Source organism: Polyodon spathula, chromosome 20 (assembly GCF_017654505.1).
Source record: "Polyodon spathula isolate WHYD16114869_AA chromosome 20, ASM1765450v1, whole genome shotgun sequence".
Taxonomy (NCBI): Eukaryota; Metazoa; Chordata; class Actinopteri; order Acipenseriformes; family Polyodontidae; genus Polyodon; species Polyodon spathula.
This window is the reverse complement of record NC_054553.1, coordinates 10,724,007-10,853,830: the sequence shown is the minus strand read 5'-3', so window position 1 is coordinate 10,853,830 and position 129,824 is coordinate 10,724,007. Positions and strand designations below refer to the sequence as shown.

Here is a 129,824-nt window from a genome sequence, read left to right as displayed (position 1 = left end):
CCCAATAACGTGAAAGTAGCCTGTTTAGGTACTGAAGTAGTAGACCTGGATGCTTTCGGTTTAAATTTAAAAGACCGAGTCTGGGTCTTAAAGCGGTAAATGGAGTTTATTTTCCGTAGTGGTAAACATCAAACTTTATATAGGCCTCATAACTAGTCACTGGAGTAATTAGTACGTGGTGATGGGTAGTGATGGACGCATTTACAGAAATCGAAGCGTTACACACGTTCAGGATGTAGGTTTATATTTGTAATGCAACTGATTCTGTTTTCAAGTAAGTATAAGTAGTACACAACATCTTTTGATGTTTGCATACTTTTTTGATGGGGGGGGGAGTGCGGTCCAGTTCAGTCCAGTGCAGGTCATGCTAACACTATGCCCAGAACTAGATTTAACACCGGCTGGAATGGAAAATATTAAGTTGTCTGTTGTCAGGGTTTTGTATAGCTTTAGATAACGTCACATTGACAGCTCGCATGTCGTTGATCCAAATTGCTGTCAAAGTTATGTTGCTGACATACTGGTGTGTAAGGTCTGCTTTGCTTTTTGTTAAACTTTCCATCCTTGCCAGGCTCGAGGACCTAAGAAGCACCTGAAGCGTGTAGCAGCTCCGAAGCACTGGATGCTGGATAAATTGACGGGAGTGTTTGTAAGTTGACTATTTAAAAAAAAAAAAAAAATTTAGATGTCTGTTGCATGTTAAATATAGTACAGTGTACACTTTAAGCCTGTGGTTTCCTCTTCGCACAGGAGTACTTTTTAAAATTGAGTAATGTGCTGTTTCAATGAGAGTTTTTATATTTAACAAGGAAAGAAACAACCAGATTTGCCCGGTCCTAGCTTTGGTTCATTGGCCTGTTTTGGGTCTCCTGCACTTACTAGTCAGGAAATGTTTAGAGGTATTCTTAACAATTCCACCTTGTTTTCTTCCCAGGCTCCTCGCCCGTCAACTGGTCCCCATAAGCTGAGGGAATGCCTTCCCCTCATCATCTTCCTCAGAAACCGTCTGAAATACGCCCTGACCGGAGATGAGGTCAAGAAGATCTGCATGCAGAGATTCATCAAGATTGATGGCAAGGTCCGCACAGACATCACCTACCCTGCTGGCTTCATGGGTAAGCGCTTATAATGAAAATAACTTCCAGGGTGAAATATGCCAGTGGTTTCCTAAAATGAAAAAAAAAAAAAACTGATGCTGATTCTTAAGGTCTGGTTTATTGGGAGTCCTGTACAAGTAAAATGAACCCTTGGTGTTATATACATTTTGCATGTTGACCTGGACGTTGACAGCTGACCTAATGTGGCTGCCATATTGACGCACACTTTAGTTAATCTGAATGTTTGTTACACGGTTCTATTTTGGTATTTGTCTTTTTTTTATTTAAAAAAAACCCCCACAAACATCTGTATACAAGTAGAAGCATTGATTTACTGTTGCCATCGTAACCTTTTGCTTTCCTTAACTCCATGAATAGTCGCTTTGTAGATCAGTAAGCATTCCAGGGATGAAATTAGCAGATACTTCCTCCCACACTATGCCATACTAAAATGGTCTGTGTTAATTTAGTATTCTGTTCTGTAGCATTTGTAGAAAACTGTTACAATTGCCATATTCAGTTCCTTGGAAAATGGCGCATAGCTGTAGAGATGCTATATAATGACCTAGTTTTTTTTTCTCAATCCAGATGTCATCAGCATTGAGAAGACTGGAGAGCACTTCCGTCTGATCTATGATGTCAAGGGGCGCTTTACTGTCCATCGCATCACAGCTGAGGAGGCCAAGGTGAATAAATGGGTTTATTGAAACCTGCTTCTCAACATGGCATGTTGCCCATGTAGCATCCAACTTTTCAGACTGAAATTGACCAACTGGCAGTTTTACAGACACTAGTTTGTGGAGAGGGATTGCAACCTGTTTAGCTAGTTGCTTATCTGGAGTAACTGGGTTGAGTTGTACAAAATGACATTTTAAAAAGTCTAAATCCATTCTATTGAATGACAAATGGCTTAAAGTCGTGGAGGAAGTCGGATGCAAAAAGAGTTTTTTTTTAAAGGGGAACTGTACTCAAAATAAGGCTGTCTACACGGTCTATATACATTACAAATGCGTCTCACTGCGTCAATTTTAAGACAAGCGTTTGGCCAGTATTTCACTTTTTGTCAGCTTTCTGGGTCAGCTAGAAATGCAGGCCACTGCCATATTGGGAACTTTCTGGCACCACTGTTAAGTCATATCGTTGACAACCACCCACAGCAGTGAACGTCGGCAGGATGAGTTGTCAGAAGCAAAGCATTCGGGTGCAAAAAGAACAAAAGGAAAAACAGTAACAAAAATACTTGTGTGCCTAAGCCTTTAAACCAACAAAGGGCGGCCAAAACAAAACAATGGCTACATAACATAGGAACGAGACATATGGTCAGTAGACTACTATGTGTGACAGAGAGAGTCAACAACAAGACGTCACACAGCGCTACGGAAGAGAGCTCCAATACATTCAATGCTAATTTGTTTTAATGGTTTTTATACGATATACTACTCTAGGAGAGGATGAAAGTGCAACAGAAGTTTACATATTTTCTATTGAAATGGCTATATATTCATTTGCATTACAATTCCCTGTTAAATTCTGTTTACCAACCTCATACACATTTATTGAATTAAAAAGCAAATAATAACCATCTGCAATCAGGGGGGGTAACTGTTAACAGCTTTATTTAGACACCCAATAATACGACTGGTGAAATATTGGTTTATTGTAGTTCACAATTAATTTTTTTCAGCTAATGTAACATTTCTCACTTCAGTTTCATCCCTTAGAATTTAAGTTTTTGGGGCATTTTGTTAATGGCACATGTGCAACACAAAATCCTTGGTGCATTTGTTTTGCTTTTTGTTCTTCAAAATTTCTGTTCTATATTAAGCTGAATTCTCACATTTGGTCACCTTCACTTCTGTTGCTTAAAACCTGAGGTGACCGGATTTAATTTTCTGATGGTGTTAATATGGCACCTTCAGACTTCCCAGGCATTTGTATTAGATCAGATTGTTACTGTCCTTCTCATGCTTCAGTTTGTTTCTCTCTTGATATATGTTAATTAATGTTGGGATCATGACAAATTAGTTTTGAACAGAAATCGCGGTAAAAAATTGCATTAAAAATAAATAAATTGAGTTATCTGAAATTTATGATATTGTCATTATGAGAATTTGACCGCTGAATTCTTTTTTATACTATTCATTTAATTCCACAAGTAATTCTAAGTTAAGGGATAGGCAGCATGTTCTGTGTTACCAGTACTAATGGTGCTTAACTCCAAAAAACATTTGGGTCACGTTTGCAATCGTTAGTCGCAGTCTGCAGCCCTGGGGGTACCTTTTCCCACCACACTGTATATTCACTCCCTAAGCAAGATGTGTACGAGTGCATCTACAGCATTGTGGTAGGATAAATGTGTTTTATCCAGTGCTTGGTTAAACTTCGTTTTCCTATATTGCCAACTAGGGTTATGCCTTATTTTTAGTTTGTTGTATTTGTTTCCCTCTAGTACAAGCTGTGCAAAGTGAGGAAGATCTTTGTTGGCACAAAGGGAATCCCCCACCTGGTGACCCATGATGCCCGCACAATCCGCTACCCGGATCCACTCATCAAGACCAACGACACTGTCCAGATTGATCTGGAGACTGGCAAGATCACAGAATTCATCAAGTTTGATACCGGTAACTCAGCCTGTGCTGGCTTGCTCTTTTTAATGATGTTGCAGGGTTTCAAGTCTTCAGGCAGAATGACAGGGGTTAGACACAAGGCTTTTCTGTAGAAAGTGTCATTAACAGATTTACAGAGGCTGGTACATGACCTGTGTAGGGATCACTTTTGTAAAGATGGCAACAATAACACATTGCTAGACTGGATCCTTCACAGATTTTCAGTCAACCTTTGTGCAGTTTGCCAGGCCCCCAACTCTGTACAGACCAAACTGCAAAGAGAAAGCAGACTAGACTCACACGACAAAAGGGATTTCATGTTCATTGAATCAGACTGGCAACTTGTTTTAAAATGTGACATGTAAAGTGCTAATGGTTTTATAACATTAAAATATATCCTTGTAGTGGAGCTCAATGTTTGAGCAGTATGTATTGAAAGGCTTTGTCTAACATTTTGATTTCTGTATTGCAGGTAACGTGTGCATGGTGACTGGTGGTGCTAACTTGGGTCGTGTTGGTGTGATCATCAACAGGGAGAGACATCCTGGCTCTTTCGATGTGGTTCACGTCAAGGATTCCACTGGCAACACCTTTGCTACCAGGCTGTCCAACATCTTTGTGGTCGGCAAGGTGAGTGTCTAATAAGGTTTCTGACCAAGCTGATACTGACCAGTATGGATTATTGCTATTACATTAAATTGCTGGGGATGTGACGAGAGTGACAAACATCAGGCACTATAGAAATGGGATATACTTGCAGTAGGACTTGGATGTCTTGAATAAAAGCATTGTCAGAAGTTATGGTGACACTTTTTTTTTTTTAGGTTATTTTTTTTGGCAGAAATACTGACCATGTTTTTCTTCTCAGGGTAACAAGCCATGGGTTTCCCTGCCCCGTGGAAAGGGTATCCGCCTCACCATTGCAGAGGAGAGAGACAAGAGACTGGCAGCCAAGCAGAGCAGCAGCTAAAGTGCTTTTGACAGAATGTGCAGAGAAACCATTGCTCCGTGATTTTGAAAAAATATAAAATAAAAAAAATATTTACAAAATTATTGTTTTTAATGTCTTTAAAACAAGCCAAGTAATGGGAACTACTTATTTTTATATATTGCATACTGAGGACTGTTGAAGTTTAAATTACTTTCAATTGGTCATTGCAGTCTGTAAGGTTTATTTATCTTTAAAACCTTGTTTATACACCTTGGATACTGATGTAAATTCTGTATCCATTCGATTTATGTTGGAACTTTTTATTTCAACCTAGCACTGTACTACTTGTACTAAAACAGAATGGCCTGAATTCTGTTTTAAGTATTAAGCAACATGCTGTTTTGCAAACCCAACATCTGGCAAAAAACTTGAGCAGCCAAAAGTGTGATTTAATTCTTCACCTGTGATGTGAAGTTTACCGTAAGTCTTACCAGTAATTCAAGTAAATGCTTCATTGACTTCCACAAGATGGCACTGATCACATGGCTATACTATTTCTATTAAAAATGGAAGATCAACTAACATGAAACCTATGTATGGTCCCACCACAGCTGTAGCTATAACAATAGAGAATATTAGAAAGAAAACTTGTATTACAATAACCTACATCCTCAGTATGTACAACTGTGACCAAGTTATGCGTCACCTGGAATTTTAGAATTGAAACATAAATTTAAAAAAAAAAAAAACTTTATGAACATAATTTAGATCTTTTATTTAACCTCATGTAATCAAAGACTACAAGATACTGGAAGTGTCTACTGGAAGCCATACTAGAAAAAGACAAGAAAAAGGATGATAATACAAGGATTATACAGCCTGCAACACATACAGTTCGAATTGGACTGTGTGGCTGACTTTAAGAACTTACAAAATGAAATTGATAAAAGAAAGTACACATATCAAAATGAAAAAAGATACATTTACAAGTACTGAATAAAGCTATGACATGTTACTCTCAAAAAACAATTTCAGTAAAGTTAAATGTGATACAGAAGTGAACTTTGTTCTGTACTGATACCGTTCATGTGTACTGTTCAGATGTGCTTTCCATGCTTGAATTAACTTACTTCTGCCTTCCTCCTGGGAATTATTTTCTAAACAAGCTGTTTGGAACTCAAATAGCTTTTCCAGTGACTTTTTTTTTTAATAAAAAAATATTAAATTACTGAAATATTAAATTTTGACAGCCCATTGCAGACAGATAGACCAAGCAGTGACACTTGGGAATAGCTTCTACTTTTCAATGTTCTATATACAAGTTTGAATTAACACATGTACAATATTTAACCATCCTATACATTATAGTACAGTAAATTAATTGAAAAGGGGAAATAATTAATATAATTTCCTAACCCTATATATACATACATACACTGCTGTGCAAAAACATTATCAGCAAATACAGAGAAACGTCATCTGTAATTACAAACCCAGGACTGGAAGACCCAAAAAGCTGTCTAACAAGGACGAGCAATACTTGAAGATAATATCCTTAAGGAATAGAAAGAGGACAGGTGTTGAATTGACAACAGAACTGGCAGAAGGCACAGGTGTTGTTGTCCATCCATCAACCGTCCAAAGCAGCTTTGACCATTGTTCTATAGTCCTATTTCTGCGTTCTTGTGCATATTTTAGTCTTGTTCCCCTTTCTTAACAGAGGTATTGTTACTGCAACATATCATCCAACCCCTGATTTCCAGTGTGACCTTTGCACTGTTGTTTTGATGGACACTGACCTGTGTGCCTCTTTCGTTCTCTCTCTCTCTCTCTCTATATATATATATATAGGATCATTCCACAACACTTGCATGCAGAACAATATATTGCTCAATGGCTGCATAATAAAATTAATTAGATTGAAAATGATATAACAATGGTTGATATTTTGGAATGGGTATTTGTTGCTCTTCCTTTCAGGATTTATACATTAAAGCCATATGGAGACTGCTGGGCACCACCTGTTTTTCTCTAATCCAACCCAGCAAGTGTACTAACAAGCCATCCTTAAAATAACAGTATGTGCATTGGACTCTGCAAGGTATTTAAAAATAAAGAGAATGATTTTATTTGTAAAACATGTCCCTGGACCATATGTGCATAACTGAGAACAATAACTGGATCAGCAACTATAATTCACCTTAACATTTTTATTTTTTTCAGGGGGATGGAACTCTGTAGCAGTCTGACTGATAGGAGACCAGAAACTGGTAAGGGTTATGGAAAATAAGAGTTTTCTTTTAGCATTCCATGCATTTGGTGAAAATGTTTGTCTGCCAAAGAATACCTCAGCTATATCACATTCTCAAAGTGGTCTTTCTTACTGATGTGTTTGATACACCCACTAAAGGCAGTGTTGCAGGAAATAGATTATGGTTCCACTTTGGTGTACCTAATGTACTAGACATGTTTCTGAGAGCTCTATGAAGCCACAGAGTTCTTCAGTTTTACAAATATACAAGGATGTGATGACCACAAAGCTAAACAACAAACATAATACATTTGTTATGATAACTTGTAATTCACACCCATACCAATTTGTTATATTATTTCAAACAGATTTTTAAAAGTGTTCAAACAGGTATCTTGTAAATTGATAAAGGCTGTTTTTTTTCTTTTTGTCAAATCTAATTTATGCCGTGACACATCCCAAACTAAAAGAAAAAAAGTGAATGAATTCTGAACATTTATGTGATCTACAGTCTATAGTGTGGATTTGTTTTGCTGGTCAATGTATATTTCAGTCCAAAATGTGGTAGTTTTAAGTCATTTTCCTGGGTTTGTTAATTATTTAGACAGACATTTTAGCCCAATAACAGATCCAAGTTTCTCGACTCAGATAAGTGGGCGTTCCTAATAAAGTGGCCTTGCCCTGTACAGTCCTGTCCAAAAGGAAAAGAAAGTTGATCATGTGAGGCAGTGACTCCAGACACGGACACAAATAAAACATTCACTTTAGAGATGACCCAGATGGTTCTAATACAATGCTTCCATGTGATGGGACGTAATTAACAAAAAACAAAACAAAAAAAAAACACAAGAAACAACATTCACCACAAACACTGACCTGTGTGCCTCGCTCTCTTTGGGGTGCTTCCTCTCTGTTGTTGCTTTGTGGGACTCTTCCGTTGGAGCTCTGCACAGGGAGCTGAGCTGGGACTGATTAGCTTAGAAAAACACAGAGACAGGCCAAGCAGATGAGAGGTGGAGCAGGACTTCATCAGAGCGCAGAACTGGAATCATGAACAAACCTTACTAGAGCGAAAGCACAACAAAGCGCAACAGTGTCTGAAAGCATGGTGAAGCATTGGCAAGCACTCGAGGTATAGTAAAGTATATTAAAAATAAACCAGTGAGGTATACTAAGATATATTAAAAAAAAACAAAACATAGCAAACCATGGTAAACTATGCATTGCACTATGACCACACACATTTTACCATGGTAGACATGGCACATTTACCAGGAGGATTGTCACATTACTGTTCTGTCCAAGGTTGTTAAACAAATGACCCGTATAAAAACATCTAGCTGTAGTGCGATTCACAAAGAACACTATAGAGACAAAAGTTTCAAAAGAGAAGCAATAAGCCTGAGAACCTAAACCTAGGCAAAGGTCTCCTTGCCAATTAGACCAGATAGTGTATATAACATGAGATTGAACTTGTGAGTTAAAATATAAAAATATATTAAAAAAATAGTTTTTAAAATACAAGCAGTCCTCAGGGAAGCACATTGTTGGTTTTCCCACTGTAGTGGAGTTTTAAAATGTGTGTTGCTGTAATACCTAGCTCCATTCTATCTGTGTGCTTAAGCATTTTTTTTCTAGTATGTTATATTGTAACTGGTTTATTTGAAAGAGAACTTTGCATGTAGTGTCTAGGGTTATGTACTAAACATTGAGGACACAAGCTACTGTGGGACTAATCCTGAACGATTCCCCATGATGTTCTAATGTGGACAGGAGAAAATGACACCAACAAACTCATTTAACTTTTGACCCGGACCGAAAAACACGAGAGTCTATTAGCACCAATACATCAGAAATATATGCTAGTAATGGAAGTTATTTTTACCACTAGGGGATTTGATATATGAAATAGAAGAAACGTTTAGCCCCTTATATAGTCTTTTATTAGTAAATTCTCATGTGCTGTCCAATTATCCAGGCATTCTTTTAATGTTAAAGACATTTAAAAATGTGCTTGCAAAACAGTGAGATAGATATTATTAAAGAAAATGGATTCTAGATACCAACATAAAAGTCAAATACTTAAGTATCCTACTCTAATTTCAACAACAGTACCACATGCTTCAGTTTGCAACTAGAGCTCCACACTGTGGACAATTAATTGGAATGCAAAACATGAAAGTGATCGTAACTCCTTGTGCAGTTACCCTGCAACTGTTCGACTTTTCCACGAGTTACAGCTGAGCTTGAACTGCAGCGGATTTTCTTAAAAATGCCTTTCTGCAAAAGGTCTATTCTCCCAAAACAGGTCTGCAGGGCAGACACGAATCGGCAAGGTGCGGATTTCAAAGACTTGGCGGATGTTTGCAGTTTTACTCTGATCTCTGTTTTGAGACAGCTCTCAGATTTATCCAGGCACTCGCTGAATATCATTGAAGAACTGGAGAGGGAAATCACCTCGATATCTCTGAGATCGGGGACTTTAGAAAATAAAGTCATTAGTTTGCAAAAACACGTCTCGGCGCTGGTTGTCAAACCACCGATAAAGAGTAAGTAACAATCACTGTGCACATCAGATTCCTGTTTAATTTATGTTTTTTAAAAAAAGAAAAGTGTGTTATGTTTCTTTTTTACGCAATTGGCATGCAGCCTCGTTTAACTTTTGCAAATGTTTGATAATGATAGTTATGAATATTTTTTTATTAATGATACTGTTTTATTAACGATAACTGTGCCAAATCAATATACATTGGTTGTCGGCGCACCTCCTGTGTCACTAAGGTACGGAGAATTATCAGTAAATTTTTTGAATCTTGAAAAGTTCCTTCTGTAAAACATTCATTGGCAACAAGTCTAATTTAGTATAAGAAATGAGAAACTACCAAACTGGCTTAAGACACTCTTCTAGTTTATTATTATTATTATTATTATTATTATTATTGTATTTGTTTTACTGAATTATGTAAGGGTCTTTTGATGGAGAAGGGAGGTATAAGATGTATCGGGGAAACAGACAGTATAACATGAAATAAGCTGTGTAGAGCATATGTTGTATCTGTTTATACAGTAGGCATGCTGTTTGGTTTAACTATATTCATCACATCTTGTTTATTGGCTGACTGACTCATTCCGGTGGTGTTTTTTTCATAGGCTGTGTGAGTAATTACGTTATAAACTAGGCGCACGTGATGAAGCCAAATTTGATGTAATGACGCGATGCAGGTGTGCTGTTTTGTGGCACAAATTATTTTAACTAAGAAAACAAGGAAACGCCCACCTGAAAGGGTTGCGCGAGATAAGACTTTGGACCTTAAAGTTATTTTTAATATAATTTTGGTTTTCACAATTCAGAAAATGAACACGACTTTAACTGATGAGCAACAAACGGGGTTATCTAAAATTGTAAACATACGATTTTGTGGATGAACTATAGTTTGTCTTGTCCACAGTGGTAGTCAGGCACAGCACTTTCGTTTCAATGTGTGTACCATTTTCTGACATTACACTGATCACGTTTTGGTACACTTACCACATTCTGGTATTGTACTTAAAATAAATGTTGTCTGGTGCAGCCGTGTGCTTTAGTAATATAACACTAAAATTCTGTCAATAAAATGGCAATATAGTCAGTAGCCATTTAACACGTTAAAATGTGCGTGTGGGATTGTGAGTGTCAAAACAATACACCTAGTTGAGAATTTTCTATGTTTACGGTATGCCATCGTTGGTTTAGGTGGTCATACTGGCAGCATATCAGCATGAAACTAACATCCCCAAATAGAGAAACTATTTGAAAGAAGTCCAAGCCGTGCAAGTTAGTGTTCACCGAGTAATGCGTTTATCTTTGGTTAAACAGATTTGTCTGAAAAGGCATCTAAATATTTACATGGTGATTTCTCACTTTAGCGTACTGATGTTAATGCTGCCTGCTTCACGGTGAAGGCTAGGTTTTCTTTTCAGAAGGGAAAGCATTCATTTCAGATTATAGCAGGACTTTGTGTGTGTACTAATGGTATGAAACAGCAGTGTATGCTTTTAGCAAAAACAGAACAAAACAAACAAAACAGTTCATGGGAATATGCATTTCTTTAGTGTTTCTTCCAGGAAGGTCTAACATTAAAAAAAAAAAAAAAAAAAAAAAAAAAAAAAAAAGCTATTGGCTAAAAATATATATTCAAACTGGTTATTGAAAAGATTATTGTTTAGTTGAGTTAATGAAATCCAGTGGTACTTGGTTTACACACAGGATGCAGGACAGCCCAATGAACCAACACCAGTCCGGAACCCGCCCCCACTACTCAGCTTCCAATAGTGAGCTCAGAATGCTGAGCCAGAAAACAATTCAAAACAGTCCCCTTACAGAATTTCATCATGGGACCCATCATATAAGTGAAGCTCATAAGTCATACTGTGAAACTGCTCCTTCTCAGCACATTAAAACTAGACCTAGCGCCAGCAATATTGAAATCCATCTTAAGTGAATATGGGCATGCAGACTGTTTTAAATTTAGAAGTGACTTTCGCCCCTGATAAATATGATCAATATTCAGAATAGCTTTGGGTGGATTTGTCCGTGTGTTAGTACACAGGGTACAAACACTCTATGGCTGATTTCTCGATTTGTGTTCTTTTTGTATACAGCAGACAAGGACATAATGGTTAAACTGTAATTCGAGGCACCTGTTAATCCTAAAAATGTGCTGCTAATGTCTTGCTGACAGGTCAGATTCAAAGACATTCCCTTGATAGCTTTCACCGAGCACTTGCAGAGCAAAAAAACCCAAAACAAAACAAAGGGCATTATTTAAAAAAAAAAAAAGTTACCTGCAGCTCATTTTACAAGCATTAAGATAAGTAATTAAGTGTGTACAGCCAAAAATCTGAATATTGGGATTCGGATTCAGAGGTAGCTGAGGCACAACAATAGGCAATGCAGTCTATTTCTGTAAAGGAGAAATTTGAAATACAGCTGAGATTTGGTTGGAATGAACCCTGTGGAACTAGTGCTGGTTGCGTTTAATTTAGATAGAGCCTCTGCCATAAATGTATGTCTCATGTGGGTTTTACATCATGACTTAGTTTCCTGATTCAAAGGGTTCAGTTAAAAGTCACTCAACTCATTCCCCATGAGACACATACACAGCTGTACACTCAGTACAAGTATCTTCCCTTTCTTGGCTGAGGCTTTCATAGTGAAAAGGCTAGATGCATTCAAGACTTGTGTTGGAATTGAGATACACAAGACAAATTTGCAAGCAAGGAGAAACAGCCATATGCACAAAGTGTGTGCTGCTACCTGTTCAGCGATGAGCTGAAATATTCCAGACATTCCTCCTCAGTGTTGTTTTTTGAAATCTCAGTTTGTTTCACATGCCTTTACTTGCTGCCACGTGGGACCCTCTGGAAAATGACATCACAGTTTCTGTGGTTCTTAACAGTTTCAGTTTTTTGTGAAATGTGAAATAATAGCAGGAGATTTGTTTCTCATCAAACTTTAGACACTACAAAACCATAAAATTGACACAAGAAATGGTCACCTCCAAAAATGTATTTGGCATCCAGTGATCTGTGAAACCTGACCCCTCCTTTCTTAGAGTTTTGACTGAAGGACAAAGGGCCGGATTAGGGACATGGGGGCCATACTCTAATCCATACTTTATTGGCATATTGGTTAATATAGCCTGCGTGGGCACAGAGTGTAAGTGGAGCGAGTGAATTGTGTATGGAGCAGGGTAGTTGCTGCACCAGAGCTGATATTTCCAGCCTGCTCTTTCACAGCACTGAAGAACTGAGCACAGTTTTATTTTTCTTAAATACATGCTTGGTCATGGAGTTTGCACAATAAATTCAAACGAAGAAGGTGACAAATACAGATGCAGTCACTGTACAGTGTTTTCTATCATGCCTGTGCACGGTAACCTTTCATTTTCCAGTTTCAAACCAAAATTAGACACTTTTATGGTTTGCAGACTTGAGAATTTCAGTTAAAAAAAAAAAAAAATCTTTTATATTCAATGTGATTGGAGTTGCACTTTATAATTCATTATGGAGGAGAAAATAAAATGTGAAAATAAATGTAATATAAAAATGTGAGAAACATCATCTGTGTGCTCATCTGTCTATGGTTATTACGTAGCCTGGATTATTGTTATACAGTTCCACGTTATGCACCAGTACAGCGCTGTGAACGCGATTTATACTTACAGCATTCTTGAGGATAGTTCATACACTACAGGGTGGTCTGTCGATCCTGTTGAGACTCACTCACGTGTTTGTGTGTTGCTTTGAGCTCCCTGTGAGATATTCGGATACAAACAGGCCAGACATGAAGCTAATTTGATACAAATCCTATGCAGTTTGAAATATGTGAGAGACTGTACACAACATCTTAGGAGCCTGCTAAAAACCTATTTTACTGCAAGATGAGATTTCCTGACTTGCTTCCTTTTCAATGTATGCATATTTGCAGTAGCAATCAGTAATAATGAGAAAGCGTCTTTGAATTGAATTAGTTAATTTATCTGAACACTTTGTTGGTTTTTTACTCTGCTGATCATGGCTGGGCACGAGGCTTGTTAAACTGTGTATGCCTTTATTGCCTTGTACCATACGACAGAAATCAGATGCGAGTGATAATAATTAAATCTCACTGTTGTTGATGATCATTTTAATTAACATTCAAACATCAGTGGGACCATAGAACAGAAAATGATGCACTATGGATCAGAGACATAAAAAAAGCTTCAGTCCCAGGCAGTAAAGTACAAAAGCATTATCAAGTGTATAATGTAACATCCACTGAGGTTAATGGGTCAGTGGTTTTGTTAGTTTAACAGAAAGTCCAGCAGCTAATATTAGTAAAACAAAATCAATGTTTATTTTTATTTTTTTCCAAACCTGTTCGTAGATTCCTTCTATGGACTAGTAGTAAAAAAAAACAAAGTAGTTTAACAAAAAAAGGAATAACTTTAATGTCCTTTTTACTTCTTTTGGGGTTTTCTTTTGTAGAAACAAACACTATGGACTTAAACTGTTCTTGCCGGCTTCAGACATCCACATTTGAATTTCCTTCAGCCTCCCGCATTGTACACATTTACCTTTACCTGTCTGTTTTTCTAAAATTCCAACCCTGAAATGAAAAGGAACATTTCTAAAATGTAAACGGGCATACTGTGCACATTTGAGACGGGAAACGTTTTTAAATTGGATCCTAAAACTGAAATGAATGAATACGTAAATTGTGCCCGATTCCTACGTTCTATCCTGCAGACTGGTGCCTCTGATGTACTAGGACTAGGGACTGATCTCTCTCAGGAGGTAGAGGACGTGGGGCATTTGGTATTGTACATTGACAGGAAGCTGCTTGCGTGAGAGACTCAGAGACCAGGTCTGCTGTAATCGAGAAAGAAATACATAGCCTTATAAAAGAATTAACTAAAAGCAAGCTTCTGTGCCTCCTCTCTTCCTGTGTGTGGGCCCGTCCACTCGCACACAGTTTTTATAAAATGTCCCAAACAAATAGTGACATTGCGGGGGACACTATGCTGTACAGTATTTGAGTATAGGTTAAATTGACCCCGGGAGGACCTACCTAACAGAAGTGACAGAGGCTTTCCTAGCTCGGTGAGCTGTATGGGTTTCAGTTTAGGCATATTGAGATTCTGAAGGGCCAAAAACATGGGACAGGTGTACTGTAACTGTCTCAGAGGAAAGGGAACAATGCTATGTATGAGCTGTGATCTGGCATTAGTTCCTGTATTCCCTTAAGAGAAAATGACTAGGACTTTTTTGTAGGTGGATGTGAAATGAATACATTTTTCGCAGTCTATATTATGCATTTCTGTCTTTTGAAATCAGCAACTGTGCTGTAGAACAGCTTGTTCCACACTTAGTAGGGAATCAGAATACAGGAGGTTTGGCTTGGCAGGGTTGGGTGGATGTACTAATTAAGGATGGGCTTGTGTAATTGTTTAGAAAATGACTAATCCATATAATCTGTCTTGTTTTGCAAGAAATATAAATGGTCTGAGCAGACCCATTACCCATCCTAAGGCTGCCGCTGCAGCCAAACATGTTACTATAAATAAATATTAGAAAATAATTATTTATTTATGTGGCTCCGAGTTACTCAAGCTCCAGACAGATAGAAAAAAATAAGTCATTCTTAAAAGTGCAGGATAGTACTTGTACTGTAGCTATGGGTAACAGCGGTGGTTGAAACGCACATCTCTTGATCTATCTGCACTTCATTTCCAACTGTGTCCTCTGATCTTAGTTGCTACACTAAATAGATTCTGTTATTTTAGCCTGTCTTTGTAGCTGTATCCTTTTTGGGTTAGTCTGGTTGCTCTTTGCTGGATGTTCTCCAGGTCCACAATGTCCCTTTGTAATGTGGTGACCACAATTGGACACAGAACTGTAAGTGCAATCTCACCAGTGCATTATACAACCTCATCATAACCTCCTTGGATTTGTACTCTATACCTTATTATAAAATCATAAATACAAGTACTACTCCAGAACTGCTGTTGAACAATATTCAATGCACAGGGTGATATTTTCACAAAGTGCACTGAAATGTAGAGAAATTCATAACTATGATTTGTTAAGGATTCCTTGGGAGTTAAAGCCTGTGTATAAGAAAATGACCGCTCTACCTGATTGGCTGAAACAATCTCTGAGGTTTATAATAATTTTTTTCATCTTCTACTAGTTTGTGGCAAGGCTGGTTGTCTGTGGAGAAAGAAGGGATATGAAAACGAGATCCCTAATGGAGATTATTCACTTAGCATGAATTAACCAATCCCCAAAAGGAAAATAAATAAATGTGTTGCCATAAACTATAGCTGCTACACACTCGTTCACTGCATCTATATCGGTACAGAAAATGTTAATTCCTGAACCGGAAAAAAAATAATTTACAGATAGAAATTACAAAAGAGCAGTGAATATCCGAACGTAAGAGCTCCGCTGAGAGATTTCATTACCAATACCATACTATGCAGAAATCCAGTGTATGCATTTATATGGCAGATCATGAGAAAGAGTGCGTATTGTTGCTTTGTTACAGTTGTTTACATCGCCACCTCTGAAAGCCAATGCTGCAGGCCACCTTGCCCTGCTCGAGTCCTGGCATCCATTCAGGGGCTTCAGTTGTGTTGTCTTTGTTGTTTGATTTTTGTTGGAGGTAAAGCAATACCTCAGAGAGAGACACAAGCAGAGCCTGCAACAGACATTACAATTTCAGCCAAACATACGATGTGCATGCTGCAAACCACATTGTATAACACCCTTTCATATAACACTTCAGTCATTTCAGCCAGTCGGAGCACAAACAGACACTTACTGTGTTACACAGCAACAGTGCAAATATAGCTGGACTACATACTCCTTGCGAATTATGTAATTATGTCTATGCAGTTATACCAACAGCCCTACATGACCTGGCATGACAATTTAAATAAACATTATTGGTGTACACTGTGTGACAAAGTGGCTGAGTGGGAACAGGTGCAGGAGTGATGCAGTGCAGTAATTAATCAGACAGAGCCTTGTAATCCAGTTTGGAAAGTGTGCTTTATTTGTTTATCCAGCTCTGATGACCAATAAACAACAATCCCCGGCAATACACAACAATGTATTGGTAGACAATAATGGGCTTCTAGACCCTAAACAATAAATAATACGTATCTGCCCCACAATAATACCGACACGGTCATCAGTCCTGGGTGCGTGCAGTAGTGCTCGTGGTGGGTGATACAGTTTATTTTGTCACAGTAGTCCGGCTAGCGCTGGCCCTCGACAACAGCTCAGGAACCGTGTTAGCCATCTAGTGAATTAGACAATGACGAACAAATAAAAACACTCACGATACTGAAAGAGTGGTTACGGGGTCTCTCACAGTCCTTCTCGGTTCACAAACACAAACCAAAAAGAAGGAACAGATTATGATTCTCCGTCCCCTTTTATGCTGTCAAACATGATCCCTTGGTAAACCAGTGCAACCTTCTCTTTAATCTGCAGCTGCCACGTTGTTTCCCTTCCAGGTCAACGCGTTATTGCAACGGAGTCGCCCCTTCAATCTGGCCGACTTCCCTTCAACGCTGGGAAAGGACTGTCAGACCAGCCCATTCAAGGAACTCTGTTCTTGCTGCTTAGCGCCCTCACAGGTCGGGAGAGAGATTTACAAACAGGAATCATATTTCTGTCACACACTGTCCAGTTTAAACATAGCTGTAAAATCGCCCTTATAAAACCACATAAATGAAAACCTCGGATGCCAAAAGATGTCTGATTTGAAAAAAAAAAGTTTGTTTATGCATATGCAGTATTTTCACTTGTTGCATACTGGGAGTTGCAGTTTTAGAGCCTCTGTTAAAACTGCTATTGAACGGCAACCATTTCTGATGAGTTTCAGTAGTTAGAAAACATCTAAATGTAGAGTGCATTTCACAAACTAACTTCCACTTGTTTCATCTGTTTTCTGCAACACTAAAAAATGATTGGACTGACGTGTGACTTTAGTGCAGCAAGGGAAGACCTTCAGAAGACTGGGCCTATCTGCCAACATACATGTAATCCTTCATCCAGGAGCAGTGCTGGCAGCTGGTAAATGATCCAGTTGCTCTTCATTCCATCATTTCATGCCAAAGCTCTTGTATGTCAGACCAGTTTCTATTTCTAACACACATGTACAAAGCATCCGCCCACCCACTCTGACAGATTGATTGCATATCTGAGTTTGGCATCCATGCAGGAGTGGAGGCTTGCTGCTTTTAGTATCGTGGACTAGTATAAGAACAGTGGTGTCAATGTGCAACATAGTTTTAGGAAAGTGTTTTATTGGCTGCTGTCTTTGTTACCCTGTAATTAATCGAACACAATTTACTTTTAAATGCGACCCATAATATTATAATAACTGTCACAATCTCACATGGCCAGACCAAAGCCCTTGTCCTGAACCCAAATGAACCGTTGTGGGAGGAGCTATAACGGAGAATTCTGCTTAGATCGCCACACCCTCAAAAACAGGTGTAACTGTCCAGTGATCTCCCTGAGGAATGGAAGGCTATGTCACCTACAGTCAGAATGTTGTGTTGTGAAGTGTGCCAGAAGAATGCAGTCAGTAATTAAAGTAATAGATATTCCCTATTTACTGTTGGGTTAGCAGCAACATATCTGTGATTCACTCTAGGTAAAAATATACGACTGTTATTGTAAATGAGAGGGAAGAAAGGTTTAAAAAGTACAAATGACGTGCATTTGAGTAATTTATTATTGTAGTGAGGTACTGTGAAAGGGGTAGCATTGCTGAGGAAATGGAACAAAAACATGCCAAGGTGAAGGACAGAAAAGATGCTTCCTTTCTCCATCTCAGGAAAATGAACTTGCACGTTTCACTTCCTGGTTCACGTGGATGCTCTCCAAATATGAATGCCAAGGAACTGCGCTAGGACAGAATAATTTCCCAAAACATTATTCACGTCTGCCAGGGGCTTATCTCTCTGCAGGGAACACAACTGTTTTCATCAGCTGTGTTGTGCAGTTTACATAAAAAAGTGTATATATTGAATTGCCTGGTCTGGATACTCAGTGTGTCATTATATATATATACACACACACACACACACACACTCTACCAGTCAAAAGTTTTAGAACACCTCAATTTTTCCAGTTTTTATTGAAATTTACGCAGTTCAATGTCTCAATGTACTCTGAAACTAAAGCATAGAACAAATAAACAATTGGAGATAAAAAAAGAAATCTGGAATCGTTTTGTTTAACAAAATTTAATCAAAATTTTTTACTCAAAGTAGCCATCTTTTGCAGATATAACAGCCAAACACACTCGTGGCATTCTTTTTACAATGGAAATCAAATATTGTTTGAAAAGTTCTTCCCAACACTGTTGCAGAAGTTCCCACAAATGTGTTGCACTTGTAGGTTGCTTTGCTTTCACCCTTCTGTCCAGTTCATCCCAAACCAGCTCGATGGGGTTTAAGTATGGAGACGGTGCTGGCCATTCCATGATTTGAAGTCTAATGTCTTGTTCTTTTCTTCTAAGGTAGTTCTGACATAGCCTGGAGGTACGTTTTGGGTCATTACCCCTGACCAACTAGGTGTATACCAGAGGGTATTGCATGGCGCTGCAAAATGCTGTGGTAGCTGTTTTGGTTCAGGGTGCCACTCACTCTGTGCAAGTCGCCGACACTGGATCCAGCAAAAGAGCCCCGGACCATCACGCTTCCTCCTCCATGTTTGACAGTTGGTGTCACACACCGAGGAACCATCCTTTCGCCTACTCGACGGCATTCAAAAACCCTGCGTGATGAAATGAAGATTTCAAATTTTGATTCCTCTGTCCATAAGACCTTCTTCCAGTCTTCAGTAGTCCACTGGCGGAGCTTAATGGCCCAGGCAAGACTCTTTTTCTTATTTTGCCATCTTAGCAATGGCTTTCTTACTGCCACTCGACCTGTCAAACCTGCAGCTCGAAGTCTTGCTTACTTTGACCAGTGTTAAGCTGTGCTTGAAGCTGTTGTCCTGGGAGCAGCCTATCATGCAAGCTGTTGACTCTCAGAAACTTGTCTTCTGATTCTGTTGTGGCTTTGGGTCTGCCAGACCTCTTCCTGTCAGAGTTTCCTCCAGTTTCCAAGTGCCTTTTGATGGTATAGGAAACTGTACTCACTGACACCTTGGCTTTCTTTGCAATTTCTCTAAAGGAAAGACCTACACTTTTAAGGGTTATAATGGTCTGTCTGTCTTCCTTTGTTAATTGCCCTTTTCTTGCCATTATGATAGCAATATACTACTTCCTGCAGTACAATGTGGTCCAAATATTGCTTAAGAGGTTATAGTAACACAGTCTGTTCCAATGCTGCTTTTATACAGACAGAGGGTTTGTAAGTAATCAAGGAATTGTTAGTATCAACTTTCAAGGCTTAATTTACTTCCATTGCTGCAGAACAGCTGTAAGTTGTTAACCCATTACTTGTTCTCTGAAAAAGGCCTTTTTGTATAACTCTGAAATGTATATTATTTTTCAGTTTTTGGTAACCTAAACTTTTTTTTAACCTCTGGCAGTTTATCGCTTACCTTTGTACTATTTCAGGTTATTCACTGGACTTGAACTGCTTAAATTTTAATAAAAACTGGAAAAATGGGGGTGTTCTAAAACTTTTGACCGATGGTATGTGTGTGTGTGTGTGTGTGTGTGTGTGTGTGTGTGTGTGTGTATATATATATATATATACACACACACACACACACAAGAACAGGTTTAAACATCGGGCTTCCACATGCCAATGGCTGCATTTTGTTCAAAGGTGCACATTGTGCAGTATAGCTATTATTATGGTATACTCTGGGGTTTGTCCACTACCAGTTAGAGTAAACACATTTTTCATATAATATTTACTTTCACTAATCCACCAAACCATGCTGTTTTAATGAATGCATGCTCATACATTAGCAGCTGTAAATAAACAACTCTATTAGAGTGTAGAACATTTGCAGCTGGGATTATACCAGAGTATAAGAAAGAAAAACTATACAGTATGGTACAAAACCCCAAACAAATCACTAATCTGACCAAGATCTGATTCCCAACTGGTTCAGATTACAGTTTACTATATCTGAGAACCCAGGAATGGAGGCCACCTGTCACACATTACTGGGTACAAAATGCAAAACTTGTCCTGAGCCACTGTAACAGCTTGTTGAAGTACAGTGATGCAGATGGAAACGTGGCTTTTATTTCTGAGTGCAGTGCTCAAAGGACCTCGATCGTGAAAGTGTATTAATTCTGCTGAGGGTTGCTATGGATTTGATACTTAATGTGATTCCATGCTACTGCCCTCCAAAATGAAATGACACCCGCCTTGCTTGAAGATGTGTAGCAGTCTCGTTACTGTAGGAGTTTTCTTTGCAATTATTAGATTTTTCCACATCTTTCAGACAGGAAAGCTTTGGATATGATTGATATGTAACTTGCTGTCAGTGTAGCTGGTTGAAAACAAATGGAATGTTATCGCATTAGGGTTGCACAGTAAGGTTCATAAATTTTTCAATGAAGTGCCCCAGTTAGTCCAAAACAAATATGTTGCTCAGAAAATTGCAGTCATTGGGGCAATCCCAACAAAAAAAAACCTTTGAAACATATGATGGCTGCTTTGTGATATATGTGCCTCTATACTTCGAACTGGGCTAATATTAGGGATAATATATACCATGGACATCATGAAATGCAGGCTGCTATACAATATGTATAAAAACATCAAATGATCATTTAATGGAGGACTGTATTGTTAAAAGACATACATTAAATGTGTTAGGGAGAGTATGTATTTAGACTAAATGTAAAACACACTTATTTTTCATTCAAGGACCCCTTGGGGAACTACAGCAAGCTGTGTTGTGCTTTTAGTCTTGCAGTATGATACATGCAATTTATTATTATTATTATTAGTAGTATGACTTATTCATTTAGCAGGAGCTTTTATCCAAAGCGACTTACAAAGACTAGGGGGTGAACCATGCATCAACTGCTGCTGCAGCGTCACTTACAATAGGACCTCGGTTTACGTCTCACCCGAAGGACGGACACATACCTCTATACAATATATCATGTAAAGGAAGTATCATCATTCATCGATACACAGTGAATTGCTACACCCCGAGCTGATGCCACTAAATCTTATTTCACACAAGCAATCAGAATGATGTAATGTTCAAAAGAGACCAAGGCTAGAATGGTAATGGAGTTGAAAAGCCTCATACTGTATCCAATGCCATAATGCTGACCTACCACATACCTGTCTTTGTATTGGTGCTTAATTTAGATACCAAGTAATAAACACATACATGCAAATACTCTTTCCACAACCTTATCTCTTCATGTTGAATTTCCAGAGAAAGCTGCTATGCAGTGATGGATGTTAACCTTGGCAATACAATCTGGCAGTGGGACACTTGCATCTGTCCAGAGTTGTGGTTCCAAGCAGCAGAGCATCCTGCGCTTTACAGCTGTTCCCGTGGGCTGCTGGAGAGGTAGATGTCTGTACAACATTTCTGACCAGGCTGAAACAGCCAATACAAACAAATAGAATAGGAGTGGAGTGCAGGATGCTTCCTATAGCCTGGAGGACCCCCGTTCAAATCCAGACTATTCTATTGCTGACCGTAAACGGGAGCTCCCAGGGGGTGGTGCACAATTGGCCAAGTGCCACTGTGCATCAGAGACCCCTGCAGTCCGGCCGGGTGCCTGGGGGCTTACCTGTAAGCTGCTCAAATCTGCACTGTCCTCCGACGCTGTAGCTCTGAGGTGGCTGCATGGTGAGTCTGCAGTGTGGAAAAAAAGCAGTTGTCTGACAGCACACACTTTGGAGGACAGCATGTGTTCGTCTATACAGTGCAGGGGTGGTAACAGTGAGCTGAGCCTAAAAATTATGGAATATGCCAAATTGGGAGAACATAATAAAATAATTGACGAGTTAAAGAAAAAAAAAAGTAAGAATGAACTCTCTAATTTCTTGTGTAACGCCCCCTGCCAGCCTCCTCGGGGTGTGGAGTGCTTTGTGTGGGGTCTACAGAGCTCACCTCCCTCTCTCTCAGCTGGGGGGTCCTGGGTTCTTGGGTTTCTAGGGCCGAAGCAACTCTTCTGTGTCAGGTGTATCACTACAATTTACTGGGAATCTATATCTCAGAATAATAAAGAACAAACTTGAAATGGGGTTTGAAAAGGGAACTGATGCAAAAATAGTGAATGCAAACTTTCAATAATAATAATAATAATAATAATAATAATAATAATACAAATATTCAATATTAATGAAAAGGAAACTGACACGCTATAGCTGGGCTTCTCAAACCCGATCCTCGGGACCCCAATGTCTTTTGGTTTTCATTCCATCTGAGCTCTTAATTACTTAACTAAACCCTTAATTGAACTAAAGTTGCTTTTCAGCTCCTAAAAAATTACAGAATTCAAGCTATTTCTAGCATTTCATAGTTAACTTCATAGAAATCTGCAACTTTAAGAACACCCAGGTTGTGTGTGTTTGGGTATATTGTTGTGATCTGAGTCCAAGGCACTTCTGATCAGAATTATTTCCATTGGGCATTGTCCATCTTTGGTATTTGTTGACCAGCATATGATATCTCTTGGTTGCTTGGCAGTGAAGACATACAGAGACGTATTTTCCCATAGTTGGGATTTCACGACATTGGGATTAAACCATTGGAGTTTCTGTTTTGTTAGATAGAGAACTCAGGGGTCTAGTTGAAGGCATGGAGATGTATAAATAACTGATCAGATGACATGCTGGAGTTGCCGTGGAAACCTTACCATGTTTCCAGAGTTCAGAAGCACTGCGTCATGTGTTCAGAGCTCACTTGCGTGATCTCAGAGCTTGTTTTTACAGCCCATTTCAAATGCTTGTTTTTTCGGTTGGCTTCAAGGAATGGGCTTTTGAAAAGTTTGTTTTGGCTCCATACTTACATAGTTAAAATTTAAACTGAAGTGGATAACCCTTTCCGATTCAAGTCTTGTGGAACAATAAATGTGTAGTTAGAATTTCTAGTGCATGCTAATAGTGAAGAAAATACAGTGTGTGTATGTTTTTGATGCTGTAGATGTAGGGCCAAACGTTTCGCTTCCCGCCTAATCGGCGGTAAATAAACAAGTTCCAGCCTTGTTTCCATTTGTCACTGGGAAAAGTTGAGAGCGGTTTGAAATCAGCCCCTTAGTCTTCATTGGCAGCAGGGCAAGATGAAAACAGGTGGAACTGGGGCTCAATCAGCTGCAGTTCATGTTCCCAGCCTCTCCAAATGGCATGGATGAAAGAATGTGACCCAATGAGTATCCGTAAGGGGTGACACATCACACTGCAGGAAAAGATGTCTTAGTAGCCACATTGCAGAAATCCATTTATTGGGGTTAAATGAAGTTGTTCACATTAGTAGTAAATGAATAACATTTGGGGCACCACCGCACTTGTGAAAATAAAGGAGATAATGAACTCTTCAGGGATGCTAATATAGTTATGAAGGGGTTTAAGCAGGGTAACTCGGCATGCAGGTCCACTGGAGCTGTTTTTCCCATATTATATTTTGTATTATGAGATTGCAAAGTGTGTTTGACTACTATTATACACATCACAACCTTTACAACCAATCAGATCGCTCAGTTGCAGTAGCATATGATACACTACAGCTTTTGATTTCTGTAGTGTATGAAATGGAAAAAGTTTGTTGGGAGGGAAAAAAAAAAAAAACTAAAAACATCAGCCATGGAGAGCAAAGTAAAAAGATAAATGTCTAGATTTATTCGAGCATTTGAGAAAAAAATCCAAAGAAATTAAACAGAATGTTTTAATGATTTTTAATTTTTTTTTTTTTTTTTTAAATATAAATTACTGTTAGAGCGGTAAACATTTCAAATTCAAAAAGATTTATTTCAATTCAGAGTGTTTACCTTTCTGAACACTATGCTTAAAAACAAGTTATTGCTTAAGTACGAGCTGCTACAGCACTGGTTATTTCACAAATACTGTGTGTTTGAAATGACTGCATTATGTACTATACAATTCAATGCATTTTGTATCTTTTAGTAGTAAATTAAAGTAAATTAAACATGTGGTGCTTTTTCAATTTATGTTTTAAGGACTATGCCAATGTGATATTCCATCCTTTGTGATATTTGAACACTATTTTATTTAAAATCCCATCCAAATAAACTACAGTTACATAATTCAGTCATGGGGTGGCGCTGGTGTAAGGTAAAAACCTCAAATTAAAATGGGAAAGTGTGAAGTCTGCTTCTGTGGATATTTAGTGTTTCATAGTTCTACATTCTGAACGGTGGGTGTGTACAACCCAAACCATAATTTTTCCTTGTTTAAAATCCCTGCAGCATCTCCAGCCCAGTTAAATACACAAAGTAGCACAACTTCTGCTCATTAAAATCGTGGGTTGAAGACACTCCCCTGGAAGAACTGAATGGACTAAAAGCTGCTTCTAGCTGTTTATTCAGCAATACTACAGTATTTCAAAGTTTCAAGGTGATTGTAACAAGTCAACAATGCGTGTTCTAGTGTTGCTATGGAGATAGCAGATGTAGGTGTCTAAATGAGGGTTGACCACTCACCGAGATAAAAGAGCCTCTATCCTCTTTTGAAAACCTGGTTAGCAAACACCTCCCACTCTCAACTAAAAATATTGAATATTGAATTAATGCCAGTTTTGTTGGAATATCAGGCACAAAAAAATGAAATAACCAATGCTTCTCTCAATATGGCTTTGAAGAAGAATGGAGAGATATGGATAAAAAATTGAGGTCAGTTATTCACTTTTAATACAATTTCTATATGTTATATAAACGGTATGGTATCTCAGTACCTTTCTCATTTATCATTAAAGAAAATAAGAACACGTATGAATATGGTTATATGTCAATATGTTCTGCTATTTTATAGATTAAAACTATTTTGTGAACAATTGAAAGCATGCAGCCATGAATGTTTGCAAGGATTAGATTAAGAAGTGCTAAAAGAAAAGTAATACATTCAGTCACCAAAGTTCTGACACCAAATCTTTCTCAGTCTTCAATGTTGAAATGGGTTTTTGGTTCATATACTAGTATCTCTGGATAATGTGGACTCCACCCCCAATGATGGAGTGTGACGGATCTCATAATGATCACATTAATCATCTAATAATATAATTTGCTTCCTGGGCAAGGGCTTGGACACATTATAACAATATTACCCAAAATGAAGGAATAAGGCTAATTCAATTGAACATAATGAATACAGCTTATTAACCTGAGCTAAAAATGTCTAAATTCATACCTACCACATCCTCTGAATGTGAATAATGTAAGTTACAAACTGAGAACATTATACATGCATTTTGGGGTTGTGTTAAAATGAATGCAGTATGGCAACAAATTCATGAATACATTTCTAGTATTAACAATGTAAGGCACACAGTGATACCTAGCTCCTGTATTTTGGGTGTAACATCTTGTGTGATGCAATTTAATAGAAAGGATGTTAATACTGTCTTAAGCTATTGTTCTTTCATACTAAAAAAGTAAATCCATAGATACTGGAAAGGAGAGAAATGTCCAACTTCTACAGAATGGAAATATCTGATGCTCTATGTGTTACAGCTGGAGAAGCTGTACAAGACAGATAAAGTCAAATGAAATTACTTCCTTAATGTGGGGCCCATTTTATAAATTTAATTACAAAAACAGATTTGCAGCTTACAACATACAGTGGCATAAAAAAAAAAATATATATATCTGTTTTTTTTTTTGTTTTTTTACCATACTTTTCCCATTATGTAATAATTATCAGTGAAGGTACAGGTATGAGTTCTGGGTTTAGATTTATACATGTATGAATGCTAGAATTACATATTTGAAAATATGTTTGTATTAAAAGATTGTATATGTTGTTAAAAAAAAAAATAGCACTATTGAGTGTCAAACAATCATATTTATGGAAGAATAGCGTTTGCTTACCATTCACCCACATTTAATTCTCAGTATTTCTCAGTATCTCAGTAGGAGAGAATCCTTTCAGTTTCTCAGTTTCTTTTTCAGATGGTTTAATTTTTTTTTTTAATGCATAGCAATTTGGATTACGCACTGTGCATTACATCATTAGAAAGCTGTATAAACAGTTTCCCAGCTGGGGAGCTACAGTATGTGCACATTTTTAAGGGAGCAGTGGGTGTTTTGACTTCTTTAATCCTTGCGCAGTAAAAATTAAAGTGAGGATTCCTCATTCCATTATTTCTATAACAATCTGTGTATTATCATTCCATTATTTCTTGCTTAACCTCACACTGATGTGTCTTGCGTTCCTTGCGAGAACATTTACTATCCTGAGGGGGTCCTGCGTGAATGAGTGCTGGATATTTAATCAAAAAGTGGAGGCTGAAGGACTTCTTCTTGTCTGTATCATTTGCAGTCATGTGGCTTTGACCCCCTGTCTCATTACAAGCTTAAGTTGGTTTAATTTTAAGTAAAGCATTAATTAAGCAAGACATTGAGGGGATCAGGAAACGATAATGGTAACTAATGGAGAATTTGGGAACATAAAACATAAAACAATGGGAAAATCTGATTGTTTTGGATCAAATTGATATTGCTATCACTTCCAGTTTCTATAGAGCAACATAGGAAAAGTTACGATGGAGAGGAGGCCAATTGGCCCATCAATGTTCGCCTGGTTCCTTGTAGCTGATTGATCCCAGAACTGTATCTACATACACCTGGAAACCTGTTTATTAAATTGTAATGAAGTTTGAGAATATTAGATTGTGGAAATATACGGGGGTGGCCGTCATACATTTGTCTGTCTGAAAAGATGGTTTCTTAGCTTTGCTGTAACTGTGAAATACAATATGGGTATTGATTTTGGTGCCACTGTGCATATTTATATTGCTCTTAAGAAGATTTCAGACAAAGGAAAAGAGATAACCCAGCTTCCATGAGCAGGATATCTCAGCTTTTCCCTGCAGAGTTGAACAGCACAATACAGGTCTTTGTTGGAAAACTCATATTCAGGACAATTGTTGTATGGAGATTCTTATTTCAAGCGTCTGTTTCTAGCAGGGTTGTTGGCAGACCTTGACATTCAATATAGATGCTGTATCTGGACTGAAAGAAAGACCTCCTGTGCAGTGAAAGCCACAGCGTACCAGAGAGTTAGCAGTTAATAAGGTAGCAAATAAAGGACTGTTAGTAATGAGGTCATTAATGACAGTATCCCACTGGCAGCAGCAGCCAGAAACACCTCTGTACTGTATACACTATTTTCATTTCGCCCCATAGGGATCGCCTTGTTAAATTGTTCTTGCTCATTTAAATGCACGTGCACATTAAATACACCTTTACTAACATGTTGCAGATGTTTGTATTTCAGTATTGGCACAGTATGCCTACAAATGCCCAGTATGCCTATTATTATTATTATTATTATTAATAATAATAATAATAATAATAATAATAATAATAATATGATTAACAAATTGTACCATCCCAATTACAAGGTCCCATACAAATGTATTAAAATACTACACCTTTTAGAATTTGTATTGTCTCATTTTTTTAACTTTTACATTTAAATGTTGTTTGAACGTCTACCCAGTATATGCGTAGCACACCCACCACGACTGTACAGTCACAATTAGAGCTATCAGCACAGTGAGGAAGCTGATCATCATGACATCATTATCAACAGAATGTGCAGAGCAGTAAAGAATAATTACATGTTTCAGGACAATTTGATCATTTTGTTTCTCAGATATAAAAATGTAAGTTGACATACAGATGGGTGGATGTACAGAGAGACAGAAGCCCTCAGAGTCTAATCTTCTCAATATCATAAGCTAAATAACGTTAATACCATGTTCCATCACAATTTGATAAGTGCTAATCCATATATATGGGTAAATGTAAAGTGTGACACATGCATGTACAGCCACTTCCACTATAGCCCTGCAGCTGGGGATGTCACACCCTGTGGGGGAGAGTGCATTCCTATACTATCCGTGCTAATATCTTTGCTTTTTGCCATACTTGGATGTTTATTACAAAATCTTATAAACTGGTTGAGTGGCAATAGACAGGACAGAGGGCAGTTCTTAAATCAAGTGGTGAAAGTATGGAATGGGCTTACCTAGTTATGTTGTTGAGGCAGAATCACTTGGATCCTTAGGACCCGACGAGACAGTTCTGAGATCAGTCACTACAGTAGGAATTGGTTTAAGTTTAGATAGGCCCAATAACCTCTTCTCATTTATAAATGCTTTTATTTGTGGGAAATAATTTGTTTTGAGAATTTCATCCAGGTCCTAGTTACCACTTGTTCTAGAATGTTATTTGTTGTTGCTGTTTTTTCCTCTTTTTTTTTTTTTGGTTGAACAGCACTGTAAAACATAATTCAAATAGTCCCTAGACCCAAATGATATCTGGCCCCTGCGATTGGATATACTGTTCGACAAAGTCTTTGTACTGCATTAAGCGCTAAACTTAAATGGCTTTGTTAAGATTAAGAGACAATCTCTGGCTGGCCTTAACAGCTTTGAAATCATTCCCAGATTGTTGCTTAAATGAAAACAGCTGTATCCAATGTTTGAAAAGTAATTATGACTTTGTATAGAATGTTATAAGCTTTTAATGTTTGTTTATTGGCACCAACTCAATAACGCCCAACGCAGAAATAAGAAACAGTACACTGAAAACAATATTGCTCATAAATGAAAAACATTTAATTCTAACTTAACAGACCTTAAAGCTCCTCTGATGTTGCGTCAAAGTCTCTAAGAGGAACCTTTCATATTGGTCTTGACAGGTTTGTAGTTGGGCTTCTAGTATGAAACAAACTTGTATACAAAAGTCAACAGGTGTCAGCTTTTAAAAGGCTGTCAAGTGCCCAGTTTTTGTTGTGTTTCTGTGACTGAGCTGGCCCCCTGAACAGTGCTAATTGTATCTGTGGTGAGCGACCTGAAAATAGAGTATATTCTAGATAGTTTAATATTTCTGGCCTTGGGAACACAAAGGCATATTTATTTCTTTTAATAGGACCAGACTGAATTACAGAGTGAATTTAATAAATGTCACATTGTAACACATGAAAGGGAGAATAGCCTTTATACAGGCCTGGAGGTGCTCTGCGCCTGAAAAGCCAATTAGAGCTGGACCACCGCATGGAATGTGCTGCTCGAATATTATTTATTTTGAAATAGTTTCTCTTTATAACTGCTTGATTTAGAGGGGCCAGAATCTCAATACAGCCAAACTTCTTAGCAAACTGTAGCATGGCCGTGGTCCAAGCTCTACAAGCCAGTTGAAAACAGCATTACTGACAGAACAAAAAGGTTGCTTTGCTATTGTATGACAATCTTCATTTTTTTTCTTCACAAAATATTTCTTGGATCACACAAACAAGGGAGTGCCTCTGTACTGGAAATGTTAACACCATACAGTATATTTCATTGATTTCACATCTACTTTACAAACAGCAATTTTTTCTATCCACAAGTACATGCGCTTAGGCGTTTCTTGGCAAATAAGTAATCTGAAATCAGAAAAACCCAGCCAGCCATACATGTGCAATGTTATGGGAATACGGCTTTACGTGTAATGCATTACTGTAATCTGATTACATTTTTCAGTAACTTGTAACTGTAATAGTTCCTTTTTCGGACGGGTAATTAAATATAGTGATGCATTACATTTTCTGTAAAAAAAGTAACATGTTTATATATATATATATATATATATATATATATATATATATATATATATATATATATATATATATAAATAAATTACACATACATACAATTTTGTTTTTATATAAAAAATTTAGTGGTTGCGAATTATTTTTATTGTTTTCTCCCCAATTTAGTAATGTCCAATTATTTTTAGGCTCAGCCCACTGCTACCACCCTGCGATGACTCGGGAGGGGTGAAGACAAACACACGCTGTCCTCTGAAGCGTGTGCCGTCAGCTGCCCGCTTCTTTACACAGTGCAGACTCACCATGCAGCCACCCAGAGCTACAGCGTTGGAGGACAGCGCAGCCCTGGGCAGCTTACAGGCAAGCCCGTAGACGCCCGACCAGACCACAGGGGTCGCTGGTGCGCGGTGAGCCGAGGACACCCTGGCCGACCTAGCCCTCCCTCCCCTCAAGCTCTCGATTGGCAAAGGAACAGTCTGGACTCGAACCGGCGTTGTCCAGACTATAGGGCGCATCCTGCACTCCACGCAGAGGGCCTTTACTGGGTGCACAACTCGGGAGCCCTGTATTTAGTTTTTTTAAAGGACTTTGCCTAATACATTGAACATTGAAATCAGAAGGTGCTTCATGAGTGCAAGTCAAATATGTCACTTTTGATATCCTCTTTCTAGATAATAGTGTCATAGGAGGGACTGAGTGGGTTCGATAGCTCCATCTTCAAATGTTATTAGACTGAAAAAAATATATATATTTCTGGAAAAAAATGTCTAAACTGTGCCTGAGAAGTAACTATTTCTAACTGTAACGAACTAGTAAAAAAAAAAAAAAAAAAAAAAATCAGTGTAAAGTTTCTGTAACTAGTTCAAGTGACTAGTACCTGTAACGGATTACAGTAGATTCCTGTTAATCTGTGTTTCAATAATTTGTGTTTTGATAATCCATGCGGTTTAATACAGTACATTATCAAAATGTGTTAGTGCAGAAATTGTCTGATCTATGCGGAAGCGAGTATTTGCACGCTTTATCAGTGCAGAAATCAGTGTATCTGTTCAGAGACGGACAGTCATCATCTAATTTAATTAAATTCAATTGACTACAGTTTAGTGCAAGCCAATGGACAGTATTGTAATGCAGTTACTGAAACCAGTGACAAGCAAGCAGATTTAAGACTCTCTTAGCCTGGCAGTCTAACTATGATGAGCAGTTATGACAATTAAAGACTCAAGATCAGTGACTTTTTCAAACCAGCTCTCTCTGCCTCTGAACAATGCTGATTTTATGTACAGGATATATTTTGACCGTTGTTGGGACATTCTGTTTTATTTATATTATTGCATTTTTGAGTTTTCAATTAATAACACAAGAATTTCCCAAAAAGTAAACTCAATTTCAGTGTTTTTCACTAATTCAGAGTCAAATCGGTCCCAATCTGCATATATTAATGGGGGTCTGCTGTACTTTTTAAAAATAACTTTAAATTTATGGTGAAGGGTTTTCGAATATGCTGATTACCTGTCCAGTCATCGCACAACCTTTTACATTTTAATAAGTATGTTTAAAGTGCTCAGCAACAGGCTTCAAACCTGCCCTGGGACTCAAGTTTGGGGTTTCTAATTAATATGGTAACTATTACCTTGAGGGGGAAAAAAAAAACACATTGTCACATCTATACTCATTAAACACACACACTGTTGGGCAATTGACTGAACTGAGATAGCTTAGCTACTGAAGCGTAATTCTTGTGTCCTCTCTGGGAAACTTGGATTAAACACCCACTCCCAATAAAATGTGTTAACAAACATCAAAGATGCTTAAAAACACAGAGCTATTGAATGGCCTTAATATTTTTTTCATTGCTATCTATATGTGTATCATTATAAATTTGTTTTCATGGAATTCATAACACTGTTTCGTGCCTCATTAGCTCATGTTGTAGATTTTAGTTTGAGGAGAAGGTCCCTAGATGGCAATCGTGGACCAGCCTAGAGAATGTGGAAATGTTCCTCAGAGGACACCACTACTCCTGAAAGGGGTGATAGTCAATTGAAGCTCCATTGGCCAAAGGGAGTTTCACTGAGGGTATGTTATTATATATGTATGCTAATTATAGTACAGCTCTGTGGCCCCTCATAACGTAACCCCAACTTGAAGATGCAAATAACATTGGTCCTGCCTAGTCGTTATACTTTGGTGCTCAGCGAGTACCACTGCACTTGTAAGACAACGAGTCATTAATTTTGTTGCATATCCTTGAAAATGAGACAAGCCTGAGTGAGGTAAAGCGTTCACATTTGAACTGCGTCCTCAGTTGAACTGCGTAGTATGGCTCAACTGAGAAATCTATAGATAGGTAGTTAAGTCGATAGAGTATGACTTGCTACACACCCTTCTGTTTTTTGAGTATCTAGAGCTTCATTAACTGATTGTATGTAGTTTTATCCATCACAGTCGGTATAATAAAGGACAGTATTAACGTCTAAGGAAGCATTCTCATCACAAATCATTCTATCTTTTTAAACTTGAGTGGGTGTGAGTCATCTCTACAGTGCTGTTACCATCTACTAGGAACTTGTAATACTGTGTGTGTGTGCAAGCTGAGGTAGAATTATTCTAGGCACTAGAAGAGAGCTCAGGATCCCTGGGCTTTGGTGCTGTGCTGAATTTGGCTTGAAATATTCCTTGTTACCTGTGGCAGAGAGAGATGCCTCTTTTTAAAGGTAATTATGCATCGAATTATTAACGAGTGGGTGGACACTGGGTGTATGTAAGGCTGCTGCAAGCATTAGAATAACACATATGAATATGTAAATCACTGCTGTGTGCCGGATGCAGTTTAGTATGCTGTCTGCATTGCTCTGTGTTGAGGCTAAGCATCCTATTTTATTGTTTGTGGAAAGCAAATATGTTCAGGTACAGTCAGTGACAGCAGAATGTCTGAAGGTTAGGCCCTAGGGTCAGTATGGCTGACATTTGACCTGAGATGTGGGTGGCCCAGTAGCTTGAGCATGGTGTAGTGAAAGGGCTGATTTACTGAGAGTACAAGTGTATTGGGGAAGTGTGAAGGTTGGGTTGCCTATTGTAGACTTTCTTGAGACCATTACACTAGATTGTATTTCCATCAATACCTATAAATGTATATGGCCATGCTTTATTTAAAGGGCTACTTTTTTTTAGCTTATTAACTTTTAACAAACATTAATTTTGAGCTAAGGGTTATACATTATAAACTTAGGTAACCAGCAGTGCTGTGTGCCCAATTCTGTTCCCTGTTGGTGAGATGAAGTTAAAAGCTCTATAACCACGAATGCAGACGAGTCCTGCTCTTAAGTCTTGCACACAACTGACTGCGTATCCAGTATCTGTCTGCTTGGCCCTGTGAGACTGATTCAGAGGTATGGATAAATATATTGTAATGGTGAATGGGAGGGAAATAAGAAAAATTGTACATTTATTATCCTTTGTCTTAGTAACCTAACTAATCAATATGGCAATTTGTCAGGGACCAGAGGGGCACAGTATTCTACTTAGAGAAGATTTACTGCTTATGTACTTAAAAAATAAAACAAAGGCAAATCTAAGGAGGTACACGGCTTGTTATAAACCATTGGTCTCTCAGCCCTCTATGGAACTGCTGGTAAGCATCAAGAAAGCCTCCCCTTACAGCTCTGCTGGTCAGACAGAGCCCTTAAGCAGAGACTGACAATTGTCAAATTGTGTGGTGATTTTGTAATGTGGACTGATTTCCACTGGGAGCTTAAAGAGATTGTAGCTAACAAAACAATTATTTAACTCTTACATGTTCTGTACTTTCATTGTTATATAGGACTTAGATGCCTAGTTTTAGAGCAAAAAACACACATTACTGTAAACCTGGTTTTAAATCTGGTATTACGGTTGTTTAAGAAACCTCTGTTTTGCGAGCCATGTTTTCAATTCGAGTTGCAGTTCTTGGTCATTTCACCAGGAGGATAACATTATCCACGCCCCCATCAAAGGTTTCTTTCCTGTCATTAATATGAGCTGAGTTTGATTGGCATGTTTTCAGTCAGTAACATGCTTTGGACTAGATAGCCCATTCCAGTGTCTCTTTTCCTCTGTCCAAAGTCAATCTCCACTTAATAATTTCCAACTGTCCTTTTGTCCTGGTTTCTTTACTGTGCCTAAAGTGTTGGTTACGGTCCTTGATTTTAAGACTTCAATCATGTCCCCCATAATTACTTTGTCTCACCAATAATACACACTACTGTTGTTGTTTTTTTGTTTGCATTACTGTTACTTGGTAAAGTATTCCCTGCAGCGAATGTATGTGTTTGTCTTTTTATAAATTATGCAATGATTAAACAATCATTCAAGCTAGTTTACCTATTTTGCTTTCAGCCATCCATTTTCAGTAGAATCCGTTTTGGCTCTTATTTTTAATCTTGTAGAAGGATGAAAGCAATCTGGAATTTTTATTTGGGTTTAAAATGCACCACCAAATCAGTTTACAAGTACATGCTGATGCATTTTCAGAAACCCAGGAACTCTAAAAGGATTTAGACTGCATACAGTACTAGGCTGAAACATGGCATTGCATGTTATAAATGTATTACATGCTGGTCACAAAAATGTAGGAATCAAATACCTAATGGTTGGTGTAGAACTAGAACGGACCCTTGATAAAGACCTTGTTGTAGTGACAGTCATTGCTGTCGGCAATCAGAAGCAATTCAAGAAGCAAATAGAATGCGTTGGTATTGATAAGTATAAGTGTAGAGTATCATTAAAAGGAGGTTATGATGAGGTTGTAAATGCAATGGTGAGATCGCACTAAAGGACACTGGAGCAAGTCTAGCAAAGAGTAACCAAACTGATTCCAGGGCCTAGATGAATGGGCTATGAAGATAGGCTGGGGAACTGAATCTATTAGTCTCGAACAAAGAAGTACTAGGAGAGACCTGATGAAAGTATTTCAAAGGAGTTGTCAATACTTTGAATGCCTCTTTTCATCCTAAGATTTCCTTATGTTTTTATAAAATGTACCAAATAACATCACAAAACACTGCAGATCCTTTCCTGCTTTGTGTCTTATAACCGGGACTTTCACAAAAAGTTGGGTATCATCTCTGTAGTAGATGCCCTCAAGGGAAATCTTTGGTTGGTAAAGACTTTTTATTGGTTCACAAGAATCGTCCGATGTTTGTTACACAGATTCCAAACCCTTCAGCAGTTTTTAAAGAAAGGTTACACTGTTACACACATGACTTGCTCATGTAAAATGTGGTGGCCATCTTGCATTTAGGCAGAAGCTGAGGTGACTAGGAGTTGATTGTGGTTAAAGACTGTGCTCGGGATGAGATGAAGTTGAGCGCTTTTTGCTGCTAATTTCTCTGTAGCAGAGGATTCAACATTTCATTTTCAGGTATTTCTGTATTTTTTGGTTTTTATTTTCAAAAATATTCCTGTGATGAATTCAGTATCAGTAACATATACAGCCAGAATTGTTCTGGAAAACCTATAGTGGTATCTTGTTTGTTGCCTAAGCCCAAATTGTTTATTGGGGAAAAAAATATATAAGCTTTGTTTTTTACCAACAGTTGCTGGGAAGTTTCTCTATAATTGAGCATTTGTTTAATATTAATTTATCAAACTGTTCCAATATACAGTAACCCATCTGCATTTTACAGTTCCCAACTTCTAAAGTAAGTTTAATGAGAACCGCTTTTCAAGTAGTGCTTTATGTGCTGAGAGTGGAGTTTGACTTGGTGATCACTTCTTTGGAATTTTAATAGGAAAAGGTAGAAACCCTACTCTCCAAGACTTGTGCTAGATATATAAGAGTAGTAAAACAACTGATGTTGGCCATTTGTTCCACTTCCTTACTATGTTACTGTCACAAAGACTGCTGTAGTGGGTGACGTCAGACCAGAAACAGGAACCAACACAAAATAAACAGAGAAAAAGGTGGAGTTTGGTGAAGATGATGACTTTGTTGCGCTCAGCATTTAATAGGTAAACAGACAGCAAATAAAAAGGTTGTAACAAAACACTGACACCAAAACAGGACACGGCACTTGTGGACAAAATAACTAGACAAACAAAACGAGTAGACACTGACAAAAGAGGGTGTACGAACGCTACACAAAAAAGTATGGTGCCTGCCCTTCCAGCACTTGTAGCTATTGATATTATCGTTTATATACTTCACGTTTCTCCTCTCGCTCTCCAGTTCTCCGTTCCCAAACACACAACCCAGAGTGAGTGAAAACATGCTGCTTTTATGCAGCTGTACCGAGACTTGATTGCTAATCAATCATTCAATTGGAGTCTCGGTACAACTGCACGTGAATTAATGAAGTGCAATTCCCTGTGCTCGCATATTACTACATTTTACCTGCATGTGGTGCTGTGCAATCCTCGTGCCTAAATACAAATATACATTTTAAACACTTGTGCGTATAACCCATAGTATATCCTGTGTACCAATGACTATACACTAACATTAACACACCACACGCAACATACAACACAGAAATACACAGGGGCGGGGCAACATTGCCACAGTTACATACAGTAAGCAAGACAATTAATAAGAAGTCAGACCATACATGGAAAATAAATAAGGAAACATTTATAATAAACATTGTATTTGTCCAGAGCCAAGTGATCCATGAACATCCACGCTTTCTGAAGCATCTAAACCTAATCTTAGTCCTAAGTACTGGATCAGCTGATAACATTCCACTCCAGTCTCGTCTTACAGGACTGTGATGGCACGGCTGCATTGGTTTGTCAAATCCAGGAAGCCTGTAGGAAGCCTGCTGATTTCTGGCCACAAGCCCACAACTGTGCTGGCTTTAATTACTGCTCTCAAGCTGTTGTGCTGCACAAACCACCACACTCTCCGCTCTGCACAGCATGCAGAATGCTGTGAGCAACTGGAGGAGAAAATTAGAATGACATTTAGAAGATGATACAGTGACAAAATGGGAATAATATAGTTGCATCATAACTAGTTAGTTGTCAGCGTTTTTCTGCTCCTTCAATCCCACTTTTATTCACTAGCATGAAGAGTAGGTAGCACAGCAGGCACATTACTTTGAATGTGGATCATATGTTTGTTTACATTTTCAGTCATGTTTTTGAGTTGTCTATTTTAAAATATACAGATTTGTAATCTAATTCTGCATGTCCAGTTGGCTTTCAGTAGCTGCCTAATTATGTAACCCTGTGAGCCACCTCAGATCTTACAAAAGTAAAATGTTACCAGGATAGGTTCGAATGTCATTTTATTAGCTTTTTATTTTCATTTCCCTTGCTATTTTATGGTGTTTGCAATTGTTCTGTTGCTCATGTAATGGGCAGTGTTGTGTGATGCACTGCAGTTACAGATTCTGTCCCCCTGTCGGAGGGAATGGGTGGGGTTAAAATCTCAACCACATTTTGTATTGTGGTTAAAGTGCTTGCTCACGGTGTATCCGTCCTCTTACTGTCCTATATCCCTTTGGGTCACAGTTTTTTATTTACATTTTTAGAAATGTTAAAACGGTTTGTGTGAACCCTATGTAGTTTGAGAATTTGCCTTGCCAAAACCTCGAAAAAAAACATCTATGCAATTGAGTAAAAAAATGGTTTGCAGTGTGCAGGTGCAGAGGTGATGCAGTGTTCAAGAGAATGACAAACAACACAGTTACTGGTGAAATGTTGGTTTTTAATTGTAATCCAAAGTCACTTGGCAACAGTAAATAATAATGAGAACTGGCAATACACAACAATGTGTACTGCTCGGTTAAATCCACAGGGTTCAGTCCCAAACAATAAACACAGTTTTAAACACACAGAAGATACACACGTGATCACAAGTCCAGAGTGAGTGCTAAAGTACGAGTGGTGAAATACAATTTATTTGTGAACAGTTGTGCAGTATTGTCTGGGTTTGGTGCTGGCCTTAAGCGACAGCATCGGATCATGTTAGCAGTCTAACAAGAACAAACAAGTATTGTTAGACATGACAAACAAACAAGACACTCACGGTTAGTTTACAGTTTTTCCTTTCATGGTTCGGTCTTAACTGTAATTAAAGGAACAGATCACCTAGCCACGTCCTCTTTTGTATCGTCAGTCGTGCCACCTTGGTTAGCGAGTGCACCCGTTTTTCCTTCAATCCAAGGTTGCCACATTGCTTCCCTTCTGGGGCGATGACTTGGTATACCGTAGCTCCACCCCCTTTCTAGATGGCCGACTTCCACCTAACCCTTGGAATGAATTGTCCAACCATCCAGTCCTAGGCACTCTGTTCCCTTTACACTATCCCCCTCACAGGTCGAGAGGGAGATTTCATTCTTTCAAGATTCATTCTTTCTCTGTCACTGCACTATAAAATACATGGATAGGAAACTGAACGTGTTACAATTATGCATGCAGTGACTGAAGGGGAAACTAAATTATTACTAATTTTTTTTTTTTTCAAGATAGCACAGACAGGCTGTTTCTTGATGTATTGTTAGTTGATATATAGCAGTTGAAAAAGGCATTTATTTGCCTTGTCCATAAGCGCTTTTTTATGAATTTCAATTTCTAAAGTTACATTTCATTACAAAGATAAACTCTGGCCTACCAAAAAAGTATAACCTGCTAAATAATTTAAATAATAGCTCATTGTAACTTCCCAATTGTCAGCAAGGCAGCCATATTAGAAAGGAAGTAAGGCCCTGTCTACAATACACAGCCGATCTCGAGGACCGTATTTGAAACTGTTCTTATTAATCCAGCTCAATGCCTCCACACTGAAGAACCGTTTCATGTTTAGTTGGGCTTAATGCGTACACACACTATTAATAGAGTTCGATTACAGTTCCTAGCAGCGCAATGAACAGTGGAAATTAATATGATAGTATCCCAGCATGCACAGTATTTTATTTTAAAATAATGTGTTGTGCCTCATATTAACAGAGGTCCATATTGCTAAAAAGAATTTAAGTCACCTAATTTAACATTGCTTTTGTTATTTTCCCCACGAGTTTAACAGAAATGTCTGGAAAGCTTCTTTTTAAGCATGAACATTACCATTATAAGTGTACACTGATAGCAAGTCCTTCAAGCATCTGCTCTGAGTACTTCGCCAAACATATCACAAAGCATTTTGGGATATTGGAGGATACACAAAAAATGTAGTTTATTTTTTTTTGTTAGGCCAGACGGTGCTTCACAATAATTGCATCTTTTCACTAAAACGTTGAAGAAATTGATGTAGTTATTTCTACAATATTCCATGTACAGCCATGTAAACATGTGTTACACAAAAAAAAAAAAAACATTCCAGTTATTTCTCCAAATCTCTCCTCGGGTTGTAAAAGAGAGAAATGTGATGTGTTTGCTTTTATTTAAGCATTGAAAGGCACCTCCTAGCAGTGTAATTCCTTTCCCAGACTTCTTAAACCACAATAGCACACTCAAGTGCTGTCCACAGGGTTTCCTGCGAGAAATCTCAGACAAGCCATTTCTAATAGAAAATATCTAGTGGGCCTCACTAAAAATGACTCCCTAGGAACTAGATATTAGTCAGAGGTCACTACCGGGGATCATCAAGAAACTATTTTCCCAGAATATTTTTAGGCTATCAGAGTTTAATTCTAAATTATATTTTTCCCACAGCAGTTTCAGTGGGAGATACATGCAATACAATGGACAGTACTCTGTCATGTCATAATGCTTAATTATGCAACGGCTTTGTTTCAGAATTCTAGAAGGGTAGATTCATTTTTGGAGGACTACTGGCTGCTACCTAGTCACACAGATTTAACTTAACACATCACTGCAGTAAGATTCTGTGAACTGTTCAAAATAAACCCTGCACTGAGGAAATTAACACAGGAGAGGAGTCAGAGGACCATTCAAATGCCTGTGTTATAATTATATGAACATTTCTACATTGTGGAGGACTCATGTATACAGTGAGAACATAGAAAAGTTTGGGAACGAGAAAAGGCCGTTCGGCCCATCAGGGTTCATCCCTTGTTAACATCATTTTGAAAGGCTGCGTTTGGTAGCCAAGATATGAAAGGTCATCTGACTTTTTAAAATGATCAAGGCCTCATGATGGATTCTAGCAGGCTAAAAAGCCAGTACTGCAAGTCGATCAGCCTACACCTGCTATTAAATCAAGAAACTCATGCGATAGATAGAATATTCATTACAGATTAGACACAGTAGCACATTTATGCATGTTATACATTCTTGGATTCCGGGGAACCCTTGCCCATGAATTTGCCCGCTGATAAGTGGAGAAGTTGACTGTAGGAAAGCCGCGGGCAGGATAGCTGCCCCCCCCAGATGAAGCTAAAAAACAGGTGGAGCCTGTGGAGGGGGTGCAAAACTCTAACACCCAGCAGGGAGGTAATGGATCAGATAAGATTTAAATCCCTTCCCCGACAATTATTGGACAATTAATTACGTTGTTAGCGAATGGGTACTGTTATTTCGATTGCCGATTGTCTGGTTATTGACACTTAATAATAAGCTTAAGGTTAAAAGCGAGTTACCTGCCTGAACCATCGCTTTATTTAATCGCTGGGACAGCACAGTCGCTTTATCGGGACGCCTCGGGAGAAGGAAAAATATCCCGAATAAGCGGCTGTCCCAATTAAACGAGAGGCAGCTGAGACAACCTTAGTCACACTTTTTTGTTGTGACATCCCAATTAAACAACGTAATAACATTGGGAAGAACTGTCTCCCAGTGTTGTATCCCATTTAAGCAGAAATCCCAATTATTAGTATCCTGATTAGGCGGCGCCGACTGTAACTACCGTCCCGATCTAGCAAGAACAGTAAAGGTTATAGTATAGCTAGTTATGCTAGAAATCTCAACTATTTTCTGCTGAGACATTATTTTTATTGGTTCTGCAATATGTGGGTGCTGCACAAGAAAGGAATTGGTAAAATTTCTGTTCACAGAAGCAGTCGGAGTTTATTTGCCACAGCGCTAGCAGTGAAAGATAAACAATAGTATGATAAAACTCTGCATCAAAGCATTACGGCAACTCCAGAGGATTCACATGAGATACTTCCCCAAAGGGTTAAGAGCACTCCACTTCGCGGGGAAGTAAGTGTGTCTTCATGTGTAAATATTTGCGTGTCGCCCGTACCAGATTTGAATACGGAGCTACCGTGCCGGTGCATAATGTTTATTTGGTTATTTCACCCCTGTTTGCATCATTGACAACAGCGGCACTTGGCAAATAAATGAGCCAGTTAGAAACCTGGCTTTCCACGTTAAAGACAATAACTGATACTGGACCACGGTGAAGAGAGATCTTATTCTTTGCACCTTTGTTTATTGTTAAAATGTGGGGGGCTCGGATCACGAATCAAGCATCTTGTTTCGTCTAATCTAGCCTTGGGAAGCAGGAAAGTTTTTAAAAGGTATTTAAATAAAGTTTTTGTTGCATGTGCACAGATTTATTATAGTACATTTTCATTTTCCAACATGTCTTAAGAACGTACTGAATACTAGAATTATACTCAATTGAATGCTTTAGTGTTTTCATACCTACCTACGGTAATAAAATGCAGTTCCCACAAGGTCCAACTCTTGACAGCCAAAAGCTAATTAAGTACCAGAAAGGAGTCATTTTTACAGTAATTGAATGACTAAATACTAGCCTTGGAGTATAAAGCACTATTCCTAGTTTTTGAAAAGACCAGTACATCTTAATATAGATGCTTCTGCAGCACAGCTCAGCTTCTTGTTTCAAGTGTTGTTTTCTGGGAATCATGTGCTTTGGCCAGTTTTTATAAAAAGGGTTGTAAACACATTCTGTATGTGGCAATGTCAGTAGAACTGATTCCTGAAGCTGGACCGGCAATAAAAGTTCAAGCTTGAGGCTTTGACTGCATTTAGTCTTCATTTCAACAGTATCACCATGGTAACTAGTGGTGCCTTGTCATTTTTCTAAAGGTAAACAAAATTTCAGCTAAGGAAGATGATTTTCACTAAGGAACAGTATTGGTATTTATACAAAATAAAAAGCTCCATCAGTAATTTAAGTCTATGTTGCTTAAAAAAACAAGCTGAAGTACCGTTTTGTGCAGTTTCCCACAATATTGCTTCTCTGGCAGTGAGCCGTTTCCTGAATGTTTATTAAGACATCCTTTCTGGCACGACTACATGTTGTTTTTAATAGGGCTGTACATCAGTCATAATGCTATGCATATTATACAAGGGACACATTACAGTTTGTTACATAAGAAAATTGAGTGCAAAACTAGAGCTACAGTATATGGCATGTATAATCTACTGCTGCAGGGATAACCAGCGTGTGTATGTGTGATTTGGCATTACATACTGGACTATAGTCAAAGTATACTTTTTGATGTACAAAAGGGCAAATTATGGAAGAGTGTATTACACTAACAACAAAGTTTTATTTCATTTTATTTTTTTGTACATTTTCTTTAGGATTAGAAAAAAACAAACTTTACAAATTAATAGCAAAATATTTGTTATTCACATCTAAAACAATCTGCAATCTGTGCAATCATATGAAAAAGATTTGTATGGATTTGCGGCATCTATTTTAAAGTGTTAGCTGTTTTAGTGCAAAGTTGAATAAATTAGACACTCATTGCAGCATTATTGTTAGTATGAATATACAAGTTTAACATTTTCATTTCTAAAACTATTTCATTCAAATTGGTATAATCAGTAAATTGGCAATTTCCTGCCTTTTTAATGTGGTCTAAACTTTACTGGCATGATACATAAAATACACAGGGGCTCTGAAAACCTGGCAAATGCTTTTTTACTTACTGGGTGGCAATGTCTACTAATAAAATATATACATTTCCCTCATAATATTCAATATTCTAAGATGTATAATAAACAAAATAAAAACTTTAAAGTCCCTGACTTCTTTAACAGGGTCCTTTTGACAATTACAAATGTGACAGCGTCTTTTGAACGCACTTCCGATTTTTTGGTCATAGACTTGTCAGATTTTATTTAGTGATTTAATTTCTGTCCAGGCACATGAGCTGAAAATGAAATTCTGTTCCCAAGAGTTTGTACTGTTGCCATCCAGCTGCCTGGAGGCCTTGTGAAGTCCTGACCCAAGCCCATTGAAGAAGAGACCCCGTTCACTGATGTCACGGACCCTGCATTGCTCTGCAAGATCCATGGTCTCAACAGCATTCCACACCCAGTGCACTGGTTAACTGCAGAACTGTCAGTCTACAGACTGGCAGCTTGCCTTCTGTCAGTCATGCAGTTGGCTAAATTCAACCCTGTGGTAGCATTGAGAACTGATTTCGTTTCATTCAGTATAGTAGAAGAAACATCTGGGAGCATCATTTTAAAGATGGAATCTTATAGGCACAAGCAGCCTCATCAGTCTCCCCCTTTGTCTTTTATTGAAGACCTTTTGCCGTTACTATTGGATTGATTTTAAAGTTTGTATTAAGCTTCATAGTGGTGGGGTGACTAAACACAGACAGATTGCTGTAACAAAGCACCTATTAAAAAATAAACATAATCCTTTGGTTGTATACATTGCCATGATCTCCCGTATAAGGCACACACACTTCTGGCTTGTTTTTTAGACTTTAATTCATATAGAAATTTCAAATACAACGCTGTACAGTAACTTAAAATCACTGCCGCTTCCTGGTATCTAACACAATATAGGAGTAGGGACTATGGATGAAACCCTAGGTACCTAGGTTCAGAAACCAAGACGCATTTTAGTTGGGGGCCAATAGGGAGTGCTGCATTGGCCATTGCTCACACAGCGGCTGTGGAAATCAGCTGGGGTTGGTTCAGAGAGCATCCTCTCGGGTTTGTACGTGGGTTTTAGCAGTGAGGTTATTATTATTATTATTATTGTTTTTTTGTGATTTTATAATATGATATATAGGAAGTTGTATGTGCGTGGAGGGAGTCCAAAGAAGAGCAACCAGACTAATAGGTTGAAACTGAATCTCTTTAGCCTAGAACAAAGAACAATTAATGGGGACATGATTGAAGTCTTTAAAACTTAAAAGGAGTTGACCCAAACCAATACTTTAAGCACAGCACAGAAACCAGAACCAGATGACACACTTAGAAATTAAGTGGAGATGGACTTAGGACAAGAGGGAAGCAGACACTTCTTTACATAGAGTGGTAAGGATATGGAATGGGTTAACTCGTCATGTTGTTGAGCCAGAATCGGTTGGATTCTTTATAACCCAACTTGACAAATTGTTTCAGATCAGTCGGCTAATAGGAACTGGACGAGCTTGGATGGGCCGAATGGCCTCTTCTCGTTCGTAAATGTGTGTTATTATTACAATATGTCATTTTGCAGAGTTTGAGAGGCCAGTTCTCTCACCCAAACTGCATGAGAGGCACTGTACAATGAGGCACACAACATATTAACCACATTTTAAAGAGCATCTAAGGCCACATTCAGACTTCTTTCACAGCGGTGAAACTGAGAAGTGCATTAGAGTAAACGTCAAAGAAAGGCTTAGAAAAAAAAAACTGTCTATTGAGGTTCGTAATCTACTTTTTAATTGGATTTAAAGAAGATAGTGATATCTTTATGTGCCAGTGTAAGGCACAGTGCTACCCTGGCACTGTGCCTGGCTCAAATAAATAGCAGGCCCTTTGATTGGGTATAAAGCGCAGTTGTAGCGTGAAGTTGCCCACACTCCTCAATAATCAGAATCCATCCATCATGATAAAGCTTCTTTTCTCCACTGTTAATATATCTTGTGCACACAGTTGTCTCTTTACTATGGCCCTTTATTGTATGGGATGAAGCAGCCTATTAATGCCCTGGCTATTTTCTTTACTACATCCTGTGGATGCAGTGCTGCTGACTGTATCTACAATCTCAGGAACATCGCAACATAGGCAGGTTGCTTGTATCTACAATTCTGGACAATAAAATGCAAGGTGAGCTTTATTAAGACTACTTTTTATTGGGTTAGACCTTTTGTATTGTACAGGGTTAGCTGTTTTATTTGACTGAGCATGACCGGCGGACCAGATACATCTCACTGAAAACTAAAGAGCACGAAATTGGCTTGGGGTGAGTCTCCCATAGGGATCAAAAAGAGGAAATGGGGATAGCTGTGCTTTAGCTAAAGCATTGTGCTTTAGCAGCACCTACTGGTGAAACACATCCAGGTAGAAACTGCTGAATTGATGATTTTTCTTTTTCCCAAGGGAAACTACCTGCTGTGAGCCATTGTTCTTTTTTTTTTTGTCATTTAGGGAGTTGTTCAGTAGTGTGTGAGTTATTGCAGTACAAGGAGACAATGTAATTGGCTGCGGCATGCCTTGTAAAGTATAACAGTATTAATTATTCACACTAGTGCCGCACTGTTCATGAAACAGGCAGTGTTGTGAGATGCATTGTCACTACAGATTCTGTGCCCTATTGGTGAGATGAGATGAGGTTAATAACTCTATAACCACCAATGCATAGTGGTTATGATACTTGTGGTGTGTAAGGTCTCTGGTTTGTTCCCAGCCTCTGCCCAGTTACAGTTCTGATAATCAGGGGTTTAGGAGAATTGTGGTTGTATTATCACTATATACTCAATAGGGTAACATGACATTTATTTGGAAAATAATTTCTTTGGTTGATGTAGTGGCCCATGTCCTTTAATGAACAAAAATGCTTTTTAAAACTATTCTATAATTGTTACAAGCTTTATTAGTAGTAGAAACACGTGTAATTATACAATTAGACATACACTTCTTTGTCAACTTATTTTGTGTTGTAGGAATTGTGGAATCAAAAAAATCAAACCAAATACTAAAACTGTCACTGCATAATCTCTTCAGGGAACATTAGATGTGAAGCATCTGGCAATTCAGCTGTACCCTGTACCTTTTTCCTGAAATTCACAATCCATTTCTGTAGAACAGTATGTCATGTGTAACATCCTCGCACAGCTTTAAAACCAACATGCCCTGTTTGAGTGCTTACCACTGTGATTACTTGACAAGGTGTGAAGGTCTATTGGTGTGGTGTGGCCAGTCTAAAAATGAGGAATGCCATTTTATATACATGGCATATCATCAATAAATCAATTTTTAGCAGTCCTAGTATTCTGTGGCTAGTGAAGGGGATAATGTTAGTGCACTTTGACTTGTAGGCTGTGTGGTTTATAAGATGATAGCAGAACTGTACGTTTTGCCCAAGCATGTTTGATCTCTGCTGTGTAAATTTCATGTTGCCCATCCTGGTCATTTTGCTCTTGCTCGTCTCATTTCCTCAGTAGTGTATATATTTCCATCATGCAGGAATTTAGCCATCATATAAAACAAGGCTAATGTTTTGATGGCTTTTAAATATTGGTAATGATTGATCAAGAACTGCAGAATTTCAACTAGGTGGTCCATCACTGGCAACTGGAATTGTTGCCAGTTATCTTGCCTCCGCAGGGTGCTCACTGCCTCTCGTGCGCAAACCTATGGCAGGCCTGTGATTCTGAAAATAAAAATACAGTGGGACCTATTTATGGAGGCTGAGAGAAGGACTTGAAGTGTCTGGAAAGTTTCCAGTGGGACTGAGCTTAATAAGGGAGCTAGCATTCATAAACAAGAGGACCTCTGAGCCTGACAGGGATGGAGGGAGAGAAAATAGATATGGTACAAAAGTGGAAAAGATTAATAACAAAATAGCATAAATCTGTACATTAACGTTCAGCAAGTAATAATATTTAGGTAATAGCTCAGCTTCAGTTTAAATATCGATTTACATGTAAAATAATATATTTATCAATTGCCAATACCTTTCTATAGGAAATAGTAATAGTCTTAAATCAGTAAACAAATAATATGAATATGCATGCAGGGTAACTGTAAGTATGAGTCAGTAAATATTAAACTACAAATCTCTGATTTACTAAAATGTTATGAAATTGGAATTCATTATTTTATCACTGTTGTCAAACTACGTTTATTTTCATTTGAATTCATGGCACACAAACTTAACACCCATTTAATTTGTTCTTATTTATTCCAACACTTTTACTTCATTTCTTAGTTCGCTCTATTATTCTCACTCTGTTTATTTGTTAAATCATAAAAATATTATCTCCAGGAAACCCAATCTGGGTATGAACATCCAGAGTCTATCCAAGCCCATGTTGCCTCACCTAATCGGTCATATTCAATGCAATGTTGTTTGAGTTTAATTTAGATTTAGTGTGTTATACTGAAATACATGAAATATATATAGACACACACACACACACACACAATAAATAGTAAAAACAACAACAAAGAAAAAATGTAGTTTCTTGAATGTAGTAAATCTTCATTTTAGATCTATTGCTTTGGCTTCTAAACCTCACCAAGGTTACAGCTGTGCAACTTATGAATCCTGCACAAACAACAGAGCAGTTTCCATAGTGATACAATTATAAGATTCTTAGAAATGTATAAATAAATGTGAATGTATTGTACTGGTTGAGTGTCTAGTAAGTATGTTTGCCAACAATTTAAAAAGAAAAGCTGTCTGCCATTAGAATGATTTCCTGTGAGTAAACTGTGTTTACCAACATTTACCATTCATCCACCACTCTCAGTGTGAAAAGGTGCTTCCTGTTCCCCTGCCATACCACTTCCAATTGTGTCCTCAGGGCCTAGTTTTTAAATAGGGGTTTACTTTTAAAATAATCTCCTGGCATTATTTATTTATATACAACCTTCAGATATTATTAACAGTACTTAAGAGAGTTGCTGGGTGAAAGGTAACGCTCCACAGAACTCGCAAGCTGCCGAATGGAAAAGAGTTTGAAAGATGAGAGGAGACTTATCCCACTCAGTTCTGAAACAAATGAAAGTTCCTGTCAGAGGGACAGGGTTTTATTACAGTTAACTGGGAAGCTGAATGAATGTGTGTTTGAACCTTGTGCTATGTGGAATACAAACCACCCTCTCAAAGTGTAGCACAGCTAGTGACAGCATTTCCTCACAAAGCAAAGTGGACATTTGCTGCAGGGACGAAGCTGTTTTTTCCTTGTTAAATAACAATTTCTTTTAGTGGACTGCCTGATATTTATGTTACCAAATTCTGACATAAACAGCTTTATTCACTGCTATTTTCTGCTAAGCAGTGTGCCTCTGCATGCACTGTATCAAGTTAAAGCTATGAGTGATACAGCTGTCTTCCTTGACCACATATATGAGAGAGGCTGGGAGGCAGCTCCTCAGGTCTTAGTAGGCTTAGGGGTTATAGAATAGCAGTCTCCGCTTACAGAGATAGCTGTGCTTGGGTGATTTTGTTTGATTTTGTTTTGCACTCAATTTTCCTAAAAGTAGTAATAACCTTTAGGTTTGATTGCAATACTTTACACTGGGAAACAAGCAAGTGTTAACATCTTCAGCAAATACTGAAGCAGGTTAATGGTTATTTACACAGAGTTTAACATATTTTCATAATATGCAGGCTTATTATTGTGTGTGTATGTACATACATACACACATATATAGTGACGGATTGCCCTCTGGTCACACCTTTTCCTTTTTCAAATAAACACTTTTAGACACAGGATGCCAGGAAATGTCGTAGCATGTGTTTATTATTTACAATAAAAAGAAAATAAACAAAACAAATCCTAACCCAATCTCGGGCCCTATCTAAACAAATGATGTTCCTACCTAATATGAAGGCAGGCTAAACCTGTTACATCATCACCAAAACCAAATCGTAATCCAAATACCTTTTCCAATAGTTAATTTTCCCGTTTCACACTACTCACACTAACAACCAGATATCTTGCTCTCCAACTTTCCAGCCAAACTCCTACCATCACCCACCTTGAAACACACCCACACCCACACCCTTTTAAACATAACTAATTGGTTAATTGAATCAACCTGGAGTTGGTTCTGACTCTAGTAACCACTACTGGGTCCTAATACACCCATGTATGGTCTCTGCCAAACAAAACTATTTATTCCAAACCAGGCTTAATTACATCTAGTTTCCCTTATTTAACACAGTATTATCAATTAATGAACTTGTCTTTATTTTTAATTTAAAAACCATTACATTATTTAATTTCTTTGTTTACCACCCATTTGGTTTACATTCTCCTTTCCTAACCAGTCCTTCACACTACCCCCCACCCCCCCCCTTTTGGGATCGGGCATACCAAAAGCAAGAAGGTAAGTCAAACACAAAATAATACAAATTTTCCCATTTCCTGACCTTTTTCCATGTGCTGCTTCTTGTGTGCTACATAGACGGCCGTTACAGGGCTTCCCTGTCCCTCTTCTAAAACACAACCACCCACCCTCAAGTCCACAAATTCCAATCTTCACCCCTTCCTGCGGGCGGGCTTGGGGATGGGTCGGTCCCTCCGGCGTCCTCTGGAAGGGACCGCGAACCAACGAGAGGGGACCTGGACGGCTTGACCAGGGCTACTGGAGTGCAGGCCAGAGACTGGGAGCAAACAGTGACAGGCAGAGCTGTACGACTATGGAACCACTCAGCGACATTATACATTTAAAAAAAATAAAAATAAAATAATAATAATTATGTAAAGCTGGTACATTCGTATCTCAGAAACTGGAGAGGAGTGGGGAATTAAAACAAGGTAAAGGCAATCATCCAAATAAAGCTGAAGTGCTAATGGATAACGACATAGAGCGTCTGTACAGCACTGAAAAACAACTCATCTTCTTTAATATTAGCATCACAAGGGTAGCATCACATCTCTCTCTCTCACACAGGGCTTTCATTGAACTGAACTTTTAATGGCCTTAGCAGGAAAAAAAGCAATGAAAATGTTGAAAGGTTTGGATGTGTTGCTTACTGTCACATGTTGTGAATGGAGACCCAAATACTGTACCACATCAATTGCTCCTAAAACTCCCTATTGATGCCACATGTTTGTATTTTATTAGATCTCTAAACTTCTAAATAGTCTATTCTACAGGGTGCTGCTTATCTAGCATGCTGAGGCAACAACCTGCTATTGCAAAAGGAGTTAATCAGAAAGAGAATGTATTTGTATCGCCTCAGTAATGCAGGGTTTCCTGCGGTTGCCTGGCAACCCAGAGCAAGGATATAGAAGCTGTATTTTTCGATTTTGAGAAACAAACTGATAAAATTTGAGTTTTGTAGAAAAGAACCTCTTTCGGAACAGCAAGGGATATTAAAAACCAGCTGAACAAATGGCTTTTGCCAGGCATTTTAACAGATGCGTTGGTGTAATTTACAAGGAATAAGTATAAAAAATATGGTGGCATATATATATATATATATATATATATATATATATATATATATTATATACCCACAATACACACACACACACACACACACACACACACACACACACACACACACACACACACAAAAATATTGGCGCCCTGTGCTTTTTATACCATACTTAAAGGTAACTGATTTAAAGACAAGGATTTGGTGAACTTTAGCCACTTTTTTAATGAAACAAAAAGCAAAATACACAATTTCTAGTAATTTAACAAATAATCTTTATAAAAAAAAAAAAAAAAACAGATAAACTGTCTTCTCGGCTGTTACTCTCTTTTGGTATTCTGTTTCATCCACAGTGAGTTTATGTTTTGTTTATTGGTGTATTGGTATAGAAATGTACAAATGCAATATTTTCAAATTTGACAAATGTATACATACAGGGATACTCTGCAAGGCTGTAGTAACATGTTCATGTTACATTAACTCTGACATTTTAATTTCGTCTATAAACAGCTAGATGTACTCTTCTCTATAGTTATGTTGCCTTGCTCTTAATAAGCATGTTTTAAAGAAACTCTCTTTCATTTAACAGTGTCTCTGGCTAGTCAGTACCCATCTCTCTCCATCGTGCTAGGTTTTGGTCAAGAAGCTGGGTGACATAACGATTTGAGGGCCACCTCTCTTATGAAAGAGGCCTAGGGGTTTAAGTGCAAATGAATTTATGTGTGCATTCTTTTTGTTTTGAATGTAATAACTCATAAACATCAAAAAACACCCTTGTGATTGTTATTAACTAGATCTGACAATTGATTACACAAGTGCTTTTCCATTTCTCCATTAATTCTGTGGTTGGTGTGGGCTCCCTGGATGATTATGGTAGTGCCTACATTCACCACTAGAGGGAAAGGGAGAGCTGCAGCATATAACAATGTACATCTGTATTCCTGTAAACTGTTGGACAACCCCTTGCTTTCTTCATACATTTACACAGCATCCCCAAGTGGGAAAATGATGTACTAAGGAAATAATGATATATTCTGATACAGGGTTTGTCCACAATCCAGGCAGTATAAGAACATTGTAGGGGTGGGTATACTGTATATTATGTGAGATTTGCTGGAATTATCTATTTTAATGATATAAACGGTGTTCGAAATACCACCAACCTTTAACTAATATTAATCCTGCTGGAACTTTCCCATCCGGTGATTTGTGAATCCTATTGCATTCAAAAACAATACAGTGAAACGAGGGCTGTAGATAGTCAGATAGATATTCACACTGATTCACATTGGGGCTTTAGTTCAGCAGATAAGCTCTACGTTTCCAGCAGCACAGTCTTGTATTGACTCTTGTAGTATAACCCTGCTTCTGGTGACAGGTAACAGGCAGGTAGAGAAAGGTGGTTGCCCAGTTATTTGGTGAATCTTATGAGGTACATGAATCGGAGCATGTGTGTGGGATACTGAACAAGAGTCTAGTTCTGAGATTTGACTTCACTGTCTTAATGTTAAAAAGCCACTTTTGCAGCAGGTGGATCCACTCATTTATGATCCAGTCATTATTACAAGCACACGTTTGTGGTCTGTAATCACAGTCACAGGTAAAACAGACCCCTGAACAGCTTCAAACAGGATACCTCTAAATCATATTTTAGGGACCAGTCTGTTCCTACCTTTAAAGAGATGAGGTAACAGGTCTATCTGGTTACAGTGTATATTTTCACAAATTGGTAGTGGGAGGGTTTGACCTTCACATTCAGGCCTTGTGATTTGAGTGTCTGCAATGAAGCTCCACCAGATTAAACATTGCATTTGCGCTGCCAACTGTTTTAACAATACAGCGCTAATTGCACAATAGAAGACTGTTGCTTTTTCATTGCATGAGTCAGTCCTCAGATTCCATCTTTGTTAATTTGGTATAATGGTATAGTTTAGTTTTGTATACAGGTAGATGTCCTACAAAAAAAAAGTTGTTAGAATATAGAGGGTAGGGGGGAGTGGGTGTAACATGATATACAACAAGATTGAGAGGAAAAGTATAAAATAACTTTTTCACAGTCTGTGGTCCTGAGTGAAAATTTCATTCCAGATCTCATTTTGGAATCTGTCTTGCATTCAGTTCAATCCAACAACAGCATGACCGGGTGAATTGCACTGCTCCAAATTTGACTGCGTGGCTAAGCAGAAACAGCCGATCTAAGCAAAGTAATTCTCTGAATTGAGTTTAATTTCGAGCAAAGATGAAGTATCCTACCCAGACGAGGACATCATTTCTGTGCAATGTGGCTGAGCTCATATCTTTATCACTCCCAGGAGACGAGAGCTGGTCAGGCAAACCAGCACAGGCTAGAAAAGCACATTCCTCAGTTTGATACCCTGTTAATCTTATCAGACCCTCACTGACTCACAGACACTTTGGCAGTCAAGCACTCACAGCTGGGAAAAAAGTGTTGTCCTGTGCTATGCAGCTTTTTCTCCATTACTGTTCGTATTTAGTGCTGCAGATCATTTTCGTAACAAACCCTTTTTGGAAAATGTAACCCATTCTATAGCCATTTACTTCAATTAAATAAACACAAAGAATTGACAATCATTTTGTAACACCTGCCATGGCATTTTCTGTAGAAAGTAAGTGCCAGCTTGGGCAGTCAACTCTGATTTGATGTGGAAAGCTGGGTAATCTGTGAGCGCAGTCTGTGCTTTAGAATGGCCCATGGAGACATGAGACAGCTACCCATGAAACATCCACTGGAAACGCATATATTTCTTGGTGTCACTGGAATTGGTTTGTAAATACATCTTTTATATATTACCAAATACAGTCAAGGATGCCAAACGCATTTGAGGGGCAGCGCATTTTCCGAAAAGAGCATTTCTAAGTGGCGGTCAAATCCCTGCATTCTTTAACTGCTGTAAAAAATCTGCTTCTAATAGAATTGCTCATTGAGGTACACGATGGAACATTGATGTTATTGTTGTAATGTTGCACTAATAATTTGCTGGTCAGATTTTGTTGCAGCTTGTTACAGAGGCCGGCAGATAGGCTTGATTGAATGTTAAATAGATAATTGACTTTAGTATAAATAGGAGCTGGCAACAAAGGGAAATTATTCACCAGTAGTCTTGTAGGAGCCGAGTGGACATAAAACTTCTCTGTACACTACTAATGAAAGTCTGCGGGGAGACGCTGAGCTGCTTTGACTTTTTAATCCGGTATGGCAGAAGGTGTCGAGAGTTTAATGACCAGGTTTAGTAGGCTTTTAGGATATGAGTGGCAGTGAATCACAAACTTTACATTGGTATTTCTAGTGTACTGGGTTGACATGGCAACCAGCGTATTGGTGTAGGAAAAGTGTTTTTGTTTTTGATTCTTTGGAAAGTCTGTCCTATATAAAACTGTACTGTGCTTTGGCCAGCTCTGCTGGGAACCTAGCGACGGCTCACTGTACTGTACTCTTAACTAGAGTCAGGAGGCTTGGTGTTCCAGTGGTTACAGGAGGAGGCTTGTTACCAGGAGGTTCCCAGGTCAAACCCAGCTCAGCCAATGACTCACTGTGTGTGACCCTGAGCAAGTCACTTAACCTCCTTGTGCTCCATCCTTCGGGTGAGACGTAAAACCGAGGTCCTGTTGTAAGTAACTCTGCAACAGAAGTTGTGAGGCATAGTTCATCTCGTATTCTCTGTAAGTCACTTTGGATAAAAGTGTCTGCTAAATGACAAATTCATAGTAATATTAACTGCATGATTAAACAGGTGCAGCACCCTTTTGCAAGTCTCCTTACCATTCTTGGATTAATGCACTTTAGCAAATGTTGTATGGTGTAGTACACTTTATTAATGCAATGCTCTTAAAACAGCAACCTTAATTGTAAAATGTAACACTGCAGATTACAGTATGTAGGTGTTTAGGAAGTTATGATTCAGAATCACTCCAGTTAGATTTTAACCCACATACTCTAGTTGGAAATGGAGGGGGATATTGCAGTATTGTACTTCCCTTTTTGTTTGACAGATTTGAGAAAATATAGTCCTTCCCTTCACAGAAGCATGTTGCAATAGATAACCTGGTAGGTGACTTAATACATATGAAGACATAAGCCCGATATTTGCTCCTTGCAAAGGAGCCAGCTCTTTTGTACAGCGGTATCGGCGCTATGCTTTAGTGCGAGAGGTCCCGGGGTCGCGCCCGCCTTCCGTCTGTGTGTGGTTTGCCATGCACAGTGTGATGGGCCTGCCTGCATATATATATATATATATATATATATATATATATATCCCATCCAAAATCTGCTTTTTACCAGTGGTACCATTATACTGTATGTGATTCAAGAAAGCGATTCTATATGATTGAAAAACAAAGTTCAACAATGCCTTAATTATATTGCCTGTTGGATTTAATCCTACATCAAATGAACCCCAAAAACAGATCCACTGGTTCTCCTGTTACTGGTATGGAGTCTTTGTGTGGCCACTCCACACTGTTTGGCCAGCAGTTAAGCTCATGTATAGGTGCCCATGGGGCTGATTACCGTGACACTGAGTCTGTACTTCAGCCTGTGCAGAGGACCGTGGAATCCCTGGCTCACTGGCGCTTTCATTCATTATTTATAGCTCAGCCTTTCTGCTTGGATGTCATTTACTTTCCAACATCATTTCACCATGAATTTTAAATGGGGCATCACAATTTGAAACATGAAATCGATAAACTGCATCCATATAGATACTGCTGTTACCACTGAACTTAGATATCAATGTATTAGCTTGTGCAATCTGTATAAAAAAGTACGTTGGTGTGTGATTTTCATAAAGATGATTTAGTTGCTTTCTAGAACACTGATAACCAAGTACATTTATCAAAGCTGTGCTCCTGTCAGCTCTCAGACAAATCTACTGAAAAAGAAGAATTAGAAAATCTGACACACAGCAGGTCCTAAACAGTTGTGTTTTTTTTTTTTCTAAGAGAAACTAAATCAGCAGTATGGTAGCTTCGCTCAGATTCTAGCTCTTTGGGATTAGAAACACCAGCCGACTGTCCCGAATGCCCCATATGCCTGCAACCTTCTCCACCCTTCATTGAAAATGTTCTCTGGGTGCTTGTTACCCTTCAGGCATGTAATATAAATCCCAGTATATATATCACACTTACATGTTATGTACACTGCAGATATATTTTAAAAACACATACATAGAAACGGGTGATATTGATGAAGGAATCAATAAGCAGTAGTTTTAGAACAGTATGGTGCATTTTTTGCTGTTCCGTTATTGAGTTGTAACAGAATGGCTAGCCGCTGAAAACAAAAGAGCAGTCTCTGCTTGTTGTATAATGAATTGATAACAGCATCGCTGTGGTGTGTTATGAGGTAATAACAGATCTCCTGTCAACAAAGCCCAACAATAATTAAAATTTTAACACATTCATTCTGACGCCTTACGTTATTGCCTCTGTATTGTTTCTGCATTTTTATCTCGTGTGCTGGATCAAGCTTTTAAATTACCAGCAGTGGATGACGTTGTGTCTTGAGTATTTCCAAGAGCCCTAATAAAAACTGAATACTAAGAACTTCAGGCAGCTTGTAATGTTTTGTGATCTGTTTGTTTTTATCTACCTCGTAAACATGTAAGCGAATAAAAGTCCTGGTAACTTTATATTTCATACTTTCGTGTAAGTTTCAGTATTTAAATTTACTTTAGGTTGTAAGATACATACCATTCACCACCATAACCTAATATCTAGTAGCCTACATGTGTTATTGCTGACTATGCTGTTTGCAAACAGTTGCAAAAATTAGTCACGTTTTATTTTATTTTTTTAAACTTTATTTTCTATATTAAATTTAAATATATAGATTGAACGTATAGGGTAGCAAGGGAGCACACATTTGTCTACCCTGAAAGAAAACATTCAGAGGACTTGTACTGGACAGAAGTTTTTTTTCATCAAGTGGAAAAGGTAAATTAGATAAATGAATACTGTATATGCACATTTTCCTATAGATTGATTAGGCGCAGGGATTAAACATAGTTTGAAAGACAACATTTGAAACATAAACATAGTTTGAAAGACAACATTTGAAATAATTTACGAGAAATTGGGGACCTCATATTGACCAATTAGGGTAAAGGACATCTCTGATCCATTTTCTAATATATTTTTAGTTGCTTTCAGGAAATTCCATCACACTTAACGGCAGTATTACCCTGACTGAACAGAACAGATGTTTCTCTCTTTAAAATCTATCCCACTGGGAGCCCTTGTGTCTAGCTGTCAGAAAATCTGGATTGAATTTGGGATAATAACAGGCAGGAGCTACTGATCGTATCCCACCTCCTGAGATCAAGTTAGTAGCAAGGATTCTCTTCTTCACTGGGCATTGACTCCAGTTAATTTGTGAGAGCTACCCAGCGTGACCACTAGTCCACTTCTGTGACTTGTCCTGCTTGGTCCTGTGGACTTCAGACTGCCAAAAGTATGTCAAGCCACTTGGTTGTAAACTGCAATTATACTATGTAGATATACTGATCTGAATGTAGTTCCGTGCTGTGACTACATTCTGGGATGTTTTTTGATAGAATATGCAATAAATTTGAATTGTTATAATAGCTGTGTTAACATTTAGTCTATTATGTTCTTGTTAAAGTCAGACATGGCTTCATTCTAAGATTACACTGTGTACTGGGTTGGGTATGTATATATGTATGAATACTGAGCATCAAAAGAAACTTATCCCTTATATTTGGATAAAATTCACTAGATGTGATCAAAAAATGACAAACTCTGTTTTAGAGCAGGTGCAGTGACTTTTTATTGTGCTGATTAACAATTGACATCACGAAGATGCTGCAAAATGATCTTGGGCAGGTGTTGTGACTCATGGTCTCCCAGATTGTGGCCTGTCATTGACAGAGTGCGTCTGGTTACTCCGTCTCACCAGGTTTGCAACCAAGCAACCAAGACGACGAGCCACAGTACGCTGCCCTAGTCCAGCCCCCGATAGCACGAAGGCAATGCTCTCTGACAGACGTGGCATGATTTTTCTTTATTGCTTTTATTCAAGCTTGCAATTCAACTGTCTCACTAATTAGGTGATTAAGTGCAAATGCTTCAGTCAGTCAGTCAAGCATGTCATGGTCAAAGACAAATGATCGAGTGATTAAAAAGAAACCAAAATAAAAACATTTTATTTACCTTTTTTCCCGAAAATAAATGTGTTGTAATAGTAAGATATTTCTTTTGATTCTCAGTGTGAGTGTATCTATATTCCTGACGGGGACAAGACTATCAGACTGAAGAATAATACATTGGGTTAACCTAAAGTATTTGCTGGCTCCCCTATGTGTTTGGTTCTTGTATTAATGGCTGCGTTACGAACACAAAATACAAGATGGTGCTGTTCGTTTTGGTAGTGTTAAAATCTGGGGGATTCAGTTTGAACCTTCCAGTTGTAATGAATTGGCATCTCTGACCATTGAATTGTAAGGGTAGGCAAGACTGGATGTGAACCACAAAGATAAACATTTTAAACATTTTAAACAATAAACATTTTACTATGCAACTAAAGAGCAAGCACTGTAGTTAAGAATAATTCAATCCAATTCAATTCAATTATGCTTTATTGGCATGACTAACAATTAAGTGTTATAATACTTACCTCTCCTCCGCCACTAGGAGGAGATGCATTACATTTTCTCCCTGCTCAATCTAAGCTCGTCCTTGAGAGTAAATACAAGTGTCCACCTAGACTCAGGGAGCTCCTTGTTCTATTAACAGAATACTCCGTCTGAGTCCTGTGGCTACAGTGAAATACTACAGTGAAATATGTATATATAAATCAGTACCTTTGAGCAGCTTTTAGAAAATTGTTAAAAAAAAAAAAAAAAAAAAAACTTATTGTAAACAACTTGAAATCTTTCAGTAAAATCTATACAAACTGGAAATACAGAACTGAAAGATATTGATATTGAGAATATCAGTATCTGGGGTATATAAATATCTGTCCATCTGTATGTCATGTGTATACAGTGGCCGCAGGTCATGGCTATCTGCAGGTAATACTCATTTCTCTGACTTTTATTTTTTCAGTGTTCAACGCATATACATTTTTTAGGTTTAGTGAATAGGATTAAATATTTACTTCCTGTAGATCTCAGACTTCAATTCCATCTGTAGCATTAATAAACTATAGAGACATTTGATGTGTGTTTGTAATAACAGATCATGGAAAGTTCAGACAGGGAACTGTCAAGGTGTGTCACATTTTAGCAGAAAACAGGAGTTGATTAAACTCCTAATCATTAATCATTTCTAGAAATAACAACATTATCTTACTGATTACCTGAAACATTAGGAAGTGCGGAATTGGGTGGGTTATTTCTAAAGTTGAACTCCTTTATACAGTAAATGACCAGTTTTAAAACAAATATATTCAAAATTCTTATGTAAATGTCATTGGGTGATTAATAAAAATGAACAATTCTGTAGGATTGCCAGTGTTTACCATGATTTTGTGATATGACTCAAGAGTGCCCTTTCTTACTCAGCACATCTCACAAACATGGACACTACAGAGGCTTTCAAGGGAAGTACCGAGCGGGAAAAGTACAGCTCATTTCTGTCTCTGTTAGCTCTCTAAAAACACATAGTCCAGACCAGAGGGATGGGTAAAGAAATGCTAGTGAGTGTAAACAGTGAAACACTACTAGAGACTGATGTTCTACTTGCTGTGCTAGCTTACTGATTCTGCATAAAGGTTGTGATATCGCTTCTTTTGTCATTTAAAGTCGGGACTCAAAAGTGTAAAGATTGCTGGAAAATGTTTGGCATCAATGTTCCCCCTTTTTACAGATCAGCAATACATTTAATGCAATATAGTTGGATGTAAGTTAATGTTTTAGTATCACTTCGTAAGTTGTTGTTATTATTATTACTATTTATTTATTTATTTATTTATACCCAGGGTGTCATACAGTTATATACAAAAAAAAATTACATATCAATAATTACAGTACAATTAAGAGCAAGATACAAAATACAATGACTTCAGTCATAATAAGAGCAAAGTTGTTGTATTTTAAGCAGGTGAATATGGTAGCAACCAACTTGCTCCTAGATATGGCACAATTGGATTGGCGACCAATTTTTTCGGCCTAGGAGCCATTTGCTTTTAAAGCTGAGGGAACACGAAGTCACTATTTCAGTGGCTTGAAACCTGGCTGCTGTATCAAACCTCAAGTCTCCCCTGGTGTGCCGTGCAATGGCTTGAAACAAAGTTCCAAGCCAGAAAGTGGCTTCATGTTCCTTCAGCTTAAGGCAAAAAGTTTGTCTAGTGCCCTGCCAATGCAAAAGTACAAATTATGATATCTGGACATCGATAGGGCCCATTCTCTTCATCTATGGTATGCAGTTGTGTTGTATGGTAGCCAGGCAGCATTCTTTGGGATATGCTATGTGGTAGTTGTAGTAAAATTAGGCTGACCTTCGTAAGGATCAGAACGTGTCATTGGTGTGAACAATGGAAAGTGCTGCTTTCATTTTGGGAAGAAGTCTCTGGGTATGAAAGTCTGGAGCACTGCCAAGGAGCAGCAAGAGAAGGGTGGGTCCTGGATACAGCAAGGCAGTGAACAGATCCTGCATCCTTTTCTGAGTGTAACATACAGATTTCCGAAATAACAGAAACTGTTAGATTCATTCAGTTCTAAAGAAATAAACAAAAAGTATTTTCATTTCAACCCAGTATGAAAATAAAAGCATGTAATTGAGCTTGTTCTGATTGACAGTACGTTTCAATTTACACTATTAGTGCCAGAGTGTCTTCACGCATCATACAAGAATTCTGGATCTGTACATCAACAGAAGCTCTCAGACGGTAAAATGGTTGTAGCTAACAAAACTAGGGCTGGGCATGTTTTGTTTATTCAAATAATGAACTGAATGTCTACTCTGTACTACATTATTTATAAGTCTTGGCTACACCAAGACCAGGAGGTATGCACTATGTGTTACTTCATGTAAACATTTATTTACATTTTATAGTTGTTCAAAGAAGACATCAGTTATTGATTAATTATGAGCTGTATATTATTATACTGCTTTTAATTGCTGTTTGGAAATTCTACATAAGTTGGGCATTTACTGTACTTGTATTACACTTCCTGTTAAAAAGAGAGCTGCTTATTGGAGCATAGTAAATAGTACTGCGATGTTGTTACTACCTAAGCATTATTTTTAGCCAGGGGCTTGCTGATGTAAAATGTAATACTGTAATCGTTTAGTAAACTACATGTGTTCAGTTATTAAAATATAAACAAATACTCCTCCCTAAACAAAAACATTTACAAAATCTTACCCTCCTTCCCTCTCTCTCTCTCTCTCTCTCTGTCTGTATGTTTGTGTGTGTGTGTGTGTATATATATATATATATATATATATATATATATATATATATATATATATATATATATATATATATATATATATATAAAATGTGTGTATGCATGTGCAGTTATTAAAGAAATGTTATAGAAAGCATGCATTTTGCATTCCAGGATGTCTGTTTCTGCTTTACATCCTAGGTCATTTCACCCCAGCAGTGTTCTTATTGGCTGCAAGGCATACCATTTAGTTACTGACAGGTAAAAAGGTGCTGAAGGTGTGGAGACAGTTTCACTCTCCTGGTGTAACAAAAAAACTAAAAAAAGTTAAGGAAAAGATTTGCAACTGACTTTATCAGTTAATTAATTGACTAATGAGTGCAATTAACATGCCCTTATAAAGGTTTACCATGCTTCATGATAGGTACAAATGAGGGCCAGGAATTCTGAGACTACAGACAATAACATTACTGTAAGATAGAAAGGGTTAAGGGTCTAAGTGGCGTTGGTCATCTATCTTTCAGAACTCTTGCTCTCCTCTGTCCATGTTTGTGTTCTGGAGACTTCCAAATGTAAAGCTCTGCTATAGAAAAGGTCTGAACGGGTGTTTTACTCACCAGCATCATTTCCTCATAGGCAGTAGTTCGAAGATGATATTTTTTAAAATATGCAGGGAAGACAGATGCTCACACACTTTGCTTACAATGCAGTGACTGAAGTTTGCTTGATTGTTCCTTAATTCCTCATTAATCTCAGATTTGTATACGCAAATCATATTCAATGCTATTCTAGGACGTGTGTAAGAAAATGCTATTGTGTGAAATGTTCTACACTACGTTATTCCGATACTAAATACCAGATATATAGTACCAGATATTTGTCAGAACAATAGTACACTGTAGTATGTTGGTTATTCTTTGTGTCTTTATATAGAGCACATGTGTGTGTTTTACAGTGTTCCATTTGCAAGCTTTTTCAAATGACACAAATGCCCTTGGAAGATTTTCTTCTGTGTTCCCTCTGCATATGCTGTCTGGTAAGAGAAAAATGTCAGTTTTGTAAAAGAGCTTTATTGACCATCTTCCTGACTTTCCTTGGTCTACGTGCTGTTGCTGTGCTGGGTGTCTCTCTTCCTTTCTCTTTACCAACAACTGCAGCATAACCAGCAACTCTGAGACCCTCACCTCTATTTCCTTGCAAACACTCAGGCTGCAGTATTGGCTCCTCCTTCTTGCTCAGTTCCTAGAGCTGACAGACCCTTAAGAACAGCACATTGATGATACCCCCCCCCTTTCAGTGAGAGTCAAGGCCCTGTTGTTCATTGCTGGCAGGGATCCAGGCAGGCAGACAGGCACACACCGAAGAGCAGGAGCAGAGGGATGAGGTGATGTTTTGGGACAAGCGCCATGGAATGATGGGCAACTCGCAATGCAGGTCGAAAGGGACGCACAGAAACGAGGGGGCAACAGGTACTTTCCAACTATTACAATCTGGAGGAATACAGCAGGTGGAGAGGAGCTATCACCATCTGCCTCCTGTCTTGGCAGTTTGCCTTTTACCCATGTTCTATATATACACTGTCTTGCCTTATTTTTTTGAACAGCATGTTCTTTTTTTATGCACAGACTGTTGCCTATTGCATTGTGACCTTATTATAACATTGAGGATGTCTTGTTAATTGAGAAGGATACTGCATAATCCAAATGTCATGTTCTTATTCCAAGATAACCTTTGGGTGTTGGGCAGCGGGCGGTGTAATAACATTATTGAGCATAGTTTTTAAAGATCACACTATCACAAAAAAACAGATGAATTAGTTACTGTAATGTCTTTCATGGCTTCTGTAATCTTGTCATATTTGGTTGCATAATTTCTGTACTGTAGTTTCTGTGCCTTATAAAGCTGCAAGTCTTGTAACGGCTACTGCTACCAATATGATTTCTCCAAAAATGACTGTTGCACTTTTCTCTTTCTGGAGCTACATTTTTGCCTCATGTTTATGTTGTTAAAGCCAGGCAGATTTTGACACGTGTTTTTGGAACATTTCTCTTCTACTAGAGACTAAATAGCTTGAAATTAAGGTTTGATCGTCAGGTGTGATCTTCATCGCTTAAAGTTTGTGTTGCATCATGGTACAGTATACAGCTTGACTTCAATATCACAAACTTCAACTCAAATAAACATTGTAATAGTTATTTCAGAAGCAGACCCTGTTGTAGAAAAAGGACACTAGTTTGTAAGAGAATCATAGAGATTGTATAATACAGGGTAATGTAAATATTAAAAAAAAGTAGAATTAAATCCCTCAAGTGTAAACTTCTAGTGCATTAACTAGCCTGTGATGCTTTTAGCCCTTTGGCATTTCAAATCCAGCTCACAAGTGAGTCTGACAATCTCGAATGAGACCCAAATTGATATTTGTCTACACCACAAAACCACACCAATTCCACTCATTTGTGCTGCACATCATATGACTACATGATTCTGTTTCCCACAACCACCACTGTTGTTGAAACAGAAAACAACAACTTTGCTGAGAGGGACATTACCCCCCACTGGGGATGCAGTTCTCTGTGAAGGGGATTTAGTGGAGGTGGTCCTATATCCATATGTACGAATGCCTTACAAATGTCTTCATATTTCTTGAGAACCACTTATCTAATTGGCATGAAACTTGATACTATTTATCATAAGTATCATATTTTGGGCATATAGGGGGACGTTGTGCCTGTCCATTCATCTGTCACACTTGCATTTGTGCATAGGTCTGGATAATCACTTCTCAAATCATCATGAACCTTGGTCATTCTTCTATTTTATTCTGTACATGCTGCTGATATATGTCATGGTCAGCAAAGTTTCCACCAAACTCTGATTTTGAATGTACAGCCCTGGCAGGGGATTTCTGTTACTAATATAGTTGTTCAGACAGAACTTGTGTATGAATTGAGGGGAGCTGGGGATTCTACTGAAGCATGGAGAGGTAGTGATAATACTTTGGAAGCAAATCCCAAGTTTATACTGACCTAGCAGAACAGTAGTGATCATGTTTAAAAAGACATTTTCATTGTACAACAAAGGAGGCAGCAGTAAGTATTACTATCTTTAGGTATATGTAATTCAAGGCATTGTATTACAGTATACTGTTGTAATAACCAACATAATAGCTTACTAAAAATGTGCTGTTATCAGTATGTTTACCTCTTAAACAACTGGTGACTCTCACTCACTTTATTTTTTCTGCTTTTAATTAGTCTTTGATGTCCATGTGAAGAAGCCATTCGATTTAGCTTGGCTTTCCTAAACCAGTGCATTAATAATGCATGAAGTACAACTCTTACTCTGCCATGTGTCTGTGCTCTGAAACATCATTATCTGTGTTAAACATCCTTTTGAAAAGATTTGTTCCAAGGATGTGTCAGGAGTCGTGGAAATGAACAAAATTTACAGTAGATTAATTATTCAAATCTATCAGTTTTAAAGCTAAGATCTTTGGGGGGGATATAAAATCCTCCGGATTGATGTTTATCCACAGAACAGGTACCACACAGGCCAGCTCAGTGCAGTGTAGCTCAGTTTAATTTTGTAGCTAATTTTGTTTGTGTAAGTCAATTTACGTTACTTTATTTAGGGGTTTGGGGCCATAAGAGACACAAAGAAAAGAAACAAACCACTATTTCTTTACATTAATAATCATAAGTAATAAATAAGAATGACCTCTATTTATTACTTAAAAATCTGGAAGCATACTGAAGGCAATAAGGCTGCAATGCTACAGGGTTGCACAGTAAGCACATGTGAGTGGTGCAGGAATGAATCGGTGTCCACAACAGAGAGTGTATTTACAAGGTGTCCAGTTTATTTGAATAAATGATTCCCTCTACCGTCAATGGTATCAGGGATTTTAAAGATGATCAGGTGGCAGTGCAGATGATCAGGTGGCAGTGCAGGTGATCGGATGGCAGTGCAGGTGATCGGGTGGCAGTACAGATGATGGGGTAGTAGTGCAGATGATAGGGGGGTAGTACTGGCTTCAGCTCCTGTGGTATTCTTCTGCAAATACAAGCAAAACAAACATGCAGTGCTCCACCTTGTCAGCATGTCAGTGTAAGGTACCATACTCCTGTAGATGCGTCCCCTTTGTAGTGCCAAAATCCTCCTCGTGATCAGCACGCCACCACTCTTTATCCAATTGCCGCTCACAACACCGCTGATCGCAGCAGAGTTGTTTGGCAGTCATACACCCACGCCCTTTCAACAAGAATGCCGACTAGGAAGGGTGCCAAATAAGGGAGGGAGTGGGGAGGTAGATTTGCAACTCAGATTCAGTCTCTCCAGTTACACTTCAACAGTTTAACAAACCCCTTATTATCATTAACTTATCTATCCTAACCTACTGTACACTCAACCTAATTTTACAACTTTTTGATTTAATTCAATTCAACCCATTCACGGGACTTTATTACCTGTAAATTGAAAGCAATTTAAATTAACGATCCTTTTATACGTAGACCAATCTGGATGTGAAAAGAGACATGCCACATATTAAATCTTTTTTTCTACTGTAGCGTAGTGGAAAGTGGATAACATTGTTTTAGTTGTACGGTATATAATTACACCAGAAATTGTATCTAAGAAGACCAAACCAAGTTAGCACTAATCTTGGACTACCGTACGGCTATGGCCAAAAGTTTTAGGATTCTAGTAATAATAATAATAATAATAATAATAATAATAATAATAATAATAATAATAATAATAATAATTTAGGTATTTTATTTAACATCATGTAATCAAAGAAACTCAAAATGATATTGCAAAAGTCTACTAAAAGCCATAAAAGTAGAACAGTCTTTCACATCTTTTTTTGGACATTGCCTTGTAAGCTGAGTGGCCAGTTTCTAATATACTTTTCAAACTAAAATCATTTCCAAACAATATGCAGTCATCATCTGAAATGGTTTATGAGATACTAGTAGTTGAAATGGTGGCTGGTATGCTTTCACTATGCTGTATTAGTCTTTGCTATGCTTTTACTGTGGGAAACCTTTATAAGGGTCATGGTGGTGCTTGATAAGGAAGGTGCCAGTGAACTGGAGGGAACATGACTAAATAACAATAACAGGTTCAAGGAAGTACCACAGGTACATTTAATTAGTCAATTTTCTTCTTGTGAATTGTCAGGGCTAATTTAATAGGCAACTCACTAGACCCATGCTGTCAAACGTTTAAGTGCTTAATTTAGGTTACATTTGAATCCTCTCAAAATGAGGAATTTGGTATTTTTTCAAGTTGATAAAAGAGGCTTTACTCCACTGCTAATCAATATAACAGGGCCTCCATGCAACCTACACATCACATGCGTGGGAAACATTTTGTGTAAAAGTGCCATTTTGAAATGCATGTATTAATTATAAAATTGGTCCATGACCCAGTGAAAAGTGAGGCGACTACAAATGAAGCATACTTTTAAATGGAAACACTGGCTCATAACTTATCCAACTGAACAGTGTAATGGTTAGTGCTTTGGAGTTGACAGTAAGTGAGTCAGCTGGGGTATGTAAATCTGACATGGCCCGAAGAAGTAGTCCCCATTGCCCGTACTCCACTGGGGACTAATCTCCATTGAGAGTAAGTGAGGCACTTTTGAATGGAAGATGGAAAGATAGATGGAGCAAACTAACAAGAACTGCCTGCCTGACTACCAAACAACACCTTATTTCTGTTCGGAAGTCCCTCGTTTTTATGCTGACAATTTTAACATCTGTGGTTTATACAAGAGTTATTGAAGCATGGGGTTCCACCTATGCCAACTATGAAGAGCAGCAGAATAACTGTTTGTTTGAACTTTGTCGTTCTGTGGTAAATCAGTGCCATATTTAACCCTGAAGAGGTACTGGAACTTATACTGGACTGACCTTTCAAAGTGTGTCAAACAGCAACAACAGCAACACGGTGTAAAACAGTGTATCATATCCTCCATACTGTGTTGGTTTCCACTCAGTTTCTCTGTCTCTGTGCTGCACTTGAAATATGTAGAATTTAATTTCAATCAAACTTGTTCTAGATTACTAACTGTAGATTCATTTATTTCTTTATAAATTACACATTTTTGCCCTGGGATTAGGCTGGTTGTTCAAAGTGTCATGCATGGAAGTGACAGTGAGCAATTCCTCTGCAAGACTGATTATGAGAGGGGTGGTTAGCGGTCAGCGGTCAGCTGTACGGCCACGGTAGCTGTATTTGAGAAGCATTAATATAGGGAATAAAATAATAATATTTGAAGGCGTTCATTTTAAAACTCTGATGGCTGGTTTTACAGACCCCGATTTCTATCACAAATCTGTCATTTTATGTAAAGTAGACTAGTGCTAATCAGGGTCTGTGAAGCAGGCGTGAATGTTATAGCATACTGCTTTCAGTGAATGCTGGAACATAACAGCCGAAAGCATTGCAGTAACAGTGCAGTTCTGTTGATTTTAAATTGCTCCTTTTAATGTGTAACAAAGCTGTAATCCTGCTACTTCATTGGTAAACTGCAGTTATGTTTTTTTTTTTTTCCCCAAACAGCTAGTATCATGGTAGTAACATTGTTAATTGTTTTTCATTTTAGAGACTCACCAAAATAATATTCTAAAATTCTTGTAATGTTACACCATGTTATTAGGGTTGACCCAAGTGAAAAACAACAACAATAACCCTATCCTGCAAATCATTGTTGCTTGTCCCTCACTTACTATATAAACATGCACTACCCGGTTCTGGTGTGGATTTTCCCCCCAGTGTATATTACTGAACCATGGATAAAGTTGGGACAGGATAGGGTGGTTATTAAGATAGTTAATAGAATAGTTATTAAGATGTAAATATGTAATAATTGAAAAGTGAACAGGGCGTGTTTTGTTGGTTCCCTGTGCTTCTATGCAGAAGCCAGAATGATGCCTGGAACCAGCATACTTACTTCTTCACTAAAACATCAGGTTCAGGATTCTTGGTTTCTGGCATTGGTACACATGCACAGATCAAATGGAATTTAATACATGCAGTATTCATTGTGTCAGCAAATTGTTGTTACTGCACTGCTAATCCTCTATTAGTTACTATTGTGAAGTCATTGAGGACTGATTACGCGTTAACTGACTGAGAAATGAATAACCAATTGTGACATTTAAAAGAGAATTACGTGTGGAAACAGTCATCTGTTTAAGGGGAGTCTGGCTTGACGGATAAAGACCTTAAAATACAAAAAGAAAGGTATGTCTGCAAAGGGAAGGTCCTAAGTTGTGTTCACAGTGCCACCTTAAACCATGCAGAAGCTTGAACAGGTTCTGGACTAGATGCTAGAGTGCAAACTCCTTACTGAGCCACCATCACTGCTTTCTATAGCTGTCCTCCATCCAAGTACTGACCAGACCTAATTTCAGTGTGATGAGATCAGAACCCAAGATGGTATGGCAACAGAGTCGCTCAACCCTGTTGGGTTAGCAATGACCTCATAAGTGTTTAATTCCATTGATTGCGTTGGAGAGGTGGGTGTTGCCAAAGCGATGGCAAGGCCATGGCAATATCTCTCAATATCCTGTGCTGTGAAGCAGTGAGAGCACACCGGAAGGAAGGACTGGCATCGTGTTTTATATACAGTGGAACCAAACATTATTCAGACCCATGGCTATTTTATTTTCCTGAACGGTATTAATTAATTTTTTTAATTGGTGCTTGTAGGTGAGGGATAATGGCAGTGGCTATAGTCAGACACAGTGCTCTTTATAAAAGTTGATCACTGTAATGTAGCAGTGTAACAAAGTGCCCGCCCCTGTGTATATTATCTGTTATGTGTTGCGTGTGGTGTGTTTAAATGTTGGTGTATAGACATTGGTACACGGGATATAAACGGGTCTGTGTAACACGAGTGTTTAAAAATGTATATGTGTATTTAGGCACGAGGATTGCACAGCACTTCACGTGCAAGTAAAATGTAGTAATATGTGAGCACGGGGAATTGCACTTTATTAATTCACGTGCTGGGATTCAAGTGAATAATTAATTGGTAATTGAATCCCAGCACAATAGTATATATAGATGCACGTTGGCACATACTGGGGTTGGGTGTTCGGTGAGCGGAGAACGGGATTGGAGACGGAGGAAATAAGTAAAGTAGTAATAATAACAAAGTATCTGCTCACCGTGTTTGTCAGTGTCTGTCCGTGCACCGTTTTGTTAAGTTTATTCTGTTTTCGTTTGTTTGTTTATTTTGGCGTAGAGTGCCGTGTCCTGTGTTTTTCGTGTTTGTTAAACCTTTTATTTTGTATTAAACCGGCGCCAACAGGCGTCTTCATCACTTCATTTCATCCGTTCTGTGTTTTGTGTATTGCCTTACCTTTCCTGGTTCTGACGCCGCCCACTTCGGCCGTCTCTGTGACAAGCAGTTTTCCTATGGTAATGCATTTACCAGAGTTTACCATGATTTGCCATTATTTAATATGTTTTACAATACCTCTCTAGACTTTGCAGTGCTTACCTGTGCATTACCATGCTTTCATTATGCATTATTTATTACAGTTTGCTAAGTTTTTACTGTGGTAAGGGTGCTGCCAGGTACCGCAGTTCTGACCTGAACATCTCAAGCAGGATTAGAATCAAGCCCAGGCCTGCTGAAAGGAATAAGAGTATAGTTAGGCTTGCTACTTTTCGATTTTTATCGGTAAAGCTCATTAAATCTCGAACTTTCATTTGCCAGCTACAGCGCCTGTCATTCAAAGCACCTACTTTGAAATTAGTGAGTTAAGGTGTAGGTAGGCTTTTGCTATAGGTATATACGATGACAGTTACGAGTTTGATTTGAAAATGGGGCACAAGAGGAAAACACTTAACGAGTATTACGCACAATACCCTGAACGACGGCTGAAGTCTCCGTGTCAGTTCAAAGAGGGCCTGTCTGCCTTGCCTTCAGTGACTCCAGCTGTGCTGAAGCAGGAGAGGGGTGGAGCTGAGACTCTGGATAATAAGTTCAAGTTAGTTCTGTTCAGCTATCTAATGTTTTGTTCTGTGAATATTAGTCTGTGTAATACATCTTTATACTCTGTTTTCTAAGGCTTATTTGAGACCATTTTTAAATTTGTCTTTAGATGTACATTATTTTGTTTTGTATTTCAACAAAACCCCAAATCATGATCGCTGTCTTGGCTCATAGAACTACATTATTAAAAAAAAAAGTAGTTCTCCCCAGCAAAAGCAGGAAAAAACATTAATACTGGGAAGGAAAGGGGGACAGAGTCCTGACAATAGGCAGAGGGGAGCTTGCTAAAACATTCAGTTCCTGCTCATTTCCTTTCTTTCTCCCTGGACCAGACTGAAGGAAGTTCAGCCCCCCTCCACACACACACACCACCTCCCTGGCAGCCTGTGCTGTATGGGACCTTACGTTTACTCCAACTCTGTCTCACTTTCTGCTAGTCCCTTGTGTGCTTTCTGGATGCTACTTTGGGAGCTTTGCTCACCACAAAGACATGGAGAAATCTGAGTATTTAACTCTTTCCAGGAGTAAAGGAGGTAAGTGGGCATGTTGATGCAATATAGGAAAACTACTAAAATTGAAACAAGTCTAACTCTGAACTGACAGGACAGAACTATGTGTTGAATTGGCAAGAGGGTCAATAGAGGGTCATTAGAGCATTGGTATCAATTTATTTTACAGACAACTTTTTAGCTAGGAAAAAAAAATCTCGGTACCAGTAGATTAGAAATTCTTCCAGTAAGCAGAGTGAATAAGGACGTTTTTATTTTATGTTGGCATTTGGTTACATTTATTACAGGGATTCCAACCTGATAGAAAAGGTTATTGGGCCGTAAATCTATATGTATATCCAGAGTTTACTGGCTGTGGAGTTGAGGTGTTCAATATCCTGTCAGGCTTGGTGTATCCAGAGTAGCAGGCTAAATAGTAAATAATATCAGCATTTTTTTTTTTCTCAGACCCTCACTATAGATATAAATGATATAAAATTTGGTAGGATCTTGAGTTTTTTAAATTGTACATTATATTGTCTAAGCCTGTTTATTAAATTCAGGGCTTGTATTTGCAGTAGCCTGTTTAACTCTTGTGGTTCCATTTATTGGACAGTAGAAATACCAAACAGTCATTCAATAAAGGTTTTAGCATGCACACAGGCAACGACTCAAACAAGGTGTAGTAACATAGGTCCCAAATAACCCGACATTAAGACAAATTAACATTGCTTTATGAAACTAGCCTGTCACTTAAAACAAGCTGACCAACAATATGCTATGCTGTGTGTGTGTGACATTGGAATCTGAGAACTTCTAGGGTAGCGTCCTAAGGATGAGTAACCTTCAGGTTACAAAGGTTCTCAGTAAAAAGGAATGCACGGTACAAAGTGTTACCTCTTCTGTGAAAATAACAACTTCTGGGACATGTGAGGCAAGTAGACCTATGGCAGGGCTGCCTGGTCCTGGGGACAGTGTGTGTTTTGGTTTTCATTTCCACTGAGCTCTCAATTACTGAACTAGACCCTTAATTGAACTAACAATTTGCTTAATTAGACCTTTTTAATTGTTCTCAGCACCTAAAAAGCTGCAGAGTTCAAATTACTTATAAAATGTTATAGCTAACTTTAAATCTGCAATTGTTTCAGAGCTGAAAACAAGTAAAAAGGTCTAATTAGAGCAAATTATTACTTCAATTAAGGGTTTAGTTAAGCATTTGAGAGCTCAGTTGGAATGAAAACCAGAAGACATATGTGGTTCCCAGGACCAGGGTTGGGAATCCCTGACCTATGGTGTGATATCTGATGAGCAGGGGAGTACTGGAAAGTGGAAGAAAGGTCTGGTCTTTTCTAAAAAGGTATAAAAACCCTTTTTTATATGTGAGCCGCACATTTCGCCATCTTCTGCCTTGCTGCAATGCTGTGGACTCCTGTTTGTTCCAGATAAGGACTCTCTGCTGCTTGTTTTATATTCAGGCACTTGATCCTATAGAGGTTACCAGCCTGTTTCTATAACTGGATACAGATACAAAGGGAGAAAATTATCCTACCTGGTGAGTCACACAAGGAATCTTTGAGCAAGACTTGGTGACGGCCCTCACACTGTAAAGATGTTGTGCATATTGGAAACATCTCTGCAAACTTCAGTTGTTAATGTAATAGCTTTGGGTTTCTCAGACGAGAAACTGAAGACCAGCAATTTAAGGTATAGATTTTACTTCAAGGATTACTACTGGTTTGTTGATAACCACCTGCCTATAAAGGAAGAGGATATATACAGTACAGCTGTGGACTTTATGTAAAATCTTTTATTTTTTTTATTTTTTTATTAACCATTATTTTTGCTTCTAGTAAAAACACATAAAAGACTATTGTTAGACCTGAGTCATATTTCAGTTTTGTGTATTTTCTCATGAACTGTGTCCAAGCTTGTATATTTGTGATTGAAATCGAAGGCAATTACACCTGAATTAGGACTTGGATACATGCCCTTTCCTTTCCTAAGTTAGCTATATTTTTAGCAATTATTTCTAGAGCAGTAATCAGGGTCAGATACTTTATTGCTAGAAATACTGTAAATGTACGCTGGACCTTCTATTAATGTCTCAGCATTTATTGATGAACACATTTCATTTAAAGTATTCCTTAAAATGTAATTTGTTTCCTTTTAAGTTTGTGAAGTGGTTAAGTTGGCCAGTTAAGGGCTCAGAATTGACCAGTGTATCTGTGCAGTTCCAGCTGGAAAGACTCATGCCAACAGGAAGGTATGTGTTGTGTGTGAGAAATACCAGCAATGGCCAGCCCTGGATTTTAGCAGGACAGTAAGTGCAGCTGGTCATGTCGCTTCAAGAGATGGTATTCTGGGAAATTCAGTATACTAAATTTCCTATCGTCCACTGTAAGATTGTACTGTAAATTGACTGTGGTTTACAGTGGAATGTGTTGTTATCATCTTGTTGTAAACCTATCTGATCTATATAAGGCAGGTTGTAACCACTCCTCAAAAATCTAAGAAATATATGTTTTATAACTTTTGAGGTACAAGAATTTCCTTGGGAGGTGACCCTATTTGTATTATCATGCATTTTTTATAGTTTTTCTTTTCAGTCTAATAAAAGGTAATATTGTTTTGACAGTGTTGTGTATTACCTTATTTTATACTAATTAAGTACTCATGATGATTACTTAGTTTTGTTCATGGAAAAACACCCATTCAACACCCAAAATGAAATATGTTTTCATTGATAAAGAACACATTTCTGGTTTATAATAGTTATAGACGTTACCGAAGGGATAACCTCAGCATTAACAGGTGAAATAAGATTAAACAGCAGCATTATTTTAGGGGGACAAGTGTAATTACATCCAGAGAAACCTGGAAATCGGAGCCCATGCTGTGAGTATAGTGTGGTTGGTGCCATTGTCACTTCCTTATCTTAGCTTTTTATTGAAGCAGTAACTGTATCAAATAATAATGCACCCATACCTGCAATCTAGCGATGCCACAATAGCTGTCTTTGTGTTGACATGGACTGGCAGTTTGGCATTGTTGTCAGTTAGCAGTGGTTGGATATTATGTTCCTCAGAACTTTTATCACTGTTGCTCCGATTCCAGCTTCATTGCTGGTCCTGGGATTACATAGTGCCATTTCGGTGTGTCTTTTTCTCTATCTACGGTTTGCGTCATTGTTAAATGAGTCACTGATGATATTAAGCAGCACAGGGTAGATTTATTAATGCTGTCTGTTATATGACAGGAAATTGTTTAAGTGGTTTTTCCCACAGTGTTTAATTTGGACAATGCAGTGTGGAAGCAATTGTGAGGAATGAACTGATTACAATTTGCAAACCCTCAGGAGATTGTCAACCTAACATTTTCTTTCACTTTTTATTACAATGATTGGAAACATTTTGGTGTTTGCATAACATTTTTGTGCATACTGGTGCATGATTGCATGATGCAGTATAACTTGTTTAATATTTTTGATCATATGGATCTACTGATCTCGTAAATGGTTGTGTATTACAAAAGCCTAGTGTAAGCTCCGCGTGGAGTGCAGGATGTGCCCTATAGCCTGGAGATTGCAGGTTCAAATCCAAGCTGTGTCATTGCTGACCGTGACTGGGGGTTCCTAGGGGGCGACGCACAATTGGCCGAGCGTCGCCTGGAAAGGGAGGGTTTAGATTGGCTGGGCAATCCATGATTCACCGCACACCAGTGACCCCTGTGGCTGATAGGGTGCCTGCAGGTCTGCAGTGGAGCCATTCAGATCTGTGTTGTCCTCTGTCGCTATAGGTCTGGTGGCTTCGCTGTGGATCCGCAGTGCGAAAATGACGAATTGGCAGGAACACGTTTAGGAGGACGCGTGTTTTAGCCTCCATGCCCCGAGTCGCAGAGGGGTTGCAGCAGTGAACCGGGATAAAAATTATAATTGGGCAATCCAAATTGGGGAGAAAACTGGGGTAAAAACAATTGGCGATGACTAAATTAAAAAAAAAAATAATAAATTAAAAAGCCTAGTGTAGACCTTAAAAACAATGAAAATCTACTAGTGTAGACATTTTTAAAAAAGTGGCCAAATTTATAAACTTTGGAATGCCTTGTAGAATTGTACTGTGTCCGAAGGGGTACCACTCCATAGTTTTTTAGTGAGGGGGGCTGTGTGACTTAGCTAGCTCTCAATGGAGGGGTTAGGTTGTCACACCTGGTTGGTGTAGGAATACTTCTTGGGAGCGCACTGTCACATTAATAATTGGGAGGTTTCCCTTGCTAAATGAGTCCCCGTTTACATTCTGTTACTGGGTTGTGTTGTTACTGTGAGGATGGTGAGTGATGGAGGGGTGGCTTGTGTGATTGGGTTGGGATCACATACGACAGTAGAGTTAGAAAGGTAGGCTGTGTTCCATAAATCAGACAGAGCAAAGAAGGGGGAGCAAAGCTGTACAGGCTTGAAGAGAGCTGTCAATAAGAGGCGATCGTTCATTTCTGGACTGTTGCGCCCAATCTGGCCTACAGTGAGGTAAAGCTAGATGTTCCATCCTGCTGGGGTTCAACTGACCCGGAAAACTTAAGGCTAAGTGGGCACCCTTTTCTTTTGCTGGACAGCATGTGACACCCCAATGCCACATGCAGGTCACGATAAAAATATGTATCACCATAAATGTAATGATTCTAATTGGCTATTTGTATGATGCATAATAAGATGAAATGATCAGTTAGTTAATGATAGTCAATTTTTGTTAAAAGAACAAAAGTGGAATGAGTTAGGGAGTATTCATACCAACTGTAAAACACACTTATTCTAGAAAACCACTTGGTGAACTACAGTGAGCTATGTTTTGCTTTTGGTCTTGTATCATAATACAAAGGCATCACGATGCATACCTCTCGTATGATATCCTGTATTATGAAAACTATTCACATGTTCAAATACACTTAATCCTATTCTAGTTCCAGATCCTGGATACTCTAGATCCTTCCAGCTATTCAAAATAATTGTGAACAAGCAGATAAATTTAATGAATTTGCAATAAATGCATGACACATTCTCACCTTCTCAATGATGATCATTACTGGAGCAAAGAAAACTACTGTTCAGCTGCATGAGCGGTATGTGAGTCTGAGTGAGATGACATCACTGCAGCCACTTCCTCTGGGAACTGGACTGTGCTACAGGAGACGGTGCTGGAAATCCAAGCACAACATTGAAAGGAAACCTCATTGTGCTGTAATTAGGTCACTTCTGTGGGAACAAGCTGAAAAGGTGCTGATGACATTTCATTTGAAAACATCTTTAATGACGCTGTGGAGCCATAACTCTAGCTATTTAAATTAATTTTATAAGATCAATTGATCAGAATAAATCCTTTGAGATTGTAATCTCATTTATTCTGCTTCATTTTATCCTGGTGATACGGTGTAGCAGTGTGTCAATTAAAAAAAGGATTGGACTAGCCTACAGATTATGACAGCACAAACTGGGAGTCCTGTGATGTCAAGATGTTCTTGATTTGTGTTTGCCATCTCTGTTTAATACTGTAGGGAAGCTACAGTCCTAGGAATTAGGTTTTCATGTTTAAACATCTGCGTTTGGGGAGCATGTATTAGTTTGCAAATCTGCCGCTGCAGGCCAAGTTTAAGCATGAGTATCAGAAAACTAAACTCTTTCATGCCACTTAAAGCCTTGTATCTCAGAAACAATTTGAGCTTGTGCCTTCATATTACTCTGAATCAACTGGCATTGTGGTGTTACATGGATATGCTTGATTAAACATTATGTTGAGCAGTGTTGTTCATGTAGAGTATGAGTAAAACCCAGGGCAGTTAAGTATCAAATTAAGGCATATTAAAACCTACTTACTTTGAAGCCTTGAATATCTAAGGAAAACAGTGACAATTAACCTAAAAAGTTTTATAATGGATCCACTGAGATGCAATATAGGCCTGTCTATAACAGCTACCATGCTATAGCAAAATAACAAAAATAGTGTACAGTAGTGATGTGCAGTATAAGTATTATGGCAAATGTGTGAAATATAGAACTTAAAAATCCAAATCATAGCTAACAGTCAATGATCTCCTCGCAAAGAGATGGACAGTGGCATTATCTGGAATGTTGTCTGCCAAACTGCATCTGCTTTACAGTATGGACTGCAAATGCACTTTGACCCTGGTATCAAGGTGATGTGTGATGCTGTTTCTTGTTGGTAGAAAAATGAATAGTGGTGTATGGAAGCATAGGCATCCTCCCGGTGCCTCCTCTGTGTAAACAGTGATTTGAGTGCAGAGGCTAAGGAGAGCCACAATTTGCTATGGATAGAAACTCCCCCAATGCTGTCATCTTTGTTAAGAATGCGGTTTCTAATTGATAGTAAACACAGATGGTGAAATGAGAAATCCTCAGCAACAAAAACACTGTTGTAATAAGCACCTCTGCTGATTGGACTTGTTTCTCCATATCAGTTCAGTAGACAAACACCCAGTATTTAGCAGAACATGATTTTATTGAACAGATGTGTAAATACAGTGGACAATGGAAGACATCAAAATGACAACAGTGTATTGATACAATATTTGGCTTCTTGGCCCCAGAGCTTAGTGAGACAATAGCCCGATAGATATTAGCATTTATACCTTGAGGAAAGTGACATATTGCTGGGGCTTTTCTTCCACACTATGCTTATCATTTCTCAAAATGGCTATGAGACTGGATGAAGGTTTTAATACGTATTATAGGGTTATTAGGTAATGTATGTGTGTTCCTCTACCCAATAAAGCAAAAGTGACATGAGCGAAGAATTGGACCTTGTGTCACTGGTCCAGTGTAATATACAGAAATCAGATTTGTTGAGATACTATAAAAAGCTTGAAATAAAATTCAATTCTGCTTTAAATCTGAAATGTGCCGCAAACAGAACATTTTAAAGAATGATAATTTGATCTTGAGGTCTGCACTGTAGCTTACCCCAGGGGTTGTGAAGGTGGAAGTGCAGTGTGGGGATTGGTGTGTGAGTGACACCTTCAGCGGAGAGGAAGTGATGTAATATCAGAGGCTTTGCTGCTCTGTGCTCTGCTTCTGCCAGTGTGTCAGTAGGCTCTGTCTCAACCTCCTGGTTTGCCTATTGAACCCCTGTGCCCGCCAGATTCTTACAGTACAGTTTAGTTGGGCGTGTGATTTTTGGTTATATGCTGTGCGGCCTGATTTGTAAAACTGTAAATGAATAGCCCCTTGCAACCCCTGGTGTATATACTGTAGAATGCGTTATGTAGCATTCAAGTAGTGTAAAGCAGATTACATGAGGCTTCACTGGTTGTTAACACCTATTATAATGTATGACACATTGTACTTATTAAACATGAAAAAGGTTTAAATCCAATTTCAGTATTGCACTACTGTGTATATTGAAACATTTAAAAAATGTGGGTCTTTAAACAACAGCACAATTATTAATTGGGATGGAATTCAACTTTATATAAATATCATTGATATTAAGGAGGATGCCATTATCAATAGTTTGTTTTCTTTTACCCCAGTTATATTTAATGCAGGGTGATATTATCAGTAATTTGTTTTCTTTCACCTGTTATATTCTGGCTAGGGCATTGTGACAGAAATGATAGTAAACAGAATTCACTGAAGAGAGTATTCCCCATTAGTACCATATTTACTTAGTGCAAAATGAAAGTAAAAACTCAAATCTCAGGGCTTTTTCAATTGACCCTATAAGGCCAGACACTCCAGGTCTTGTTCTACCAGAGTGATTATTTTTCTCCTTCCAGATGTGTGTCTCCCAGTGGAAATTACAGATCCCAGTTGTGAACGTAAAGCCAAGAACTACAGGAACAGTAACAATGACTCATTGAGTGCTCGGCTGAAAAATAAACTTACTTACAATACTCTCAAAGGGAAAAATAAAAGCCCTGAAAATGGCATTACTGCAGGTTGTAGTGTACTGGAAGATAGTTGAACAAGGTCTGTGTTCGACCCGCACAGTGTATCTCTGGAAAGACGCACTGGTTTGTGTTTTACTGGCCTGAGACTGATAAACCTGACAGAGCAAGGCGAGCAGCAGAGGGCTGAGATGTGAAAGGTTACATTGACTACAGATCCAGAAACAGCCACCTGGAGAACCTCATTAGGAGAACTCGTTGTCAATACATTGTCAGCCTGCCGCAGTGTGTGTGCATGTCTGTGTTGTGCGAATTACATTTACAGCGGCACTAGTTATTGAGTTTTGGGTAAATGGTTGATGGTGTGCATGTGTTTATTTTTTATTGGGAGACTAATTTCAAAGTCTAAATTAGTGCAGGTATATTTAGAGGCTGCAGTCATATTTGTGTAAAATCGAGAGTTTATTGGTTTATCGGCAAATTCAGTCTAAAATGTTTATAGGAGGCTAGCAGCATATGATAAAGCTTTGGTCAATATTGGTGCAAAATCATCATAGAATGTTACTGACAGACAGACATGAATACTGCCTAGGGGTCCCAATTTCTGAAGAGTGAAACTTTATCATGAAAAAGATATTCCCCAATATAAGTTGCAAACTATTGATTCTGAAGTGTCCAGTTATTCCTGTGATTTAATTTATAGCCTGGTCATTTTAAAAGTCAGTGCATATGGGTGAATGGTTAAAGAAATATGGAGTGTAAAAGTGGAAGTGGACCTTGTTATTATCAGACACTATAAAGACTACAAAGAAAGATGCGTATTCTAGTAAACAAAGGGTGTGTTTGGGAAAACTGTAAGATAGAAGGGACAAAAGGGTTTTCTTCTGCAAGATTAATGCTAACAGCAGAACATAAAATATCTTCAGTATGCCTTACAAATTAATTACAAAGATCTGGCATATCTAATCAAGCATGATGTAATGAAAGAGATGAAATGGATTGTTTTCTCTTCCCTTTACGGGCTGGCTGCTGCTGCTTCCTTGGCATATACAGTAGACTGACTTCAGAGTCTGATTTTAGAAGTCTGAGGTTCTGGGTACACAGAGGTTTACAGCACAATCGATATATTCCAATATAAATACAGCGTCCTGGGAAATGTGTTGAACCACTATCAAATCATTTACACTTAGTATATTGCAGGGCCACCTTTAGTGCAGATGGCACTGGAAAGCCATCAGAATATTCCCTCTACAAGATTACAGACTGTCTGTAGAGTAGTTTGTCTCAATTTTTCATTGCAGCTCTATGTAGTGTGTTCTATCATTCACTGGAAGCAAAATAAACTGGTTGTCGGGCTCCTGTTGCATCAATGGTAATTTAGTCTATTTACACTTTTCACAGGATTCTGCATTACATGACATACATTACATGACAACGGGTACATTTCACAGAAATCGTAAAATCTAGATGAGATTTACTGGAATTATTTTGTTAGCATGACGTACTTTAATACAGTGGTCTTGCAATGTGGATGGCTTCAGTCTTTTTTCACTCAAGGGAAAGATGAGTGCTCTAACCTCCAGCTTGACAATACTGCCTGCCAGGTTCCTGCTTATTCTATTATAATCCCATATTCTCCAGGGCAAGCAGCTCCCATTGGGAATTCTTTTTTTGCAACTACATAAGATTAACTTGAACTCAAAAAAGGCAGACTGTCTTTTCCCTAATTAATGTTACTTACAATTTAAGGATTGGTAAAATGATATGCATACTGTACAGTATGTAGTAAAGCGTTAAAATGTAGTAATTATTTAGTATTACTGTAAGTGCTGATTTTTGAATAATTTGAACTCAGACAGATTTGGTTTATCAATTAACCTACCTGTGTCAGACTACCCTGGATTTCTCATCTGCTTCTGTAAGCTAAGCAAGTTCTGGATTAGTTTATACTTAAATGGGAAATTTAATGCAAGGTGCTTTAGAAAGTGATATTGGGCCATAAGGAAGGTATGGGGAACTACCATTGATTTGCATAACAAGGCAGGAAGAACAATGCAGTGGGAACTCTTTGTAAAGATACTGTTTTCACTGTTTCTCTGAAAGAATTATGCAAAACAGCAAGTGATGTGAGTGACCAGAGGTTCAGTTCAAAGTGTAGTAGCAGCTGAATTTCATCACAGTATGCACTGCTTGAGTGGCTGTGTTAGTTAATAAACTCTCCATTTCAGTTAACTACCAGTTCCACTGTTAGGGTTAGAATCAGATAAATTCATGTATCTTGAATCCGGGTTTAAGAATGGGAGAGAGATCTCTCCAAGGCATTGATCAGCCTTTACAAGAAAAGCTGCATTAATCCCAAGTGACTAAGTAAAGAGGCAAACTGGAAGCTTCATTCTGAATGAAGAGCTGCTCTTACTAAATACACTGCCCGCAAACCTTGGGAAACCCTGCTGGTTTCCTGTTCAACGCCTTGCTTACTTCCTTTTTGAAAGTGTGGTGAGTTTTGTTGTTTTATCTGCACAAGATTAGAGTGAACCACAATATAACCATGGTAAGAAGGCAGCACAGCTGGGCATTGCCTGGGGAGCAGTAAACAGCACATTGAGGAGAGCATCGTCAGGACAGGTCTTTGTAAGTATTGTATCGTCTCGGCTAAAATGCATTACATTGCTTAAGACTAACATTTGTATATATGTATGTAAACTTACCATCCAAAAAGACATGAGAAAGACACATTGATTTGAATGTATCTTATAACTATGGTCAATGAAGTATAGTGTCACCATGTGCGCTGGCAGTCTGCAAGGTGTTTTAATAGTTCTGGAGAGAGTTGTGACCATTCCCTTCCTCTGTAATTACTGTCTCAATTTCCTCCAGGAAAGTGAGAGGTGAAATTCTGCAGCAAAGTCAAGAGTCTTCACTTCTGAAGAGCATTTGTCTCAGTCTGTTATTGCTAAAGAAATTTATATAATATATGCTGAAAACCTTAAAAAGTAAAAGGATTGTCTTACCATTGTGACTGAAACTGACAGCAAAAGGGAGATGCAGACTTATATATATATATATATATATATATATATATATATATATATATATATATATATATATATATATATAGACACACACACACACACACAGAATAATCCATACATTTCTTAGCTTTACCTTTTGGAATATATCATTGAGCATTTTGAAGTTATAAATTAACAAGCATCCCTTGACAGTTATATAGTACATCTAGCTGTGTCTTTTAAATACTGGTAACTCAGGAAGACTCAACTTTTTCTTATAGCAATTAACTGTAAACTGATTGCATGTACTATAATTACAGTAACAGAGTGGCATAGTTTGGTTGCTACTTGGCAGCACCAAAAAATCATCTTCATAATTTGGATATGGATGAATATTGTAATTTCTAATTAAGGTAATCTAGAAACATTAGCTTGTTGGAGAAAAAATATTAGCTTATTTGTTTCAGTATCTTGTCATGTGGTATTAAATCTGCACCGAAGAGAGTCCTTTCAGTTTCAGTTACTGTTGCTCCAGCATTAAGGGTGTGGTAATACATGTTTTGCAACTATTTTACAGTTTTAGTTTCAGATTCAGAAACATTTTTAATTTGATCATCTTAATACAAAACTGCTTGTTTGAAAACAATCGGCAGTGCGCTTGGCCTCATTCCTATGACTCTGTGTGCTATGGGCTGAGGCAGAATGGCAGCATGAGGGTGTATGGAGGCCAAAGTAACCAGTCTGTTTCTACTCCTCTTGTTGGCATTCTGACTTGGCACTGTAGATGATGCAGTAGCCATGTAATACATACAACATTGCCCAAATATTTCAGTTACATTAGATTTAGGCCATGAACTATTATATATATATATATATATATATATATATATATATATATATATATATATATATATATATATATACATATATATATATATATATATATAGACACACACACACACACACAGCAAGCCCTTCCAGGTGAAGAGGGTAATAGTGTGTGAGCTACATTGTCTTGTGCTGACAGGGACTGAGTGGTTGAGAATGTTAGACACTTTTGGAAAGACTGTTTTCTCTGTGCACTGCTTTAGGTTATTTTAAGAAATAGCATGTGATTGGTAATGCCATCTCAAGATATTTTGTCAGGTGCCTATAGTGGAATATGCTTTCTGTTACAGAACTGGGCATTGTCAAATGTTACATATACATATATATATATATATATATATATATATATATATATATATATATATATATATATATATATATATATATATATATATATATATATATAGTTCTGCTGTGAAAAGGCAGGTTAAGAAAAGTATAAGTGCAGCAATGTTTCTCTGCTTGTTTCTTGCCGGTACTGTTGTGTATGTTATTATCTGTACAGGAAAGGCCCTGTTAAAAGACTCAACTCAATTGCAGGGGTGGTGATGATTACATGTTATATTTTATACTGAGTTTGCATGTAGTGTATTACCAGTGTCACTGATTTTTTCTTGATTGTATTATTCTTTTATATGCACTATAATAGGTCTAAAACCAGTCTGTGGTTTTAAAATGCCACTATTAAGTTATATTTTTAGCATTGTAAAAGATGTATTTTGACATGTAGTCACACTTTTAGGTTAAGTGGTTCAAACAGTAGATGATGTATTTATAAATGTGTGGTTTTGGGTTGGGTTAGTATCAAGGGAAACACATTTCACTTCAGTAAGAGCATCTGCTCTGCTGTGGTTTATCAGTTATTACTTATATATTTCCAATGTACAACAATCTAGCAGTTATCATTGCATCATTTGTAGAACAAACGCCCCACCTATTTCCTCTTCTTGTGGAACTAATTCCTCAAATAATGTGCATGAATTTGAATCTATTCAGAGATACATACAGTGCCTATAGAAAGTCTACATCCCCTTTCAACCTTTTCACATTTTTTGCCTTATAGCCTGGAATTAAAATGCATTAAAATAGTTTTATTTTTTCATTTATCTACACATCCTACCCCACCACATCCAAGTGAAAAAAATATTCTAGAAATTTGTAGAAAATTTATTAAAAATAAAAACTGAAATAGGTTGGTTGGATAAGTGTCACCCCCCTTGTAATAGCAATCCTTGAATTAGCTCAGGTGTAACCAATTGCCTTCAAAATCACACACCAAGTTAAGTGGCCTCCATCTGTGTTAAATTGTAGTGATTCACATGATTTTAGGATAAATTCAGCAGTACCTGTAGGTTCCCTCTGCTGGGTAGTGCATTTCAAAGCAAAGACTCAACCATGAGCACCAAGGCGCTTTCAAAAGAACTCCGGGACAAGTCGTTGAAAGGCACAGATCAGGGGATGGGTATAAAAAAATATCAAAGGCCTTGAATGTCCCTTGGAGCACGGTCAAGATGATTATTAAGAACTGGAAGGTTTATGGCACCACCAAGACCCTGCCTAGATCAGGCCGTCCCTCCAAACTGGATGACCGAGCAAGAAGGAGAAGGATCAGAGAGGCTACCAAGAGGCCAATGGCAACTTTGCAAGAGCTACAGGCTTTTATGGCCAAGACTGGTCAAAATGTGACAACAATATCCCAAGCACTCCACAAATCTGGCCTGTATGGTAGGGTGGCAAGAAGGAAGCCATTACTCAAGAAAGCCCACCTTGAATCCTGTTTGAAGTATGCAAAAAAAAAAAAAAAAACACTCAGGAGATTCTGTAGCCATGTGGCAAAAAGTTTTGTGGTCTGACAATACTAAAATTGAACTTTTTGGCCTAAATGCAAAGTATTATGTTTGGGGCATACCCAAAACAGCACATCACCCAAAGAACATTATCTCTACTATGAAGCATGGTGGTAGCAGCATCATGTTATGAGGATGTTTCTCATTGCAAGTGACTAGGGCACTTGTCAGGATAGAAGGGAAAATGAATGGAGCAAAGTACAGATAAGTCCTTGAGGAAAACCTGCTGCCCTCTGCAAGAAAGCTGAAACTGGGATGGAAGTTCACTTTTCAGCATGACAACGACCCAAAGCACACAGCCAAAGTTACACTGGAGTGGCTAAGGAATAAAAAGGTAAATGTCCTTGAGTGGCCCAGTCAGAGCCCCAACCTAAATTCAATTGAAAATTTGTGGCATGAAGTGGAGATTGCCCTCTGTCAACAGTCCCCAAGGAACTTGACAGAGCTTGAACAGTTTTGTAAAGAAAAATGGTCAAATACTGCCAAATCTAGGTGTGCAAAGTTGGTAGAGACCTATCCCAACACACTTCCAGCTGTAATTGCTGCCAAAGGTACTTCCACCAAGTATTAACTCAGGGGGGTGGAGACTTATCCTATTATGATATTTCAGTTTTGTATTTTTAATGTATAATTTTTTTCTCAATGAAAACTTTTTTTCCCTTTAACAGTGTGGAGTATGGTGTGTAGATAAGTAGAAAAAATCCTCATTTAAATGCATGAAACTGAGGCACTGAGAGAACAAAATGTGAGAAAAGTTCAAGGGGGTGTAGACTTTCTATAGGCACTGTAGCTATTTAGTAAACAAGGGTTAAAGGATGGGTAAAAGAGGCAGCACATTGCCCGTGATAGTGTCCCAGTACTTCTTGGATGGTAGTGTACACTATATGTAGAAAATTATATAGGGTCCTGTACTACGCAAGCTGATGTCCAGTACACAAGAGGTCAGTGCGGCTAACGGGCTGGATAACTAATCTTAGTGTGACATAATTTCCATTTAATACAAACCAATCTGATACAAACAAATTTAGCTGTATTATTATCTGTACAGGAAAGGCTCTGTTAAAAGACTCAACTCAATTGCAGGGGTGGTGATGATTACACGTTATATTTTATACTGAGTTTGCATGTAGTGTATTACCAGTGTCACTGATTTTTCTTGATTGTATTATTTTTTTTATATGCACTATAATAGGTATAAAACCAGTCTGTGGTTTTAAAATGCCACTATTAAGTTATATTTTTAGCAATGTAAAAGATGTATTTAGCTGTATTACATTTTACATCTATACCAGGGTCTATACTGTATTCTTTTAGTCAGACAGCCATAACATACAGTACCTTTCTCAAGTCAGTGCGTACATTTGTATGAATTTGTTATTACCTTAAAACACCTTTTCCCAGTTAACTGAACTGGGCCCACTGTCATTCTGTAGAATGTGTGTAATTACAGTGAAAGCTGGCATGGTATGTATGTAAGTATTTATGACTTTAGAGTGGATCAGGCACATTTTCAAAGCATTTACCAGTCTTTAACTCCTACTTTCTGAAAAAGGTTTACACCTGGTAATTTTACAAAGCATGAACATGATTTGTTTTTCTCATTACATAAACAAGGAGTTCAATTAAAGGATGGAGGAAAGGCTTTGGAAATAAGGCCCTATATAGAATCTAGAAAACAACTTGTCCTATTGTGTTGAAAAGTACAAGACACCACCCCTGTTATGTAGTTTACTCCAGATATTCATGATCATTCCAGTTACCTAGATATTCAACACTGATGCAGTCAAAACATTGTCTTCACCTTTCAGAGCAACCCTTGAAATTATTATTCACATGCGCTTGAGCTGCATTAATAGGATTTGGTATTACAGTGTTTGAGTGCTACTTAATTAAGTATTAATTAAAGTTGACAGAAGGTCAGCATTGGGGAATGTATCAGTCTGCTAATGGATAGGATTACATTTGTTTAATTGAGTGTGTAACCCTGTGACTGGATGGAGGAATTCAGGGTTCACTGACTAACAGTTAGTCAGGAAAGATTTGTTGGTGAGGTTAAGCGGCAGGACCTAAGACTAACTGTGGTTTTGTCAAAGCAAAATAAAGCATTGCATGTAACGAAACACACCCTTTGAAAAGAAGTTTAATCCATTATGGTGTAAACAATTTAGTTATAAATCTAAACTGTGTGTAAACCAAGCCATTGTGGTCTTAAATTGCAAAACCTATGTACCTCAAACATAGCTGATGAGCAAAAACCACAAAATGCAAGGTGTGCACTGAACCATAAAGGTTATCAACTTAAAGCATAAACCACCAAAAATGAGGAACTTTATTCAGTAACCAATATAAAACATAACCATTTCGCTGCTCTAGCTGTATAACATGGCATGCATCTGTATGTAAAATACCTTTTTTGTATTTTGTGATTGTTGCTTCTTCAGAGAATTACAACTTCTGAATTGCCTCACTTTATTGAACCAACAGCTTTAAGTGATCAAAGTGAATTGACACAAACGTGTCACATCAGGAGGTATTCGCTGTATAAGGGTTATGGGGAGAATATTGTACAACTACCTTCTAGCTGAATAAATGTGTAATATATACGAAGTGTTTACAGATAACTCCTATCCCTGGATGTGAAACTGGCTTGGACATTTCAGTGTTACAATTTGGTGTTGTGTAAAACTTGCATAACTTCTGTCTGAGTATATGAAGCAATACGAGAGCCTTTAACCCTTTTGTATCAAACTTTCTCCATTTTAAAGCATGATAGCTGTTACTACTTTAGGTTAAATGAGCTTTCATTGCTCTCAGCCTTATTTCTTGGGAAATATTTTACACTTGAACTCCATGGGTCATTTCACCTCGGCAGCATCTTCTGAGTCTTAGCATGTTACTGGCTGAAAGCTTGTCAGTAAATAAGGGAAGCAGCTGATTGTTTATTGACAGGAGCGAAGCCATAGATACATTGTTTTAGAAATACATACATGTTAAAAAAGCAAGTGTTTCTTTCAAAGATAGACATTTGAGACAAATGCACTATAGATATGATTTATCACTGTAATAGTGTAACTATTGTAAGCTGAACAACATTTTTGTACATGCGTGCGATTTTAAAAGGACTTTTTAATTATGAAATGCATTTAGCTCCACCATTATAAAAGTAAAAACATAGCAAAGTATTGTGAAGCCCAGAAAAGTACCTTTTATAGTACAGTTATAATACATTTTGAGTAAACTTTTATCAGGGAATAACAGATTTGTTTTTGCGCCTTTTACTTTTTTTTCCTAAGATTGTTGTTGATTAGCATAGGAGGCTGTCATGTAACTTGGTAAAACTGTAAAAAATTCAATACACACGGTTTGGCTAATGCCAGGATTTCACTTCATTTGTTGAGACCGACCTCATCCTTAGGTGTGCGTGCTGCTTACAAAGTTCACACATAGTTTTGTTTTTTTAAGACGGCATCATACAATGAAAGGAAGCAATGTTCAATACCTAAACTGAATTACAAGTAACTATATTAAATTAAAAGTTATTTAGACTGGTCTTAGTGACGCCGGTGATTCAGACTATAGTCTAACTACACTTTAACTACACCCTCTGTGGATATGGTACCATTATAATGTATTATCAGTGTACCAGTTCATCACAAACTGACAATGAAAATGTGTCACGAAACTAGCAAATGCAGTTGATTCATCACGTACACATGACCTTTCATTAGGCTCAAGGTAAGAGTTACAGATATGCATTCTGGGATATGGGATAATCAGAGGTCTTGTCCAGCACTATTTTTAAGAGATTGGTTCTCAATAATTTTATAAACAAGGCAATGCTTTGTTTTGTGTTGAGTAATTAACATGTTTATTCAATTTCATTAATACCCAACAACTTTTATTTTCGCTTTAAGATGTTTTGAGTATTGGCACACCTCTAATAAACACCCTGACAGGAAGTCATAAAACATATCATTCATCGTTTTTGTCGTATTTGTGTGCACAATGACTTCAGTCTGCACTTGAGGCCTGTTTTTGAGTCGTTATACATCTAATTATCAAATGTCAATGCAATAGCGTAGCTCACTAAAGCGCTAGGCCCTTGCAATAGCATCTTAAACTTGTGAAGACCAGAAATGCTTAATTGGAAAGACAATTTGCAAATTTAGACCTCCCTCCTGGGAGAGTTAAGCCACGGAATGGTGCTGATCCAGGATTAAGCACCGTCTGTCTGTCAGAACAATATTTGTTAGAGGAGAGTGCACCTACTAAACCGAAGCCTTTCACCATCACTACCAAAAATAAATCACAACCCCGAGATTAATTCTTGTACCACCATGCCCCTTTCCAACAGATGCACAGTGAACATTGCAGGTGTTTTTTTTATACAACCCCAGTATGACTAAGACAACAATGTACTGTACATCTTGAAAAGTAAATAAACTGTGATAGGTCAGGAAAGAATACGTATTCTTCATTTTGTCTATAAACCAGATTTGGCTGGATTCGTATGCACAAGTGATCTATGGGTTCAGGAAAGTGTGACTGTGTGCAAAGCAGCACTAAGGTATACAGTAGGATTAACTGTTCTGAATCCTGTAAGCAGTCCTGAAAAGTGTTGTTTTCCGAAAATGACTATTCTGAATTAGTTTTTCAAGTACTGAGGCACAACATGCAAGAAGGAACATGAGTCCGTATGGTCACTTCCCCTTTTTAAAAGGAAGACACCCTGCACTCGTGAGCAAGCGTTGTGTAATGATAATCAGGACACTGAGTGTTGCAATGGTCAGGATAGAAGACCTTCAGGAAGACGATAATGGATGCAGATGCTTGGCACTCCTGCTGCCACTCCTCTGATTTGTACAGAGTTTAATATAAAAGAGACCTGGGTCACGTTGGTCCTAATGGAAAAGTGAAAGCAAGTTTTCCATTTGAGCTTTTAGTGTTCCAATTAGCGCCTATTTTGAGAACATTTTCAGTAAAAAAAAAAAAAAAATGTAAAGGCAAAAAATGAAGTCTCTATTTACTTGACAGGGTGGGGATGTAATTCTTCTGCCTGCCTGTCTCAAGTGAGCTAAATACAGTATAGGGATTTCACTAATATTATATATATATATATATATAGCTTGTGCTTCCGAATGGCTGTTGTTCACACACTCCTCCACATTTGTATATTCAGATCTCACTAAAGTATTGTTCTTCTAATTCAAGGCTACTCTGGTTCCTAAACCCTTGTTTTCATATTGAGATTTATTTTACAAAAAACATTTCTCAAGATACATAATCTGTGACCCACACACACGACACAATATTTTGCCAAACAACATTTTCAGTGGAGATAGTGCTCGGCTTGCAGGCCCACGTTGAGCAGCGTGAAGCTCTCGTTTATAAACCAGAGTTTGCTTAACTTGTATGCATGATTTAGTTTTGAATCTAATTTAAATGTTTTATCTGGGTTTATCTTTAGTAAATGAGTGGTGATGTACAGCTTGTTTTGGACAAACCCTTGGTTGCCAGCTGCTGAGAATGAGTATTTGTGTTGGCATTTAGAGGGGAGGGTCCCTGCCCAGACTTACTGCTTATCATTGCCTGTCTTTGGGCACACCCGTGCAACACACTTGGTCTTGTGGGTTTGGCTGAGACAATACACAAGTCATATATTTTTTATTATCAGTGTGTTGTTGAATTTCATTAAAAACCATGTAGAAATCTATAAATATTGTGTATCCATCAATAACAGACAAATATATAGAAACAATCTGTAGAAATCCATACAAAATCTGTAGAAATATCTTTACATAGATTAAACCTATATACCAACACAGATCTGTTGAATTCTATAGAAAGAATAGATATTCCCAAATATGTCTACTGACATTCTACAGATTTCTGTAGAATATCATAGACACTGCTGTAGATTATTAAAGAATAAAATTGACATTTCTGTAAAACAAAACATTCCTAAGCATTTCCATAGCATGTTTCAAATCTATTGAATCACCCATAAGAATGACAAAATTCCTTTAGAACGCTATTGATGTTTTAGAGAAACTTTTTTTAAAGGGGGGCCCTAAAGACACTTCATACCATCTGGGGAGTTTATTTCTCATCTGTTTAGTATTCTATAAGGTGTATTCTCTATCATACGCCTTGTTGTTTTCTGCCTTGATCAATACTTACCATATCATCTGTTCCACAGAAAATGTGTCTTGATGCACATCCCAAGTGGTAATTTCCCAAACTTCAGTGATCTAAGCAGAAACCGCAATAGGCAATGCCAGGGGACATGCAGTTAATACTTTTTAAAATGTAGATTACTGTTTATTTCTTAGCAGACAAGGTATATCTTTAAATTGCAGACTGGATTTTCTGCTGCCACCTGCTGTAAGACCTTGGTGACTGCAAGTGTTATATCTTGATAAGATCACAACTGCCCTCTAGTGGCATTTACTTGTTATCTAAATGATCAGAAAAAAGAGTAAATAATCAAACATCAGTTAAAATAAAATCACAGCAATATATGTCTCATTTTTAATAATCACAGGTATTTAATTCAACGGAGTTTAGGTTATTTGAGAGGTTGTTTTTGACATGTACACTTTGGAGTAAGCTTTTAAAATCAGACCCAATATTTGTGTGGTGCATGCTTGCCTTAAAAAAAAGCTTTTACTTTAAGAAGAAACATCTCTGCAGTGTCACCCCAGCATGATCTGCTGATAATTTCTACTAACCTATAGCCTGCCTGATGGTTGCAATTTGGTAGATATCAATACAACACCATATAATATAAATAGCCTTATAGATGTCTGGAATGAGGTATTGCATAATTGGATCAGCATTGTCAGCAGCATAGTGCAGCCACCATGGGCTTCTCGATAACCACTTGTGGTTTCATCTTTCAACACTGGATTGTTCTTTATCAGATCTGTATGTGGTGTGGACACAGCCAGAAAAGCCATCTGGTAGATAATGTTTTTCATGGGCTAATGAGTTCTAGTTAAAGCAAGGGGGAAATGACCACACAGATTGGTGCGCCTTCAAAGTTATTTGGCCAACCAATTAAGATACGACAGTCCTAGTAACGGAGGTTTCTATTGTGTATTGCATTGGCTGTGTTCAAATAACTTTGTAGAAAATGTCCTAGAACACAGTAGGAGGAGCCAGTCACCAATGGTGTCTGGTCGTTCGATTCCCCTCACACTGGGGCTAGCACAAGAATGATGCCCAAAACAACTCTACAGCAAAACAGACCAAGAGCATTAGTGTATCAAGCCCTATTCCCTCCATTACGTGGGTCCAACAAACCACTGGAAAATAGTCAGTCCCATAGTTCTACTGGGGCTTGTTGCAGGGCACATGTACAGTAGTTTTCTAAACTGTCTGTGTGTGTGTGTTTTATTTGTTAAAGTTCAACTAGAATTTGGCTGTTCCAAATCTGATTAATTGATTGCCAATTTGAGGATTGCTACCTGTTTATTCCCTTGGCTCTGAGAAAGGGCTAAACTATGATTGCACAACTTAGGTGTGTTTTTGGTTTGTACTTTAATGTTTGTTTTGTTTCATGAAATGAATCGCAATCTCCAGTCTCCTGCCTCTCCTATTCCCACCATTAGACTTGACCGCAAAGTTACTGTCCACAGGGCTGCAATACAGTCTCCCTCATAACCAGCACAGCTTCTCATCAAAACCAATCTCTTTCAGTTGGGGAAAACCCCATTTGGTGGTTGAAGTAAAGGGAATATTGTGTGTATTTACCTGTAAATTGATAGTTGGTCACATGTTACACTGTAGTGTTCTTAGTCAGAGAGAAATTCAACCTCCTGTACTGTACTGGTAATTGACATAGGAGCCAAAGTTAGCTGGACAGATAGATTTGAGTTATTGATTAAATAAATAAAGCTTAATATTCATGAAATTCTGGCGATTGCTGGTTTCTTTTTGACAACAGTTAACCTGACCAGCAACATCAAGTTTCATGAATACCAAACAATGTACAGTATTGCTCATTCAGTCAAAGTAGCTTTAAATCATAGTTTTGTTTCACTGCTGTCTTTGTTGTTTGAAAGCAATGTGAGTGGTTCTCAATTAATTACCTAAAAATATTGGGTTTTCTTACGTTAATACTTTCTGTGTTAGGGTGCTTTTACCCAGAGTTGCTTTTCTGTTTTAGCTGCAAAATAAACTTTAGTGTTCTTGTTGTTTTAACATGGGGGAGGTTTGTTTAGTGCACAAAAACACACTGAGTAACAGTTAAACAATGCTGATTTATATTATGCAGTGCATACAAACTACAGTACTCCTCTCTCTCTCTCTCTCTCTCTCTCTCTCTCTCTCTCTCTCTCTCTCTCTATATATATATATATATATATATATATATATATATATATATATATATATATATATATATATATATATATATATAGATAGATATATAGATATATATATTCTCAGAATACAAAAAACTTGATTTTAAAAACCTGAACAACCTGTATTGACATCTAATGTCCCTTCTGTATACTGAGCAATCCCAAAACACTGATTAACTGGGCCCATACATGTGTCATGTATGTACAATGCAGCACGCATTCCACTCATTTACATTTTCTACCTACTGCACGTCTTTGCAGCATGCATCCTATATTGAAATTCCATTTTTCTACAGCAGCAACTAGCTTGGACTCGGAGAACAAGAGAACGGCCCACTTCAAATCGTCATGGCAACAGCATGTAAATGTGTTCAGCTCTTCGAGTAGGCCAGCGTGTGTGGAAGAGCTACATCAGGAAGCCCAACTCAACCTGCAGAGCTTGCTGCAAGGTAGGAGGATGCCTTTCTGTTTGTTTATTTCTAGCTCTTTAGTTAGTGGCTCTAATATAAAGGGGGCTAGGACAGAACCCCCACCTCTTGAGAGGAGCTTTTTGGTTTGAATAACCTGCTTAAGGAAAGGACAGGTGGCTTAACTGTCTTAACAGAATGTGCTGGTGGGCCCAACTGCCTCCGCTCCATTTGAAAGATGTGAATTCTGGCTTACCGAACATGTAGGGTGTAAGTGGGTGTTTTTGTTGGAGGGTGTTGACCTTTCCTTGATGTCTGGTTTTACTGTTGCCTGTGGGGTACTTTCAGTTATCCCACAAATTATTTATAAGCAATAAGGTCACTCATTTTATGGTTCAGTTCACAGCTGTTCACAAGAGAAAGTGGTGTTACTGTCTGTGTGTGTGTGTGTGTGTGTGTGTGAATAGCTACGGCCAAAAGTTTTGCATCACCTAGAATTTTAAGATTGAGACAAAAATATATACAATATATACATATTACAGAAAATAAGCAACATCAATACTTCTAAAATGTCATAAATTATGTAATAAAATATTGCAGCATGTGAAAATCGTAGTATTATTAATGAAGGTGGCCCTTGTATAATGGCAGCCCTCTTTTAAGCGCCTCAGTCATTTTGATCAATTTAAAATAAACGCAGCGACGCCAAGTTGAAGTAATATGGTGTGTGTGTGTGTGTGTATATATATATATATATATATATATTAATAAAATATCTGTTTCAAATAATTGTATTCACATGGGGGCCGATGGCCAAGTCTGCTGATCTCTTGTTCTGAACTCAACCACTCAGAGAGTTACTGATTGATTAGCTGGAATCACAAGGTGTCAATACTTATGATCTGTATCAACAAATCATACATTGGAACACCATGGATCGCTTTGCTTTTCCAGTACTTGTTGGCGGAAAGCATACAGGTAGAGACTTACTACGCTGTCCTGTATATTTAGGTTTTTACCCTTCAAATGAATTAGTCATGCTATTAAAATATGTTATGAACATTCTAACCATTTATACTGTTTACTTTCCAGTTTTAAATGAGTTTCTTTAAAAAAAACAAAACAAATGCAGATGCATCAATCATTGTTCCCATGATTAGAGAATTGTGGTACTGCGGGCTGACCTATTTTAACCCTTCTTGTTTGTGTGAGTTTATTAATGAAAAGAATTTGGGACATCATTGCACATAAGTGAATCTTCACAAGCCAAAGAAGTGTCAATTGCCCCTTCATTGCTGAGATTGAATCTTATTAGTGCCACATTGCAAAGACAGGGTGTTATGTTTTTGGAAAATACCTTTTAATTACAAATTAAAGAATGAATGCTATTGCTGTTGCTGTGTGGATTGTTTTCTTGTCGGTGCAGTCTTATGCAGACTTTATTAAGTTGATGTCAATGTTTTCCTGCCAAAACACTGTATTTCTCTTCAGGTATTAGAACCCCACACAGCCTTACACTAGCATGAAGTGTTCCGCACAATAGGTAGGGTCCTTTACTTCCTAATAAATAGGAAGAGAAAATTGCTACCTTCAAACATTTAAGTGCTGTGCCAGTGACGGGATAAACAGGGCTTACCTGAATCCAAACAAAAAGGTTCACCATAAAACAAGGGGCTTAAAGTGTTACAGAACCCCCTGCAGGACCTGCAAGTCACATTACTTTTCTTTTGCTGTGTCTAGTGTTATCGCAACAAACTGTTTTCAACATATTCCTGCTTGTTTTGCTATTTTTATGTTCACACGCCATAGGTTAATCCAGCTAGAGAATTACCTTTTCAACTTTTACTCGGGAACGTTTGCCAGGAGAGTATTTTTCTTCTGAACATTGCAGTGTATCCAGTCTATGCTCCCTCCTGCAACAATGTTGGTGCTCTATTTAAAATGCGGATTCAGAAAACCCCCATTGTTACAATAGGGAAAGAAAGTGGACTAGAGATCCTTAGAAGATAATGTTTTTTTCTGCTGGCAAACACTTCCAAGTTAATATTGAGAAATGTATTGCCCAATTTATTTATTTCCCACAATGTGTGATTAAAAAATGTCAAAATATGGTGGTAATATGTTTAAAACTATAATATTGCGATATGGGTTACAGCAAAAGTAATGTACTGTAATGTGTTTCTTGTAAACTTTGCAGGGTGTTCAGTAACACTTTAAAAGCAACATACATGTATTTCATCACCATGGATTTTTAAAACAACCATGGCTTCTGTTTTCTGGGCACCCAACAAGCGGCTATAAACAACTTTTGTCGAACTTGAAAGATCAGCTCAGGCCTTTTTTTTTCTTTTTTTTTTTTACATAATTGCCTTTTGCAGGTTATAGTATATCTGTGTTGCTCAGCAACCTTGTCCCAAAACCAATCACAAGTCAGCCATGCCTTTATTACAACAATACAAAAAAATAAATAAATAAATCATAAGCAATGGCTTCTTTTTCCAAGCTGATTAAAATATAGGTCTGAAGTGATTAAAATATATCTGAAGTGACCTGAAGATTTATAGGGCTTTTGTTTACTCAAGTGGTGTGCTATTGTTTCCTTCCTCCCAGCATCACTAGGCAACCAGCCATCAGGACTTTGGCATCCATATTTTTCCGAGCATGTTAATGTGTGAAACTGTCAGCGTAAAGGAAACCCATGAAAGGGGGAGGGGAGAGGGCTTCTCAGAGAGAAGTGAAATGTTAATCTCAGTAGTGTTTACATGGCCCAGGGGTGACAAAGTTAGTCTTCAGAGAGAGAAATTGTGCAACAAGAATGCTGCTTTTTAGTGTGTGAATCTCTTTTCTGTTTCTTAGATGACTATGAAGAGCAGCATTTGGACAGTAGAGTAGCAGGGCAGACTTTCCGCTACAGTTCGTCTCTCCACTCAGGGGACACTCCGGACCTCCTACACAGGCAGATCGCCAGCAAGAGGACCGACTTTGTCTTTCTGGTAAGTCAAGCCCAAAGAACAACCCTCCCTCCTGAAACATTGAAGCATTTGCAAAAGTTCTTCACAACTTTTCATTTTCATATTGCTGCTGCTTGAGCAGCTTTTTAGTATGCTGTAATTAATAAGAACTTGTAGACAGATTAAGACAAGGACTGAGAAAGCTGTTTGTTTATTGGCTGACATCTGTGTACTTTATTGAGCTGAATTTACTCTACGTAGGGGGAGGCTTTTTTGGCCAAGGTCAAAGATTTGCTGCTAACAAAGTTTCTTGAAAAATAAATGTGGGGCTACACTGGCTTCCAGTGAATTCTTACAGGCAATTAATCACGGAAGAAGGCAGTCAGTGGTGTATAGAATGCTCCAGATTACCAAAGCATAGAGTGTCCAGCATTCCTGTAGTAATTATCATCTTCAGTAACTTTTTCCAGTAGTATGTGTTCACTGCTTTTTGTTGAAAAGTTTTCAATTTTTTATCTGTTAAATACACCCTTTTACTGACAGTAGCTGCTAAAGTACATATAGTAGCTAGCAAAATAATTCCAGTAAATCTTATTTAATAGTGTATGTGTTTCCATCACTTCATAGATATCACATGTTCGTATATGAAAGAGGCACACATGATGTTACCTGCGAGAAGCATTCGATTAATATTCTTCTGCAACAGCTTCAAATAAATTAGCATTAAAAAAATCACTTTTACTGTAATCGTGTGTGCATTTTTCATATAGGAAAAGCTGAGACCTACGACAGTATATATTAGGTAAGTCTACTGGACTTATTTTCTTAGCACATGTAATTTAAGGCTTTTTATACCGTCAAACTATACAGCCTTGAAATGCAAGCAAACTCTCTTTTCATTTTTACACACAGACAGATCCTTATGCCTAAAACTTGTAAACCATTGGAACTTATTCTTTCCACAGTGTTATTAGTTAGGACTGATGGTAAGGAAGTAGTAAATCTGGGAATCCGTGCTACTCATGGTTTGGCGTTCAAGACATATGGAGAATATGAGATCTTGTCAGGGTATTAAAGTGATGTGACAGATGCAGCATTATTATGGATTCTGTCTTTTTACATTGACAGCCAGCGACGAAACAGGTGTGTGAGGATGAGACGACCACTGTAGGTATTCGACTACAGGACCCACCTCTGAACTTACCCAACTATCCAGAAAAAAATACCAGCTGGAATAAAGCATTCCTGCTGCCAACGCCAGAGAAAACGAGGTGGCGCCTGGGGCGATCGGTTCAGGCTCATGTTATCCCTATCAATGTTTCTGGTAAGCATGATTTTTCGTTGATTACCAATATATTTTACAGGAAAAAAATAAAAATGGATTATGTAAATGCTGTATAACTGGGTATATTGAGGACAAGCAGGGATAATGCCAAGACATTTATAAAGCAGTAAAAACTGGCAATATATATATATTTCATCTACAATTGCAGTAATACTGGTATGAGAACAGCATATTTTAAAAATATATAATTTATGCCTATATTTCAATTATGTGCATCTAGTGTTACATTTACATTTTGAGTAGGCAACAATGTAGCTGACAAATTGGTAATACAATAAAACACTGGTGCCTTTTTAAAATAATTCAGTATTCTGTATTTGTGGTCAAATTACAATAGATGACTAGTATACAGGGAAAGTGTATGATGCACAGGTCACTAGCCTGATAGTATTACCAATTAACTGATCAGCAGGTATGGTTACTATGGAAACAAATGGACCAAGAGATGGAGGAGTCTGCACAGCATTCAGGTTTTTTGAATGAAGCTGTGCATACAGTGAATTTTCAAGGTTTTCCAGCAAACCCTGCAATAGTATTGCATTAAGCAGTACATCACAGAAACAGAGAGCGATTGTGCTGGGAAAAGATAAGACTGAATTACACAATTTTAAATATTGCTTGCTTGAACATCATTGGATAGGATATCTGTAAATCAGTGAACTTTAATCAAAATGCATAATTTGTTTTCATGTTAATATGTACAGTTGTATATTATGTGAAGAACCACTAATATTTACACATTTGAGTATAATTGAATGATCTCTATAATGTCAAATTGCCTTTGTCTTTATAATTCTAACTCCTGATTCATTTCCACCTATGAGGTTAATACTGTGTACAATACATACTGTAGGCCTGTATACACAGTATTGACAGATTGATCATTTGTTTCATCTTAAATTAGCTGCCACATGTAATAACTGCCATTTTCTACTTTATATTTCTAACCAAAAAGATCACTCATCTAATCAATGTATTAATTATGAACAAATGTGTCCATTTTCTATTGTCAGTATTTGACAGGTAGTGGGGCTCTGAGATCCATTTTGTATGTTTTTCGAAGGGTTCAGTGCCTGCCTCTAATCAAGTTGAGTGTATTTCACGCACACTCTTTGCTGTGTCATGCCACTGCCACACATTAAAAGTAATTAAATCTAAATAAAAACAGAACAGCTGATAGTAACGTATTTAATTGGTTTCTGAAGATTCTGTTGTGGTTGAAGTTATGCGTGTGGTTACTGCTAATACTGTAGGACCTGACTTGTAATAATAATAATCTAAACATCACTCTTATCCTGCTGGTGTATGAACACTGCTTTAGTAAGGATGACAAGGATCTGTTGAAATGTTATCCCTATGATGAGGAATCCATTCCGATCAGTTTGTGTTGAATTTGTAAGCATTCAACATTTTAAAATCTGGTATGCCCATTCTCATTTATGATCAGTTAGGAAGATTGGGATTTGGGAAGTTGGGATTTCTAAAGTGCACAGGTGAAGCCAAGTAAAGTGGAAGAACCGTTGTTGAAGTGTGTTTTGTCTGAGTACCTCCCATAAGCTTTTTAGTAATGCCATTGCTTTCAACACTTCATTTTCATCTACAACAAATCACTGTGCTAAATAATCATAATCAAAGCAAACACTAACTTTAAAGTCCTACCTGAAGACTCCTTACCCCTGTTTCTGCTTTCAATTTATGCTCCCGCTTTGCAGACATCCCTTTAGATCTTAAGGAGAAGTACAGTAATCTCTGTTTTCAGATTGGCAAATCTTTCTATTTCAACTTCAGGACAGACCCTTGATAAACATGCCAGTTTGCACCAATCCCTTTTTAACGCTGAGACAGCAGTGAACCCAAAGTCGACCCTGAGAAGGAGAAGAACCATAATTGGCATGCCTGAGCTCTCCCTGGAGGACCAAGGTGACACAGTAGGACAAAACCTAGATCCTCCCTAGCTTGTGGGAAGAATGCTCTGAAGCTACTTGATTAGGACAGAGCTTAAACCTTGACAAGTCACTATCAACAGGGCGATTCATAATTCATGCAACATTGTTGTTTTACATTATTTTCAATTCGACTTTATTGACATTATTGAACGAGCCTCTGGTGGCCAAAGGATGCATATCTCTCATATTGAGAGAGAAAAGCTTTCAATGGCTGATTGAAGCCGAAAAAAAACAAAAAAACACAGAGGCGGATCTGAGCAATACGCATTGTCCCTTCATCACAGACATAAGCAAACAAGAAAGCTGCTTCTGCATCCAGCGCTCAAAGAATATCAGACATTTGCCAAGCTTTTTGAGATGTTATATTAATAATATAATGACTTGGATTGCATATTGAGTTGTTGGGTGATAAATCGAGTGATCAGGAGAGGATTTATCAGTATGCACGAGGGATGTAATAAATACAGAGAACAAGGGGTGGGGCGGGGCTGGAGATGCAGTACTGAGTGTCCTGTTGATATGCAGTGCCTTTTAAACCTGTTTTACTGTGAATAAAATTACTTTTAAACAGAGCGTGTGAAAATAAATTGGCCCTGACGTTCCCTACAGGCGCTGAATAAATGGACCGCAAAGGGTTAAACAGTTGCAGCAACATGTGTAGTGTTTTGGAACCCTGCTATTACTCTTGTAAGGTTGTTCTGCAGCCATTGGTGCTATTCAAATGATAACTAAAACCAATTGACATCTGATTAAAAAAAAAGTCTACAGTCTAATTTGCCATACTGTCTAAAGCATAATATACAGCATTATATGGAATTCAGCAAAACATGGTCAGGGAAACTGTCTTCCAGTCAAAGCTAACATGATCATTTTTTTTTTTTTTTACATCTTCCAGATGATAATCATTTAGATGATGAACAATCTGCCAGTATCAACCTTACTCAAGGATCCTACTCTCCAGAAGGGACACGTGGCACACATTCTGCAGCTGCTGTAGATTCAGCTAATCACTTTTCACTATTAAGAAAAACCTACAGTGATCTGGACCAGATCTTGTCTCAGTCTCCTGGTAATTCAAGCAGGATGGATCACACTGCCATGATGTGTGCCAGTCCTCCATGGAATGGACCAAAGGATTCTACATTCTCTCCCTCGTGGAATAACTCCTTTAGTTACATGCTGCCAGCAAGTCCGGTAGCAAGGCAGCCTTGCCAGTCTGAGAACTTTCTCAAATGCACTTCCCAAGGCAACTCAGGACTTTCATTGAGTTCAGGATCGCATTCAAATTCCTTCACATCTGTTTCTGTGGAACCAACAGTGAGAACTCACAATGTGAGTGGAAAAAATGAAATAGAAGCAACAACAGTAAGCCCAGGTCATGGGACGCAAACTCAGGCAGACGCCTTCAAGTTTCGGGAAAGATCTTTATCAACCCCTACAGATTCAGGCTCTTTTTGTTCAGCAGAAAACATCTGCTTTGACCACAGGAAGGAGAGCGACAATTACGCCATGAACTATCCCAGTGCGAGCTCTGAGGACAGTGCAAGCGCCGACAATGTGTCCATTACAGCTGGCCAAAATGGTCGCCCAAGGCAAAGGTCAAGGAGTATTTCACTCAAGAAGCCAAAGAAGAAGCCTGACCCACCTGTGCGGAACATCTCTTTGAAGAAAGATGAAGGGGTGCAGAAAGCAGAGGTCATTGCCTTGACCAAAAGTGAGAGGCCAAAGAGCCTTTTCGTTCCCAGAAACCAGAATATCATACAGAACTCATTCCTGTCAGGGCCCGGTAACGTCAATTCCAAGGTACACGGAGATGAAAGAGGACTGCAGATCTTGATAACAGAAACACCGTCCATAGGAAGAGAGGGTGATACACATTACCCTAACCACTGGTACCTGAATGACTGGAAGTCTAATGATCCATATAGGTCACTGTCCAACTCCAGCACTGCCACAGGTACAACTGTAATTGAGTGCATGAAAGTATGTGGCAGCTCTGATTCCCTCACTTCTCTGACCACCTCTCGAGCTACCTCCCCTTCCCAGCTATCTGTGGAAGCTGAATCCAAAATCTCTCCTTTGAAGCCTCCAGGTTTCATGTCCCCCTCAAGTGGATATTCTAGCCAATCTGAAACGCCAACCCCAACCATTCCAACATCGTTGATCACCGGCCCTTCCCCACAAGGCTGTAGAATGAGGCCCAAGGTCCCCGTAAGGAAATCCTCACTTCCAGCTGTTTCGCCAAGAGAGAAGAGCCCTCGTTCAAGGCTGTCCTTTGAGCTGCCAATTACACCACCCTCTCACTTGGATCTCTCAGGGATTACAGTGTTCAACAGAAGCAAACCCAAAGCTAGTAGACGCCATTCAGATTCCTTCACAAATGGTAAACCTCTACAGAAGCTTAGCCCCAACCAAGCAGCACTGCCCATAGTGACCCAGTCAGATCTGAGATCTATTCGTCTACGTTCAGTCAGCAAGTCTGAACCAGAAGATAATGCGGATGGTTCTTCTGATATCATAGAAGAAAAACAAAGCAGCGAGACATTTGTAACACCACAGAAGAAAGTCAAGCCACCTGTCGCAGAGAAGCCACCTCTGCCCAAAAGGCCTGGGAATCTGATGCTAAAATTCGCCTCAGCCTTCCATCTTGCTTTGGAATCTCCACCACTGTCTCCAAAAGAGAAGGGGTCACCTGCAGACAATGTTTACACAGTCATCGAAAAGCCTCAAAACAGAAAGCCCCAAGCAATGGAAAGTCCAAGCAATGTTCACGTGTCTCCTCCCCAGCAGATAACCGATCTTGATAGAGTTATGGACTCTGTAAAACATCTCTCTCAGGGCAGTCAAGAGGGAGATGACCAGAGTAAAACCCTGCCTAACAGAATAACTGTCCAAAGTCTGGCTGATATGGAGAAGAAGAGAAGCAAGATACCTCCACCAGTTCCCAAGAAGCCCAATATATTACTCTTGCCAACCAATTCAGTTAATGCCAATGGGGCAACAGACAGGCCTGTTATCACATTGAATACCAGTCACAACAGCAACACAGGATCACCAATAGCTGAAGTTGTTCCTAGACATGCAGAAAACCAGGTCAAACTCATTGCACTTAGCATCACAGAATGCACCCAAGATCCAGAGGTTGAAACTTCCGTTACTGGTACTCCTACAGGTCAGTACACAATATAATGTTTTACACTTTCTGCACAAGAAACTCATTACAAATATACATGTATGCTAATTCATGGCCTTAAAAAAACATTTATTTTAGAACAGATGGACTTATTTTGAGCATTCAGATTAGTATATTTACTTTAGCAGAACATCAATATGTTTTTATGGTAATCAGAATTCTTTGCAACATAAGATGATCAGGTAAGCAAAATACAGATGGATTTCTTTGTGGGATTGTGTTCTTGTGTTCTTTGTTTATACACCTGTTAGAATTCTTATTATGGGATGTGCTGCAGGTTAGCACCAGCTTGTTGCTGTGTTCTGTGTTTTTACCTATTTTTATTAGATAAGGATGTCCATCGGGAGGCTGATTATAATAAAACACTGTACAGTACAATATGGTGATTACGCTCATCCTTTCGAGGACTTAAAATGGGTTACCCAGGTCCACAGATCTGATTCAAAGAAATCAGATAGCTCAACTAACCCAGTAACCATATCTCCCAACACAGTATCATTTTTTCCTTATTTCCATAGGCAGGAGTATTGAAGACACCAGCCCTGATAAAACTCCATTAAGTATTACTGAGGAAGAAGATGATGTATTTGTTCAAACAACAACAACCCATAGTACTGAGGACCTTTTCACTCTCATTCACAGGTAGCGGCACTTTGTGAAAAACAAGGCATTTTCACTAAGCTTTATTTAAATATATATATATATATTATATATATATATATATATATATATAGTATATATATATATATCTATATTATATATATATATATATATATATATATATATATATATATATATATATATATATATATATTCGCCCATTCTTCTTGGCAAAATTGCTCAAACTCTGTCAAGTTGGATGGGGATCGTTGGTGGACAGTAATTTTCAAGTCTTGTTTTGAAAGCTCCTTGGTCTTCATGGTAGTATCTTTTGCTTTGAATGCACTACCCAACTGTGGAACCTTACAGAGACAGTTGTATTTAATCTAAAATCGTGTGAACCACTTTTATTGCACACAGATGGACTCCATTTAACTTGTTGTGTGAACTCTGAAGGCAATTGGTTGTACCTGAGCTTATTTAGGAGGGTCATAGCAAAGGGGCTGAATATTGAAAGTGGTGAGAATCAAAGGGGAAAAAATCCTATTTAAATGCATCAAGATTTCTGGTTGTAACACAGTGTAAATATCCAAGGGGGGTGAATACGTCCTATAGGCACTGTATGCTCGTCCGGTTCCTAGTAGCCGATTGATCTCAAAACTTTGTCAAGTTGGGTCTTAAAGGAACCCTCACAACTCTCTGTGTGAAGAAATCTCCTTCACTTTGCTTATCACCACTTTATTTCCAACTGTTTTTTTCTCTCTCTCTCTCGCTCTCTTGCTCTCTCCAGAATATCTGACTTTAGGAATTTAGGTCCACCAATGTTTAGACCATTACAATTTGAATATGTTGTGTCATAAAAATGTTCTTAATGACATGTCAAACCTTTAATTTTGCAGAATTTGTCAGGAGTCAACAAAACAGAAAATTGCATCAGTGTCATTGTGTTGAACATTGATCTCTTACACTCAATGTACTGTATGTGTGAAAACACTAATATATCTAACTGATCTTATGTTTTTTTTTTAAAGGTCAAAAAGGAAAGTTCTTGGAAGGGTAGAACCGAGGGACACTTTTGGCAGCAGACAAAGCTTGGTTTCTCCAATCAAGAGCAACTTCCCAGCCACCTCCACTGCTGAGCAAAAGGCAGCATCTCCGGTCAGCAGCAGTAGCATGCCGAGGTCAAGATCCAGGAACGAGAACTTCATTGCCCTGCTTCAGAAGAAAGGCAGCAGGCCCAGCCCAGGAACAAGAGTGTCTGCCATGGAGCTTCTCAAGAGCACCAACCCACTGGCTCGCAGGGTCACTGAGTTTTCACAAGCAGAGTTTGAACCAACAAAAAATTCCAAGTAATTCGAACCACTGCCCCAGACTATATCCATAGCATTAAAAAAAGCACTTTGATCCAATGTTGACCAGTAGAATTTTTTAAAGACCAGAGCAATTAAGAAAAAAGAACCCTCTGGTCAGTACTGTACATATCTTCAAATTATGTTGATTACAAGTAAGCTTTTTTATCTAAAGTTTTTTTATGGCTTCCTGAGAGATATGGATTGGAGATTAAGTAACATGGCAGTTTGTAGTCAAAAGGCTGTTTACAAATTGCAATGTAAAACAGCTAAAACAGCTACCCTGGACAAGAGCTCCACACTGCCTATACTCTATAATACAACAATCAGAGAGATGATTTGCATCTACTCATCACTTACACAGCAATGAAAGCGGGAACAGTGAAAAGTAATACAAAGTAAGAACATATTTTGAAGCAATGGTTATCACTGCTTTAATACTGATACACCAGTGGGTTCATCTTTAGCCATTCAGCCGTTCTTAATTAAACTGTTATGAACAGAATAGAATGTAGGTCTTCAAAAGGATAGTAGTCTTTCAGCACAAAAGAAAAAATGAATGGAGACTGTCGTATTCTTCCCACCAAGTTTAATCCACATTCCTTGGAAGGTTCATAAAAAGACTTTGAAGAAGTTCTACACCTCGCTGTTGGTGGCTTTTTAAATTCTTTTACAGATACAACACAACACCAATGGATTGTGCTGTAGAAGGCATTACCAAGTACTCAAAAGAAGCTCCTCATTCAATCATAAATCTGTCTAACGCATTTCAGTTCTTTAAAATTGTATCAGATTGATAACCTTTGCTGGGTTTCTTTACAAAAATGAAACATCTAATCAAGATATCTAAAAGGCACCTTTTTAAAGAAAAGACTTTTCTATTTACATATTAAAAATGTCCCTACCTTAGAAGGTATTTTTAGTTTGGATTTTGTCAACTGTTCAGGTATGCAGTGATCAAAATGTGAAGCTTGCTGTGTTACATAGTTAGTGAATGACTAAATGTGTTTGTTTGCCTTGTACTTTAAAGTGGTGCCTCTGTTGTTTCAATGCTTTGTATACAGAGAGCAATGTTTATCAGTTTACTACTACGTGTGATGACTATATGAATACATGAATTACATGTAATTACATCCAATGTCCAGCAGGGGGCATGCCTTCACCCATCATTACCACTGTATGGAACTCTGGGAAGGTCATGTCCATACATAATATACCTGATTCAGAGGCCAATGAGCAGACAGACATGCCTGTTATACTACTTCACTCAGTCAGCTACATACTCCACTACCTAACAGACCACAAGCAACACCAGTATAAAGGGTTGTGTGAGCCACCAAGCAGCTACATGTCTGTGTGATGGTATTACATCATTCAAAAACCTTTCATTTCCAGAGTCAGTAAACTGACTACTTCTGTCTGAGCTAAAGCTGATTTATAACACACCCTCCTGAATATTTAAATACAAACTTTCATGAACAAGTACTAACAAGGCAAAGGTTCAGATGCTCTGATGTTGTCTCTTGGGGACCATGGTCTTGCTGGTTACAGCTGTAGCTACCCATAATGTAACTATGGAATGCAATTTTATTCTTAGCCTTTGCTTTTTGTTTTTAAGTGAATACACTGTTATTAGTCCGCAGTGCTGTGTAATGTTGATTTACTGTCTACTCTAGATTACCCTTTTATTTCTTATAATACTGCCATCTTGCAGGATTTGGAGACATTTTAAATCTAGATTAATTTCTGAATAACATCCAAAACTACACATTTGTCATTCAGCACTGCCATAGCTAAAGGTACAGATGAATACATCGGGACTGTAGTCTCATTCAGCCATAATACCGGTTTAACTCAGTAACTGTAAATTCAAAGTATTTTTAAAAATCTCTATGTGGTTGAAGTATAACAGTTGCTGTGTCCTACAGTGATACCAAAATCTACCTTGGAACACATAAAATCTGCAAGGTTGTCTCTCAGCATAACAAAACACTGTGTGCTATCTGATAATATTATGGATAAGTAGCAGGCAAACCAGTGTGGCAGTATGTCCAGCACTGGAATTAGCAGACATTTTAGAAGCATCTCACACCTTATTGTGAAAACGCAAACCTTTCTGCAAGTACATATTTTATTTCCAATTTAAAAAAAAAAGTACAATATTAATAATTAACTATTACAAAATCAGTTGTTCTACATTTTGTAGAACTCTGACAGATTCACAGGATTGTAAAATAAAAGAACTGATACAAGAACAAAAACAATTTTATATTTGTATTTTTGAATATATTTAAAAAGACTTTTATATTTGTGTCCCTCAATTTTATTTTAAAAAGTACATTTTTAAATTAAGAAATGTCTATATTCACAAAGCATAAATAAACTGGTGAATACAAGGTCTGAAATGCACTTCCCAGTACACTAAAGCACCAGGAATATGCTGCTTTATTGTTGTACTTATATTAAAAAAAAAATTTAATAAGTACAACAATAAAGCAGCTTTCTTACAGACAGACCGGTTAGCTTGAGAATCTGTTTTCATACTCAGCTGTAGTTTCAAAGTGGATAGCTAGCTACAAAAGTATTACAGGAAAAAAAAAAAAAAAAAAAAAAAAAAAAAAACTTAAAAAAAAAGGATTTTTGTACTTATTACATCGAGCGAAAGAATACGTCACGCAACAAGTCGTCCGTCTAAACTCAAAACTTGTATATATAAGGGTAATATTTGTTTGGGTTGGAATTCGTACATTCAGGAAATAAAAACGAGACACAACACGTATGCAAAAAAAATTTACCATGTAAGAAGTAAGAAGTTTGGTGGTTGGGATGAGTGACTATTCAGAAACAAAACAATAAATGTGAGGCTTCCTCAAAAAAATCTCTTTCTGCATTGGTGGTGTTTTCTTTTTCTTCTCATACCTACGGCTAACATCTCTCTTAATATTTTGTGTGCTCACAAAATGTATGAATGGAGTAGGGTTCTCACTAGGAATTTTTCACAGCGTGGTGGTGGTAGGAGGAGCAGGGGGCGGGTCAAGAAAGAGATCCCCGCAATCCCCTGCAGGCGATGCAGGACAAGTCATGTACATGCTTACGCTTTTGCGGAAGTGATTGTCAGCATATATAATATTCTATATCTATGGTTGGCAGTGGGTAAATGCAGGGGCTGCGACATACGGTGTACTCGCTTGCAACGATTTTTGCCATAGTGTTATCGTTTTTGTCCGACTGAGAAACCTGTTTTTACCTTTCAAAACATTAAGAGGGGCTACGATTAGGTGGACATGATCAGTGCTGTTTTTATTCCTCTCAAGAATAGCATAAATATTAGGTTTTCTAAACTTGTGTTTGTTTTAATCGAAGCGTACTGCATAGTAGTAGTTTCTGGTTGTGAGTTGTATTATATTATTTGCAGTTAAACTATAGGCTACTTATTGATTACTAAAAAAGACTATACTAATAGCGTGCATCATCTCACATTTTAAATATTCTAATAAGCTTTACTGTGTTCATGTGATTGTGGAGTTTTGTTATCGTTGTTCCGCTATATATGGTTGTTGCACCAATAAAAGACTTACACTTGATCACACGTGTGCTTGCAAGAATAAGTGGATAACCTGTTTGTCGCTGTTGTTCCATAGTTAAGGAGTATATAACATAAACATTGTTTCCACTTATCGCAAGTAAAACTGGACATGTATTGTGTCCCACACTAAAAGTACCTGCATACTATATGAAAATATATCTATGGGAAACTGAAGTCATATAAAAGGATTATTGTAAAATTGTGGAACTTTGGACCTTGAAATAAAAAAAAGAGATTGAATATCTCAAAACTGTTCGGAATACACATTACTGTTCTTCGTCTGAACGATTTATTTATTTAACCCTCGCCACATCGCTACAAGTGAAACGTTTTCCTTGTGGCTCAATTATTTTTCCCAGACGTTTGCCGCGGTAGCGAAGGCTTTGAAAAATGTACTTGTATAATACTGCCAGCACGAGCCAATACATAGACTGTTTAGTTTGATTTCATTTTGCTCAAATGAAAGCTCTTTAGCATGATCACGTAACATGCCACACGTGTTTGGCTGGAGGACAGAGGCTCTAATAGAAACAATCAGCGGAGGCCGCTGCTTGTAAAAAAATTAAAAAAAAATAAAAACAACCCACATCCAAAACGGAAAAAATGTACACACTAATTAGCAGAATCATGTTCCCAAAGATGAAGCCCAAGGAATACCAGTCACCCATGTAAACACAACTAAAATATGACCATATTAGTCACATTCAGGTGAAGTATGGTTTCAAACATAGCCGCTGATCTGGAAAGATCATTTGCCCAGACAGCAAGTTGGTTGTTAGAGAGAGAGCTGTGTATCAGGGGTGCACTCAGAATCTAGTCTCATCTGTCAACAGGGGGGAATGGGCTAATAAAGTTCAGTGAAATTCAATCTCGTCTCTGTGTCACAGTGTGCGTACCAAAATTCAACATCACTATTGTTACAACACTTCCGGGTATTTAGGCACGCTTCGTTACAGTCAATAAACTAAATGGTAACATATTATATATATATATATATATATATATATATATATATATATATATATATATATATATATATATATATATATTATAGTAGTTACGTGGTCATATATGCTGTGTTTTATTTGTTATACAATAATATAAATAATGACATACAGTGCCGTGAAAAAGTATTTGCCCCGTCTGATTTAATGCATTTTTGCATATTTTTCACACCTGAAGATTGCATGTTTGATTACCTTGCACACCAAACTTTGGTGCCATTTTTTCTCTCAGACTCCCTCTATATACTACTACAACCCACAAAATGATCAGAACACATTCAAACTGAAAATGTGCAAAAATGCAGAAAATCAGGCAGGGGGCAAATACTTTATATACAGTGCCATGAAAAAGTATTTGCCCCCAGTCTGATTTTCTCAATTTTTGCATATTTTTGATCAGTCTCTCACAGCACTGTGGAGTAATTTTGGACAACTCCTTCATGCAGAACTGCTTCAACTCAGTTACATTTGAGGGTTTTTCGAGCATAAACTGCTGGTTTCAGGTCCTGCCACAACATCTCAATGATTTAGGTCTGCACTTTGACTAGGCCATTCCAAAACTTAAAATTTCTTGTTCTTCAACCATTCTGATGTAGACTTGCTTTTGTGTTTCGGATCATTGTTTTGCTGCATGACCCAGCTATGCTTCAGCTTCAGCTCACGGATGGGTGGCCTGACATTCTCCTGTAGAATTCTCTGATACAGAGCAGAATGGTTCATGGTTCCTTCAATGATGGCAAGTCGTCCAGGTCCTGATAAAGTAAAGCATCCCCAAATCATGACATTACCACCACCATGCTTGACTGTTGGTATGAGGTTCTTATTGTGGAATGCAGTGTTTGGTTTTCACCAGACATGACAGGGCCCACGTTGGCCAAAAAGTTCCACTTTTGACTCATCTGTCCATAGAACATTGTTCCAGAATTCTTGAGGATCATTCAGGTGCTTTTTAGCAAACTTGAGATGAGCATTCATGTTGTTCTTAGTGAGCAGTCGTTTCTGCCTTGCTACTCTGCTATGAATCCCATTTTTGCCCAGTGTCCTGAAACTTGCAGATCCCTGGACGTTGTTCTAGGATTCTTTGACTTCCTAGACGATTTTACGCCTTGCTCTTGGAGAAATTTTGGCACGTCATCCACTCCTATTAAGATCTCAGACTTTCTCCATTTGGACAATATAAGCCCCAGAGCTACTTTGTAACAGACTGATAGACATCAATAACTTTTTCCAGAGGACTTCAGGAATGCCTTTTGATCGTGGCATGATGTGCCTCTAGAATGACAACTTCACTCTGATGGTAAGGGCCAAAGTTAATCAGATTTATATTGGGCAGGGCTGGCCCAAATAAGGCCTGATTGTTAACCAAAGTATTCAAACAGCTGACCCTAACTATCCCTTTAATTGGGTTGAGTTAACTATAAATTTTTCACACCTGATATATTGCATGTTTGATTACTTTGCACATTTGGTGTCATTTTTTTTTCTCTCAGACTCCCTCTATATACTACTACAACCCACAAAAAGATCTGACCAAATTCAATGTGAATATATATATAAAAATGCAGAAAATCAGACAGGGGGCAAATACTTTTTCACGGTATCAGTATCTACATTTATATATATATATATATTATATAATTTTTGTGGGTGTCGCCATCTTTCTGTTGAGCAGCTCAGCAGCTCAGCAGCTCTGAGAGTCGATGAGTTCGCTGAGTCAGTGTTGAGCCAACGCTGCGCGTCACTAGCTCTCAATGTTGAGTTCAGGAACGATTTTGAGAGTTGTTGCTTCTCAGTATTGAATTTAGGAACACAGCCATATATTACACGCACCAAACTAAAGAACACGCTGTCACAACCAGCCCACTGAAGAGTACTGAGAGCTGAAACAAGTACTTTATGCAAACCAATTTCTCACATAAAGGAATAAATCAACAATGTTTCACAGGATTATTATTCTTTTTTGGCCGTTACGCAAACTGAAAACACAGCATAGCGGCCTGAATACAGAATCATTTTTCCAGCTAACAACGTATCGGCCCGTTATACTCAACAGCGCTGGCGAGAACTCTGGAATACTTTGGTAGCATGCTGTGATTGTGGGGCTATTATTTCTGAAAAAAGATCCACATGACCTCTTCCTTTTTTTTTTTTTTTTTTTTTTTTACCAGGACATGGGTTTATAACGTATTTCTGTGCCAGTGGGCGTCACTTTATATGTGATATATTGCTACTAGATACTGTAATAGTAATACTTTTGGATTTGTTCCTATCAGTGCAGAAACAATAAGCAAAGACTTAATAGTAACTTTCTTGAAATATACTGTATATAGACGACCCCTGGAGTGAATCCTGAGAGAGAGGCAGGAGAGACATGTCACAAATACACACTGGTCTACACCTATAGTTTTGAGAACATAAACCTGCAGAAGAGATTTACAAAAGCAGAAACACATTACAGGCTCCGTCAAATTACACATCGCGTTTGATCTTTTCCATGGGGCAATTACAAACATTTAAGTAACCTTTTCTTCTTCTCCAGAACGTCATGCTCTCCTAGTTGAACTGTAACTTCTTATTACTCCTGCTTTTAGCAGTGCAGCGTATCTCCCAAGTTCATCACAGCATTGAAAGATTGCTGTACAGTTTGGGGCTTTAATATTGCATGTTGAAAACTCTTTTATGGTGTTATGATCAATTCAATGGAGGGCCGATTCTTCACATGTATTGCTCATGGAAATGAGCATTCAAGTTATGAATGAATTACATTTGCAGTATCTTGTTTTCAATGTACAGTATTTGTGAAACTGAACAATAAAAAGTTTAGCTATGTGTTCTTACAGTAGTCTGTCAACTTGCCATATACAACTGAACCTCCATGTTAGGGGATGTACTGGAAATATAAATAATTATGAGGCCCTTCAGAATAGTTGTGGTCCGCATTGAAACCAAAATATAATCACCAAATAATAGACACTCCCATGCATCATCTCTGAATGCTTTAATTAAATTTTTTAAGGCTACTAAAAAGATTTTACTGTTTTAATTTCAAAAGTAAAATGCCTCTAATAAACAGCTTGCATGCTAATATGTTTATATAATTGAATTTGTTCACTTGGAAAATATTTCATACGCAATAGCATTTCACTAGTTACTGATAAGTGAGGATATGATTAAAAATGACAAACACATCAAAAATGTACCTTTTTTCCCCTAATAGTGATTCAGTTTAAAGTTTCAAATTTTGCTGTATCTCGTCACTGTAAACTAGACTATGTATGGCTATTCCATGTGTCAACGCATCTGTGGTGTTGTGTTTGCTAAGAGATTATGGTTATGGGATGTCATGCCTGTTTGCCTTGGAAGCAATTATTCTGCATTTTTGTTTTGGTCCACCGGGCACACATAGGCACAGAGCTGGAGTGAAATTCACCTGAAGTACACCTCATGGCTTGGCAAGCCACTTCACTGTTCTTGTATGTAATCATACTGAACACCACTCAATGTAAACAAGACACATGGAGGCATTAGCTGTATGATGCTATATATCTTCATATGTTATAAGACACAACTGGCCTAGTACAATATTCAAAATGTTGTTAATAACAACAAATATGTGCTGTTATCAGTTATGTTCTTGAAACAAAAACATTTAGCAGACTTAAGTATGCTACATACCACTATTTTATACAACACGCCAATATTTATTTTACCTTCTTTTTTTTTCATGTCTTCTACTACCTGGAACACACTTTCCATATTATTTCAAAACTGTTTCCACAGAGTGTCTAACTCCAACATGAAGAGCTGATGGGTGGTGTGATCGAAAGATAGAGAGCAGAGAGGATCAAATTACAGAGAGAATAACAGGAAGAGAGATGCTGCAGCGAGGGCCTGATATACAGAGGAAACCATAACACAAAGAAGCTGGGAGCTGATAATTCCATCTTTCCATTGCAGATGAAGGGTTGTAGTTTATTCAAATACTTTTTGAGTTTTTCCAACAAGATGTGGATTCCACTTTGTTATTAGAGGGTTATGTTGCATGCATTTCTTGTGTTCTACTCGCATTCCAGAATGGCTGGTGTGTGTTTACCTCAAGGGCGTAGCAGAAGCAAAACCTGAAGGATTACACAAGCCAGAAGTTTGAGCATGCAATACACAGTTAAAGTCCCTTGGAAAGATTATATCATGATACCGAAGAAACGAGTGCCCAGAATTTGAATAAAATTAAGAGTTTCTTGGATTGTACCCAAACACAATCTGCGAGGTCAATAGGAGGTGAATGATACAAGCTTGAAGAAGATGGGTGAAGGTTTAAGGCAGGTATGTGTTCAATGCTTAAGAGCAACATTTTAAATGAGGACTCTAAAAAGAATGGTATTTAAAATAATGAGAAATGTAGCAGCAGAACCATAACCTAATGCTGACTACACCAATAAAATAAAATACAAAATAAATAAGTGTTTAATTCGCAGGGTGTTTGTTGGTAGGGTTTGTCTTTTTGTTGTTTTGGCTGGGTGTGAAACTTGACATGCAGTTTGAAAAGGAAATAAGATTGTTTTCTTGGAAAATGCTCAAGTGAATCACAAAATGTTGTGACGTGATTGCTAGAAACATTATAAGCATGATATGTAAAATTAAGACATAATTTGAACACATACATACCCTACCTAGTGCACGTTCAACATGCACTGCCAAGAACTTCAATCACAACCACATGTCAATGACGGTTACCTTTTAACAAAATAAATACATTTCCTACATTCTCTTAATTTAAGACACACTGATTTTTCACAGGAATAAGAGAGACCAAATTAGTGAAGAAAATCACCACGGGTTACCATCATTAATGCCAAATTACTATCGGCACTTATTTACAATGTATTTATTCATTTGTTAGGTCACGTCCACCGAGAACAAAACCAGTTTCCTGTATTTTATTTTATATACCAGAGAAGTTGCAGTGCTTCATATTCCATCACATTCCTTATGTAAGCTTTCACACATGCTTTTTCTATGCTTATAGTATGCATTTCATGGTCAAGCATTTTAACAAGGCTATTCCTTGTTTGTGATATAACATGGATTGCAACTTGTCTCCTATACAAATGCATCAGGAAGAAGAGGGTGAGCTATACAGTGTACAAAAATGACAACAGCACAGCAAAACAACAAAAATACAAGGAAGTTGCACTGGTAAAAAAAATAAATAAATCTGCCATGCAAAAATAGATATTGAACTCCACATTGCTTTAGACATTAACCACACCCCCAAAAAGTTCTTCCAATACCACAACAGCAACAGAACAGTCAAGGAATAAATAAGTCAGGAGCCTAAGGGATCATATTGGGAATGTAGTGGACGATGATAAAGCTATAAAACAAATGTATTAAATGACTACTTTGGACAAGTTTTCACCAGTGAGCATGACTACAACATGCCCCTTGAAATAGCAAGTCCTGAAACAACCATTTAATGAATACATCTCAAATATAACTGAAAGGAGGACGAGTGGTCATGCCGTCCCTCCACTCTCCATCCTCCCATGTCTGCTCCTCTTCCCTAGCCCCTCTGTGGTGAAACCAGCTACCGGAGAACTTCAGAACTGCTCTGTCACTGCCTTCCGCCTCATGCTCAAGACCCCTGTTAGATCTCTTGATCTACCCCTCCTACTATGCACCGTATTCATCTGACCTACGCACCACATTACTGGATCCTCAGGTGATACACTATCCTTTCACTATTGCACTACATATATCATTGTAGATATAACTTGTAATCCTAACTTGTTGCATTCTATTTCATATTGTATTTTAGTAGTATTATTTGCACACTGTGAACTATACTGTATTTAAATATTAATTTTCCATTGTAACACCTGTAAGTCACAAAAACATTTTTTTAATGTAATTATGTTGGCGGTTCATTAAGCCTTTTTTCAACTGTTTCAGTGAGTTAGTATTTTAAAAGCCCTATTTAAAATGAGCACTGTTGCTTGTCAAGATGTTTGATGTTAAAATGCAATCTGGGATTTATTTTAAATAATAATGATGCCATGTGTTTACTTTAAGACTTGGATATCATTCTTAAACCTCAAACAGACCCTGTAATACTCTTTATAATGAGTTTGAGACCTCCTAACTATGCATGCTATTCTGCATAATGAGGGGAAGATTTGAAAGGGGAAAAAAAACTGCAAAAGAGGAACTGCAAGAGTCAGAAAGAAATGTAAAACAGTGGGGGCTCTTAAAGTCTGAATCTATTATAACTCCAAAAGTAATTAGAAGTGTCTGTGATATGGCTCTATTTGAGAAACCAGTTGGTTTCTTTCAATGAATTAAAACCTTAAGCTGGAAAAGAAAAAAACTCAACCCAGTATGAAATAATTTAGAAAGAAGAACCTTGTGATCCACATGATCAAAGGCTTTACTAAGATCAATGACAAGTTTTCACCAGTGAGGATGGCAGCAATATGCTCCTTAACAAAAGTAAGTCCTCAAACAACCCTTGAAGCACTTGGTATAAATCAAACTATAGTACTGACAGGGCTGGAGGATATCAAAACAAACAAATCCCCTGGTCCGGATGACATATACCCAAGAGTGCTTAAAGAAACAAGGGAGGCCATCGCAAAGCCTCTCCCAAAGATTTTTCACCAGATCTGGATCCCCAAATCCACCATGTATGGCTAGTGATTGACTTAGAGAAGGGCCCCCAAAACGTTTTACCTGAGGCCCACCTGTTCAGCTGCATTAGGCACTACTAATAGCAGTTCAAGAAAAATGACAAATGAAAAAAAAAACGGTAACCTGTAACACTGTAAATAAATGTAATCTTAATCTAATCTAAATTAGGGGAACTATAACCTCCCTATATTAAAATTCAAGAAGTGAAAAAAAAGCATTTGCAAAACACTCAATTTAAATCCATCAATCAATTTATCACATATCTTATACAACTCAAATACAGTATGACTTATTATATTGTATTTAACTCGTATTGACTTCAGTGTTTAACAAATAATGTGTCCGATTAAAGCTCATTTATTTAATGTATTGTTTAACATACTGTGCAAAAGAAATGGCTGTTGAAGGACTTTTACAGAGGTCCACCATACTTAAAGAAAGGAGAAGTAAAACTGGTCAAGAAGTTCCACTACCTGTTTATCAACCAGGATACTTGGAAGTAGTTAGTGACCCAGCGCTTATGCAAAAAAAAAACTGTTAAAACATATGTTTGAAAATAAATTGCAGCCAGTAGCAAGCTGAGGATGTTGTTTAAGGAATGAGGTATGACGACTGAAATAACTGAATCTATCGAGCATTTCGAATGGCAACAAATCATCACTATAAAAGGGAACAAGACACGTATTTTTCCAGTAAACAGCGGTACAACCTATTTGCCTGCCAATCTATTATGGTAAGGAATACATTTTTTATATCCCAATGGGGAGTTATGGAAGGAATAAATTATATTTGGCGGGAGGTCTTAGCAGGTGGTGAAAGTTTGACATTCAAATGTCATCAAGCAGTTGAGGTTAGCACTGCATGTACCATTAGGACAGAACTTTTTAGTTTAGTTTTAGGTTTGCCAAGCAAACAAATCATGGTGGTCAGAAACATAGTGTTGAACGTGTAGCATTGGTGTTCATGCATGCAAGTAACAAGTGCAGCAGAGGCCATACATATGATGGTATATTCAATCAGACTTTATTACAGGGTAGTTTGCATATAAATCTACTGATTTATAGTGAGGCTAATTATTTCCGTACCAATGGAAGGAATTATAAGGGCATCAAAATGGGTAGTGGGAGGAGAGCGCTTGGCTTCTGGAATGTGACTACCACCAATTCGAGCATACATGGATGACATGACAACAATGACTACAACAGTAGCCTGCACTAATTGATTATTGGGCAAATTAACCAATAACATTGAATGGGCACAAATGCAATTCAAGCCCACTAAATCAAGGAGCATCTCTATAATTAAAGGTAAAGTAAAAGGTTCTACGTTAGTGGTGAGGCAATACCAACAGTGTCCGAGAAGCCAGTGAAAAGTCTAGGGAGATGGTACGACAGGGATCTAAAGGACACACTTTGTGTGGGAGAAGTTAGACAACAAGCAGTGGAAGGGTTGAAGAGCACAGACAGCAGTGCTTTACCAGGCAGTTTGGTGCTTTCAGTTTGGTCTACTGCCAAGACTGCTGTAGCCACTGACTGTGTAGGAGGTTTCCTTGACAACAGTTGAGAAGCTGGAAGCTTTAATTAGTTCATACGCCAGAAAATGGTTGGGAGTTCCATGCTGCCTCAGCAGAGTGGGACTTTATGGTAAAGGAATACTGCAGCTACCAATCTTTGCTCTAACCGAGGAGTTTAAGTGCGCCAAAGTATGACCGGAAATGACATTGGTAGATTCACGTGACAAATGCATAAGGGAGGCAGCACCTGTTTTGAGAACTGGATGGCAAAGAAAGCTGTGGAAGATGCTAAGGCAACCCTGGAAGGTGATAGTCAATGAGGTGCAAAAGCAGGAGGAGAGGATCAGGTGTGTAAAGGCCGTTTCCCAGGCCAAGCAGGGAGAATGGATGAGATGGGAGAGTGTGGAACAACGCAAGCTCGGCTGGCAAGACCTACGGACAATGGAACAGAGCAGGATCAGTTTCCTCATCAGATCAGCATATGATGTTCTCCCATCACCACAGAACCTAAACCTCTGGGTGGGTGAGGATCCCTCATGTCCTTTGTGTTCATCATCTGCAACATTGACACATTTTGACAGGATGTAAGGTGGGTCTTAGTCAAGGATGGAGGAAGATGCTGTGGATGAAGCGTATGAGAGGAAGAAACTTCGGTATGCTCAACTAGCTGCTGAAGCGGAACAGCGAGGATGGAGAGTCCGAGTTTACCCAATGGAGGTGGGTTGTTGAGGTTGCAGGTTGTTTCTCAGAGACATCGGGTTCAGTGGCCAAGAGTTGCGTTACACAGTGAAGAACTTAGCTGAAGCAGCAGAAAGGAGCAGCAAACTGGTTGTGGTTGATTCTCGATGGGGATCTCAAGCACAATAGAAAGAAAGCAATGCTGATGTACAGGTTAGTAAGCTGGGCTGAGCTGATTGGGGGATGGAGGGGGTGATGGTAGGATGCCAGAATCACTGTTGAGCCCTCTTGAGATGTCGTGGGCTAGTCAATGAGACACAGAGGATGGAAGGTGCCCACTTGAAGACCCCAGAGATGTACCCTCTTAGCTCAATCCAGGCAGTTGTCATGCTGATGTGCTGGGGACACCGCACTGTGTTGATCCGGAGCCAGCATCGCAGCTGTTGTGTGTGCTGATGCGCTGGGGAGGCAAAATGAGCTGATCCTTGGAGCCAGCATTACACTTCAGCAATCAACACCAGACAGAAGGATATCTACATAATCAGATGGAAAACAACGCAAATGGATGCAGATGCAGATGGATCACATTAGTTTGCTGCAAAGCTACGTCTTAGTTGGTGCTTATCTTGACGAGAGTCGAGTTCAAATCAGCATGAAGTTCAACTCTCATGTAATGGAAATCATTTCCGTACCAAAGCTAACAGTCTTCTATTGTATATTTAAACCAAAGAAATACATACATACATTAGGCTTTTTATTTCTGTATTGTTGTATCATTATTAATACTGTACAATGTCCATGAACACGTTTGCAAATGAAATAATCAAATGCATGTAACTACTGGCAATTAAATTCCATATATTGTATCATTATGATTTTTTTTCTTTCAAATATATCTGCAGACAAATGTTCAAGTCCATGTACAATTATTAAATGGGTTGGGTATCACATAACCATTGTGGAATGGTTCTGAGATGGACCAGATTATCAATTTGTGAACACGTGCAGTTGTTTGTTTAATTGCATTTCTCCAGATTAGTTAGTTATCAGCAGCTGTTTCTTTTTATTATATTGAATCACAGTATATCTTGTTACATATTGAAAATGCTAATCTTTTCCTGTGAACGTTTCATTTACATTTGTCAACGGTCTTTAACCAAACAGATACGGGTTACTTCTTGTGTTCTGCTTGTATGCCCTGCTGTAGTGTGGCATCATTATTTCTGTTTTGATATATTGTTTTTTGTTAAAGATCAGGATTTATTTCAGTTATTCAACCTGCAACAATCTGCAGTTACTACTTTTGTAATGTGCTGCCTTCTGTCATTACACAGTGTGGATTTTACAGATTTTTAAATCATATTTTGAATTTTGCATTCGTGCCACACTAAACCAATCCAGTTTCTGTCTGAAAGAAAAGCAGGAGTGAATATAGGCCAGCAGGCGTGGCAGTGTTGAACAAACAGGCTGACACACTCCTTTGTGTGATGCTACTCATTGCACCTATCATAAGTATTCTGTTTTTTGTGCAGTATGTACAGGAATAAAGGCATTGGGAGCCAGCAGACAATCCAAGTTAGTACACAATTGTGTATTGCATAAAATTAAACTATCAGACTGATACTGCCCCTTGATCTCTTAAGAAAGACATACATCTCATGTCCCTACAAAGTGTCACTAAGTGTTATTCAAGTATGAATCCCAAATAGAGTATGTGCACATACAAAATCTGTCACAGCTGCAGCCTTTCAATTTGAGTTTGCCTTGGACCGCTTATAATCTCCCAAGGGATCGAATATTTGTGAATGCACTTGTTTTTCCACATCTTGGCAGATAATGCAATTAAGTTATGGTGAACTTTGAATTGGCTTCTGTTAGCTTTACTAAAAAGGCATTTATTTCTGTAGATCATGATGTTTGTGTTGTTTCATTGTGCTTCTGCCCACACTGACATACTGTATGGTATAGTGTATATTTATATATGAATAGTCAGTGTATTTTACAGAAAAAGTATACACACACATTTAAAAGTAAATAAACCGGAGGCACAGTATCAATTCAGTTTTGTGAAAGGTCATAATATTGTCTGTGTTGACATTTTGTTTTGTATATTTATTCTTATATAAAATGCCTCGAAATTATCTGAATAATTCCTACATTCCTACTAGATGAATCCAGTCTGACTGCAGTAGCTCATCAGAAAGCTGGTAAATACTTCAAAAGGTAAAATCCTTGGGGACAGGCTTTCAAACTGCTACTTCCTGTTCTTCAGTACAGATTGTGCACCATGATTCATGTTAAAAAGACTTCAAGTTGAAACATGTCAAAAAATGTACTTTAGCATTGATATAGTATACATACATACAACCATTCAATGTTACTGCACATGTATTTATTATTATCCTAAATTATAGAAAAGTTGACTTTAAATGTATGTCCCCTATGGTAATAATCACTATTTTGTGAAGAATAAACCCTCTAAAAATAAATGAATTGGCTCTGAATCCAGCTATTTCCTGCCTAATGATATTTACGACTAAATACTTTCCGTGCATTTATTTTTCTGTCAAGCTTTACTGTGCGGAGCCCGTAACTGCTAAACAGTGTGGACTTCATTAGCCTCTCCTGAAGAACTCTAAGAGTCTCTCCTCATGGGGGGCACACAGTGGCTTTGCGAACTGCTGACACTTCAACGTCTTGTGTGCTGACTGATGGTTGCTGTCTATCAGAGGAAGGTCCCCGAGGCACACGACTATCAGCAAAAGTGTGGCTCACACTGTACAAGAGTCACAGACTGGAATGTGTTTAAAATGGTCTGCATCCTCTGCTCCCTAGCTGACATTCTGGAAGCTGCTGAGGGATCTTCTTGTTGATGTGGGTTTACCACGACTGTAATTTAACATCTTGTGGATGACAAAAGTGTCGAATCATGCAGGCTGAAGCTTCAGTGTTTGCGGATAACCAGTTCTACTACGTGGTAAGTGCATAACAGTTTGCATTGAGTGTGATAGACAATTCCTTCCCTTTAGGGCAAAGAGTTCATGCTTGTTAATGCTGAGTTTACTTGGAACGTGTTGATCAATTTGATCTTCAACCAGTCTTACTATGTGGCAAAATGAAGAAAGTTGTGCATTGGGATGTTGTGTTACATGCTTAAAGTTAAATTGCAATTTTTTCTTGCCTGCAAAGAGCTTAAGGTTAATAATACATGTGGATAGTTACTTAAATCTGGATATTTAGAAATCTGTTTGATATAAAAGCTTGTCATCATACTGTAGGTCCCATTGTTCAAAACATATGAAGTGTTGAACATTGTTACTTGAAAGAGATCTTAAAGCATTATAACACCCTCATGTCCTGTGCCGATTATTGCAGATAGAAAAAAAAAACAGTTAATTTTGAGTAGCGGCTCCTGACTTTAATAAGGAGGCTAAACAACAAAACCTGCTTTTTATATAAAAGAGAGAGAGAGAGATTATTTTCTTCTGAAGACTAATCAATTCAAGATGTTAAACCATCTTTCCAATTAGATTTAAAGCTGAATCTGTTTTACGGTCGTAAACACAACCTGACTTTGTAAGAAAATATAATTTCCTGGTTTCAACATGCCAGTTTGCTTTAGGAACATTGCTACATTTCTTGATAAACCTTTGATAAGAAACCCAGATCCTGTTTAGAAGGGCAGGTGTTTCAGTCTGTTCTAAACTGTAATAGCCAAGCTAAAGTGATTTTAAAATGTTTGGATAATACCTACTGCAACAGTAATTGTATACAGTAAATGAAATACCAAAACCGCTATGGTTGTGAGCTGGGGTTGGTTGTCATCTTGTTCCCCCTTTTCTAACCAGAAGCCTGGTCATACTGAATTATTATTCTCGCTTAGCATAGGCAAGGCAGGGTTTAAAAATGTTAAGATCTCGTGAAGGTATATCGTTCAGTGAAAAAGAAAGACCAGTTATTTAATCTGAAACCTGCTTTCCATTATTTCTGAAAGCTTCTTTCCATGGGCTCCATTTCTTAAATTTGGGTTTACTTTAGTGCCTGGAAACAATTGGTTATGGATTCCACAAGTAAGTTCTGATTTCCTATTTATATCTATCTTGTCTGTTGATGCATGTGCTATATGGATGTCTCCCAGTCCAGGGGAGTCATGCAACAGTAACACCGTGTAACAATTTTTTTTCTTTTTTTTGTTCCTGGGTAGTAAGTGTTATTTCCTAATTGCTTATGCCTCAAAAGCTATTATTCCCCACAAACTTTGCTTTTGTGACCAGGACAGTGCTATTTCAAAATATCACTATTTCCAATGGGAAAACGGGCAAATGTGTTTCTTTTCGTTCACATAAAGTCAGAAAAAAACAACATATGAATCCAAATTAACATGTATTTGTACTAAAGTAATACAAAAATGACTACAAAAGATTTAGAAGTGAGCAGTTTTTCGAGATTTACGATTATAATACTGTATTTACAGTATAATCGTAAATCTCGAAAAACTACTCACTTCTAAATTTCATTTCATTTTCTTTTCGTTCACATAGTCAGAAAAAAACAACATATGAATCCAAATTAACATGTATTTGTACTAAAGTAATACAAAAATGACTACAAAAGATTTAGAAGTGAGTAGTTTTTCGAGATTTACGATTATAATACTGTATTTACAGTATAATCGTAAATCTCGAAAAACTACTCACTTCTAAATTTCACTTCATTTAATATACTTTTGAGGCATAAGCAATTAGAAAGTAACACTTACTACCCAGAAACAAAAATTGTGTTACATAGTGTAATCAAGGAAGGTGAAGAAGCCAGTGAAATCAAGGAGCAAGAGACACTGTGATGATGGTTCCAACTGCAGATCAAAACCAGATGCCCGAGCCATGAGTTGCGTGTCTCGTCCCAACCTGGAAAATACTCTGGGCCTCATAGAGGGTAGTGAAACAGCACAAATCCCAGGCAATGTGGTCAAGCTTTTTAACCCTTTGCAGTCCATTTATTCAGCGCTTGTCAAGCGCGTCAGGTCCAATTTATTTTAAAATATATCCCCCCCCCCCAGAGTAAAACAGATTTAAAAGGTGCTATATGGCAAAAGAACACTCAGTACTGCATCTCCAGCCAAGCCCCACCACTTGTTTGCTGTATTTTTCACATACGTCTTTATAGACGTGCATACTGATAAATCCTCTGTGAGCGCTGGATGCGGAAGCCGCTATCTCCTTTGTTTGTGTCTGTGTTATCTCTGTGGTGCGGTCTAACTGGATTGCTCAGATATGCCCCTTTTTTATTTATTAATTTTTTTCGGCTTCATTCAGCTCCTATCAATCTCACTCAGCTATTGAAAGATTTTCTCAGCTTTTTCCAGAGAAAAAACGATTAGGAGACTTGTGCTTTACGTCTTTTTGATGATGTTAGACATGGTTCAACGCCGGACTGGAAAGGGAAAATTGTAATGTTGGACCTGGTCTGACATACGACTGCGAAGAGTTAAGACGGACCAGCAAGAATTAAAAATCTAACCTGAAGAGGGACTGATTCTCATGAAAATGCAGGCTCAAACAACAGTAGAAGGGATCAATAAAGATATGGAGCCTCAAGTTCTATGGTGGTGGCGAAGGCAACTTTGGTGCTTGGAAGTACAATGTTCCCAACTTGATACTCTACCTGTGTGATACAGGTCACCTCAGAGGTAGCAGCTGAAGCAACACTCTAGAGGCAAAGCAAATTCTTGCTTCAGGGATATCCTCTAATGTGATTTTAGCAGCAGTATCTATCCTAACAAATGTCTCCCTGGAAGGATGAGGAACTCACCGCAGACAGAAACGAGATGCTGATCAGTCAGTATTTCAAAAACAGCGCCAAATAAATTTCTAGCAGTTTTTTTTGGCACTGCAGACTATAGAGGGCTAACAGAAAGATAGTTATGACTTCAGAAGGGTCTTATATGAACCCCCAGAGGGTGGCAAAATCCAGGACACTGGAAACTGCTTAAGGATACAGTGGAACATTGCATATCCGACTGTCACATAACTGCCCAGATCAATTAACTGCCTTGCTAATAAATAGTAAAATTAGGCTATCAGAGTAATAGGGTTGGCAGTAAGAGCATCGTCCGCGATGGAAACAGAAAGAAAGCTTTATAGCAATCAGCCTCTTTAAGAGACACGGGCTGTGTGCATGTCAGTCAGCTGCGTGTAGCAGAGACGTTTCAATATGCCAGTTGAGAAAGCTTTGTGTTTTACTCTTTTTTTTGTGCAATGTGTTTATATAATGGAGCAGTGGCAGCGTGTTGAATTAAACAAAGCAAGCTTCATAAACACAATGCTTACTGGCCGTTTGTTTAAAATAGCTGAAGAAATATTTAAACCAAGCTTCTTATCGGCTGTTGGCAATAGCAAGAAAGAGAGCAAAGTACCGTGACAGAGATATTAAGAAAGCAGAACTAGGGAGGCAGAGACTTCTAGAGTTAAGAAATAAGCCATCAATTGCTGGTTACTGTACTTTTACCGTTTTGTATTTTTTTTTTTTTTTTTTTTTTTTTAAAAGCTTTACGTGGAGATGGCTTATAGTAAACTGCATAGCAACACTGTGTATTGTAGCCTAATTAACCTTGTTTACGTTTTCTTAGTTTTAAAGCAATGAATTTCCCTGTGTTTAAAGCAGTTTGTGTGTTGTTTTTGTTACTAACCTCTTTATGGCTGGGTAAGTGTCATTTTCTACAGATGTTCACAAATCCGACTCTCACTTATCCGCGTATACCCCAGTCCACAGGAAGTCGGATAAGCGACATGGTACTGTATTTGGAACTAGCGTAGACTATGTGGGGGACTATTAATTCTCAATCTCACAAAAAAAAAAAAAAAAAAAATAGTCAGGACATGGCAGTAGTACAGGGTGTAAAGAGAAACCATTACTGTACTTAAGGTCTCCACACAGTGTCCTACAATAAAACTATACTTTCGCTGTGACACTATCTAACACCAGTGGCGACAGACACACACGCAATGGCCGACTCCTCTGATTGTATCATCAGCTGGAAAAAAAAAAAACACATATTAGTCCTGTTATACAGCTAATAAAAATGTAAATACATAATAGCTTTTCAGAATACTTATTTCAGTAAAGGTAAATAAATCATACAAACCAGCTATATCTACTTTCCTGGAAATGGACAGCCAGATGTTCACCCTCATTGTTGTGCCTTTATAATTTTTGTGTCTTTTATTGTTCTGCTCCAGGTATTTTGACACTGCAAGAATGATATTTTCTTCCACCATTGTTTGCTGACAGTCAAGGGAAGCTGTTCCTCATTGGTCAGTTCCCTAGCTACCGTGCGACAAAATTGCACAAATAGACACCAATCCAATTCTTTTCACATTGATTCAGTGTCGCTTCACTGTCTCCCATCACATCACAGGCAGTGTGAACGGCTCGTATCAAAAATAGATTTTCCATTTTGTCTTACAACACACTCCATTGTCCCATCGCGTCTGGTGTGTACAGGCCTTTACTGTGATTTACACGAATGACGTCACCGGGAGTGGGTGGGGTTTAACACCAGAGGTACCTGAAAACTACATTTCTGGTCTTGATTTTAAATCAGAAAGTTGGCAGATATTGGACTTCATAGTATATTGCTAAAAAATACCTGTAACAGCACAAGTATGTAAATATATTTGTAAACACAGATGTAAAGTTACAAATGAAGGGAAAAAAAAACTATACCGCAGTAAAAAACAAAAGTGCAAGCGCAGTAACTACATTTATGGTAAGAAAACAATAACAAATCACCTATTTACACATTGAAAAACCATGAACTACGCATATTTAAATTGAATGCATAGAACATACACAGAGCAATTTTGCTGCACAGATTGAGTTTGCATGTTATCAAGCTTCTTATACTTCGTTGGTTCTCGGTGTCTCAAAGGTCAGTTGAGAATTTACTTCATGCGGTAGCTAGAGAAGTGATGGGACAACTTGTGGCCTGTCTGGGAATTACCAGAAACACTTGACCAATAAGTCTGGGTTTTCTATTACATTTTTTTTTTTTTATCTGGAGCGCTGAGCACAATATTTGAGTGAAAGAGGTAACATGAATGACTTAAGATTTGTACCTTTAGAACAGATCTAATTAGACAAAATAACACATAGAAAGTGGAAAGGAGAACAAACAGACTTGACAACACAGTGAGAAAAGCATTGAAAAGAATAAACATTATGCTCTTTATAAGAAAACTCACATTTGCTTCACAAAATGAATCCTCCATAAAATCCTGTTATCTCTAATGACTTATGGGGTGGAGGTGTCCAATGTAAACAGAGAGGCCAATCAGTGAAAGCAGTTGGTTTGAGTAACTATGGTATGAATAATTCCAGAATGCCACCACCAAGCATGTAAAGACAACTACTTTATGTAAATGTTGTCATTTAACACAGTAGCTACAGTCATGATTATTCATACTTTTGATAAGCATCTATTGTTAATTGGCAAATTTGGTACATATCACTGGCAGCTAGTTCAACCAATGAAAACTGTAGTGTTTTTTTAAACCAATGGTTGAACAGGATTTCACTTTTGTGCTAAATAAATGATTATAGATACAAAAAAAAAAAATGCATGTGGTTTTATTTACTGTGCTTGGATGTGACACTGTTATGTGATTTTAATCTGTCTTATTCCCTCAATTTTTCACCCACACTGAAACAACTGGAAGGATAAATTTATGGGTGGCACAGACAAGTATTCTAGAGTTGTCCACTGCCAAGTAAATGTATCAGATATAACGTACTATAGTATGGCAATAATTGTAAAGGAATCATGCTCTCTCTATTGATGTTTTTATGATCATCTGTGCAGACAGATTTCGCAATGTATCTTTGTTAGTCTGTCATGCATGGTGATGCATATACTGTACGCTAAATTTCCAAAAAGTGTCCAAAAATTCTCAGAAATAAATCTGGAAATATGGTTGGGTCTCAGTGTTAACAAGTGTGCATCTGTAAACAGAGAGGAGTCCACGTTTACCATTACCACAGTACCTTTCTTTAGGAGGCAGTCTGGCCCAGTGGTTAAAGTACAGCGCTTGTAACTGGAAAGTCACCGGTTCAAATCCCATCTCTCCCACTCACAGACTCACTGTGTGACCCTGAGCAAGTTGCTTCACTTCCTTGTGCTCCATCCTACAGATGAGATGTTAAATCAATGTCCAGTCCAATGTACAGTTCACAGCCTACCTCTGTAAAGTGCTTTGTGATGGTGGTCCACTAAGAAAGGTGCTATATAAAAATAGATATTATTATTATTATTATTACAACAGAGCCCTGTATCTGTACTATACTACAGCTATAACTGTTAAAAAAAATAGCATGTCCATGCTTCGAAAACTTCATTTTCCTACGCATGCTTACTTTAATAAATACTAACTTGAAAGTTCAAAATTAGATTTTAGAAAACAAAAATATTCTTTAAAACTCATTGCACAATCTTACTCGTACAAGTCACTGCTCCTAGAGCACATGTAATGCATTATGCTTTCTTTTGAAATATTTTTAGCTACATTTTACAGGCTGTAATGTCACCTTTTGTTACAAAAGACAAATTTGGATTTAGTCTTTTTCATCAAATGCTAAATTAGTAATTAGATTTTTAAATTGATTCCCAATCCCTACAATGTCTCTCCTTCACCGTATCTTTGTCTGGTCACAGTGGAGGGGTGTCAAGTTTGTATTCTTGGAAGAACTTTGACACAAAGTCTATTTTTTATTTTTTTTTATTTATTTTTTAACTTAAAGGGGTAATCATTTTTCATAGTTTTAATCCAATTGCTTAATTGTTTTAACTCTGCAAGTCATTTAAATTGACTTTAGGCAGAAGTCTGTTTTTGCCCTGTTCATTTTTTGCTTTTTCAAACCAAGCACTTGTTAACCAAGTCATGTGCCTTGGAAAGGTGAGTGGGGTTCCAAATCATTGTTATCCAAAGTGAATTCATCTTATAGGTAGAAAACAAATTCTAAAGTTTGGAATTGAGAATTGTTCTGTAGAAGGGCAAGCATTATGTTTACAGAGGTTGGTCCGGCTTTCACTGGAAAATTGTTGGACAGCTTTGACTCCATGCAAGACCCAGCTGCAGCCTCTCTATGGCACAAGAGGGAGTCACAGGAGTTTTAGGCCTGCATTTTCAGAAGTTTGTTCAAGAGTTGTGAACAGGATTACATCTCTGCTAGATAATTTGTTCCATGGTTAATCCCGAAAATGAATAATTTGAAATGAGCACACAAAGGACCTGTAAACCCATAGCATTGTACTACAAAGCCATGCCAGACCAAACATCTGATTACAGTACTAATTCAACCAGGAAATCAGAACACCTTGTAATGACTTTGTTCCAACTTCTTTACTCAAACAACATTAGTTGCTCGAGTCATTTTTTTTTTAAAGGCATCCAAACTGAAGCTCCACAACAGGCACCATCTTAATATGGAGAAAAATAACTTTGTGTGTGTCTAGCTGTTACATGACAAAAGAGAACACATCCCACCTTAGTAGCTTATTGATCCCAGAATCTCATCAAGCAGCCTCTTGAAGGATCCCTGGGTGTCAGCTTCAACATTACAGGGGACCTTCACAATTCTCTGTGTAAAAAAAGTGCCTCCTACTTTCTGTTCTGAATGCCCCTTTATATATCACATACAATACAGTAATATATAAACTGTTTCAATGTAGGGGTTATAAATAAAGCTTTAGCATTTACATTAGGGACCCATTGTCTGTAACACAGCAGTTTTGGTATTCAAAAACAATCATGAAACAAATATGTTCCCAGGTGTGTAACACCTGCATTTCTGCAATCGAACACCTGGTTACCATAAAACATGGGAGGGGATGGGCGGGGATAAATTACTTTACATATCTGTAAAATTGTTCGTTTTGTATTTGACTTAAAGTATACTCTACCTGCTGTACAGGTCTTTTAAAATGGATTTAAACCCTTCCTAATCTCCTCTTCTGTGGATCTCTTTCAAGCTTCACTGCTCCCTGATAGTAAGTTTTTTCCTCTTTTGTGTTGCTTGCTAAACTGCTCTTTCCAGTGCTTTTTGTTTTACTGCAGGCTTAAACATGTGCTTTAGGCTATCAGAATAGCAGATCAGACTTCTGTTTGTCAGCCATTTTTTTCTATGCCTGCAAGAACTGCACAGTGAAAATGTACGGCTTGTGTAGGACAAACACCAACACTATCAGTTTTGGGGTTATGGCCATGTAAGTCAACTTCTCACACAATTGAGGGCAATCCTGCCTACAAAATAAAATTATACCCTGCCTTTTTTTAAATTTATTATGACATGGGTTTACAACAAACTTCTAAGTGCCACGCAATAATATTTTGAAAAAACACATGTACCATTAAAAAGGTTGTTTCCAATGAGTTTGTAAGGTTTTAGGATGATATTCCAATTTTACTTAACTAATCCTGGCCATCCATGTTTACTTCAGATACAACTGGAGCATGCTACTAATGATCTCATAGCACAAAAGAGATTCCTTAATGTGCTGTGCTAAAGTTGTGCCAACATGCTACCATGACTACTAATTCAATTGCTCTGTGCCTCAGCATTGCGACAAACCAGAATTATGACACGGTAATATGCGTCTGGTAAAAGATGCATGATTCTTAACTTCAAATCAATTCATTTTCAGAGAAAGCCTCTAACTACTACACTTTTATTTTGTATTGAAATATTTTTCAACAGCGGGACTTGATGCTATGATCTCAAGGACCGTAAGCTGAGAGTTTATTGATTGATTGAAACCAAAGTAATCTACTGAACTAAAGGCGGAATTCACAAGGCGAACAGACCCGGGCACGTTCTACTTGTTAGATGTGGATCTCCCGTTTCAAAATAGAAATCTCAAGTTTCAAAGTCATTTTCTATTTTTCTTGAAAGACCTCTGGGCTCTTCCTATAGTACATATATCACATGTGATAATATTATAATATTATTATAATGGGCCAAACATATACAAATTCTTGCTATACTTTACAGACCTTCGTAAATCGAGGCCACATTTATTGTTTTATGCAAGGATTGCAAGTACAGTTTGTCATTTATCTAATGTTAGAATACAGAGAATGAGCTGTTCCAGCGGGCACCGCCACGCTTCACCATGTGGAACAGCTCATCCAGCAGACCGAGAAGTATGAAAACTCATATAATTATCATTCTTTGTAATGTGTAGATTATATGTAGATTGATCATTTTCTATATGGTTAAAAAAAAGGTAGTGTTTCGTGGGGTATTTAAACTTGTATGCACTTTCTCTACTTTCTTTTCCCACCTG

The 129,824-nt window shown here is 37.9% G+C and overlaps 3 protein-coding genes across 7 annotated transcripts in view; all 3 read left to right on the top strand.

Annotated features, from left to right (window-relative positions):
- Positions 1-538: 538 nt before the first annotated feature.
- Positions 539-4,753, top strand: LOC121295771 (40S ribosomal protein S4). The gene is made up of 6 exons (XM_041220798.1): positions 539-649; positions 935-1,115; positions 1,686-1,783; positions 3,547-3,718; positions 4,176-4,333; positions 4,572-4,753. Exons 1-6 carry the CDS (start codon positions 623-625, stop codon positions 4,671-4,673), a joined length of 738 nt encoding a protein of 245 aa, XP_041076732.1. The 5' UTR covers positions 539-622; the 3' UTR covers positions 4,674-4,753.
- A 4,284-nt stretch (positions 4,754-9,037) lies between these two features.
- LOC121295444 (NHS-like protein 2) lies at positions 9,038-106,640 on the top strand. 5 transcript variants are annotated; one of them, XM_041220053.1, is made up of 8 exons: positions 9,038-9,434; positions 92,522-92,674; positions 95,489-95,625; positions 96,712-96,907; positions 98,717-98,848; positions 99,770-102,046; positions 102,586-102,709; positions 103,699-106,640. In XM_041220053.1, the coding sequence occupies exons 1-8, from the start codon at positions 9,158-9,160 to the stop codon at positions 104,018-104,020; spliced, it is 3,618 nt and encodes a 1,205-aa protein (XP_041075987.1). In that variant the 5' UTR covers positions 9,038-9,157; the 3' UTR covers positions 104,021-106,640. The 5 variants fall into 5 exon arrangements, with proteins under 5 accessions (XP_041075987.1, XP_041075988.1, XP_041075991.1 ...); XM_041220057.1 differs by lacking the exon at positions 9,038-9,434 and adding an exon at positions 44,649-45,059; XM_041220055.1 differs by lacking the exon at positions 9,038-9,434 and adding an exon at positions 61,909-62,188.
- A 21,812-nt stretch (positions 106,641-128,452) lies between these two features.
- The window catches only part of LOC121295286 (rho GTPase-activating protein 6-like), a 37,613-nt gene continuing 36,241 nt past the window's right edge, over positions 128,453-129,824 (top strand). Inside the window, exon 1 of the mRNA XM_041219743.1 lies at positions 128,453-128,528. The gene's annotated coding sequence lies outside the window, so the exon portion shown is untranslated. The remainder of the gene's footprint in view (positions 128,529-129,824) is intronic.

Coding starts and splice junctions, on each gene's coding strand:
- LOC121295771 (XM_041220798.1), top strand. CDS start 623: ATGCTGGATAAATTGACGGGAGTGTTT. Junction 1,784..3,546: donor TCACAGCTGAGGAGGCCAAG/GTGAATAAATGG, acceptor GTTTCCCTCTAG/TACAAGCTGTGCAAAGTGAG. Junction 3,719..4,175: donor ATTCATCAAGTTTGATACCG/GTAACTCAGCCT, acceptor TCTGTATTGCAG/GTAACGTGTGCATGGTGACT.
- LOC121295444 (XM_041220053.1), top strand. CDS start 9,158: ATGCCTTTCTGCAAAAGGTCTATTCTCCCAAAACAGGTCTGCAGGGCA. Junction 95,626..96,711: donor GGACCGACTTTGTCTTTCTG/GTAAGTCAAGCC, acceptor TTACATTGACAG/CCAGCGACGAAACAGGTGTG. Junction 102,047..102,585: donor CGTTACTGGTACTCCTACAG/GTCAGTACACAA, acceptor TTATTTCCATAG/GCAGGAGTATTGAAGACACC.